At 36.6% G+C, this 131,696-nt stretch overlaps 10 protein-coding genes across 13 annotated transcripts; 6 read left to right on the top strand and 4 right to left on the bottom strand.

Moving 5' to 3' along the window:
• Window positions 1–3,443: 3,443 nt before the first annotated feature.
• Window positions 3,444–4,608, bottom strand: LOC132307487 (nuclear transcription factor Y subunit B-3-like). Its single transcript, XM_059805270.1, has one exon. The coding sequence runs from the start codon at window positions 4,402–4,404 to the stop codon at window positions 3,784–3,786; it is 621 nt and encodes a 206-aa protein (XP_059661253.1). The 5' UTR covers window positions 4,405–4,608; the 3' UTR covers window positions 3,444–3,783.
• Window positions 4,609–8,063: 3,455 nt separating this feature from the next.
• LOC132310337 (uncharacterized) lies at window positions 8,064–10,423 on the bottom strand. The gene has a single exon (XM_059808523.1). It carries the CDS (start codon window positions 8,952–8,954, stop codon window positions 8,295–8,297), a length of 660 nt encoding a protein of 219 aa, XP_059664506.1. The 5' UTR covers window positions 8,955–10,423; the 3' UTR covers window positions 8,064–8,294.
• Window positions 10,424–19,608: 9,185 nt separating this feature from the next.
• Window positions 19,609–41,181, top strand: LOC132307486 (SNF1-related protein kinase regulatory subunit beta-2-like). The gene is made up of 5 exons (XM_059805269.1): window positions 19,609–19,824; window positions 19,991–20,190; window positions 21,052–21,233; window positions 21,333–21,495; window positions 40,578–41,181. The coding sequence occupies exons 1-5, from the start codon at window positions 19,821–19,823 to the stop codon at window positions 40,902–40,904; spliced, it is 876 nt and encodes a 291-aa protein (XP_059661252.1). The 5' UTR covers window positions 19,609–19,820; the 3' UTR covers window positions 40,905–41,181.
• A 7,322-nt stretch (window positions 41,182–48,503) lies between these two features.
• LOC132307484 (alpha-1,6-mannosyl-glycoprotein 2-beta-N-acetylglucosaminyltransferase) lies at window positions 48,504–50,770 on the top strand. Its single transcript, XM_059805268.1, has one exon. The coding sequence runs from the start codon at window positions 49,311–49,313 to the stop codon at window positions 50,604–50,606; it is 1,296 nt and encodes a 431-aa protein (XP_059661251.1). The 5' UTR covers window positions 48,504–49,310; the 3' UTR covers window positions 50,607–50,770.
• Window positions 50,771–55,550: 4,780 nt separating this feature from the next.
• LOC132307483 (putative pentatricopeptide repeat-containing protein At5g09950) lies at window positions 55,551–59,933 on the top strand. Its single transcript, XM_059805267.1, has one exon. The coding sequence runs from the start codon at window positions 55,876–55,878 to the stop codon at window positions 59,116–59,118; it is 3,243 nt and encodes a 1,080-aa protein (XP_059661250.1). The 5' UTR covers window positions 55,551–55,875; the 3' UTR covers window positions 59,119–59,933.
• Window positions 59,934–69,250: 9,317 nt separating this feature from the next.
• On the top strand, window positions 69,251–74,545 carry LOC132307482 (putative protein FAR1-RELATED SEQUENCE 10). The gene is made up of 4 exons (XM_059805266.1): window positions 69,251–69,366; window positions 72,109–73,175; window positions 73,273–73,716; window positions 73,806–74,545. The coding sequence occupies exons 2-4, from the start codon at window positions 72,147–72,149 to the stop codon at window positions 74,409–74,411; spliced, it is 2,079 nt and encodes a 692-aa protein (XP_059661249.1). The 5' UTR covers window positions 69,251–69,366; window positions 72,109–72,146; the 3' UTR covers window positions 74,412–74,545.
• A 3,038-nt stretch (window positions 74,546–77,583) lies between these two features.
• LOC132309664 (uncharacterized) lies at window positions 77,584–78,219 on the bottom strand. The gene has a single exon (XM_059807951.1). It carries the CDS (start codon window positions 78,217–78,219, stop codon window positions 77,584–77,586), a length of 636 nt encoding a protein of 211 aa, XP_059663934.1.
• Window positions 78,220–82,538: 4,319 nt separating this feature from the next.
• On the top strand, window positions 82,539–91,985 carry LOC132307481 (glucose-6-phosphate 1-dehydrogenase, chloroplastic-like). Of its 4 annotated transcripts, none has more exons than XM_059805264.1 (11): window positions 82,539–82,995; window positions 83,809–83,999; window positions 84,160–84,254; window positions 84,342–84,456; window positions 89,431–89,636; window positions 89,715–89,864; window positions 89,957–90,077; window positions 90,267–90,496; window positions 90,618–90,818; window positions 91,144–91,396; window positions 91,731–91,985. In XM_059805264.1, exons 1-10 carry the CDS (start codon window positions 82,776–82,778, stop codon window positions 91,388–91,390), a joined length of 1,776 nt encoding a protein of 591 aa, XP_059661247.1. In that variant the 5' UTR covers window positions 82,539–82,775; the 3' UTR covers window positions 91,391–91,396; window positions 91,731–91,985. The 4 variants fall into 4 exon arrangements, with proteins under 4 accessions (XP_059661247.1, XP_059661248.1, XP_059661246.1 ...); XM_059805263.1 differs by lacking the exon at window positions 91,731–91,985 and adding an exon at window positions 91,507–91,685 and having other exon boundaries at window positions 82,540–82,995; XM_059805265.1 differs by lacking the exon at window positions 91,731–91,985 and having other exon boundaries at window positions 83,815–83,999; window positions 91,144–91,685.
• A 26,616-nt stretch (window positions 91,986–118,601) lies between these two features.
• LOC132307480 (omega-hydroxypalmitate O-feruloyl transferase-like) lies at window positions 118,602–121,403 on the bottom strand. The gene is made up of 3 exons (XM_059805261.1): window positions 121,321–121,403; window positions 120,754–121,215; window positions 118,602–119,655 (listed from the first exon to the last, which is right to left on the bottom strand). Exons 2-3 carry the CDS (start codon window positions 121,195–121,197, stop codon window positions 118,795–118,797), a joined length of 1,305 nt encoding a protein of 434 aa, XP_059661244.1. The 5' UTR covers window positions 121,198–121,215; window positions 121,321–121,403; the 3' UTR covers window positions 118,602–118,794.
• Window positions 121,404–125,376: 3,973 nt separating this feature from the next.
• On the top strand, window positions 125,377–126,252 carry LOC132309663 (uncharacterized). Its single transcript, XM_059807950.1, has one exon. The coding sequence runs from the start codon at window positions 125,377–125,379 to the stop codon at window positions 126,250–126,252; it is 876 nt and encodes a 291-aa protein (XP_059663933.1).
• Window positions 126,253–131,696: the final 5,444 nt, after the last annotated feature.

Here is a 131,696-nt window from a genome sequence, read left to right as displayed (position 1 = left end):
GGGCAAATCATTTCAGCCTCCCCAATCGCCTCCATCTCTATTCTTGTTTTCGACTCTAAACTTGCCCTCTCTCTGCAACTGCAAACTACAAAATCTACAAGAATCAGAAGTTCAAAACCCATATATTTGAGTTTATCTATCTGTATGCAAGAATCAAAATTAAAGTTTAAAACCCACCTGCTATAGCAACTGCTTTATATAGTTTGTGTTATATTTGGTATAAGATTTGACAAAACTATATTTTGGCGGTCCATTTGACATGCCATTGGAGAGTCCATTTTAAACCCACCTGTTATATTTTGAAATTGGCAATCCATTAGAGTTGCGCTTTCTGTAAATGTTATCAGTGGGCCATTCAGTTTGGGCTTTCCTTTAATGAGTACTAACTGTAATCAAATTCCAATATCCCTTGTTTGATATACGTTTTGTTTTAGTTGTTTTGTTTTTGGCTAAAACAGAAACAATATTTTTGTTGTAGAAGTGTTTTAGAAAAAAAACTGAAACACGTTTGGAAACAATATTTTATTGTGGAAATATCGGAAACAGAAACATGCAAAAAATGATTTTGGGCTAAACAGTTGTCAAAATAAGAAAAAATAACTTTTTAGTATTTTGGTTTTGAGTCACTCTTCACAAAGTGTTTTAGCACTGTATAAAATAAAACAAAGTCGCACCAAATATATTTTTGTTACCAAAATTAATACTGTAATAGTTCAAAAATAAAAATAACAAAAACAAAATCCATGCCAAACGGAGCTTAACATATAAGAGGATTTAGAGATTGAAAAACTATTGCTGCTTAAGAGTGTTAGAATAGCGCTTTCTGTAAATGTCATAGGTGGGCCATTCAGTTTGGGATTTGCTTTAATGAGTGGGGCTAACTGTAATCAGACTCCAATATAAGCGCTTTTGTTTTCTTCTTTGGTCCACCCTCTGGCCCAGTTCATTTATGGACTTGTAATATTCACACATATCTATACAATTTACTTAATCTTTTGAAATAAATGAGAGTTTAAAAAATGTGAAAGTTTAAGAATGAAAAAAATGACCTTAGATTTGTGTGAGAATTTTAAGATGTGAATTATAGTTTTAAAAAAGTGAGAGTTTAGGGATGAAAAATGACCTTATTCATGGTTCATGAATACTGGACTTGCTGGTATAAGCTAATGAATGGCTTGAAACTAAAACACCAATATGATATTGAAGTTAGAACTATTTTTATTATAAACAATTCAACTAAGAATCCAAACTTTTCAAATTGTCGAGACTGAACAAAATTCGCGATCCAGCTAAACAGAGTGAAACTCTGTTATCAAGTCAAAGCTCGACGGACTCACAACTCATTGGTCATGGGCCTCAAAATATGGACCAGCCTTGTTCACAGCCTCACAGGTTCTTTCATACATGAAAATTCTCATCCTAATATCTGCTTCGTGGAACCCTCGGTCAAGCGCCCAACTCATAATTGGTAAATTTATAGGTTTAATTTTTACCGGATACACGCCATTGTCTATTAGAATTGACTCTCTATCAATGAAAACTCATAATCCATACATGACGAATTGGTATGGTGTATTCATGTCAAATTGCCCAAAACCCGAAGCTAAATTCAGTTTGGGCTTTGCTTTAATGACTGCAGTGTCTTATAAAAATTTAGTTAATACTTTTGAAATATATTTACTTAATGGGTTTTAGCAAACAAATATTACAAAAACTTCTTAGAAAATTTACATAAATTTCTATAAATAAATTTTTAGGAAATTAATTCTCCAAAGTATCAATATACTATAAATAAAGATTACTAAACAAAAGAAAACTGAAAAAAAAAGAGTGATCAGAATTTAAAACATATGTATTTTTAAAATTAAAAAATTTCCAACACTTCGGATTGAATCCAACCCTAAATTAGTTCAGTTAATAGTTTTTCTAACTCAAGCCCATAATTGGAAGAATAATTGTCCAAAGTCGGCAAAAAATTAGCCTAGGCTTATTAGATTGAGTGCAGATTGGCCTGCCCAAATTTTCCAAGATGAATATGTGAGAAAAAATAAGAAGGAAAAAGAAAAGAAAAAAGAAAAAACTTAACTATGCAGAAAAAATTAAGTTGTATGGCAGACATGCCATGTACATGATATATATATATATATATATATATATATATATATATATATATGCAGAGGAGTACGAGACAGCTATAAAAGAAAAAGTTAAAGTCTCCCATGGATGATCTGTAGTACGGAGTAATAATTTTGCCGACCATTTTGTGCAGATCAAATCCGACCATTTAAAAATTCAATACTGACTTGGCACATCTCATTGGACATTGGCATCTACAGATCTGTGAAATCAGCTTACTGTAGCAATTATGTTAGATAACGGCATTCCTTAATACGCTCAGAATGTGAGGTGCAAAGAATGTGAATTGAAAGGCGGCCGGGTATATTAGAAAGTGTTGGAAATCATTTACTTGTATAATTGATTTATTAAAATTCAATAAATAAAAATCTAATTAGAGAAGGAAATATAGGATATTAAAAAATTACTTAATAATTATACACACTTACACGTATTAGTTTGTATATGATTTATTAAAATTCAATAAATAAAAATCTAATTAGAGAAATATATAATATTAAAAAATTACTTTATAATTATACACACTTATAGTACTAGTTTGTATAAAGGGTGTGTCAGAAATATGAAAGTAAACTATTAAGTAAAAACTGTGATACTATATTTGGTGACATGAAATTGGTGTCTTGGATTTAGAAAAAATATAGTTCAAAATTTAAACTAATTTGTTTTTTTTTCTAATTTCAATTCCAAAACACCAAACTAATTCCATGTAACCGAACACAATGTAAATTCAATGTACTGCTTCCAAGTATTTGGTAAGTTTACAATGGTTAAATACAAAGCTAAAAAAACATTGCCAACTTTTAGCAAGACAAGGGTCTATCTGTTATGAAGCAGGTGTGTTAACAATGGAGGACAACATATATGAATAAGTGGATCAGACAAAGTAGGAAACACAAAGCCACGACCAAAGAATAACGAGAGAATAAACAAACTGAACACAATAGACGAATCTTAAAAAAACAAACATGAAAATAGAAGAACCAGTGAGAAACTTGAGAACAGATGAAGAATTTAGAGTTAGGAGAGAGCTTGTTTGAGAAGAATGAAAGATATGTAAAGTATTAAGAAAATATCCCGGCTAAATCAACACACAAATAGGATGCATGAGATTACAAACAAACGTGATAATATAGTAGTATGAGTGAATTTCTTATCAAGATTTAAATTAAATAAAAAATAAAAAATAAATAAAAAACACCCACTTTATGAATGTCGCATGTGTCAGTTCAACTCTTACCAAATTTGAACATCCCATGTAGTATGATCTAAAATAGGAAAAAAACTAAAAACTGCAAAATCAATCATTTTGAACAAGTGAACAATAGTAACAATGATTAATAGGGGAAGAAAACAAAGGGAAGGGCAGACTCTTCTTATCCTCTACATGAGAAGCCCTTTTGTAAAGTACAGATTTTTGCTAACCTTTCTTCCCACTCACTTTGACACTAAACGTAGTATTAGAGGTTGATCCATGGTTTTATGCATTTGTAATCTTTTTGTTTTTTTTTTTCGGCAATTACACACATCATCTTTTTTAATTCACAAAAAATTAACAAAAACCTAACATCTAATCTAAAATTCCACTATGAATCATTCAAAAAATAGTAAAATTAAATCCTAAATCACAGTGGATAAAAATCAAGTCTACCTCGGCACCGCCGTGGTAGCTCCACCACCAACGCTGCCCCTACTGCCCTTTCTACCACCACCACCACCACTCACTCCCATCTGATGAAACGAACCAGAACCGTACATCTGACCCTGATAATGATGGTGGCCCCCCATCACCATAATCGAACTCTGCATCCCACCGTATAGCCCCGCACCACTGTTAAACCCCCCAGCGCCACTCCCGGAGATCACTGCGCCGCCACTACCTCCGGAGCCGTCCTTCTCGCCCTGGCGGCCCAACGAGGTCTTCTCCCCCTCCATCTCCCTGTACTTGGCGAGGTATATCTTCAGTGGCTCCACATACTCCTCGAACCCCAGCGTCGTCATTGCCCACAGGAGATCATCGCCGTTGATCGTCTTCCGCTTCTCTCTCTGGCACTTATCGGAGGCCTCGCCAGTGATGAAGCTGATGAACTCCGACACGCACTCTTGCACTATCTCCTTCGCGTCCTTGGAGATTTTCGCATTCGCCGGCAACGCCTTCTTCATGATCCGACTCACGTTCGCAATCGGCAAGAACCTGTCCTGCTCTCTCGCCGATAGCTCGCTGCTCGCGTTGTTGTGACCTCCCGATTCGTTGTCGGAATCCGCCATAACAGATCAGAAGCTTCAGGAATTCTAGTGAATTGTCTTGAACAAAATCGCGGTTTTAAGGAGGGGATTTTTTCGGGAAAGTTGGAGTGAGGGTGAGAAAAAATTTCCGGCTAAGGTTTGGGAAACGCCGGGGAGGGGATGGATTCCGGGAAGGTTGGGGATCGTTGGACTATATCGCATCGAGAGTGACACGTGGGAGATTGTAGACCGTTTATTTATCGATAAGCGTGGGATTACTTGGGAACTTTTTAGGTGTTGGACGGGTGGTGGGGTCTTATGATCTCGACGGTTCCAGAATCAGTCACGTGGTGTGTAGGTGGTACCTAGTGAATAGAATCTTTAGCCGACTTTGCGACTTGGCTCGAGAATTTAGCTGAGTTTAGCAGCCGGCTAAAAATATCATTGAAAACTAATAAACACTTAAAAAAAAAAGAGTAAATTACACCCGGACGCCCTATGGTCAGATCATATTACACCTATATGAATATTTTGGTTTTAAATTTCACTTGTACATAAATTAGTGATTTAGCATTTCACTTGCACCCCAAATATGAATTTTAAGACTTTTGAAGTGTTAAAAGACTATACTACCCTTTGGCCTCACATTTGTGACCAAACTACCTATGACCCCTCCCCCCGGTGAACCTTCCTCTCTCTCTCTCTCTCTCTCTCTCTCTACCTCTTTTTTTCCCCTTTCTCTCTCCTTTCTCACAAACCCTCACAACAGATATGCAAATACACACTGACCTAGTTCCGGCGAAACAAAACTCAATTCCATCGACCTCAGTTCATATCGGCGTGTTCCCAAGCGACGACAAAGCAACGACGTGCGTCTAGTCAGAGCAATCAGCGACGACGACGTCGGATGTGGCTGTGGGTTGTGGAGCTGTGATGCGGCGGGCCGGCGGGGGTGGTATATGGTGTGGGTGATATATATATGTGTGTGTGATTTGGTGGAAAGTGAGAAAGAAACCTTAAATCGAATAAAGAAGACAAGGATTCAACGCCGTCGGAGGCTTCGACATCATTGCCGTCTTCTCCACTGTCGTCGCCGTTTGACTTGACAAATCGTCGTCATCGGCAAATTGATCCCATCGTCTCTCCCACCGCTATAGCGACCACCTCCACCACGACCTCTTTCACCGCCGCCACGACTGTAGCTACCTCTCTCCACACAGATACGCGACTGTAGCTACCTCATTAATTTTCTCCCTTCTCACAAACCCTCCCGCCGGAGCACGAGATGAGGATTTTTGCCACCGATTACGACGTCGTCGAGGCTGTAAGCCTGTAATCCGATGTCTCAGTGCCGAAATATATTGATTGGGCCACCGTAGAGGTTGTAATCCGACACCCGCCGCCGATATCAACTTGCTCTTCAGCGTCGTCTTCAACGATCGACTTCGCCTTCAATTCTGTCATCGACATCCATTTCGGCAGTGGATGGGATGGGATTTTGTGTATTTTTAGGTTTGGTTTTAGGTGGGTGGTGGTGATGAGGTGTTGGGTGGGGGTGCAGTTTGGTTATGGTGGGTTGGTTGTGCAGGTGTTAGTGTGGGACGTTGGTGGTGCAGGTGTTAGTGTGGGACGTTGGTGGTGATGGGGGTATTGTTAATGGTAGGAGCTGCCGGTGTTGAATATATATATATATATATATATATATATATATATATATATATATATATAGTACGGGTTTTTTTGTCATTGAAGATTATATATATATATTGTATTAAAAAATTGAAGGTAAAATGGTCAATTCACATATATATGTGGGTGTGTATATATATATACACCCACATATATATATATATAGTATGGGTTTTTTTGTCATTTAAGATTATATATATATATTGTATTAAAAAATTGAGGGTAAAATGGTCAATTCACATGTATCAGAAGTCAAAAAGTAAATTGGGGTGTAAGTGAAAATTAAAACCAAAATTTTCATCTAGTTGAAATATGACCTAACCTTAGGGGGGTCTAGGTGTAATTTACCCTAAAAAAAATTGTAAAAAATATGAGAATACTTGTTTGACTCAATTTATTAAAATTACTACAAAAATGGATAAGTTGTAACATTACTTTAAAGAATAATACATGAGTAACGGTATAAAAATTGATTGGTTTTCTGTCTAAAATTCATTTTACATGATTTACCAAAGAAAAAAAATAAAGAAAAATGACTTCAGTTGAAAAGGAATCCTAATTATTCATAAGGTGTGGAATGGTGGAATGAATTAGGGACCAGTTCATTAATTCTGTTGAAAATTTTGTATTTTGTATATTAGTGTGTGTGTGTGTGTGTGTCTATATATGAGAGGGAGACTGACGAGTCTGAGAAGCAGCTCAGGCATTTAGCAGTGACTGAGAATATGTCCACCATATCAGAGATGCAGATATGAGAGAGTGGACAACCACTTGCATATTCCAACTCTTCAAATGACATGTAAAGTTAATAAGAATTCTTGTCTGAAGTGAACCATCCTCTTCTTACAAGAAGAGGGAAGAGGGAACTATATATGGCAGCCACACTCACACTTTGTGCTGAAAAAGGGCTCATCAAGTCTAGCAAAAGTAAATGGCTAGCTACAAAACCATTTACTTACAACTGACAAATGAATAGACTATGAACTCGATTACTAGACAACTAGTACTACCAGAAAGTAGTACATAGCATAAAAAATAATAATAAGAAAAAAATAAAATAAAAAACCTTGAAAATTCTGAACCAATTCAGGGATGCTCTTCCATTAGAAGTAATTGGATCCCTGAAGAACAAAAATGCAGGGCTGCTTTCAAAATTTTCAGACCATACTGAGATAATGAACCCATGATGTTGTCAGTTGTATGATTACCTACAACTGACAACAAGAGTTTTCTTCATTTTGTTTATCTTTTACATATATGTTTCCTCTTCTTGGTTAATAAATTATCTTCTTCTTTATTTTTTTTGCTCTTTTTTTCTTTCTTTCTTTTTCTTTTTTTTTGAGAAAATGCAGATTTTAAAGTAGCTTAAGATCACAAAATACCTTTTAATCAAACTTCAGACTTTTATATTAGACTAAACATCTCAATCCCACTAAATAACAGTACAGCAATTTATCCCATTTAGCACATAAAAAGTTCCAATCAAAATATAATTAAGCATCTAGATGAGTATGCCTTGTCATGGAAATTAAAGGCTATGAGATGCACCATGCATGTACAATTTTCTTTTGTAACATAACAAGCTGAAATAAACCTAAAAGGTAGAACCTACTAGGGAACTCTGCTTCTTGCAGCTAGCAGATCCTCAATGAGGTTTACCTAGAAAATTTAGTAGTAGAAAGCCTTTTTTTATTTTTATTTTTTTATGTTTTGCCTTTTGAAGTTAATAATAAAAAAAAATAAAAATAAAAAAATTGTTAATTCAAAATTTTAGTAGGCAAATAAGAAGCATCATAACTAGTCTGACCTTATGGAATCAAAATCTATAGATTCATAATATATGCTACATCACATCAAATAATCCACTAAATGAGGTAACTAGTGGATTAGAAGATCTTCAGACTGAGCAAATGGACAAGAAAAAGAAAGAAAAGTGGATAGAGAAAGGCAAGTGGGATTCAATTTATTTGGCCATGGCCTTTAAACTTTTAATACTTTTCATTAATAAACATTAAGAGAAAACAAAAGCCGCAGTAGTCAGTATCCAAGGTTTATTTGTGAAGGCAAGGTCAATGAAAGTCCATAAACTTCAGAGTTCATTTCACCACAAGTCTACAACACAACAAAAGAAAGGATATAGAGTTTCATATCCTGAGCATTAATACTCTAATCTTGACGCTAAATCCATAAGGATCAAAAAGATTGAACTTAGAAGAAGTCTAGAAATATAGTAACTTAATTAACTATGCTTCAATCTCAAACCTTGAACACTTGATGGAGCCCATGGATATGTCAATCTCAATCAAATTATCTTCCTCATTCATCTCATTAATCTCTGCCAAGAGCTCCACTAGATTATGTTGCCGGAATATTGACTCCGGTGAGAAATCTGCCAATTTTGGCTGCAAATGGAACATTGAGTCTTCTTCTTTAGCACCCACGTAATGCCCACTTGGGAGAGCAATTTCAATCAGGCTTTCCTCATCTGAGATCGAGTCATCGGAGCAATCCTGACCCACATTGCCGGAATATGGCCAATCAACTTCAGAATCTTCACTTGTGGATGAGTGGTCAATGCTTTCGCTTTCTGAAAACGAATCCGGTGGCCTAACCAAATGATCATCAATCTGACCCACTCCACCTTCTTGGCCTTCTTTGTTTTGTGTGATAGTCCTCTCTTTTTCAAGCTCTAGTTTTGGTACAACTTCCTCCACCTGAGGAAAACATTCCAGCTGGTCAAAGCTATTAGCCTCATCTTTCACTGTTTTTTGCTTTGAGAATATGAAGAAAATAGAAGATAGAATCAAAACTAAAGCTGTGAAGAGGATAGATGAAAACCCATAATCTAAAAAAGCAGCACATATCAAAGATGGGATAAGAACAGCAATCCATTGAAGAGCCATATGAAGGTCAACTGTGTTCTTCAAATTCAAATATTAGGGAAATTAAAAAGAAAATTAGAAAAGCCTCTGGGCAAGATATTTCTAGGGAAAAGAAGATATAAATTATTTATTAATTGAAAGAACTGCAAATGAAAAGAGTGGAGACATTGAAATAAAAGTACAAATTGAAAAAAGATTGAAGACTGCAACTGAGACTAAAAGAGGAAGGCACTATCAAGGCTCAAATCTCTATTGCTTTTGTAGTTCACAAATGAGGAAACTTATATAATCTGCAGATCATCATATTAGATTTGAATATATATATAATCTGCATATCATCATATATTAATATGTGTATGAAGAAGACATGAACATGAGGGGGAAGTAAAAACCTGGCCAGTTCCAATCTAACCTGTGATGTGCCTAGATTTTGAGGAAACAGATATAGCTGAACTCAGTTGAAAAGAGGAAACAAGTTGAGAAAGAAAAAAATGTTACTTTAATTGGGCTTGCACTGAAACTAAATGGCTAGGTTGTATCTCTTATCACAGGCTCACACTTCCCAATCCACCACTATTTCTAAAAAAAACTAGGGTTTTGTTTCCTAACACCAATCAGGTGGTTTTATCTGCAACTGATTCTCTTGAAAACACCAAAACCCTGGCTTCTCTATATCTGTTTACAGCCTCAAAACTTGGAAATTGGAGAAGCCATGTGCAGACCTCTGAGCTCACCACATGGTACTTTCCCTCCAATTTCCATGAAAAAACAAACAAACCCTCCAAGCAAACAATGTTATATTATACTATTATATTTTTCTCCTTCTGCCATTTCTTAGCAGCTCAAGAAAACCATGGTCACAGCCATACCTGAAGCTTCATCAGAGATTCAGAGATGGACAAGGCACATTACCCAAACATGAAAAAAAACCCAATTGTATATTCATTTCCTTTCCTTCATTTGAATCAACCCAACAAACAAAACTTTTTTCTTTTTCTTTAATAAACTCAAAAGATCAACTCTTTTTCTCAGCCAGTCTTTATGGTAGACTGAAAACTCAGAGAAGACTTTGTTGCAATGACATTGAAACTTCACAACCTCAGATGACTTGTCAGTGACCAATAAAGGATCAGTTGGCTCATGTGTCAGACCCTCAGTTCACTGAAACAGATAGGGAAAGAACAATGAACAAGTATGCATTAATTTGAGTCATGAATCAAATTCTATCAGAAGCTTAAAGTAAGCATTTGATTACTATTGTTTCATTCAGGTCAAGTTTATTACATTCAAAATCATTAGCTTTGTTGTGTAGGAATATAATAAAAAATTTTAAAAAAAGAAAAAAAAAAAAAACATGACATTAAATTTTGTTGTTTTATTATATTTAGATGTATTGATTAGATATCACAGACATTTTGGTGAATCATAATCCATCCTTTATTTTTTATTTTTTTTTATTATCCAAAAAAAAAAAGGGAATTAGTTTTTTATGTGTGCCTTTAATGATGCCTTTATGCATGCTTTGACAAATAGAGCATAAATATGTCTCCACCTTCTACCAGTCCTAGCCCCACAGTCGCTAAAAGTTGTTGGGGAACACACCCAACATAACAAGATCATGCCCAAACTTGATCTAATGAGGTAGACTTTTCCACCTTCTTTTTGTAGTGTCATAGGGTTTGACTTCCTGATTTACCTAATTTATTCACTATTCTGTTCATGTTTCCATGCTTGAGAGGCCTACAAGTGGTGCTTGTTGAATCATTTTAGGCCCTTGGCATCCCTTAAGGGTCCCCTGAGGAAGAATGTGAAAATTACTAAATGTAAAATGTTCGAAAAATAATTTATTGATATAATTCATTCTTAATCCATTCCTTAGATACATAATGTAATTAGCAGAAGCAGCAAACAATGAGGGACATGAAAGCAAAACACATGGTTTGAAAGCCGAAAGTGATCAGAGGCCAGTTTGAATTTAATAAGATCAATTTCTAATATGAAAGTTCTACCGAGAAAGTTAATAGAAATGTGAAAAATTGTAATAGTCTTTAGGGAAGGATAAAACACTTTACAAGATGCTTTCAGAAAAATTCCAAAAAGCTTCTCTAAAGTTGCAATTAAAATGTTTCACAATGATATTCCTTAATATTATTATCCCAACTTAATTCTGAAATGAGTTGAGTACAATTTTCCGGGCAGCTATGGCCCATGCCGAGATTAATTTTCTTGTAAATTTGTCTTTTGCTTCAACATGAAACTACCTTTCATTCATTTTAGGTCATGGAGGACCCTGGACACCTTAATGACTTCAATCCACACTGGAAATTTTATACATATCTTGTGTGTGCATATGAGAGAGGACTTTGGGAAAGAGATGAAATAATCTTAAAAGGGAAAAAGTGCATGAAATTTTAATTGCTGCTTCACTTTTTGGGCAAAACAATGCCTTTTCTATATATCAATAATGCTGTCTTCACTTTCATTTTTTTCTTTTGTCTACAATCTTCTCTCAGGTCATCATGCCTTTTGTCATTGTATGAGTCACCTGATATGTTCATGATCTGTATTGCAGGTGAATTTATAGTTCTTTTTATTTTATTTTTCTTCATCTTGTCCAATATTTTGATAAATATATTTTAATTTTCATACTATTCATGTCTGCATTACCATTCTCCAATCCAAAACAACTAAAAATCTACAAATATAATACAAATTAATAAATTTTGATTAATTAAAACAACATCCTAAAACTAAAAAATAAAAAAAGTGAAAAGGAAAATAAATAAACAAATGAAGGATTATGATGCCACTTGTCGGCCAGTTGTAAGTGCTACTTGTTGCAAAAATAAAGCAGAGCCACATGGATCCCAATCTAGACAACCTTTTGCTCTACATTTTGCCTACAAAACATTGGAAACAAACCTAATTTCCAACAATGAATACTATTATATGAGGATGTTTTCGAGCTTGGAGAAGATTTTGTCTTGAAAGGAGGAATAAGATGAAGAAAACCAACTGGTGTTGGGAAGTGTTGCTTAAGGAATGTTTTAATGTGAATATCGATTCAGGAAAGTGGGAGGGGACCATATAAGTGTTGATGAATGTTTTCATTGTAATTGTAGAATTGGGATATAATAATCTTGCTTTGAATCTAGAGCTAGGTGCTAGGACTTGTGATAAAGTGTCTTTGTTTTATATATTAAAACTTTTTATTAATATATCAAACATTTTCCAATTAATAAGTTTACATTGGCACTTAGGAATGCTCATTAATAAGGCCACAGGAAAATGAAAAAATTTGGGTAGAAAAAGAAAAAGAAGAAAAAACAGAATTCTATAATCAACAGATACCATGCAAACTTGTTTCTAATGTTATAACATATAAAAAGAGTGAAATAAGAGGCTTTAGCTTGAAAGAATTGTTATGGTAATAGGAATGGTTAGATTATTAAAAAAAATATGGGAATTATTTATGAATGGTTTAGCTTAATGGCTTAAAAGAGCATTTTTCTATGCTTGCTTTTCAGAGGTAGGGTTTTCCCTACCCTGCTTTTTGCTTTCGCTGCAATATTGATAAATTTTCTTCTTTTCTCTTGAAAAACAAAAAGAATAAGTCCACCAAATGCAGGAAACGAGGTATTTTCTTTCTTAAATTTTCCCTAAAACATAATTGAACTTTCTTCGTCCAATGTAGAAAAGATGCATTTGGACTTAATGGAAAAGATGCATTTGGACTTAGAAGTATTGATGCATTTATAGCTAACACAAAGAACCATTATTTAGGAAGTAATGATATTTAACTTTTACTACTCTAATATTGTAAGACCTGTTAGCTTTACTCATTCACCAGAACTAGTTTTTTGCCTTTTTGTTGTTTAATTTTAATATTCATTTCCTAGATTATAGTGATTTGAAGATCCAAAATATAATTAAAATTGTTGATTTTCAGTACTTTCATGCATGTGTCCCAGTTTAGTAAATGAAACAACATAAATATTGACAATGTCATGACTCCAGAAACACAATTTATTCTATTCAAGTACTAGGGCTACAGCATCTAAAAGTATTTGCAAAAGTTCAAAGTTAGAACTTTGGAGACATCAATTTGGTTTATCCTTCATCAAATTGGCTGTCTCTACTGCTCAGACGAAAGTGTGCTTTCTCTCGTGTAAAGTTTGTGGTGATTATAATGTCGAATTGGGGGAAAAGATAATGTCACAGCTGTTTGGATGCCAAGAAACTCACCCTAATAAACCAGGCTTTGTTGGAATATCTAAGGACATTTCACTATCATTGGGGCTTGCCAGAACAAAAGCATAAAGTAGTACGAATTATTAAGTTACTTATTCCTTTGGAAAGATAAATACCGAAGAATTGAAGAGCTAATAGATAGCATTATGCTACAATATAGTGTCACTTCCTGCTGGAAAACAAAACACAGTTGAGAGGACTATTCAAGCCTTGAGTTGTTCAAATGTTTACAACTTTACATAATTTTTTTCAGCACTTTCACCATCTTTTAACTGATTGACAACAATACAAGAAGGATAAAGAACTGAGTTGTGAGTCTTGTACCTGAAAGCAAGTGGAGTTGCAGTTGATCATTATGCATCTTAAATAGCCACAGCAAGGTTTAATGTTAGATGAAAAACTAAATCATTGAACGGTTCCTCATTACCAAAATAAATAAATAAATAAAATGATGAACTTAATTGTAGTGCACTAAATTAGATGAAGTGAATTCAATATTTCATACACTGGAGTCTTATCAGAAGAATAAGACATCAATGGGAGATGTGGTCCAAAAGCTTGTCACAATTCCACTACTTTGAAGATTGGGGCATAAATACCATGATACTTCAGCAAAAGCAAATTCGAAGGCTCAAAATGGACGGTGACTTCAGCAAGGTCATACTCTGGAAAATAGGCGTAGTGACGCGTAGCTTATCTACATCTCAATGCGTATTACTTCAATAAATCATATTATGCAGCACTTTAGCAATATCACCTTGTTATCATATGGGTGCCACCCACCTGCATTGATGCACTGCACTTTCGGAATACAGCTTATGGTAATAAAAACAGAAAAATATAACCAAAACTTTGTAATCTAGTTTATGCATTTTTCTGGAGTTCACATATTAATCTGCTGAAGGCCATAAGTTGGAGAAACAGGATTTTAAAATTAATCCTAGCTTTTTATTTATCAATTAATTATTATTATCCATGTTAAATCAGTGTATCAGTTTATCCTCACCGCATAAATTTTCACTACAAAGGCACACCACTTGATACTTATTCTAGTTAATTAGTTCATGGTATAAGGATTACAGATTGAAGTGTTCATAACAATTGACTAGTCATGTAATGCATTCAATCACTAAGGGCTCTTGGTAAATTTGTAGCTATACTTGGTTCATTTAGTTCTAAATGGAGGGTTATTATTACCGAACTCTTGGACTGAAAATAAGGACTCTCTCTGTTAGGTAAAAACAAATAAATAACTTCTTATGCGAGTCATGAGTGATGCAAGCAGACCTAGTGGTTTAGTCTTTCTTGGTTTGCTTAAGTTCTACGGAGTAGGTATTATCACAAATGTAGGTACTATCTGGTATGAATGAAGTAAGAAATAATCAAATGCCAGTGAGTAGAGGCCAACGCTTTGCTTATATGCAGAACTAGCCTATCTTTTATAATGGTAATGATCAGCCCTAAGGTTCTCATACCACACGAAATACATTTCTTTCTTCTATAATAGAGGGTGTGGTTGGAAGAACTTAATATTTCACTCAATTTGCCGAAAACTTCATGCGATTTTATGGTTAAAGTCTCATTCATAGAGATAAGAAAAGGCAAGGTCTAATCGTATATAGTTAACACAGTCCGTTTGTCAATTAATTCTACGATTAAAAAAAAAAAAAAATGATTTATTCCACTATGAATGATTTTATTAGCCCATATATATGTCACTGAGCCAGAGTATCATATGCTTGATTCCCCATTTTGGGAACTGAAATAGATGGCAGACAGCCATAAACTATAATTGAAATTTCCAACTAAGGTCACTAATAGATGAGTGATAGACAAACAGGCACTGCAGAAGGTTCTTATCGAATTATGCAATGCCATTGAACTACAAGATTAGAATATTCAGATCTTTCTTGCCTGCAATGATGCGTCATGACATGACCTTGAAGCTTCGTATTGGTTAATTTTCCATACTTATTTGTTCATAGATTTTTATTAATGGGAATTCGGGATTCTGTAAGTGCTTTTAGTTTCAATGATTTAGACTTCGAAGCAATTTCTGGAGCCATAAAAAATCTGAAATTGGTATCCTATCAAAGACAATATTAAAATTGACTTAAAAAGAAAAATATTCAAAACCAAAACCATTCATTTAATCCGTGACAAAGTACCAACTTGAACTTCAGTTGACTTTCTACAGTTCTCCATTTCAACATATCAATGAGACAATAGAGGAAAAATCCACAATACATTTATAAGAGCATGATCTCATGAGCTGACAGTACCGGGGAGAGTTAATCAGCAGACAAGAAGGGATGAGAAGCTAAAAATTGTTTTGCTTGCATGTCTGTTTTTAATTTAGAACCTTTAGAGTGGCACAATAACTAAGGGTGTGTCGGCAATCCCTTGAAAACTGAATTATTCCAATGTTCTATTCATAACATAATGTTCAAATCTGTCATCATATATGTGCAAATTTTATATCATCATTCCATTGCTATAAATGATGGTGAACAGTTTCAGGTGACAGTTATGAAATCTGAAACTGATCTTAGATATATGATTAATTGTGGTAGTGGCTCCAATTTTCTACTGATTCCCCCAGTCTAAACTAGATTGGTTCCTTCAAACTCTATGTAAATCTAGTAAAGCTATTCAATCTAATGGGAGTTAATGAACTAAACTGGTTCGTTCAATTTTCCTCCACTTTCTCAATAAAGTTGGGAATATTTGGAAAAATCGAATACCTTCATTTCTTCTGAGTGGTTATACCTTCACAATACTATTGTCACAGTTTAATTCTAATAATATAAAGAAGAGAGTCTCTCAAAGTAACATGAGACTATTGAGAGTAATATTTTGAAGACTAGTGAAGTATATGTTTGGAATACTTGGAGGAGAACTCCGGTATGATGGAGTCAGATTGCATAATACTGTGTGTTTCTCCTCTGCAGTTATTAGTTTTGTGTCTTCTTGAGTGCATTGGGAGCTTTGACAATTCTGGAAGAGCCACTGGCCTATTGACACAATGGTATCTAGCTGCCTCAGGGGATTCAAATTAAGCACATATTCTACCGGCTTTAGGAGAATGGCATTAGGCAGTGAACCAAAGATTAAGATCCTTTTAGAAAACTAGTCACCGGCTTTTCTGATAGATTTATTTTTTTATTTTTCAAGTACATTTCTTAATTTTGAGAGTGACTCTTGTGGATAATATGGCAATTGTGACTTGTGAGAGCAGAGTAGTTGACAGAGAAGTTGAGATAGCAACACTGTGGAGGTTTGAAGAATATCAATGCTCCTCTAATCATCATTAATAAAAGTTTGTTCACACTTTCCTGGAACCACAGCGCTTTTCAAGAATGAAATTGTCAACTTAATTTTGCATTATGTGTGTAATTTTATTTTATGCTCCAGCTTTTTATATAAGTTTACTTTGTTGTGATGATTATCCATATTTAAAAATGATGTAGCACAATGATTAGTATGTATTGCTTCTCAAGCACCAATAATTCACATCAGAGCTTTCATGGAGGTCCACATTCCACAATAATTTCAACATTACTCCATTTTAGCCTAGGTGACCACTCCTGGGGAAGACCACAGGTCAGTTTACATGATCATTTACCTCTTTTACAAGTTCATTCGCGCATTTTCTTTCGCGAATGGAATCATGCACCTTTAGCTTCTTGTGTCTTTGGTTTCAAAATAACTCCAATGGCACCAAAAGGGATTGAAAGTGTCTCCTCATGAAAGAAGAAAAGTTGAGCCAGTGATAATTTTTGCTTCTTGGGATACTCATATTCTTGTGATAGTGATGAGAAATCATTAAGCAAACACTTCCACATACATCCAAACACACCATGGCCCATGTTTATTAAAGTTTGACTTTCAAATAAAGAAGCTTCAAATACACACACACACACTTGTATGTATACTTGGTGTCACAGTACCACTAAGCTTCAACTTTTCCAAATGTATGTACTATCAATCCTGCTGAACTCAACATGCTTCTAAAATATTTTAAGTGGTTTGAATGGATATAGAGCCAGCAAACAAGTATTGTCTGAAACACAACTTTTAGTTTATGCAGTATACAAGAACTCTATGCACCTATAATAAGTGACTTTTGCCACGGTAATTAGAGAACCACTGCAAACAAATTTTCAGTCTGTCATTGTATCAAACCATTTGCTTTTTCTATTTCAATAACGGAAGATTAGTAGTCTAAGTTAATCCTCGAATGGGTTGACTCCATATATCCACATAAAAAAAGGAATAGCCCATTGCACGAGGCCTCCATACATATTTACGTATCATGCTATATTCACCATTCAATGAAATTATTAATTATTGAAAATCCCTAAATTTGGGAAATTTTCTTTTACCTTAAGGATATGTGAATTTAACCCCCCCCCCCCCCCCCCCAAAAAAAAAAATGAAAAATAAAAGCAGAAACAATGGTGGATAAAAAAATAAAAATAAAAACCTTTAAAGTGGGAATTGCAGAGAGGTGGTTGCCAATGATTTCAGGTTGGTTCCAAATTCCTGCCTATGACACTAAAATTTTGAATTTGGTTCACCAATTTCCCTACAACCAAACAAAACATCAATGTACTGATGACTTCAGGTGAAATGGAGGACCATTATGTGTCAAACAATCGTCCAATTAGCATACTTACTCCACACATTGCTATCAAGTGTGGGCCAATGAAGCTGACTCACGTAGATTCTCTTCCACTGTCACACATCCCTTTGATGCAAACATCTAACTACCAATCTGTGTGTATGAGATTCTATTAAACAAAAATTCTCCTTTTCCACAACCACTTTTTCTTTTCTGGTCCCTTTTTCTTTTCCCTCTTTATTATTTTTCCTATTCCTTCCCTCTCTCTGCTAAAGATTCTTGGGGTAAAATTGATTTCATTAGATTCTCAAGGCCTTGATTTTCAAATATCAAATGACCCAAGAAGTGGAAAATTGTAAGCATAGCATTGGCTAGCATCTGCATAACTTCTTAGCTTCTTATTATTGATTGGATGAACAAAAGAAGATGCCCACTTCTCTCTCTCTTTTCTCTCTCTCTCTCTCTCTCTCTCTCTCTCTCTCTCTCACAACACACACACACAGATGTATATATCATGGTGCTCAGCCTGCACTAGAGTGGACATATTCCATCAGTAGGATGGGCCAAGGGAAGAGGAGTCACATGGGTAGATGGATACTATAGGGCCCTCTCATGATCAGAAGGGTTTTTAGGAAGATGTTGATGGAAGAATGCTACTCCCATTCTCTTTTGGTGAGGCAAAAAGCACCCTACAGCCACTATGCAAACACTCCTCTTTCACATAGTGGGATTTTGATTCTTTACCAAAATGCTCTGTGATTTTCTGAAATTTTTTCACTAAAGCAATCCTACCTTGTCACAATGTGTAACTACTTTATTATTGCCCTTCAATTGGTAGTTGAGATATAGAGTTGGGGGTAATTGTCCAACAACAACAAGAAGGCCTTAATCAAGTGTGGACAATATTTTAGACTAGAACATCATCTTATTTGTACAATTTTTACGTAACATGAAAACTATTAAACTTGCCGACACCTTGACTCTTCTTGATTGTGGCACCTACTCACAGAGTCACAATCGACCGTCAAAGTGTCGATACTCCTAAAATTATTATATGTGACAAACTAGCAATGAATTAATACATCAAATTGATGTCATGTGACTATTAACAGTAATTAAAAGATAATACATATATATCATGGTCAAAATTTTCAATTTGCTTATACAATTAAAAAATTAGTAGTGAGCTAATACATCAAGTTCATGTCATGACTATTAACAGTAATTAAAAGATGGTCAAAATTTTCAATTTGCTTATATAATTAAAAAATTATTGTAAAGGTGGCATTGCTCAATGCAATTGAAGTTTGTATACAAGAACAGTCATTTTGTATAAAATAATAGTACTAAAAATCAAGTCAAATGAATATCATTTTTCTTATGACTCAATTTCTGAGTAGAAAAGGACCTAAAACAACATGCAATATGTAAAACCATTTTTTTAAAAATGGATCATTAAAGTTTATTACTAATGTGAAAAGATTTTCTATTAATGGAACTAATTGGTATAAAAAAAAAAATTCCTGCTGATATAGACCATGGTAACAAAATTCAATTGTACTAATCCTCTCCAAGTACATTCTTAATAATAAATATAAGCATGCCACATCATCAAACTTAGTGGTATTTTCAGACATATAACTCAAGTTCAAGGTTCGAAAGGTAATTTGAGAGACCAGCAGTGGTATCCCACAACAATGACGTGGCAGGCCTTGATTGGCTACTACATAAACTTGTAGGTAAACCGTTTGATTGAAGTGTTTTTAATGATGACAAAGCAACATACCCTTTTAAACCAACATCATTAGTCCACAAGGGATCTTCCAAACTCATTGGAGAATAAAATCACTTTTCATTATTCAGCTCCCTTTTAAATGTAAAAGAGTGAAAGTCCAGAGAGAGAAAGAGAATAGAGAGAGAAGACAAAGCTGCAAAAATCATGTTATCTGTCGACCTTCAGTTTATTCTGGGTGGTTTGCTTTCTTGGGTCTCTGCAATTTATTTGTAGAGTTATGGGTATGTCACCAAACCCCTCACTTTTTATTCTCTCGGGTCTTCTCTTGTTCACTCATAAATTACTTCTATCATCTATATGTGTGTGAAAAAACACATGATGTGTGTGTGCTTTTGATGATAATCATGGTTTAGGCTATGTATGAACTGGGTTTTTTATATTGTGCAGTAATGGGAAATGTCAGCGGCAAGAAAGATGAAGCTGGACCCTCAGCAACTAAGAATGAGGAGGGTGAAGAATACATGGAGTATGCACATGGTGGGGCGCAGGTTAGCTATCATGCGCCTGGCCCGTTTCCAGAGTCCATGGTTCAGTCCCCTCCTCACAGCCCTAGGGCCTACCAGTCACCCTTGATGTTTACTCCACAGGTCAGGTTTGTCCAAGTGTATGTATGTGTGTGTGTGTGTGTGTGTGTGTGTGCAATATACATATATGAGTCGAAATTTGAGTAAAATCAAGATTTTTATTCATGTAATTGCTTCTATGTTAGTGGGGCTTTTTTTGGATTTGGGAGAATAGATAAGAATGATGTTTATCTCTTCATAAAATGATGTTTTTTGTTGCATATGTATGAAGTTGTGAATCATGTGATAATATACTTTTTGGGAGGAAAGGGTTTTAGCCTTGTAGGAGTGTTTTACAAGTAGTTAAATTATTGTAAAACTTATAGTGCTATTGTGGGAACTGATTAGAATCTACCTTGTTAGTTTTATTATATTTGTTTTTGTCTAGCATATGTTCTCTTCTAGATCTTTGATAGAAGTCCAAACTATAAATATATCACTTTCATCAACCATCTCTATGTCAATTATTGAAATTTTGAAGAAAAAAATAATGGGGGTTTGGTATGCTGAGTTTGATAATACATTGATAAAATAAAAAATAAAAACAAATAGGAGTATATTGCAAAGTTTGGGTACATATCATGTTTTGGGTGTATACTGTATATAGTGTGTGGTTGTCTTGATGGTGAAAAGAGATGGTCCTGTTGGAATTATTGGCGTTTTATAGATTCAAATGAATGGAACCATGTGGTGCAATTGAGGTTTGATTGTACATTTAAAACCAGTAAATGTGTTATTTTTTGGGTAAGTGAATCAGTAAATGTGATTGCTTGGAGAGAGCTTTAATTTTCTGTGGATCTGGAACTACAATGTGGCTCTGCATCAGAACAATTTTCCAACACATACATATACTTATTTCTGTGTGAACTTCATATCTGCATTCAGGTCCCCATGGTTCCTTTTCAAAGGTCTGGTGAAATAATTCAAATCCAAAGTAAAGAATCAACACAAAGTACAACAGACTATGAGGGTATGCTTCCTGAGAAAGGGATACCAACGATGATCACGTGGAGTTATGATGGCAAACAAGTTGCGATTGAGGGGTCTTGGGATAACTGGAAGACAAGGTAAAAGTTTCTTCAAGTTCCATTTTTCACCTTTCATTTCAGGTTTGTGCTTCTAAGACATTATTCACTATTAACACTTTTAGTTGCCTTTTTTATCAGAGAGTTCCTGCAGAGATCGGGCAAGGAATTCATTATTATGAAGGTGCTCCGATCAGGCGTTTACCATTACCGGTTTATTGTTGATGGACAGTGGAGGTATGCTCCGGAGTTACCACGGGAGTGTGATAATATGGGGAATATTTTCAACATTTTGGATTTGCAGGTAATTTTATGCTTTGGATTTATTACTCATAAAGTCATACACAGATGTACCATTGATTTTATTCCATAAACTTTTAATTGTGATGGATGCTTCTTTTTGCGCCTCTCTTTTATTGTCCGTAAACTAGTGGAAATTAATTCGGGACTTGAATGGGTGCAATTTTAGCTTGGGCTTATATTTTGAACATGCCTGTGTACACATTTACAATGATTTCTAGTGAACTTATCTTACTGTCATGTCTGCAAATGTTATTTGATATCAAATAGATAGTTTTTTTTTTGGGAAATAGTTCTTCTGACATATGTGAAGAAGATAGATGAATGCAAAGTATGTACTTTTACTGCTTTATATGCATAAAAGTGGTATAAACAACAAGGGCCAAGTTGGTATTGCTTCGAAAACTCATTTTCATTAAAAAAAAAAATTCATCTTTGGAGATTCTGAAAATGAAAGGCTGCAAATTTTGAAAATTAAAATGGTGGTGTCAATTGTATTTTTTTTAGTGGACTCGAGTTTTTCTTGTAATGGCGCATTTTCAGGAACTTCTTTTTTCAGAAACAGTACTTGAAATGTGCTCTCCGTGTCATTTTCATTTTTCTCCAGTTTCAAGGACAAAAGCAGTTTTTAAATAAATTACCAAAATAATGAATAAACGTATTATGACAGGAAAAAGATTTTCTAATACCTTATGTTTTGCCAAATACATTGCTGGTGTATCTCCAAAATTTAAGCATAACATGATGGTTGATATGGCTTGATTTTTATGAAACATGTTTCTTATGACATATGGACTTTCTGTTAAAGGAAGAACCTGAATTTATTTTCTTGTGACCAAAAAGTAATTAGCTAGAGATAAATCTGACTTTTTGAGTCATACATACAGATTGCATTCACAAGATTAATGTAGCATGATAGTCCATGGCATGGATCACGCGCACTTTCATACTTAAAATATGAACAACAACTGACGCCTACATGTATATTCATGTAATAAAAATTGGTTATGACTAATGCATCTTCTTTTCATGTAACAAAAATTAACTCTTCCATTGGTAGTGCTAATATGGAATTTTTGTCAACAACAGTAGAATGTTGGAAGTCTACACAACAATAATGCAATTGGGGATGCTAAAGGTAGATTATAAATTTAAACTGCACAGCTAATAATTATAAAGTTGGAGCTCATGAAAGTGAAATTGGTAAGTTTCTAGGATTGGAGCACCAGATAATTGCCAAAAAAGTGCAACAATAACAGTTCATCCAGCCATCTTTTGCCGCTTTTTTGTTTTCTGATGATATGTTGACTAATTGACTATGGCCTTAAATGTTTATGTCATTCCCTCTGTTAATTTGTTTTGCTCCCGGCACACCCATGATATTTACTTGCTACTGCAAATAGACTAAAACTCTATTAGCTCAATAGTACTATTCACTTGCTGTATGATTGATGGAAGACCGGCCTATTATTTCGTCTGTCATTTTTATGTTGACTTGGTTTACAATCAAATCAGTAAACGTTGAACAAGGTCACAGGAAAAACTACATACTCTATTTGGTTGCCAAGAAGGCAGAAATGAAGGGAGATTGGAAATGAATGAATTACGAGTTGCTTTTGAGAAGCAATTTAGTAATTGTTCAAACTGATGAGAGAGAGAGAGATCATGGTGGCTACTGAAATGTGTTTCTCATATCTGTTAAACCCTAAGCCTACAGTGGCTTATATAAAGATACAAGACTCAGCTAATTACACAATGACTCTACCAACTATATGTAATTACATAATGACCCAAAATATTCTAACACTCCCCCTTAAGCTGGAGAGTATATATCAAATAATTCCAGCTTGGAACAGATAGTCCCTAACCGATTATGACCCAATACTTTGGTAAACATATCAGCTAATTGAACGTCAGACTTCACAAATGGAGTAGAGATGCTCCTACTTAATATTTTTTCTCGAATGAAGTGACAATCAACTTCAACATGTTTGATCCTCTCATGAAACACAAGATTTGATGTAATGTGAACAGCTGCTTGATTATCATAGAACAATGGAGTAGGAGATTCAACTGTCAACCCAAGTTCTTTTAGAAAATGTTGTATCCATATCAACTTACTAGTGGTATGGGTCATTGCCCTGTACTCAGCTTCAGCACTAGATCGAGCTACCATCGTTTGCTTTTTACTTTTCCATGTAACAAGATTTCCTCCTACAAATGTGCAATAGCCTGTAGTAGATCTCCTGTCTGAAGGAGAACTAGCCCAGTCAGCATCTGTAAAACCTTCCACCCTGAGATGACCATTTGATTTATATAGTAACCCAAAACCTGGAGCTTGCTTGAGATATCGGATAATCCGAAGAACAGCAATTCAATATGACATTCTAGGAGCTCCCATGAACTGACTTATAACACTAACTGCATATGAAATATCAGGTCGAGTGATAGTGAGATAAATTAATTTCCCAACAAGGCGATGAAATCTGCCTGGGTCATTAAATAGATCACCCTAATCAGACAAATTTTGTATTTGAATCCATAGGAGCATCAACTGGACGACCACCCAACATACCTGTTTCTTCTAATAAGTCCAACACATATTTGCATTGAGATAAACTTATACCCTTCCTGTATCTAGCAACTTCAATACCTAAGAAATACCTAAGTTTACCCAAATTTTTAGTGTGGAATCGATTTTGCAGAAACAACTTCAACTTAGCAATGCCTTCAGAATCATCACCCGTGATCACAATATCATCTGCATACACCACAAGAAAAATGAAGCCAGCTTTAGTGCACTGGTGAAATACCGAATGATTGGTCTGGCATCTGTTAAGACCAAATTCTAATGCCGCCTCAGAGAATTTTCCAAACCAAGCACGTGGAGATTGTTTCAATCCATACAGTGCCTTTTGAAGGCGACAAACAATGTGATGATACTCCCCCTGAGCAACAAACCTAGGTGGTTGCTCCATATAACTTCTTCAACTAAGTTACCATGCAAGAAGGCATTCTTGACATCCAATTGAAACAACGGACAGTTACAATTGGCAGCAATGGAAATAAGTACCTGAATAGAAGAAATCTTAGCAACAGAAGAAAAGGTCTCATCGTAGTCAATACCATAAGTCTGAGTGTACCCTTTTGCCACCAGACGAGCCTTCAACCGCTCAATAGACCTATCGTGAAGGTATTTAATAGTGTAGACCCACTTACAACCAACCATTTTGGAGCCCGGAGGTAAAGGAACAAGATCCCAAGTCCGATTACAGTGAAGGGCATCCATTTCATCTACCATGGCTTTGCGCCAATCCGAATGAGAAAGAGCATCCTGCAAAGTTTTGGGAACAAAAGTAGCAGACATTTTGGATAAAAAACAAGATAAAGAGGATGAAACATTATAGTAGGAGACAAAGTTAGAAATGGGATGTACAGTAACACACGACCGAGTACCCTTACGGAGAGCAATAGGCAAATCATCAGACAAAATAGATAGCATCGGATCCGAAGACTCTGAAGGAGATGGAGGGAGTGAAGTAGGCGGTCGAGGTCGTCAAGTATAAACTTGCAAGGGGACAACAGAGCGAAGAGATGTGGGAGCAGGAAATAGAGAGGGAACAGTTGGCATAGGAGGCTCAAGAGTAATATTGAGAGGGGTAGTAGAATCAGAAAAATATGGGAGAGACTCAGAAAATAAGACATCAGCACTAGTGAAATAGTGTTGAAAATGAGGACTGTTGCAACGATAACCCTTCTAAGTGCGAGAATACCTAAGAAAAACACACTTAGTGGCACGAGGGTCGAGTTTGTCAAGACTGGGCCCAAGGTTCTGGACATAACACACATATCTAAAAACCCGAGGAGTAAGATTAAACGATGTGGAGTTGGGAAATAGAACAGAATGAGGAGATTTCCCTTGTAACACTGACGAAGGCATCCGATTAATAAGATGACAAGCCGCAAGAACAGCATCACTCCAAAAACGTTTGGGAACATGCATATGGAATAAAAGGGCACGACATACTTCCAGGAGATGACGATTTTTACGTTCAGCTACTCCATTTTGTTGAGGAGTATAAGTACAAGATGATTGATGAATGATGCCTTAAGCATGAAAATAAGTCTCAAAAGGGTCCAAGAAATATTCTTTGGCATTGTCAGAACGTAAAACTTTAATGGAACATCCAAATTGAGTTTTTATTTCTTTGCGAAATAGTTGAAAAATAGAGAATAACTCAGAACGATTTTTCATTAAAAACAACCAAGTCATATGAGAATGATCATCCACAAAAGTCACAAAATAACGAAATCCATTAATAGAAATATGTTTTATTGGGCCCCATACATCTGAATGAATTAACTGAAAAGGACTAGCAACACGATTGGTAGCTCTCGGTTTGAAAGATACACGACAATGCTTACGAAGCTGACATGTTTCACAAGGCATGGACTCAACACGACTAAGACTAAGACTAAGACTGGGGACTTGACATTGCAAAACTAATAAGGACGGGTGGCCGAGACGACAGTGCCACTGGAAAGGAGACAAAGATGATTGAAGAGCTATGGGAAATGGTGCAAGATCAAAGTAATACAAGCCACCTACTTCATGTCCTGTACCAATCTTCTTCATCGTCTTGAGATCCTGAAAAATACAACATGAGGGATAGAATGTAACGGAGCAATTAAGAGATTTAGTAATTTGACTAATGGACATCAAATTAAAAGGGAATTGAGGAATATATAATACAGAGAAAAGAGACATAGAAGAGGTGAGTTGGGTGGTTCCCACACCCAAAACTTTAGTGGAGGAGCCATTAGCAAGAGTAACACTTTGAGAGGAAGGAACAGACTAAAAATCATATAAGAGATGAGAACTACCAATCATGTGATCTAATGCGCCAAAGTCAAGAATCCAGGGACTCTGACGAGAAGATAAGAGACATGCAGGTGCACTACCTAATTGGGCAAAGGAAACCATGGAAGATGAGGTGGAAGGCCGTTGTTGAGACATAAACTGAGCATACTCATCGCGGGAAACTGTCATGGTGACCATAACAGGCTCAACAACCACTTGTGGAGCAGTTGGTTTGGCAGAAAAAGAAGAATCCCCTTCATTAGAGGTTACTTGATGTACATAGGAAGAAGGTGGCGGTTTCCCATGGAAATCCTAACATAATTAACAGTGTGTTTAGTAAGACCGCAGTGAGTGCAGAGTTTGGAGTCTCTGCCTCTGCCACAACCACGGCCACGACCACGTCCACGGGTAAAACGACTGCCACTGCCACAAGAAGACTGATAACCACCCTAGTTCACAACTAATGCAGAACGTTCACTGCTAGGAGGAGCAGTGACACCACTTGAAGCACTCCCGGAAGTGCCACTAGATAGAGTAACACGCTGGAGCCTGGAGAACGTATCAGGAAGAGAGGGAAGTGTAGGGCTACCCAAAATCTGTGCACAAACAGATTCATATTCTGGTGACAACCCCGTGAGAAACCGAACAGCATTAAAATCCTCACGTTGTTGTTGCATACTCTTCACATCAGAGGTGATAGGCTGATACAAGTTCATTTCTTCACAAATTCCTATGGACTGTGAGAAGTACTCTGCGAGATTGTTAGTACCTTGCCGAAGGTCAAAGAATTGTCTGCACACATCATAAATTCTGATGATATTACCAGTACCTGAATATAGCTGTTGGAGGCGGTTCTATATCTCCTAGGCAGTATCCAAATACAACAGGTTGGAGCTGATATTGGGTTCAATACAATTCATCATTAAGGAAATGATCTAAGCATCCCTTTGTTCCCATGAACTGAAATCTGCATCACTGTCTTTAGGCTTATCCTTAACCAAATGAGAGCCAAAGCCTTTGGCTTTCAGAAAAATAGCTACTGACTTGGCTCATAAAATGTAGTTCTTCCCATTGAGCTTAACCGAAGTCGTGGCAGGATTGAAAGAAACAGAAGAAATTAGGTCTGAACTGATAGCCATGGAAAAGGAAAAAGAGAGAAGAAAACCGAACCTGGGAAAAAAAACTTAATCCAGATCTGAGCAGACGGGCTGGATCTGGGCAAACGGGCCGGATCTAGGCAAACGGGTTGGGCTTGGGCAAGCGGGCCAAATCAAAACCAGTTCTCTGTTATTCCGGTTTTAGTAAACCAAGGTTGGGATAACTTCACGCCTGCAGCCAAACACCACTCTTCTCCTTCACAATCAGCGCCGGCAAGAACTAGAACTCTGCCACCGACAATAAATTTCAACACCTGAGGTTCGCAATGGAGAATCAAGGCTAGTACACACCCTAGCCCTTGCAGCGGTGACGGCAACCCAACATAAGCGGTGATCTAACAACCAAGCAGAGAGGGTTCGCGATGATGGAACCTCTGTAACTTGCAACAGCCAAGGCTGCCTCGGCCAACAAAATGAAGGGCTTCAGATCTGAGAATGACGGGCAAGAAGCGCTGAACACAACAACAGCTTTAAACCTCCGGCTCGAACAGAACGACGGCCAAACTTTCGGCAAAGAACCAAATCGACTTCGATCTCGATTTCGAATTGTAGAAAAACACCACAGATGCAACCACGATCTTAGTTTCCCATTGTTTCATACCGCTCTGATACCATGTTCAAACTGATGAGAAAGAGAGAGAGAGAGAGATCATGGAGGCTACTAAAATGTATTTCTCATATCTATTAAACTAAGCCTACAGTGGCTTATATGAAGATACAAGACTCAGCTAATTACACAATGATCCTACCAACTATATGTAATTATATAATGACCTAAAACATTCTAACAGTAACCATGTACTCCATTTGTTGGTTGTTAGATGCATTGTCCTATTAACCTTGCCTGGCCAACAAGGGTGAGATTGTGGTTATGAATTTCGACCTTATTTTCTTCTGATTTGTGGGCCCTCATAATTGAAATGTGCTTGTGAGTACTGCTTTCCTTTTAGTTTCACCAATAAGAGATGCTGTCAAAATTAGTTTTCAATTAGCTTGTTGTGGATGTACATGAGTAGATGCGAATCATATGTGAACTTAGAATTCTATACTGGTTCATTCAATTTTTTCCAAAATTAAGAGGCATATTTGTTTAAAACTCTGGTGATTGCTATATTATGAAAAAAAATATATATATATATATTCTCTATGCATATCTGAGTAGTTGTATCTTAAAAACCTTCTTATTTAAAAGTTCTCAGTAGAATTGCATCTCCTTCCCCTCAAAAGCCACTTGGAGATCCTTTCAGAGAGTCTATTTTGTTACATAGCACGTCCATAATCCTAAGAGTTATCTAACATTGCAAGAGGCCTAAAAGTAATTACTCCAACCTTATGAGGGTGTTCCACTGCTAGTAAACCGAAGACTGTTATTGCATTCTCTAGTATTAGTAAGAAGATTTTATGCTCACAATTCAGTTTAGTCTCACCTGGACACCAGGCTTAACAAAAATGTTGAGTTCTCATGGAATGATGCTTCACATGCTTAAGTCACACGTCATCACCAATACACACTTAATAGTCTGACCAAATATGTGAAACTCTGGTTGTACACAAGTTTGCAGTGTATTGATTATTGAACATGAGTTTCTGTAACTTTACAGCGATAAATTGCTCAACTATCATATCTTATCTACTGCTTGTCAGATTGGATTGGTTGTCAAACATTGAAGAAATTTCTACTCCATATATGGTTTTGATACTTGGAACATTTTTTTTTTCTTTCCAATTTTGTACATTTTAAATTTATTCTAAAATTCATTCAATTGATAATATGACGTGTGGTCACTGTAAGTGCAAAATTCTACTCAACCAATAACAATTGAGAAAAATAATACAACACACTCAAGAACAGTAAAAATAAATAAGAACAGTATCTAGAGAAGCGTAGAATTGCTTGGATCCCTTTATTGGAGGTCTGGGCCTCTATTTATATACAAAAGTTAGAAGAATTATGGTAGGACTCGCATTGCTTGTCTTCTAATTCTTTTCATATATCAATTTCTTTATAAATAGAATTCTTTCCTCTTTATAATTCTTTCATTTCCGGATTTTCCTTACATAGAACTTACCTCCTTTGATGAATCATTTTCCTTATAGGACCGGTTCCTTCTTTAAACGGACTTGGGCCGCATCTAACTTGGTACACATGCCTGCTGGCGTCTTGATTCGAGCTTTAGTAAAGCTCGTAGTTAGATAGCGTTAGTTTTGGGCTAATGACCAACTCAACTTGGGCTTCTGACGGAATGGGCTTTGACCTTTATTGAAGATAAAGTTATGACGTGGATTGCTCTTATTGGAGGGAGATTTTTCCCTCCACACTTTGCCCCCAATTCCCTCTTTAATTGGATTGCGGCTCCTATTAAAAAGGGAATTGAAGTTGCACGGCTGTCTTTTTTACCAAAAAACGTTTCGAAGATTGCCCATTGCCATTCTGCCTTAAGAGATTCTATAAGGGTTACTTTTGCTCTCACTACGTTTCTTGCATTCTTCACTCCGTCGTCTTATCAGGTTAGTTCTCCATCTTTTTCTCTTCGATCTTGCATTATGAGTACTTCGACTATTCCTGAACGTATAGATATCATAGATTCTGAGTCCACTCCCTCGTCTTCTCCTAATCTCATTAGGGTTCCCCCACCTAGGGTTTCGAACTTTCCTAAACCCGTAAGTGACTCGGCTAATCAGCCAGGTGCTTCTCCGATCCAGGCTGAAACATCCACTTCTGGGTCGGACAATATCCTCACTAAGGAAGAGAGGAGTACAATTCTATCTATTCGTCGTATCCCGTTCTCCGTTGAATTCGTAATGGAAGAATTTGAGATTCCCGAGGGAATAGAAATCGCAGAGTACCCCAAAGGTGCTGATTTTTGCGCCGGCGAAGGCGTCGGAGAAGACGAGTTGCTCCTCTCTATTCGGCATCTCAACGCTCTTAGGTTCCCTCTTCATCCCTTCTATTATTTAGTCTTCAACAAATTGGGGATTGCACCCCCGGAAGTAAACCCTAACTTCCTTCGAGTAATCTCAGCACTCCTCATTCGCCGGTGGCAGGAGAGTCTTGACTTGACTCTGGCTGACTTGCTGATTACTTATTCTATTTCTAAGCATGGAACCGAACCTTGTCATTTCTTTTTCACTTCCCCCTTGCACCAAAGGATATGCACAAACCTTCCTACTTCTGAGAAGAAGTGGAAAGAGAGGATGATAGTTGTTAGGGGGAAATGTGCCGTGCCCCAATCGAGCAAACTCCCAATCCCTCGTAAGTTCGGAAAATTAGGTATAGAACATCCCCCTTTTCTTCATGAAGAGTGCTCGGACTGTTTCCCATGTCAAGTCTTACTATTTCGATATATTTACGAGTTTCTTGGTGTTTTTTCAGCAACATTTCCTTCTTCGGCTGCTAAGAAGAGGCTTTCCTTCCTGGAAAAATGGGTCTGGAGCAACCCTCCCTCGATCGAGAGCTTACTCACTTCTGCGAGTCTTAAAGCAGTTGCTTCCAGAGCTGTAGCCGCTGATCTCATGGACCTCTCACTTCCATCTTTTGACAGCTTCCCCATGACTGAGGAAGAAAAACAGAGGGCTGAAGCCTTGAAGAGGAAAGCTGCAGAGAATGCTCCGTTAACTATACTGCGCACAAATGAGCAGGAAAAGGAGATTGACGAGGTCCCTTTGAACAAAAGGGCAAGGCTGAACTCCTCTTCAGCCGCGAAAAATAAGGGTGCTTCCAACCCAAAAAGCAAAGGGAAGAAAGCCGAAGAGGTTAACCCTGAGGATGAGTTCAACGCTTACGTCCTTGCCGAGGCTGGAGCACCTTGGACTCCTTCCTTCTCGAGGGCTGACAAGTCCATCCTCCATGTTGGTGATTCTATGATCACTGACCCATCTGCAACACTGGCCGTTGCTCGGGGAATGTGGCTCCCCAAGGATGAAGAAATTATCAGCAGAATGGGGCTGGAACAATTACTCCCATCTGCTCCCGTTCAAGCCATAGAGGTTTGCCCCGTCTTTCATTTCCATTGTCATAATTGCCTTACACACTTTCTTACATTGTTATTATCTCACAATGCAGGGCTTGTATCATACTATGGCCCTCTATGCCACTGTTGAGGCTCAATCTCTTTCCCTTAAGAAACTGGAGAAGGACCTCAGTAATTCTGAGAATAGGGCATCCCATGCCATTGCTAATGCACAAATTGCATACGAGCCTCGGGATGTTTACAAGAAGCGTTTGGCTGCCTCTGATACCAAAGTTGAGTCACTGGAGGCTGAAGTCTAGCGTTTGAGTGATGCCCTTAATACCTGCATCATTGCAGGGAGGCAGATGCAGGGTCGTTACACCAGTTTGGTGCGCTTATCTAGCGCCAAGGCATTCAGGTCCAGCTTCAATCAGGGTTCAGGGGAAAAGACAACAGATCCCGAGGCTTTTGATACCCAAATGGGAGTGTCGTTCCCTTATGATGAGGGTCCAAAAGCTCAAGAAGCTGAAGTTCTTTTTGCCGAGATGGTGAAAGCTCATCCTGAGGTCCCTTCAGCTCCAAGTGTCTCTACCCTTGCAACTGGCCCATCAAATCCTCCACCTGCAAGTCCAGCTGTGGTAGATGCTTTTGAATCTACCCCATTTGATCCGAAGAGGAAGTAGGATCGAGTAATATATATATATTTGTAATGAAACAACATTGGGAATAAATGATATATCCATGTTTCTTTAAGCTGTGTCATTTTTATTCTGCTTTGACTGAGTATGCTTGTATGCTTTTAATATTGCACATACTTTGTCAAATGAGGTTATTTCTAAGGAAAGTACCCTGCTTGAGAGTTCTTTATCTGTTCCATTCCGAAGCAAAATAAATAAGATGTGAAGAAGAGATCTCCTCTAATGGTTTATCTGATAATAAAGGATTGTTTTTCCCTTTGGTGATTTAACCGTTAAGAGAACTCTTTTTGAAACGGATTTGTGTGAAGTAAGTATATTTATACTTGTTTCTTCTTGTAGTTTTTCAATGTGGGACAATCTCGTGGCTTATATTACCGAACTTAGACTCAGTGAATATGAGCGTAAGAGTTAGGTTTACTGAGCCGGACGCTTAGGGTTCGAGGCGAATGAATTACTCCCCGGCGCTGAGCCTGAGGGGAGGTTTGTTTGCCAAGCCGGACACTTAGGGTCCGAGGCAAATGAACTACTCCCCGGTGCTAAGCCTGAGGGGAGGTTTGACGAGCCGGACGCTTAGGGTCCGAAGCGAATGAACTACTCCCCGGCGCTGAGCCTGAGGGGAGGTTTGCCGAGCCGGACGCTTAGGGTCCGAGGCGAATGAATTACTCCCCGGCGCTGAGCCTGAGGGGAGGTTTGTTTGCCGAGCCGGACACTTAGGGTCCGAGGCGAATGAACTACTCCCAGGCGCTGAGCCTGAGGGGAGGTTTGTTTGCCGAGCCGGACACTTAGGGTCCGAGGCGAATGAACTACTCCCCGGCGCTGAGCCTGAGGGGAGGTTTGTTTGCCGAGCCGGACGCTTAGGGTCCGAGGCGAATGAATTACTCCCCGGCGCTGAGCCTGAGGGGAGGTTTGTTTGCCGAGCCGGACGCTTAGGGTCCGAGGCGAATGAATTACTCCCCGGCGCTGAGCCTGAGGGGAGGTTGGTTTGCCGAGCCGGACGCTTAGGGTCCGAGGCGAATGAATTACTCCCCGACACTGAGCCTGAGGGGAGGTTTGCTTGCCGAGCCGGACACTTAGGGCCCGAGGCGAATGAATTACTCCCCGGCGCTAAGCCTGAGGGGAGGTTTTGTTTATATTTTTTTCCCAAACAACTTATCATGAGGCCGAGGATTCAAAAATGATAACAGGCCAAGAAAGCGAGTAACAGTGGCTGTGATGTTTCCTATTTGTTGACTTTGGAGACTTTTCTCCTCCATTGATACTCCCTTCTTGGCAAACAAACGTAGTGGACTACGCATATATTAATCGCATTTCTTTTCTATTTCTATCCGATGTGGGACATAGACTAAATTTTGCCAAAAATGTCGGTGTAAGGAATGCCTCTGGTATTGAGCTTGACAGCCTTAAATACCAGTGGGCCCTCCTTACACCGCAATTAACTATTTGAATATTCCCATATATAACAGAATGTAGCACATACTTTTTTATCGATGTGTGATAGAAAGTTTTAAACATAGGCCATAACTCATGTTTTGTTTTTATTTCTTAAAAATCATTGTGACGAATGCCTTAAAAATTATTGTGACGAATGCATTTTTTAACAGTCTGCTTCTAACATTGCTTTGCATAAAAATTGCATAGTGCGACTTGGCATGCATAAAAGTTGCAAAATCATAGAGTAGTATGGCCTCCATTTTTATGGAAAGAAATAAATAAAGTAGAATTGTACTGAATATGATAGAAGTAAAAATAAAGAAAAATTTAGCTGACTGTGGACATACTCAGCCTTATTTGTGAAGAATTTGTAGCAAAATTGACAAACTTATCTAATGGAAATACCTTTTAAGGTGTATTGCGTTCCAAGGACACGCAATGGGACGCCCGTCAGCTTCGGCCAAACGATATGCTCCTTTCCCCACTACTTCGGTAACCCTGTAGGGTCCGGTCCAATTAGGTTCCAGTTTCTTTACATAAGCTGTTTCTTGCTTCAAAACCCAATTGCCTACCACAAAGCTCCTGAATCTGACACGTTTGTTATAACTGTTGTGCAGCTGTTGCTGATATGAAGCAAGCCTAATTACTGCAGCATCCCTTTTTTCGTCCAGGAGATCGAGACTATGTTAAAGCTGCTGACTATTGTTTCCTTCAAGCAATAAGAATGTCCAAAGGGTCGAAACTGCCGCTTCGGTTAGGATCACAGCTTCAGATCCATAAGCCATGGCAAAGGGACTCTCTCCCGTAGGCCGCCGCAGTGTGGTTCGGTACGCCCAAAGCACCTGAGGGAGATTCTCGTACCATTTCGTTTTGAGTTTCTCCAATTTCTTCTTTAAACAACTGGAAATTGTCCAATTAGTTATTTCAGCTTGTCCATTCCCTTGTGGATGACTAACCGCAGCTAACTTTTGTACAATTCCATGCTCAGCAAAGAATTTTCTTGTACTTCTATTATCGAGGTTCTTACCATTGTCCATCATAATGACTTTTGGGACCCCAAACCAACAAATGATGTTGTTCCAAAGGAAACTTTTTACCTGCTCATGGGTCACACTTGAGTAGGCCTCGGCTTCTACCCATTTAGTGAAATCATCTATAGCCAGTAGCACGTACTCCTTTTGTTCCACAGTCTTGGGTAACGGGCCCACCATATCAATCCCCCATTGTGCAAATGGCCATGGATTCGCCATTGCATGCAAATCTTCGGCAGGCTGATGCTTCATAGGACCGTGACGTTGACAAGTACGACCAGAAGTAACCTTGAGTCAGGACTTTATGCGCGAGGGATCTGCCCCCGGAATGGTTACCACAATCTCCGTCATGGATTTGTCTCAACACCACAAGAGCCTCAGTAGGGCTTAAACATTTCAGGTAAGGACCTGAAAATGACTTTCGGTATAACTGATTGTTAATGATGGCATATTTAGCTGCGGTGATACGGAGCTTCCGTGCTTCGGACTTCTGGTCTGGAAAAACCCCATGCTTGAGGTAAGCTTCCAATGGATCAATCCAGCATGGTTCTAGAGGAATAATTGGAATTACCATTACTTCCTGCGGAGGATTAATGCTGGGCTCGTCCAGAACGTCAATCGGCACAATCTGAATCAGATCCTTATTTAAAGATGACGTTGATATGGCCAATTAATCTGCCTCGGCATTCTCAACGCGAGGTACCTGATAGAATTTGATCTTATCGAATCCCTGTGCAACGTTCTTTACAGCTTCTTTATATGCTTTCATTCTTTCCTCTTTGGGATGGTACTGACCTGTCACTTGATTTATAACAAGTTGTGAGTCACTAAAAACCTTTAAGCAACGTACCTGGAGACTGCTAGCCAACCGAAGACCAGCAAGTAATGCCTCGTATTCGGCCTCATTGTTCGTAGCTGGGAATTTCAAACAGATAGATTGCTGCAGCTTAGTGCCTTCGGGAGTTGACATTACAACGCCTACTCAGGCACTTGCTTGATTCGAGGAACCATCGACTCGAAGTTCCCATTGTGGTTATGGGTGTGCCTGCTTTTCGGGAGTATCTTCATACTCAAGAAGGAAATCCGCTACGGCTTGTCCTTTATGCGACACCTTTGGCTCATAGGTTATGTCGAAGGAACTAAGCTCGATAGCTCACTTGGTAATTCTCCCAGATAAATTAGGCTTAGAGAGTATACCTCGTATGGGATAGTTGGTGAGTACCACAATGCTATGAGATTCAAAATAATGCCGACGCTTCCTCTTGGCGTAGATCAAAGCTAAAATAACTTTTTCTGCTTTACTATATCGCGTCTCCGCATCTGTCATGGTCTTACTCGTGTAGAAGATTAGATATTGCCTCTTTCCTTCGTTTCTAATCAATGCTGCACTTATCGATGTATTAGAAATTGCCAAGTACATAATAAGAACCTCCCCAGGTTTTGGAGCGGATAGAATGGGTGGTTCAGCCATGTAACCTTTTAACCGACTGAGGGCCTCTTGCTGCTAAGGTCCCCATATATCTTTATTCTTGGATCGTATAGCATCAAAGAATGGTTTGCACTTATCTGACAATCGGGATATAAATCGGCTGAGTGCTGCGATCCGACCAGTAAGTACCTGCACCTCCTTGCGATTTTTTGGTTCCTGATTCTAGATGAAGGCTTTAGCCTGAGCCGGACTTACCTCTATCCCTCTTTTATTCACTATGTGGCCGAGGAATTGACCTGATAATACAGCGAATGAGCACTTTGATGGATTCAACTTCATGTTGTACTTATTCAAAATATTGAAAACTTCCTGTAGATGCTTCGGATGATCTTCTTTCTTCACACTTTTAACCACCATGTCATCTATATATGCTTCGACTGTCTTTTCCAGCAGACTATCGAATATCTTGTTGACAAGGCGTTGATAAGTAGCTCCAGCATTCTTCAATCCGAAGGGCATGACCCTGTAACAATAAGTCCCCTTTTCTGTAATAAAAGTCGTTTTTTCTTCATCTTCGGGGTCCATAGGAATCTGATTGTATCCCGAGTATGCATCTAGGAATGTCAACCTCTCGTAGCCGGTGGTAGCATCAACCATCTAGTCTATCTTGGGCAAAGGGAAGCTATCTTTAGGGCAGGCTTTGTTGAGGTTGGTATAATCTACACAAACCCTCTACTTTCCATTCTTCTTTTGTACGACTACCACGTTCGACAACCACTGCGGATATTGTACTTTTCGAATGAAACCTGCTTGCAATAATTTGTTTACTTCTTCAGCTATAATGCGATTGCGTTCAGGGGCAAACCTTCGGTGTTTCTGCTTGACTGGTTTGAACTCCGGATCCACCTTCAGGCTATGGCAGGAAACTGTGAGATCGATCCCTACCATGTCCGAGTGATCCCATGCAAAGGCATCTGCATTGCTCCGGATGACATCAATTAATGCCTCTTTTTCTTCTGACATGGAAGAAGAGCCTAGATAAGTAACCTTCTGAGGGTCGCCGAAGATAACTTCCACGGCTTCGAGGGTCTCCTCGGTGGGTTTCGCAATTTCCTCTTCCTCCTTTCCCTTAAGATACTTGGGCAGTGGGCTCTGTAATTGCTATTTGGGTCCAGTTTTGGAAGCCTCACCTGGTTACTGTTGAGTCAACATCCTCTTCGCCTCAGCCTGTGTCAACATATAGCATTCCTTCGCTGTGACTTGATTGCCCCACAGATTAATTATTTCTTTCCCGTCCGGAGATAAACACCGCATCACCTGGTGGAGGGTGGATGGAACTCCTTTCATCCGATGTATCCAACCTCTTCCCATGATGAGATTGTAAGAAGGATAGATCTCTGTTAAAACAAAGTTCTCCTTCAGAGTCCTCTTCGCCGCGGTTACGGACAAGTCTATTACTCCGAGGGGATCTACTCTTGTGCCATCGAATCCCATCAACGGGCTGGAGGTAGGTCGAATAGATGATGACGTGATCTCTAACTGATCAAAGACCTTCTTTATGATTATGTTAGCGCTACTTCCTGGATCTACCAAAATCCTCCTGATCATACAATTGGCCACTAAAAGACTGATGACCAATGGATCCTCGTGGGGGAGTTGCACTCTGGATAGGTCGCCATCTCCGAATCCAATATTAATGTTACCAGAATTGATAGCATTGACCGAGGATATCTTCCTGAGCTTGTGGGTCGCCCTCAATCTGGACCTGTACACCTCCTCGGACTCCTGATCATCTTCAGACCTACCATGTATTGCATGGATGACTTTTACTTGCGTACCTTCTACCTTGCGAGGATAGACCTCGCGGGGTTTTGCATGCTCCTTTGTCATGAGGTAATCCGTCAACTCACCTCTGGCGATCATATTCTCCACATGTCGCCTGAGGGATCGGCAATCGTTGGTTGAATGCCCATAATCTCGATGATGAGCGCAATGCTTGCTTTTGTCCCTTTGCTCTAAGGGTTGTTTTATTGGCTGCGGAATTGTGAACTTCGTTTTATTCTCTTGGAAGAGCCGAGCCAAGGTAGTTTGGAGAGGTGTAAACCCTTCCTCTACCCTTTGCCTTTTTTCAGGTGCCTAGGTGACTGGCGTTGAGGAACGTTGGCTTTTTTGAATCTTTGGAGTTGGGATTCTTTCTCGAAGCTTGTTTTCCACTGTCACGAGAGTAGCGTGCTGCGCTCGGTGGGCTATATTTTCCTCAAGCCGAATGTAGATCTGGGCTCTGGCATTGAGAGTCTGCATGTCAGAAGGAGAATACTTGACTAGGGAAGTGTGGAACTTCGTCCCCTGAATCATTGCAAGTTTAAATGTCTTTATAGCAGTTGCAGGATGACAATCCGCTATTTCTGATGCCTCCATGTTGAATCTTGATAAGAAATCCTCCAATGTTTCCCCCCTTTTCTGCCTTACGGTGAAGAGGCTGGCAATGCTTTTCTTTTGCTTTTTATTTCCGCAATACTGTGCCAGGAACATGGTGCATAGAGTTACGTAATCCGGGATGGATTTATGCAGTCTATTCATGAACCACTCTAGTGCTGCTCCTGTCAAACAGGTAGAAAAAACCCTGCACATCCAAGGGTCATTACGATTATCCAAAGCCATCTTTTGAGCATAATGATCTAGGTGCCGAGAAGGATCCCCTATTCCATTAAACTGGGTGAAAGAAGGCATGGTGAATTTCTTGGGCCTCTCTACCAGATACACATCGTCAGTGAAAGGAGTTTTGATCAAAGAATTTTTGTGTTCTCTAGCCATCTCAGCAGGTGTTTGAATCTTCAGGAGTCTCTTCTCGTCAAAGGCATCCTGAACACCTGCACCATCTGGGATTCCATTGGACCACACCGTAAGCTTATGGCTGGATTCGACTTGCTCATCCTGCGTGCGGCAAGGGATGTTATCTGAAGCCGCAGCCTCGGATCTTGCCTTCCGTTGCTGCTGAACCTCATTCGGCTGAACCTCATTGGGTCGTGCCCCATTAGGTGGAACCCTATTAGGCGGAAGTCCAGTAATCGGAGAAATATTCTGACTAGGGGGTGCTGCTGTGTCACCCACTGGTGGCGGCAGTGCCAACTGGGCCAGCGTCATTTGCAGAGCATTATTCTGCTGTTGAAGCAAGGTGATCTGAGCTACGCTTGCTTCGTTTGCCTGACGAAGTACGTCAAATTGGTGCAGAAACTCTTCATGCATCTTTTGCATCAACTCCGTTTGTTGATCTACTGAAGATCCTCCGTTCGACATTCTGGACGGTTAGCTGCAGGATTCACTTGTGAAACAAAAACAAGAATGGGAATATATTTGCACACGATTCCCACAGACGGCGCCAAAGTGTAAGTGCAAAATTCTACTCAACCAATAACAATTGAGAAAAATAATACAACACACTCAAGAACAGTAAAAATAAATAAGAATAGTATCTAGAGAAGCGTAGAATTGCTTGGATCCCTTTATTGGAGGTCTGGGCCTCTATTTATATACAAAAGTTAGAAGAATTATGGTAGGACTCGCGTTGTTTGTCTTCTAATTCTTTCCATATATCAATTTCTTTACAAATAAAATTCTTTCCTCTTTATAATTCTTCCCTTTCCGGATTTTCCTTACACAGAAATTACCTCCTTTGATGAATCCTTTTCCTTGTAGGACCGGTTCCTTCTTTAAACGGACTTGGGCCGCATCTAACTTGGTACACATGCCTGCTGGCGTCTTGATTCGAGCTTTAGTAAAGCCCGTAGTTAGATAGCGGTAGTTTTGGACTAATGACCAACTCAACTTGGGCTTCTGACGGAATGGGCTTTGACCTTTATTGAAGATAAAGTTATGACGTGGATTGCTCTTATTGGAGGGAGATTTTTCCCTCTACAGTCACCCTTGCACTTCTGGCTTCATCTTTGTCTAATTGAAAACAAAAACATTTGCCTACGGCTCTCTCCATTTATAGTAAAACAAAATAGTTCCTGACAGGACTTGTTAGCCACTCTTTTAGCACAGGACTTACAGTCAAGATTATGCAGTATAGAAGCAATTATAGATTTCACAATTAGTTAAGGTGGAAACTTTTATGAGGCAATATATATATATATATATATATATATATATATATGTATGTATGTATGTATAATCTTTGCATGTGCACCTCAAAATTCCTGCATAATATTGATGTCCGTCTTTTTTCCTTTGTCATTATACGTTACAAATGAACCAGCCTATTCATTATTTCTCCAAGTCAGTCATCTTATCATTATCATTGCTTAATGGATTGTTATGGAAATTCATTGAAAATTCTTAATTTATCCCAAATAGACAGTTCTGTTTTATTGCATGAAAGGAGTTACTGAATTTGAAAAAAATAAATAAAAATTTTTACAGTTAAGTTGCAATGATTGATCATCTGCATTTCGTATCCTTCTTGTTGCATATGATTGTAATACTTCAACTACATCAGTTACTTACGAATTAACTGATGTATTGTGCAGGATTATATTCCAGAAGTCCTGGACAACGTTTCTGTCTCTGAATCTCCTCCTTCCCCTGTATCAAGTTACAACAACTCAGCCTTCAGTTCAGAAGATTTTAACGAAAAGTTGCCTGAATTGCCTCCGCTACTACAAAAAACTCCGCTGGACCAGCCATCCTCCTCCAAGGATGCTACAGAGTCTACGGAGAAGCCTTTAGCTGCAGTGTTGGACCATTTATACATTCAAAAAGGGTGCACTGGTCAATCTATGGTGGCACTTAGTTCAACACACCGTTTTCGCACAAAATACGTCACAGTAGTACTCTACAAGTCATTAAAAAGGTAAAAATGTTGAAGTACTTCCCCAAATTCATGGAGTTGGGAATATAAAGAGCATCCTATTGCTGAGAGAAATGCTGTGACCATTGTTTTCGTAGCAAGGCTAATGTAGAAAAAAATAGGATTTTGCCATATAAATATATTTATATGAATTTCTGTTCATTTTCGATATGTTGATCACTTTTCTTACATGCTTGCCATGGTTGTCACATGAGAAAGTGATGACCTTGCAAACTGAATGTTCTCGAGATAACTTCTAATTATGTCCCTTGAAGTTTCAGTTATGATGCATTCTCCCAACTTACTAAGAGTATAGCTGGTTGTAGGGCTATATAGTAGTAAACTGGCTGGGGAATCCGCGGGCTTTGACGGCCGTTGGGCCGGGCTGAGAAAATTATGAAGGCCCAGACCCATAACCAGCTGTTTCAGGATTCGGTCCGGTCATCTTCCCATAATCCCTTGCTAATGTTTGTTAAATGGTTTCGTTGGCTTGGTTCAGGATGAGCCCACTAGATAGGTTATTTGTAGGCTGATTTTGTTCAATCTGCTTATACATAATGTCTTGTTTTGATAGAAAACTGCCTGCCATATGGTCAATTCTATGAATTCAGTAAAATTCAGGTTCGATTTAGCTTTAAATAGTGTAAAATTCAGTAAATTACATACCACCTACCAATAACTATAGCTTAGTGATATCTTCTCAATCTTCTAACATGGAGGATTCAAATCCCGTCAGAGACCAAAAAAAACATAGGTGCTCGAGTTTCTGGTCATGGACACTGAAGAATTGTAGAAAAATCCTATGGCTAGAGTGTTGGATTTATTTCCTTCTATATGGAGGGAAGCCCAAGTGGGTTTTATTAAAAGCCCAAAGCCCAGCCTTTAGGGAAAGAAAACCCTAAGGAAGTTAGTATAAAAAGAGAGAGAGAGGTTAGCCGCAAGTAAGAAAGAACAAAAAGAAGAAAAATGCAGGTTTTTCCATTCTGCCCAGGTTTGATCAAATGTCCGATCCCGCTTCGGGTTCACAACTCAGTGACGCACAATCTGAACGGTGTAGATCAGATTTTGAGCTCCGGAACAGTTATTCGTGCCCGTGAACAGTAATTGGGTTTTGGTAGAAAAATGCAGGTTTTTCTATTCTGCCCAGATTTCATCAAACGTCCCATCCCGCTTCGTCCGTGGTCCGATCGAGCTGAAATTTGGAGGAGAGGTTCACGACTCAATGAGTTAAAATCTGAACGGTGAAGATCTGACTTTGAGCTCAGGAACAGTGATTCGTGCCCGTGAACAGTAACCGAGTTTTGGTAATTTTCTCTCCAATTCTCTTTGTTTTTTGCCAAGATTGTTGCTATCTTGATGAGATGTTTTGTAACCTTTAATTGCGATTAGAGAAGACTTTGTATACCCATTATTTAGTTGATAGTGGAGATTTTAACTTGATTAAGTCCTGTAGTTTTTCTTCCTCACACTAAGGAAGTGAATATGACTTGGTGTGATTGATTTGTTTTCTATTATTTTCAGCACATATATTATTTTCAGCGCATATAAAAATAAAAATATATTATATTTGTTTGTATATGGGGAGAAATCCTATGGCTAAAGGATACCCATTATTTTTGCGTCCTGTCTTCTATGGTCAATTCTCTGGGAAGGGGTTTGTTTGGTTACTGTGACAAATTTATTACCATGCAAGAGCTTTTCCACTGTGTTAAAGTGAATGGTGGAAGTGGACTGTAAATCAATCCACTCCAAATACGAAATGTGAATATCCGAATCAGATTGTCAAAGGCCTATCATTACATTTGACAACTCGGTCAGAAGATTAAATCAAGGTGGCTATTAATCAAATCATATTAAGAGTCTTGTCTCACCACCACTTATTGAACTCATATCATTAAACACCACCATAATTCCGAAGCTATAGTACAGATCTTCTACTGTGCACAACACGCAATTTTACCGTGTGCATCACACACACATGCAATATATCGAGACTGCCGCACAACTAGATGGAGATCCGCACTTTCTTCTCCCCTCACTGCTCACGTCTTGTCAATTTATCATTTGAGACTCTCTTGGCATAATCAAAACTAAAATTGAATTACATAAATGTGCATGTTCAAGTACGTGTGTGTGTAACAAGAAGAGAGCAATAAATTTTAAATGAATGATATGAAAGATAGTCTCTCAAGTCTCAAATCTAATTTTTCGTGAGTTTCAAAATGATGAGTCCTTGGCTTTGGCACTGACCTTTAATTATTATTATTATTATTATTATTATTATTATTATTTTGTTTGTGCGATCAATAACATATTCCAACATGCCAAGTGACAAGACTATCCCTTCAAACTTGTGTGTTGTTGAGCCATCATCATCATGTTTGACAAATTTTCACTTCACTCCAGATTGTCTTCAAGCTACAAATGAAACTAAAGTTGAGCATATAGAATTGTTTGTAAAATGCTTTACCAACAAAGTTGGATTTTTCATCTTCAAATCATACCATCTTTAATGATATTAAGCACTAGTGGAGGAGGGACCAATTATTCTTGAGAAGAGTCTCTCTCACTCTCTCTCTCTCTCTCTCTCTCTATATATATATATATACACTATACCAAAATATATATATATATATATATATAAATAAAGAGTAATGATCTCTTACTTCTCGTGGAGAAAGAAAATTCTTCTGCATTTTTTAAAATGACCACTAAATTAAATTTAAAAATCAAATTCCAAACCTACCTATAATTTCCTTTTAATACAAAATCACTATCACTATTTTTAATTTCTAAACTTAATATTTTCTATAATCCTGAATTACATTGCATCTATCTATATGTTCTTGTAGCTGTGATGTAACTAATTAGTGTTATTTATGATAATATCTCATGGTTTCACTGTTATAGTATGTTTCCTAGTACATAGGAAAAAAAAACAGAAGGCAGCAAAAAAATCCCATCGAATATCACAAAAGTGAAAAATAATCTTTGCATTATTTCGAATTGCAAATCAATCATTCATCTGTATAAAACCTTAAAAAAAGTTTCTTCTAATTATCGGACCAAGATTGCAAATCAACCCTTCATCTATATAAAATAAACATTTTGATGATGATAGTCACTAATATTCAATTTATTTAGCTGAATAAATTTATCAAATTAAATTTTGAATTCATATGGAATAATATCCGAGTAACCGGATTGACCTACTCATGGTATGAAGACAATTTGTACAGATCACGTGCAGGCTGTGGAGAAGTCTGTGCCATCAAGAACAAGGTTTTATATAGATGAAATGTTTATATATAGAATTGTTTGTCAAATGCTTTACCAACAAAGTTAGATTTTTCATCTTCTAATCATACTATCTTTAATGATCTTAAGAACAAGTGGAGGAGGGACCAATTATTCTTGAGAAGACTCTCTCTCTCTCTCACTCTCTCTCTCTCTCTCTCTCTCTATATATATATATTATACCAAAAATATATATATATATAGATATATATAAAGAGTAATGATCTTTTAATTCTCGTGGAACAAGAAAATTCTTCCGTATTTTTTAAAATGACCACTAAATTAAATTTAAAAGTCACATTCCAAACTCACCTATATAATTTCCTTTAAATACAAAATCACTATCACTAATTCTAGTTTCTAAATTTAATATTTATCAATACCACTAATTACAACAATAAAAGTAAATACCAAACAAATAAAAATATAAATTACTTCACCTCTAGAAATCATGTCTCACCACTAATCGGAATTTTGTTTCATTAAAAATTTTATAAGTGTTAGAAAATTACATCCATTACTTGATACTAAAGTTGACATTGCCTATTTGTTTGAGAGTAAAAAATAAAAATTAAAAAATTACACTATTGACATACAAAACATCGACTAAAAAATTAAAAATTAAATCTCTATTCTTTTATCCACTTGATCAACTTAAGGTAACTTGTGATTTGCACAACACTTCAGCCATAAAAAATTTAATAGATTACAATTTAAATTGTTGTATACTACCCTAAAGGCATGCTATTTAAAAATTAAAAATTCAATCTATTTTTATCTGACCCCTTTGTCACAAATTGTTTCATCTTTCTTGTTAATTTTGTTTTACTTTATTCTAGATTCTAATTAGTTGTAAACACAATATCTTTTTTCTAGTTCTACTTTAATAACAAAAATTTATTGACGTAACGAGAAGATTCACGACAAAAAATGCTATTTTTCTATGAAATTTCAAATTTATTTTGTAACTTGGTTATTTTTCTTAGTGTTTTCATTAAGAGAAAACTACACTTACATAGAGTTAGGAGCCTTAAATAATAAAATGGTCTATTTTAAAAGTTCATTTTTCACTTTGATTGAATTAAGTAAAATAATTACATATGCATCAATAACTATTATTTAGGTACAAAATACCCTCCAAACACTTATTCCAAAATAATAAAAATTATTCACTTAAAATCAAGTATTTTCTTTAAATAATTTCTTTCCTTTAACTTTGAACTATATTGCTACAACTTTCATATATACATACACGATAACTTATACAAATAATAAAAAAGATTCAGTATAGTAAAAAATGGGGCAATCAAAGGTTAGTCAGTAAAAAGAAAAATATAATTAAACTCAAGAATGTATAAATCGTCTTTGCTATAATGCATGCCTTGAAATGATCATCAATTTTTTGGCTCAATTAATTACACTTATTTTATAAATAAATAAATAAATTTGATTGCTAATGCACCATTTACTGAAGCAACCGTTTAGTTTTTTCATGATCTCCCCCTTTCACCGTTTAGTTTATTCATGATCTCCCTTTCTCGTGTGTGTACTGTATGTGTGTGTGTGTATATATTCATAGAAATTTTTTTCATATTTTCAAGTTTATATTGGTATGAATCAGGAGATATGATTAAAGTTATGTGCAAATAAAATTATATATATATATATATATATATATATAGAATGAATTTTCACTTAGTGAAAAAAAAAATTCTATACATAATGAATTTTCAATAAATCATTTGTATATTTCTAAATTGATATTTGCAGGTTTAAACCATATGGATTAGGAGATTTCGTTAAAGTTTTTTGCACAAAATTTATTATATATATATATATATATATATATTGTTTTTTATTTTATTTATTTTGGTAATATATATACCATATACAAAAATGCTAAGTTGAAAGTCAACTCAGAAATCTTGTTTTTCTAAATTTTATGAATGAAAGAATTATTTGATGTAGGAAGGATATTGGTGTCTTGAAATAAAAATTTAGAGGGTATTTTGGACCTAAATAATAGTTTTGGAATAATTTCACTGACACCCCCTGAGATTTGGCTAAATATCAGTTTCAAACATCTTTCGAAAATAACTATCACCCACATTACAAACGTTTGCTCCGTTTTTCAGTCACACCCCAAAAGTTACTTGATGGATGTGTCAGACCACTTTTTACATGTAAAAAGACATTCTTACTCTTTGACTTTAGTTTGAACCACTAAATTGTTTCTTTAATAATTAAAATGACATGCTTACCTTCATTTGATTTTAGTTTGACTATTCAAATGACACGTTTACCCTTCATTTTCCATATACAAAAATAGATAAAGTAGGTGATCAATATCATACAGTTTGGTATTAAAGATTATTATACGCCGTACAAGTGTCCGTTCTATAATCAATCACCTATTCATATATTCCATCATTTCAGATATTCAAAGGAGGTAGGGTGATATATATCTGAAATTGTTAGCATAATTACATAGCCACTGTATAGCACTGTAAAATAATTTGGTTGAGTTGGGTAAAATAATTACATACGAAAAATTATTTTACCTAACTCAACCAAATTGAAAAATTAACTTTAAAAATAGACTGAGTTGTTATTTAAGGCCCCTAAATCTACTTAAGTGTAGTTTTCCCTTTCTTTTTAATACTGTTATTAATAATGGGATGGGATATTGGCACTTCACTTTTCTCCAATTGCATTGCACTTATTTTTTTCTTTTAAAGAAAATGACAAGAAGGTCCTTGAATTCATTAATGTACTATGCCTTATTTTATTATGCCATAACTACCCTTTATACAACTTAAATTTTTATTTATTTATTATTATTATTTTTTTTTACCTTCGTTAGTTCCTATACTATTTTATTTTCCAATCATATATATATATATATATATATATATATATATATATATATATTCCCTTTTCGGAGGTCCTCTCAAAAAAGATAATTTATTCCATACTGATAATTTTATTTTTGGCAGTTAAAAGAGATAATTTATTCAACAAAATTAACTCTTTTTTTTAGTCTTGTCAAAAGAGGTAACTATTAATTTTTTTTTTTGATTTTTTATTGGTTCCGTCAAAAGAAATAATTTATTCAATAGAGGTATATATATTTTTTAATCCTCTTTTTTCGTACTTTTTTGTTTTGATCTTGACAAAAGAAATAATTTTTTCAATAAATATATATATATAAGATAATTTTTTTTAAGGTTACTTTTTTTTGGTCCGGTCAAAAAAGAATTTATTCAACATAATATTTTTTTCTCGGTCTTCGAAACAAAATATTATACAATTTTTTTTTTATCTTGCCAAAAGAAACCTAAAATTTTAAAGATTAGAAATAAGGGGAGAAAATTTGAAAGGACAGTTGTGTCATTTAAAAAGTAATGATCATTTATTTGTAAAGTTAATGATATAATTGTCATTTCATATAAGATTGTAGTGCAAACGTAAAAAAGTGGAGTGCGGATAGCATCACCCTTAATATATTATCATTTTTGTTTTTCACTACCATAATTTTGTTTTTTGGTAAGTAAACAAAAATTCCGATTAGTTCCATAGGTGAAGCGATTTCTATTTTTATTTGTTTGGTACTTACCTTTTATTATTGTAATTAGTGGTATTAGTAAATATTAAATTTAGAAACTAGAAATAATGATGGTGGTTTTGTATTAAAAGGAAATCATATTGATGGGTTTGGAATGTAACCATTAGATTTAATCTAATGATCACTATAAAAAATGCAGAATTTTTTTTTTTTTCTACGAGGAGCAAGAGATCATTACTCTTTCTCTCTATATATATTTTGCTATACCAAAAGAATATGAATCTTGGAAAACAATATGTTAACCTATGCTTCAAAAATATTAATAAATACTAATACTAATACTAATAATTTAGTATGAAATAATATTAGTGAAGTCTAAGTGGGTGAGGGGAGTGTCAACTAGTTTTTTAATTGTGTTAGGTAATTATTTTTTATTTTTTTAAAAAATTAGGGAATAAGAAGATTTTGTATTAGACATCTAGTATAGAAAATAGAATTAGAAAGGAATACTTCATCGGGCATAAGAAGAGTTTGTGTTAAATACGAAATTTTATAAAGTGAGAAAAAAAAAATGGAAAAAGAAAAAAAGAAGTCTAATAGAATTAAAAACCAACTGCATATAGATAAGTATTTTAAAGACTATAATTTTAACATTCCTGGAGTCCTCTACTTCCATTCATAACCAACCCTATCTCCAACTGCTAGTTTATCCACCTCCCCTCTGATTGAAGCAAGGGAGTGTCAAAAGACATCTTGGCCCCTAAGTTTTAGTAAGTTGACCTGTTTTCAACCTAACTCAACTCAACAAATGTTGGCTAACCTTTGATGATTGACTCCACATTTGGGTAAAGACGGTCAATTTACCATCTTGTGTGGTAACAGATGAGAGTCGTAGATGACCATCCCTTGAAGTTTCCGAATTTTGGATTAATACCCAGAACTCTCCAACTCTGATAATGACCAATTTTCCTCCTCCTAGTCTTCCCTTCCTGTTGTTTTGTTGAACAAGTCCGTCAACTATATGCTGTTGACCGTTGATCTAACTTGTATCCAAGCAATCTAATGCTCGAAGTATAGATCTTTATAAGTACCCATTTGGGAATTTAATGTTTTTCCTTCTGGGTATCTACTAGTTTGATCAATTATTGTTCTCATCCTCACATCAGATGCCGGAAAAACCCTAGTTTCTTGAGGTTTTTGTTGATGGGTTTTCGTATTGTAACTCTACAAGTTTGATTTTCTACATCTGATTTAAGTTTGCAGCAACAGAGAGTTTGGTTTTCAGTTCATGGGTCATGTTCGGAAGCTTCGGATGCTTCAATCGCACTCTGGAGATCAGTTTGGAGGTTTTTAACACTTACCCTCTTACTGATTTACTCTGTTTTCAACTGGGCAGGTGCAGTTTTTAGATGTTTAACTCTGAACTATATCAAGTTAGGATTTTTCTTATTTGGAGAAATAGTGGGTTTTCTTTTTTGAACTCTGAAGCTGTGGATGCAATAACTGTAACTTCCATGAAATGTTTTTGATTGTTTGTATGTTCTAACATTTATGGCTTCACACAAGAAACCGCGATTCAAAGATGGGGCTTTTCGCCGGTTTCTGTCTCTAGTTTTGATTACTTTGTTAGGGGTTAGTCTGCTGCTTTTTCTCCTTAAAACGAATCCAATTTCACATATAGTGACACGATATGCAATTGAAATTGATCAAAGTCTTGGATCGGTTGATGACTTCTCAAGGGGAGAACTAAACCTCCCCAAACAGAATGAATTGTCGATTTTATTGGAAAAACGAAACGAATTGCCACCAAGAAACTTGGATTTATTTCCGAAGTTAGCAAAGGATCATATAACAATTGTTCTATATGTTCACAATCGGCCCCAATATCTCCAAGTAGTTGTTAATACCCTTTCTAAAGTAGTGGGGATTAGTGAAACTCTGCTCATAGTTAGTCACGATGGATACTTCAAAGAGATGAACAAGATTGTGGAAAGTATTAGATTCTGTCAAGTGAAACAAATATTTGCCCCGTACTCTCCCCATGTCTTTCCCAGTGGCTTTCCTGGTGTGTCACCAACAGACTGCAAGGAGAAAGATGATCCTATTAGACAACATTGTAAAGGGAACCCTGATCAGTATGGGAATCACCGGTCGCCAAAGATTGTGTCATTAAAGCATCACTGGTGGTGGATGATGAACACAGTGTGGGATGGTTTGAAAGAGACTCGTCAGCACTCAGGTCATATTCTTTTCATAGAGGAGGACCACTTTATATTTCCCAATGCTTATCGTAACTTACAGATGCTTACAGCCTTGAAGCCAAAAAAATGTCCTAGTTGTTATGCTGTGAATCTAGCACCGTGTGATGTGAATTCAAGGGGAGAAGGTTCGGACTGCTTGATTGCGGAGAGAATGGGTAATGTAGGTTATGCCTTTAATCGTACTGTTTGGAGGAAGATACATAAGAAGGCAAGGGAATTTTGTTTCTTTGATGAATACAACTGGGATATAACAATGTGGGCAACAGTTTATCCTTCTTTTGGTGGTGCTGTGTATACTTTACGAGGGCCTAGGACTAGTGCTGTTCACTTTGGAAAATGTGGCTTGCATCAAGGCCAAGGGACGACAGTTTCTTGCATTGACAATGGCGTGGTGAACATTCAAGTAGAAGATATTGATAAGACTGGCAATATCAATTCAAATTGGGGAGTGCACGTGTATAAGCATCAAGCAGGGTATCAAGCTGGATTCAGGGGTTGGGGTGGCTGGGGAGATTTAAGGGACCGCAAGCTGTGCTTGGAATTTGCTAAGATGTATCACTTCAGAAACCCGTCATCTTCTTCCTGAAGAGTTGTTTCTCGCATTTTGGGTTTCCCAACTGTTGTAACCTGTGAGGTATACATTTGTGTTGTTGAGTTATTTGAAGAACATAAATTACATTTTTGTCAACGATATTCTTCATAATCATTTTACCATGTTTCTCAAATGGAATCATAGTATCTTTTAATTAATTGGGTGGTCGGCCTTTTGGTAATTTTTTTTAATCCCAGCATATGGATTTCTTCTTGTTATAGTGGGCAAAGAGCTCCCGTGCACTCATATAGTTACTAATAATTTCTTCTGCATTGATCTAATGTAATACTATTTCTCCTATTGCATGCGTGTTTTTGTGGTGCTGAAACCTATATTTGTTTTAACTATTGTTCTGGTGGTTCAATATATTGTCTTTCTTCCTCAGCTCATAATTTCCTCAGCTCATAATTTCCTTTTTTCATAAATTTCCTCAGCTCATAATTTCCTTTTTTCATAAATTTCCTCAGCTCATAATTTCACATAAGCAATTGGGATTGAGATTGAAAGTTGGCCTTGGTATGGGCTCCTGGTGGAATAAAATATCAAAGCTTCAATGCTTCATCCATAATTAGTTAAAAGTTAAGTTACTAATTTTGAGGGAAGAGATGATCTGCATCTAATTGTTCGATAATAAAATTGGAATGATTAAGATTTCATTTGGAAGGTGACTAAATAAGATTTTAGTGTTATGCCAGCAAATACACATAAGGAGATATTAATGCTGTTAAAATTCATGGAATCGAACTTAAAATCATTCTTTGGAACTTTGGGGTGATTCACTGATAATGTTTCTGCATTTGGCTCTTTATGGGTTGCCTGCAATGAGGTGTCAATCTTTTCTCTTCTCTTTTTATTTTCCCCATATTATGTCATTATTTTATGGTGTTTTGTGTGCTTTAAGGAGCATGATTTTGTTAGTTCCTTTTCTTGCATGCTTGCATGGTTTTCTTTAATTTTATTTTGTTTTTTGCATGCCTTGGGTCAAGGTATATATCATTCTTCTTCTCTCCTTTGCATGCTTGGTGGCGTGTATATGCTACATGTTATCTATTGCTTTAGTGAATGTAGGATGGTTTGTGTCCAGTCCTATATATAGGATGGCAGTCATTGTGCTTTGGCTTACAAGCAGAGGTCCACCATTGATGAGGGCCTGAGGCGAAGTGTAGGCTTAAGATAATTCATCTTTCTCATCTTGTACCATGACCGTCAGTTCTTAGACAATGACAGGCTGGCCTTTCCATTCTAAAACTAAGTGGTGACTCTGTAGCTAAAGTGGAAATTTCCCAAGTTATGTGGCTTTATCGGTCCCCTAGGTTAGTGATTACTCGTTTTCTTGATATGTTCCAAATTAAAGAAGTTTGTGATCAGGAATTCTTGTCCCATGATTAGCAATTTAGCATCCCTATCCTAGTCAAAAGATGATGAAATTTTAACTCGGGTCAGTTGGCTAAGTGGGGATAGGCCTCTACAGAGTAACTGCTTTTCAGCTTTTCCAACCATGCCTATTCTTGTAAAAAAAATTTGTTGGAAAAATTAGAGCTTGATGGAGAAAAATATGCTTATGGTAATGTGCAACTTAGAAGGAAAAAAGGAGAGTGAGAGGAGTGAGATTGTCGAAGTGATTATGAAAAAATTCAATGCTGTGAATCTTTTTCTATGATAACGTTTATTATGCCATTGCCAAGGGAAGAAGTGCCGAGTTTATGTATTGTCTGTGACATGTGTTGGGGGGGCGGTGTGGGTGGGTGGTTATTAAAAAATACTATGATAAGTTATACCTCCTGGAGTCCCGTTTTAAGTACGATGGTAGACAATCTTTTTCGTATTTGATCACTTTAGGCTCTTTGCAAAATGCAAATTATTTTCTAAGAAAAATTTAGCTTGCGACATTAGATTTGACGTGGTTTATGATTGGGAGTGGTGTGTCCTTAACCCTAGCTTTTGGTTTCCATTCAAACTCACTAAAGCTCTTCTAGTTCGTAAAAAGGAAATTAAATGCACGGTTATTGTGGCGCCCTAGTAACAATTTTGGGATGTTATTTTAGCTTCTTGTACTGTATAAGTTCTGCATACGAAAATTTTAAGAGATGTTGGAAGCAGGTTTGACACTAGCATCTGTTTGTTAATGTCACTTATCTGGCCCTGCTCCAAAAAAGCTAATAAGATAGATGATGTCAAGTGGACTTGCACGCTTGGAAAAATAGGTTGATGTCTGTGTTGACCAGATATAGAAATGAAAAAGCTTTTATATCTTTTGGTGGCATTAGCACATATATAATTAAGTTCACTATAAGAGCTTGATTGCTGTATTGGAAAGTTAGTGTAGTGTTGGAGAGGGAGAGAGACTATGAAAGAAGAAAGGAGACGAGGACCGTTGAAGTTCAACAAGACAGGTTGCTGCCAACCTACTGGGAGTGAAACAGTTGCACTAATTAGTTGCTTGGTGCCAAGATAGGTCATATCTAAGAGATACGGAAGATATTCGTCTTCGCAATGTCCCTTCTTTTTTTAGCCATGTTCTAGTTGAACATTGGTAAAGATATTTTGTTGGGTTTTTTTGCATGTAAATTTTACTGGATGTGGAAAAGAGAGACTCCTATAAACTTGTAAGAGGAAGCTTATATAAACACATCGCCATTGCATTTTGATATTTCATTGGAAATTGGATAATGTTGTTGTTGTATTTTGCTTTGAGGTGAACCTGGTTTATTTAGTTGTGAAATGAAGCTATCAACCTATACCTTTGCACTTGGGGGATCAGTTTTCTGCTCGAATGAGATGTTTTCCATTTTCCTTCGTGGCTCCAATTTCGGCAAGTTCTGCATTCTAGGTCATTGAAATGTGCTTTGACTGCTTACGTAATGAATCGTGCGAGTTCATTACGGAAAATACAATATCGAAATGTGCTTTTGGGAGAACCGAATTGGAGATTTGGTATTAGAATTAGAGAAAATTTAGTTTAAAGTTTGATATATAAATCTCCTCTAATTTCAATTTTAAGGCACCGTGGTCTTCCCAAATTTAATATGAACATTTGAGAGATTTCAAGGCATGTATTTTGCCCCAAATGTGCAAAGTATTTTGTCCTTGATTTGAATGGTGTATGTGTTGTGAGATTGATATACGTGCTCTAAAGAAAAAGAAAAAAAAAAATTATATATATATATATATATTACTCTAATACAAGATTTACACTTCTAAGTGGTAGAAGCATCTTTTCAAATGATTATTAATATCTTTTCCTTCTTGGTAAGGTTTCAACTCATAACTAATCATCAGGGGAAAAATATATATATATATTGGTTACTCACACACACACATGCTTCTACTGAGGCTCGAATTCTTGATCTCTCTTTGAGAGATAGGAACTTAGTACCGCTAAGTCACTGACTTGTTGATATCATCAATTATCTTTTATAGAGCATATAGTTTAGTGAATTCTTTTAAGAATTTTAAGAGCTATACTGGCCTATAAAATCAAGTTTGTGTAACTCAATATTCAGAAAAACCACTTTCAAAAAAAAAAATTGAATTTGGAATTATTTTTATGTTTCGGTTTTCTGAAAACAAAAGTGTAGTAACATTTTTGTTTTTTCTTTTTGCACTCTCAAGAAAGTAAGAACATGATTTTTACTTATTTGGTAGAAAGTAAAAATGACATTTATTTGCTACAATTTTGAAAATTGAAAATAATAACAGTGTTTAGTAATACATATTTGTTACCCGATGATGTACATAATATTTTTTAAAAAATTTATTCTATTTTTAAAATTTTCGTTAATGCCATAAAACCTTAAAATATGACGAACGTATGCAATTCAATTATTTCACACCTGATAATAAAATATAATATTTAATTTAAAATTACAAATCTTAATAATAAGACAAGAATTTTGTCACCAATTATATATGTGTATGTATATATATACATGTATATACATTATGTATAACATTATCATGTTATCATATAATATATTAAACATATAATATATTATAACAAATCAAAAATGTTAAATAATATCTCTTATATGTAATAAAATATATAATGTATTATAAAATTATAAATTAATTATAATATAAAATTTACATATAATATACAATATAGATCTGGTATATAATATTATAAAATATCTATTCCATAATAATTTATCAATATTATATAAAATAAAAAATATATAAAATAAATCATAAATATTTTTGTCTCAAAAAAAACTTACAGTATTATATAATATATTATATATTAAAAATATATTTTAATTAAATAAAAATAAATAATTTACATTATTATATAATATATTATATCTTAAAAATATATATATTTTATTACTATTTAATATGTAGCAGTATTATTATATAACATGAATAATATGAATTTTGTTTGAAATCAACGTGCCTGTGTAATCATGGTAGGGAAAATAAATGTATTTGCACTACAATGCTGAAAACATAAAAAACATTAATATTATTTTACTTTTAAACATTAAGTAGATTTTCATATTTTTTCTTTCAGAATACATGTCTTTCTCCTTTACGAACTAACTTGTACATTTCTAGTAAAGGGATTTGAATTCAACCAAAAGAGATAAGGACCAAAACAAATTTTCTGTTCAATTATGTGATTTTTACTTTTTTAACAAAAATAAAAAACATTTTCCACTATAAAAAATAAAACATAGTATTAAACATACATATATTTTAATAATATAACATGAATAATATGAATTTTGTTTGAAATAAATGTACCCACTGAAAATGTTTTTGGACTTGATACTGAAATCATCAGAAACATCAATATCATTATACTTTTTAACATTAAGTAGGTTTTCATACTTTCTCATTCAAAATACATGCCTTTCTCCTTTTTAAAACTAACTCGTACATTTTTTGATAAATGAAATTTAATTCAACTAAAAGAGAAAGTGACCAAGACAACATTTTTGTGCAATTACCTGATTTTTTTTTTACAAAAAATGAAAAACATCTTTTTTTTTGTTTTTGTTTTGTCTTTTTCAAAGAGAAAACAAGAAACATTGTTTGACGTTATTGAACGAATCCAAAAATAGACATGTTTTTATGTTTTCACTTTTTTTTTGGGTAAATATTTTATGTTTTCACTCTTCATTCTCTCAATTCACATAAAAAGGGAAATTGAAACCCGACTTTTGCCTACACCCAATACTGTCCGGTTTTGAAAACCGAAAAACGGCGCGAAAAGGAAATAAGAAGAAGGCATGAATCAAACTTCTCCTTCTTCAACCAACCAATGTTTCGCGGTAACCTGATTTCAACACACAGACGAATTTCCTATCACAAGAACTCTGCTTTCAGTATATTCACTGCCCCACTTGTTCCCTCACAGGACCCTCTTCTCTTCAACCCACAAGTTCCTAATCATTCTATCCAACAATTGCCTCATTTGAACTCATTGCAAAACCTGGGTGATCGATACAAGAACTCTCTGTCCCAATTCTCCTCATCAATTCCACCCCAAAAATCCATTCATGTTTTGCCATGGAGTTCGGAAATATACGAATTTCTCGTCCGCCAATGTCAGTTTTCTTGTTGCCCTGAGGATGCTAAACAGCTTCATTTACAAATTATTAAAATTGGGTTTGTGGGTGATTTGTATTTATCGAATACACTTATTAATTTATATGTTAGAACGGGTGATATGGTTTCTGCACGTAATTTGTTCGACGAAATGCTTACTAGGAATTCTGTTACTTGGTCTTGTTTGATCTCGGGTTATACCCAAAATGACATGGCCAATGAGGCATGTGCTCTTTTCCGGGAAATGATCTGTGCGGGGTATTTTCATAGTCATTATTCTATTTGTAGTGCTCTACGAGCTTGCCAGGTGTCAGGACCTTGTGGGCTTAAATTTGGATTGCAAATTCATGGTTTAATTTCGAAAACCTGGTATGCGTTTGATGTAGTGGTTTGTAACGTATTGATTTCAATGTATTGGAAATGTATGGACTCTGCTGATCATGCTTGTCGTGTTTTTAATGGGATACGGATGAAAAACTCTATATCGTGGAATTCTATTATTTCAGTTTATTCTCAGAGAGGTGATGCAAATTCTGCTTTTGAGCTGTTCTCTAACATGCAAAAGGAGGGCATGGGATTTAGTTTCAAACCTAGTGAATATACTTTTGGCAGCTTAATAACTGCAGCTTGTTCTTCTATTGATTCTGGTCTGTGTCTGCTTAAGCAGTTGCTTGCCAAAATTAAAAAATCAGGTTTCCTACAAGACCTGTATGTGGGCAGTGCTTTGGTAAGTGGGTGTGCAAAGTTTGGTTTTCTTGATGGTGCTAAGAAGATTTTTGAGCAAATGAGTGACAGGAATGCGGTGTCCATGAACGGATTGATGGTTGGTTTGGTGAGGCAAAAGCAGGGAGTAGAAGCAGCTGAGATTTTTATGGAGATGAAAGACTTGATTAGCATAAACTCTGATTCTTATGTGATTCTTTTGAGTGCTATTGCTGATTTTTGTGTGTTGGAAGAAGGGAGAAGAAAAGGTAGAGAGGTTCATGCTCATGTTATCCGAACTGGCATAAGTAATTCCGTGGTTGCAGTTGGAAATGGGCTAGTAAATATGTATTCTAAATGTGCTGCAATTAAAGATGCTTGTTCTGTTTTCAGACTCATGGTTGATAAGGATTCGGTTTCCTGGAACTCCATGATCTCTGGTCTTGACCAGAATGAGTGTTATGAAGATGCAGTCATGAGCTTCCGAACAATGAGGAGAAGTGGATTAATCTCTTCAAATTTCACGTTGATCAGTGCTTTGAGCTCATGTGCAAGCTTGGGCTGGGTAAGGCTGGGAAAACAATTACATTGTGAAGGGTTTAAATTGGGACTTGATTTGGACGTTTCGGTTTCAAATGCTCTTCTTGCACTATATGCAGAGACAGGGTATATCACTGAATCTCAAGAAGTGTTCTTCTTGATGCCGAAGTACGATCAAGTTTCATGGAATTCTATTATTGGGGCACTTGCCGATTCGGAGGCATCTGTTTCCAAAGCTGTAAGTTATTTCTTAGAGATGATGCGACATGGATGGAGTCTTAACAGAGTCACTTTTATCAACATTCTTGCAGCAGTCTCATCTCTTTCACTTCTTGAACTGGGCCATCAGATTCATGCTTTAGCTCTAAAATACCGTCTCATGGATGACAGTGCTATTGAGAATGCACTTCTTTCTTGCTATGGGAAGTGCGGAAAGATGGATGACTGTGAGAAAATCTTTGCTAGAATGTCTGATAGGAGGGATGATGTGAGTTGGAATTCCATGATTTCTGGATATATACATAATGAGTTATTACCCCAGGCCATGGATATTGTGTGGCTTATGTTGCAGCAGGGTCAGAGATTAGACTGCTTCACATTTGCTACTGTTCTTAGTGCATGTGCCTCAGTTGCAACATTGGAGCGTGGCATGGAAGTTCATGGTTGTGGTACTAGAGCTTGTTTGGAGTCCGATGTCGTGGTTGGGAGTGCACTTGTTGACATGTATTCCAAATGCGGAAGAATAGATTATGCTTCAAGGTTTTTTGGGCTGATGCCCACGAGGAATGTATATTCTTGGAATTCAATGATATCTGGTTATGCACGACATGGACATGGAGAGAAAGCTCTAGAAATTTTTAAGAAAATGAAGCTAGAGGGTCAAACTCCGGATCATGTCACCTTTGTTGGTGTCTTATCAGCTTGTAGCCACGCGGGGTTTGTTGAACAAGGTTTTCAGCATTTTCATTCCATGAGCAAAAGTTTTGGGTTGTCCCCTCGCATGGAGCACTTCTCATGTATGGCGGATCTCCTTGGGCGGGCGGGTGAACTTGATAAGTTGGAGGACTTCATCAATAGAATGCCGATGAACCCTAGTGTTCTTATTTGGAGGACAGTTCTAGGGGCTTGCTGTCGAGTAAATGTTCGGAAAACAGATTTAGGTAGGAGGGCTGCTGAAATGCTTTTGGAGTTGGAACCTCAAAATGCAGTGAACTATGTTCTCCTTTCTAATATGTATGCCTCTGGGGGGAAGTGGGAAGATATGGCGAAAGCGAGGGCTGCAATGAGGGAAGCAGCAGTGAAGAAGGAAACTGGGTGTAGTTGGGTCACCATGATGGATGGTGTTCATACCTTTGTAGCTGGAGACAAATCACATCCAGATAATGAGGCTATCTACGAAAAGCTTAGGGAACTGCACAGAAAAATGAGGGATGCCGGATATGTGCCTCAGACAAAATTTGCCCTATATGATCTTGAACTAGAGAACAAGGAAGAACTCCTGAGCTATCACAGTGAGAAACTTGCAATTGCATTTGTTCTCACTCGCAAATCATCATTGCCTATAAGAATAATGAAAAATCTGAGAGTTTGTGGGGACTGTCACTCTGCCTTTAAATATATCTCAAAGATTGTGGGTCGACAAATAGTATTACGAGATTCAAACCGATTCCATCATTTTGTTGATGGTAAGTGTTCATGTGGAGATTACTGGTGATTGAACCAGCACTGCTATTTTAGAAGGCAGACGTGTTTACGAGTGGAATAGATTCGGCATACAACTTCTTACATACGCTGAAAGAATTAGATGGTGGTAGGAACTAGGAACTGAGCCATGGGTTTATCCTTCCCCTAATTTAGTATTACGAGGACTTGGGCAAGACTAGCTGAGATCAAGCATCTTGGAAAGAAAATTACTTTGTGCTGACAGATTTGTACTGACCCTATCTCGGACTAATTTATGGAATGTGCATGAATTGGAAAACGTTGACATGGAAGGGCAGCGAGACAAGAAGAGACAAATGAAACACATTATTGGGAATGCTACAGAAGCACTGAGAATACAGGATCAGAGAAGCTTGTCAAAGATGGTCTATGCCTTCTGCAACAAAGATCAGTAGCTGCACCAAGAAGGAATGATTCAATTTTATTTTAAAGGCGCTTCCAAACTTCCAAAGGCTGGGGAAAGGTCAGAGGAATTTTTGTTCAGATTGCGAGAAAAGACATTGACCCGTTGTCATGTTAGAAAACATTTGGCAGATGGAACAGAATTGTGAAAAAGAAGTGTAACCGGAACACTGAACAAGGCTCCACTGAGTTGAGTTTGTTTGTCCAGCATATATGGAAACTGTCATGGGGTAGCCTATAACAACTTTTCTGATGTTATTTATTTTAGTATCATGTCACACCTTGAGCTGATATAGGAAGTGTAAATGACATCGATTTGCCATATATTTTGAAGCATGTATCACTATATATATATAATATTTCAAGAAATAGTCTTGGACTAATCTTTGACATGGTGATACATATATTTTCTTGGTCAAATATCAAGCCATTCACTTCTTAGCTTCCCTGATAGACGTGTTCAGACTTAATTATCTAATGAAGTTAAATAACTGTTTTTAAAAATATCATGATGATGAAGATGTTCACACACAGTTTTGTATAGAGGTTTCAGGTTTCAAACCATCAGTTGGATTTTTATCCTTGTCCATGTGTCTTTGGTACAGGCTGGGTCAATTACTAAAATGCCCCTCTTCGTAGTTGGCACATTCCTCCGATGTGTGGCCGCAGTTATTGTTCCAACTTGTAAAAGCGTATCTATTGTTGTTGTTGTGCGTTAAAACAGCTGTATGATCGGTGGTTTGACGTGTCAGCCCACTAATACCGTCAATGACTTCGTTTTTCACTTTTGATGAATTTTCTAGGATGCTTTCGAGGTTGAAGAAGCTTTTAGATGATTCTTGTTTTACGTTAGATTTTGATGTGGAGGGTTTTGGGCTCATTAAGGCGAATAGGGAGAGTCACCTAGCCTCTTTAACTCCAGCTCCTCTCACATTTGATTTCGGACCAAAACCATTTCTCTTCTCATTGGGCTCTTATTGTTAGTATTAAAACGGTCAATTTTATTATAACCACCACTTTGTAATTTTATTCTGTTGTATGATGGCTTCGCTTTTATTGTTAGTCTAGAATTGTTCAGCCTACAACAAACATTACTTTGTACTTTTATTCGGTCGAGCATACAACAAACATTACTTTGTGTTTTTATTCGGTCGAGAACACGACGAAAAAAGTTACACTTGGTGTTCCCTCTTATTACTAGTATTAAAACTGTCAAGTATAGGACAATTATCACTTTCTACTTTTATTATGTAGAGTATACAGCAAAATAGGTTGCTTTTGATGTCTCGCCCTTACCATTAGCATTAAAATTGTCGAGCGTAACTAATGGGCCAATGGCTTAATAGTATCAGTTTTTTACTTCCCAAAAAGGCGATAGGGGTTCAAGTTTCATAAGAGACAAATTTGTGTGAGTACCAATTAGAAAAAAAAAAAAAAAAAGATGTCGACAAACATCACTTTGTTTTTTTATTCTGTCGAACATATGATAAAAAAAGGTTACTTTTGGATAGTCTCGCTTTCACTATTAGCATTAAAACCATGGAGCATACGAAAAACATCACTTTGTACTTTTATTTTCTCGAACATACAATAAAAAACGTTACTCTTGGTGGTCTATCTTTAAGTCACATAATGCGGGTGCGAGAGTGGGAGCGAGAGCGTGAGAGTGGCAAAGTCCAAAATTAGTTGAGAGCGTATGCGTCTTGAGAGCGCCTGTATATTATATATTTTATGTTTGTGTACATATAATTATTTTATTTGAAACATGATTATATTAATTTATAAAATATTTTTTATTACTACATTTATTTTAATTATATATTTTTGATATTGTATCTACAAATATATTATTGTGCAGTAAACATTAATATATAAAGCAAAACAATTTTGAATATATAAGGAAATAATTTATTGAAAAAGAGAGGACTGGCCCAAAGGCATTCTTAGCTTAATGTCACGAAGTGATTCCTAAGACGCTTGGAGGATGGAAGACATGCATGCTGGTTGGCAAAGAGTAGAATTTGACTGGGAATGGTTCCAGGGAAGGGGCGTGCAGAAGCACAGGATGGTACCTCTTCATAGTTCAGGCAGGTTGACTAGGTTCAGTGCGAGGTGCTTGTCGCTGGTCGTGAACTTGATTATGAAGAAGGGAGTTGGCCATCCCTGCACAAACTGGTTGGGAGCTGGAGCGGTTCCCCTGATGAGACCAAAGCAGGTCGAAACCAGTCAGCATATATCATTGGGAGGGCAAGTCGTGGTAGCTGACTAGGGCGCTTGCGCGAGCTGAAGAAATGCCTTGGTTCCGCACGAGTCGTGCCGCTGCGCCAAATCTCTAGGCCCGTGACACTAAGCTATGAAAAAGTCCATCTTAGACAGGCCCAAAGGCATAGGAATAAGATAAACAAGCCCATTGGGTGAAAAAGGAAAGAAAATCCTAATAATCCCTAGATCAAAATTATCTGCAATAGAGATGAGCTCTAAAATGGTAACTGAGTACCTCACCCTTCGCAGTGCTTGTAGCCATTCAGTCCAGAGGTCGCGGTGGTGGTTTTCGGCCGGTCGAAAGACTCTATTCTACTAGAGCAACTATTGATTCGATTCTGGTACGCCAAGCCTTCGATTGCAAGTGTCTCATAGATATATGCCGATTTGTTTTGGGTTGCTGAGCAAGAGATGAAGTTTCTCCAATCTGATGAGTTGATCATGGTTGCATCATCCATTTTAATATATTATATGATTAGCCAAAGCATAGAAAGCATGCATGAAATAACACGTGGCAGCCATATGGACATAAATCGTTTAAATCCGCGTACTCAAAATCAGTTCGCAAATTCAAAATTTCAATTCGCGAATTCTCGAAATGGAATTCGCAAATTTTTGCCGTATTCGCGCTCAAATCGACAAAACGCGAGGGGAGCAAAAATTCGCACCCCACTTCCGGGAATCATGTGACTTAGGTCTCTCTCTCTCTTTGTATTACCATTAAAACTAAGAAACAACAAGTATTGCATTGTACTTTTATTCTACTTTAAAATATAACAAAAAAATAACATTTGTTAATTGAATCTTATAGTACACTTAATAAATGTTTCATCTATTATCGTCAATAAAAAATTTCTACTATTAAAGGCACTAAAATTGCACGATAAACATCACTTTGTATGTTTATTCTGTTAAGCATACGACAAAAAAGTGTTACTCTTGGTGGTATCGCTCTTATTATTAGCATTAAAACTGTTGTGCATAAGACAAATATCACTTTGTATTTTTATTCTCTAGAGCATATGAAAAAAATAAGTTATTTTTGATGGTCTCGCTTTTATTATTAGCATTAAAACTGTCAAGTATACGATAAACATCACTTAGTGCTTTTATTCAGTTGAGCATAAGTTAAATATCACTTTCAGTATGTAGAATATTACTTGTTAATTATATTTTATAATACACTTAATAAATGTTTCACTTATTAATGGCACTAAAATTGCAACAAAATTGCAAAAAATAATTTTGTACACTTACTCTACCCTGAAATATACAAAATAATTATTATTTCTTCATTAAATCTTATAATAGAATTAATAAATGTTTCACGTGTTACTGTCAATTTTAAAAACTCTTACTATTATCTATCACCACCATATTTTAACAAAATAATTGATATTTTTTACTAATAATGCTTTATTGTAATGTTATAATAGATTATAAAACTATGCCACAAACGACTCCCATTATCAGCATTAAACTGAGAAATATCATTTTTTACTTTTATTTTGTCAAGCGAACTACAAAAAATATTACTCTTGATACTATCGCTCTTATAATCAACATTAAAACTGTTGCGCATATGACAAATATCACTTTTAATATGTAAAATATTATTTCTTAATTATATTTTGAAATACACTTAATAAATGATTCACCTAATAATGACACTAAAACTGCATCAAAATTGCATAGTATACAACGAAAAACATTTTGTACACTTACTCTACCCTAAATTATACGAAATAATTACTATTTCTTAATTAAATCTTATCACAGAATTAATAAATGTTTCACGTGTTACCGTCAATTTTTAAAACTCTTACTATTATCAATCACCACCATATTTTAACAAAATAATCGATATTTTTTACTAATAATGCTTTATTGTAATGTTATAATAGATTATAAAACTATACTACAAATGACAACTTGCGACAACCAACAACTGTGGGTAAAACCCGCAGCTCGCTGGAATCGGACCGAGTGAGGGAGGCTCTGCCTCTTTAAACGATGACACCGGATGTAATGTTGGTAGAGATAACATTAGTTTAGGGTTCATAGACTACAATTATCTTGGTCAACTGTGGGCTGGGCTTGGTTTTCCCTTCTGTTTTGGGCAGGACTCTTTGATGAGTCCTTTGTTTTGTTGTTTTGGGCCTCGGCCTTGTACATTTTACACTCAATTTATACAATACCTTAACTTCTGAAGAAAAAAAAAAAACTTTAGAATTTTCCTTAATTAGATAGTCCAAACTCTTTTTCTCTCTATCTATAGTACTACAGTTAGTTCTATGATTGATAAGTCTAACTTGTCTCATTTCGTATTTACAATTATTTTAAAATATTATTTCATATTTAAGTTAAAAAGGAAAGGTCTATTTTTTTTTTTTTTTTCCAAAGTTTTGTTTTTAACCTACAATATATATATACTCCCTCTGCCCCAAAATAAGTGACTCTTTTTGGGAATCTAACTTTTTAATAGAATGATTATTATTATTTTTTTATTATATAAGTAGTGAATGAATTATCAAATTTATCCTTAGTGGGTCCACAGTGATGTAATGTGTGACGGCCCAAATTTTATAAACCCAGTGCGTCAATGATGACCAAAAGATGACCCGATAACGGATCCGAAATGCGGAAGCAAAAGATGATCAAAAAGAAAAAAGAAAAGAAAGGTTCTGAACACCAGTTTAGCACTTATCAACACTGAGCACCCATTCGGCACTTATACAAGATCGGTCGTTCTGACTTACATGGTCAGGCGTTTTGACGTTCTAACCTATATGGTTAAGCGTTCTGACGTTCTGACCTACATGGTCAAGCGTTCTGACAAAAGGTCTAAGCGTTCTGCCAAAAGGTTCAAGCGTTCAGACGTTCTGACCTACATGGTCAGGCGTTCTAACAAAATGTTCAAACGTTCAGACGTTTTGACCTACATGGTCAGGCGTTTTGACAAAAGGTTCAAGCGTTATGCCAAAAGGTTCAAGCGTTAAGATGTTCTGACCTACATAGTCAGGCGTTTTGACAAAAGGTTCAAGCGTTAAGATGTTCTGACCTACATGGCCAGGCGTTCTGACAAAAGGTTTAAGCGTTTTGCCAAAAGGTTTAAGCGTTTAGACGTTCTGACCTACATGGTTAGACGTTTTGACAAAAGGTTCAAGGGTGACATTCTGACGTTCTGACTGTAAAACGACGAAACAGTAAGCAAGTTTAAGGCAACCTTAAGGCTATACATGCATTCCAAATGATCCAAAACAAGTTTAAAAACATACTTGTGAAATTTTAAAACCAATGGCTCTTGGCCTCATGTTATACATATAAAACATGCAACAAAAAGTGTACTTAGATACACATTACATATCAAGGAAGCCATCTTAGCTTCTAAAATACCATACATCCATGGTATGCAAAAATATAATATCAAAAGTTAGCATGCTAAACATTTGCATGTCAATACACAAAAATATTTTAAAGTGCTTATAAGCCTCTAAGGATGATGAGCACTGTCTCTTTACCTCTAAAATAACCCAAATAATTAGGGTGAGTAATTAAGTTACTCGTAGGAAGAAATATATGCGTATACCCTAAAGTTTCAATATCATTGCAAGATCAATATAAACGAATACAAGGGATCATTCCACTTAACGTCTATGTTCAAGGTGTTATAATGGATCATCTTAAATTAACATAAATGATTCTTTAACAACACAACATCAATATGGATGTACTTAACAACATCAAATCGCCAATAACCAAAATTACAAGTCACAATTAAGCATTGATTGTCAACTTGGAATTGAATGCGAAACCAAATAGTGAAAAACTTGGATATCAAATCCTGGAGTAAACCAAGACCTAAACGGTTATTCCATGCATGAACCTGCTGGGATTACTACCCTAGTGCGCACTATACAAATGGGGAAAACTCATACTGTGATGACCTTGTGGGCGGGTGTGCCGTGAGCGGGTGCGAGAGACACTGTCAGGCTACCACACTGGCGAGCTACAGGTACACAGTCCCACATCGCCTGGGTAGAGGAAAGGTGAATTGCTTATATGTAAGTGTGTCATCTCCAATTGGTATGAGGCATTTTGGGGTGAAGCCCAAGAGCAAAACCGTGCGAGCTCAGACCCAAAGCGGAAAATATCATACCATATGGTGGAGTGGGTCGTTACAAATGGTATCAGAGCCTGACCCAGCCGAAAGTGTGCCGACGGAGACGTCGGGCGTCCAAGGGGGGTGGATTGTGATGACCTTGTGGGCAAATGTGCCGTGGGCAGGTGCGAGAGACACTGTCAAGCTACCACACTAGCGAGCTACGGGTGCACAAGTCCCACATCGCCTGGGTAGAGGAAAGGTGAAGTGCTTATATATGGTGGTGTCACTATAATTGGTGTGAGGCCTTTTGGGGTGAAGCCCAAGAGCAAAACCGTGCAGGCTCAGGCCCAAAGCAGATAATATCATACCCTGTGGTGGAGTGGGTCGTTACAAATGGTATCAGAGCCGGACCCAGCCGGAAGTGTGCCGACGGGGACGTCGGGCCTCCAAGGGGGGTGGATTGTGATGACCTTGTGGGCGGGTGTGCCGTGGGCGGGTGTGAGAGATACTGTCAGGCTACCACACTGGCGAGCTACGGGTGCACAGTCCCACATCGCCTGGGTAGAGAAAATGTGAAGTGCTTATATGTAAGTGTGTCATCTCCAATTGGTATGAGGCCTTTTGGGGTGAAGCCCAAGAGCAAAACCGTGCGGGCTCAGACCCAAAGCGGACAATATCATACCATGTGGTGGAGTGGGTCGTTACACGTACCTCCTGCATTAGAGCCAAACTTTAGCCATATGAATTGCAACAATATCCCAAGAGAACCCACAATCATGATTAAGTTCAAAACTTATATACAACAATCAAACGTTATGACCTGTCAGGCGTTCGGACTTACATGGTCAGGAGTTTTAACGTACTGACCTACATGGTCAGGCGTTCTGACTTTATGAAGTTCTGACGTTATGGCGTTCTGACGTGCTGACCTACATGGTCAGGCGTTCTGACCTCCGAATGACAAAACAGAGAGTAAAAATCAGGGCATGTAAACCACCTTCCAAGCACAAGTAATTTGAAACCACACAAACCATGTATTAGGGTTCCAAGTCTAGAATGACATAATAAATGACAAGTCCTCATCATGATATAATGTATAAAACAATACCACCAACTTATCAATTAAATCATACTTCAACAATAAGCTTTATACACTAAAAGCAATCAGCAAGAATGTAAAATTATCATCACAATAAATATAGCAATTCAAGTCAATAAGAATTGTATATAACATTAATACTTCTACACAAAGTAAATACATATCATACATGTTTAAATCAATAAAACCTAAGTCATATGTGAGGATTTCCTATACTATGCAAGACTACAATATTAAAAGCATGTACACAATATATATTAAACCCCAAAGGATCATAAAACACTCAAAGTATAAATATACTACCACCCCTACCTCAATAGAGAATTGAATCTCTATAATCCAAGTAACCAAGCTTTAAAATAGAAAACATCTAGGGTTTTGTAGAGGAGAGTGAGAGGAAACTTTTACTTCCTAAGGTTTAAGGTCTAAGGTGAGTGGAATGAGGCTAAAATGATGGAATAAGTTTTATGCCAACCTTTTCCTTCAATGGAGGCTAGGTTCGGATTGAGAGCAAAGGGAATGAAGATAGGATAAAACGAAATGTGGTGGGTGGAGGATCTAGTATTCCTCCACTCACTAGGTGTTTTTACACTACCTCTCATACGCACACAAATGTAAGACTTAATTTGGTGCCTACACTTGTTACCAATCCATGACTCATTCCTAGGCTTAATCCTAAGCCTACACTTGTCAACCATCTAAGCCAACAGGTGCAACTATCCTAGGCCAACAAGTAGGTGAATCTCCACCCTCCAAATGTCAAGAGATTAAGCTTCCAAGTTACTCCAACCCAATGCCAGCAAGTGGCACCATAAGAGTGTGACACTTGTCACACTTTCCAAAAATTGTAAAAAGGTCATTTTCCAAATTAAATTGCAAAATGGTCCTTAAAATGAAAAATAATTATTTTACATAATTACACTAAAACTCCAAAAATCAAGAATATTTTCAAGAAAGTATGCATTCATATCCTTTATGAAAAAAGTAAGCAACTAGCGTGGTTTTCTACAAAAGTAACATTACAATTACCTTGGAAATCAAATATTATAGATGCATGTAAAGCCAGAATCAAATGAACACGTATAGTGTGATTATGCAAGGAAAAATGATAAACAGGAAAAATGACAAAATAGGAAAAAAGACGAAAAAAAAAAATTATCGAAAAAAGAAAGGAAGGAAAATGACCGGATCGTTACATAATGGTTTATTTTTTATAGGTTCAATCAAGAAGGTTAAATTGGTAATATTATAAAAAATAGTTATTGACTTTTTAAAGGTGGACACTTATGTGGTTCAATATAATTTGAACACATGTCTAAAATTTTAAATTTTTTAAAAATAGTCATTATCCATTTTCTTACCGGTTAAATTAAACCTAATATATATATATATATATATATATATATATATATATATATTTTTTTTTTTTTCTTTCCAAAACAATCACCATTGTTTCTATACCTAACCTCCATATGAAATTGGAAAATTAATGTACCTAATAAAAAACACTTATTCATATATTTGAGAAAATCTCATATTATATAGATTAACATATTATTGAACAAATATGATATGGAAATTTGATGTTAATTTGTATGAATAGAGCTTTTCTAGTAGGTCTATTTTTTGTCAACGTTGGATCTATGTTTTCCATCTTTGGTAAAAAAAAAAATTTCCTCTCTCGTGGGTGGAAAATATGAAAAGAACAATTAGAATTTTGTGAATACTACAAATTCTGATTGGTAGAGTTTTGTGTCACTTATGAGTTTCGGTTGGTTTGTATTCAGATGGAGGTTGGATGTAGAGATTTACAGGAATAGAGAGAGAAGAGAGACCCTAAAAGAGGGATTCTAAAAAATTTTAAATTGGGAAAGAAAAAAAGAAATTGGATTTGAGTTTAACCAGTAAGAAATTGGATAATAACCATTATTAGAAAATTTAAAAACTTGGACATGTGTCTAAATTGTATTAGGGATTCAAAAAAATTAAATTGGATACTGACCATTATTAGAAAATTTAAAAACTTAGATATGTGTCTAAATTAAATTGGATCAGCTGAAGGATGAACTTCATCCTGTTAAGGGAGGACTCAAGTATTATCCTTCCCTACTTTGCACATATTAGGATAAAACTAGCTTCGCCTTTTTAAGGGGGACATTTTAAGTTTTTCAACCCACAAATAGCCCACTTCTAACGAAGCCCTTGGGTGGCCCAACAGACAAATGGCCCATATTGACTTCCATTTGCATATCAAAGAAATTTTGCAGAAATACTGTAGAAAGAAGCAAAGAGGCAAAGAGGCGAAGAAGATGTGAAAAGGTTCCTACCAAGAGTATATATTTCATCTTCAAGACAGCAACTTTCTCTTCCTGGTATGTTCTAATTGATTATGACTACTTCTACAACTCGTTTTAACTCGAATATGCTTTAATTAATCCGTTATTTATTATAAATTTTGGTTTTTTTTTTTCGTACTTGTACAATTACTACTTCCGATTCTTTCATTAAGGGTTTATTTTTGCATTTTTATTGCTGTTAATTTTCTTTTCATCTATTTAATGTTTTACCCATTTTGATAAAATTGATGTTTAGCTCTGATATTTGCTTACAGTACCTAAATCTCTAGCTAAATTTGTTTTTATCGTCTATGTGTCGTCTTTTTGACTTTCATATGAAGTGGGTATGTATTTTTTTGGTTGATTTTTCATTATTTATTCGTTGTAACTTGTACTCATATACAAGCAAGTGGTTAGCAATATCACATTGTTGAATTTATATAGAAAATATATTGTATTACCCAGATCAAGTTCTACTTTTGAATTTGGATTAGGAGTTGGCACTTTATTTATTGTTTGGAATAAAGGATTCAGCTTGGAAATTGGTGTATCGTGTAGGATTTTTTTTTAATGAAAATGGCAGCGAAGCTATTGAACAACATTTGGATTAGGTGTCAGCATTGTCCATGTACTGTCTAACATTTGGATTAGGCAGTAAAATTAATCTTTGGATTGGATGACAAGCGGACCTGTTACAGCTAGCCTCTTCAGTTCTTCTCTTTGATCCCCCAAAAACATTTTTCTTGTCTAAATAGTTATGAGCCCGTTATATCTAGCCTCTTCGGCTATTCTCTTTGGTCCCCAAAAGTTCTCACAAGAGTAGTAATACTTGATCAGGGACGGATCCAGGAAGATGTGGGAGGGGGGCGAAAATGAATTTAGTGTATTTTTAAAAATAATTTTGGGGGGGGGGGGGGGGGGGGGGGGTTTATAGGTATATAATTAAAAAGAAGAAAAATTAGTGGTATATAATAGTAAATAAAAAAAAATCAGTGGGGGCAATTGCCCCCACTGACAATGAAGTGGCTCCGTCCTTGTATGTGATTGAAGGTCTGAAACTCCAGCCCTCTCACATTAGATTTTGGACCTTTGGCCCGCAAACCATTTCCCTTATCGTAATTAATTTCTAAGTGATGTATAACTACAATATCAAAAAAGGTTATTCTTGATGGTATCCCGTATCACTCATATTATTGGCATTAAAACTGTATACGACAAACATCACTTTGTACTTTTACTCTACTTTGAAAGGTAATAAAAAAAAATTATTTCTAAATTGAATCTTATACCACACTTAATAATTGTTTCACATATTACAGTCATTAAAAAAACACTTCTACCATTAATGGCATTAAAGATGCTGAGCATACGACAAACATCACTTCGTACTTTTACTCCACACTGAAATATAACAAAAAATACCATTTCTTAATCGCGACTTATAGTACAGTTAATAAATGTTTCACACTTTCACCTATTACCGTCATTTAAATACTCTTATCTCTTGCTTTGAACAGAGTAATTGATTTTCTACTAAAGTGATTTATTGTGATATCATAATCAGTTATATAGTCCTAGCTCTATCTCTCACCATTGGTTGTAAAACTGCTAGTCCTATAATTGGTAAGTCAACTAGGGTCACTTCGTATTTCTACTATTATCTTTAAATAAGTAACATAATTTCTTAAAAAAATTCTTTTATATTTAAGTTAAAATGGAAAAGTATGAAACAGTAGATGTCACTATGGTGTCAAGTTTTGTTTGAGTAATATCTTCAACCACAAAACACCCCCTCCCCCCCAACAAATAGTCCACTTCTAATGAAGTCCTTAGGTGGCTAACAGCAAATGGCCTATATTGACTTCCATGTGCATGTTATACAACGAGATTTTGCAGAAATACTGGAGAAAGCAAAGAGGCAAAAAAGATGTGAAAAGGTTTCTACCAAGAGAGTATACTATCATCTTAAAGACTGCAACTTTCTCTTCCTAGTATATTTTTATTGATTATCATTACTTCTAGAGCTCGTTTTAACTCAAATATGCTCTAATTAATCCATTATTTACTATAACTTTTGGTTCTTTTTCTACTCGTTACTGCTTCCAATTCTTTCATTCAAAGGTTTATTTTGCATTTTTATAGCTGTTAATTTTCTTTTCATCTATTTAAAATTTTACCCATTTTGATAAGATTGATGCTTAGTTCTGATATTTGCTTATTGTTGAAAGATATAAAAGTTGAAGAGAGAGATTAAACATGAAGAACACAACACACAAAGCCCAAATGGCTTCATCACTTTTGTTATATTCTCTATCACCTCTATTATAGGTGAAAGAATACAAGTGATAAAGATGGAAAATACATTGATAGAGGATTCTTAAAATCAATCCCATATATGATATATCACTCCAGTCAATATTCTATCATAGGCTAAAATCACTCTTATGATATTCTCATATCAATATTCTGTCAAGGAGTAATTTAAGAGTTCCTATAATAATATTCTCAAACACTTATAGTATCTAGATCTCAAGCTAAATTTAAAATTTGGATTTGTATTTGCATATTCTTTTTCAGGCTTTCATGTGAAATGGGTATGTATTATTTTTGTTTGATTTTTCTATATTTATTTGTTGCAACTTGTACCTATATACAAGCAAGTGGCTAGCAATATCACATTGTTGAATTTATTCAGAAAATACATTGTATTTCCAGATCAAGTCCTACTTTTGAACTTTGATTAGGAGTTAACACTTTATTTTATTGTTTGGAATAAAGGGTCCAGCTTGGAAATTGGTGTTTGTGTAGATTTTTTTATGAAAATGGCAACAAAGCCATTGAACAACATTTGGATTAGACGACAGCAATGTCCATGTGGAGACTGGAAGTGTTATATTGTATATGAGGGAGATGATCAGACAACATTAGGGTCTCAGCTAGTAAAGAGTGAGACATCGTCTTCATCCTTAGAAGCTGTTTTCACTCCTTATGTTGGTCAGATTTTTAAAAGTGATGATGAAGCATTTGAGTACTACAGCAACTTTGCTAGGAAGAACGGGTTTTCAATTAGGAAAGCGCGCTCAACTGAAAGCCAAAGTTTAGGGATTTATAGAAGAGATTTTGTTTGCTACCGTTCTGGGTTTAACCAGCCAAGGAAAAAGACCAATGTGGAGCATCCCAGAGATCGAAAATCAGTACGATGTGGATGTGATGCAAAATTGTACTTGACAAAGGAAATTGTTGATGGTGTTACGCAATGGTATGTTTCACAGTTCAGTAATGTTCATAACCATGAACTGTTGGAAGATGATCAAGTGCGTCTACTTCCTGCGTATAGAAAAATACAGGAGGCTGATCAAGAACGCATTCTTTTACTCTCTAAAGCTGGGTTTCCGGTGAATCGGATTGTGAAGGTGTTGGAACTAGAAAAGGGAGTTCAACCAGGACAGTTGCCCTTTATAGAGAAAGATGTTAGGAATTTTGTTAGGACGTGTAAAAAAACTGTTCAGGAGAACGACACTTTGCTCACTGAGAAAAGAGAAAATGACCTGATGGAACTTCTTGAGGCTTGCAAAGTTACTGTTGGGAGAGATGAGGGATTTGTTTATAGTTTCACTACAGATGAAAATGGTAAAATTGAAAACATTGCATGGTCATATGGGGATTCTGTTCGTGCATTTTCAGTGTTCGGCGATGTAGTTACTTTTGACACTACATATCGCTCTATCACCTACAACATGCTCCTCGGGGTGTGGTTTGGTATTGACAATCATGGCAAGGCAATTTTCCTGGGGTGTGTTCTGCTACAAGATGAGACTTCTCAATCATTTACATGGGCATTACAGGTGTGTGATCACAAGTCCTTTTGATTATATTCACATTTCTTGTGATTATATTGTATCTATATTCACTTTTCTTCTTCTAATGTCCCCTTTTTAACAGAGTTTTGTTCGATTTATGGGAGGAAGACAGCCTGAGACTATCATTACTGATATAGATTCAGGGCTTCGAGATGCTATAGCCATTGAGTTGCCAAATACTAAACATGTTATATGTATATGGCAAATTCTTTCCAAAGTATCTAGTTGGTTCTCTTTGCCACTCGGACCTCGATATGATGAATTTAAATCTGAGTTTGATATTTTGTGTCATCTGGAAAATATAGAGGATTTTGAGCATCAATGGAATCATCTTGTTGCTCAGTATGGTCTTGGTTCAGATAAACACATTGCTCTGCTCTTTTCATATCGAGCATCCTGGCCATTTTCCTACATCAGAGGTTTCTTTCTGGCTCGTGCAATGACAGCCGAGTATTCAAAAACAGTGGATACATTTTTGAAGAATATTTTGAGTGGACAAACATGTCTGCAGTTTTTCTTTGAACAGGTATTTTAATTAATTGGTTCTATCATTTCTGTTATTGCACTATGATTTAAGGTTTAATTTAATTAAATTTCGTCTTGGAATTCTTTCAGGTCTGTATTGTTGCCAACTTTGGGAATCAGAGCAGAGAAGAGCTGCTGTATATGCCCATTAAGACATGCCTGCCTATTGAGGAACATGCACGTAGTATTCTTACACCTTACGCTTTCAATGTATTACAGCATGAAATTGTGCTATCTATGCAGTATGCAACAACAGAAATGGCGAATGGTTCATATCTTGTGAGGCACTATAAGAAAATGGAAGGAGAGTGTCTTGTGATTTGGATACCAGAAGATGAGCAAGTTCACTGTTCTTGTAAGGAATTTGAACAATCTGGCATTTTGTGCAGGCATTCTCTTCGAGTACTTGTAATAAAGAACTACTTTCAAATCCCAGAAAAATATATTCCCCTTCGATGGCGACTGGAGAGTTCCTTATTCCCTATGGATGATCAAATTATGCGAAGCAGTAGTGATGAGTGTTCTCAAGCCTTCCATTCTCTCACTGCAACTCTATTTTCAGAATCATCAATCTCCAAGGGACGTTTAAATTTTGTTAATGGAGAACTTATACATATTCTTGGGAATGTTCGAAATATGCCAGTTGTTGATGAAGTTAATTTGAGTTTAGCACCCAATAATGTCGGTGAATCCTAGATTTGTAATGTATTGCATGGTGTGTCATGTAACTGCACTCGGGGGCCTTATTTTTAAAAATTGTAGGGAACTGCAAAAGATGAAATTAGGCGTCGAAGGCGCCAAATGATAAGTATATACTATTCTTTCGCTTTTGTGCAAATAAACTTATACTTCAAATTCTGGCAAACAAATAGAGGCGGTAAAATACAGATTTCTCCTCAATCTCCAACAGGTAATCCTAGTTTTATGTGCAAATGTTGTTTCTCTTTCTAAATTTATTTTGAATGGTTGTAGATGTTGGACTGAAGTCCAAAAAAAACTTGTCATTTTGTTCCTGTAGAATGTAGTCTACTTTCTTGAGATGGATTCTCTTGAAGTATGAATTGAGAAGGTATTGTGTTGTCTTACTCAAATTAACCACTTATTTCAAATGAGTTGTTGGATCACAATTAAATGGTGTTAGATGTATGAAAATAATTAAGATTGTCTTCTCTTCTCAATTTAATCTATAGACTCTATTCAGTTTGTCTAGTGGAAGCAAGGAAGTTGAAAGTTAAAGTCAGTTTCTTTAGTGGAAGCAAGGAAGTTGAAAATACAGTTGCACTATGTCTTTTACTATTTGCTTTTGCTACAGGTACAAAAGGATTTGCAGAGGTAAGTTCTCATCAACGGATTAATGATAGATTTCTTTGATAAATAGCGAAATTGAAGGCGTATAATTTTTAGTTTGTCGCATCTACTGTTTTGGATGAAGAGCCCCTTCTGTTCTGCAGTCCAATTTTATATGATGAGAAATCAAAGTAGTTCTTCAGGTGTTGGCATTCAGGTATTGGTTAAGCAGCTTGTCATTGTATGTTGAACTATGGGCTATTCACGTGGGTTCTGGAAATGTGGCCAGGGCTTTTGGCTTATTCTTATTCTTTGGGAGTCTATGAATAACATTTGTATCATAACTTGCAATGAGTCATTTACATGATTCTTATCATGCATGACGATTGAATATTATTTTTGGAAATGTTGTGGAAATTATCTGCTTATATACTTGAGTACGCGTTAATCTGAACTCCTTAACTGAGATAAAACTTTGCCTCTTCTGTTTCTGGTGAATTTACTATAGCTTTTGAACAGACAATGTCTCTTCCATGCTGGCAACAAGTTAGTTAATGGCAAAGACTACCGGATAAAGTCTTGTTAAGCTCGAGCTATATTCAACCAATACAAGGCATACCTGCCCATGTCGTCTTGATTGAGTGCTTGTACAAACTCATCTATACTGGAATTGTAATTCTCCACTTTTGTATCAACTGGAGAAAAAGAACTATCAAGATGCCGTGTTGCTCGTCCTGTCTTTCAGATCTGGATGCCCTCCTGGATCTCATTCCCTGCCATTGATGCTCACTTACAGCAACAGGTACTAGTTTTGCATTTTAGATTCAATTTGGACTGCACCAGGGCAAGAAGTAACAATCTTTTAGTTGGTGTTACCATCAGTGACTGCTGTGTATAAGTTTGATGTTTTTATGTCCCCAGAACAATTGTCAAGATAATGATTGGAAAAAAAAATTTACTGCACAAATTTGTGTATTGAAGGGACATGTTTAATGGAATTCTTAATCCTTTCTCTTCTGTCTAGTTAACCAGTGGGGACCAAAAATTATTGTGGTAATTATCAATGGGGAAACAGGTCAATTTTTGTTGAACAACTGTCTCCCACTAGGCCTGGCTATCTGAATAATTTATCTGGGACTGTTTGGATGGAAGGAAACATGGCCACCTCTTTATTGTTAGATTTCTCATTTTATTTTCCCTCTGTGGTCTTGCACAGGGTACAATGCTTGAGATTCGGCCTCTCGACGAGGGTGCAAATCTTCTCTGAAGGGCGCTTGAAAACCTTAAAAAAACAGGAGTTTGATCATGCTGGTAAGAATTTATTCGAGAGCATGTAAAATGCATTGATTTCTTGTGTTGTTGATGGTGGTTTCCAAATCCCAATCCCTTGATCCATGGGAAATAAAGGGAACTAGACAGCTCATTTTGTTGCTCAACATGCCTTAAAAAGGTAAAGGATGTTTGGAGTCTAGTTGGAGGTTTCTGTGTGTCTTGAAGAACACCTCAAGATGTGATTTGAGTCACAAAAAGCATTGTCATATTGTGTGGCTTTGATTGTTCAAGACTCAACATCGGCTAATTTGACACCTAATTACACTTGGTTTGTGCCCTTCGTTAATGTGGTTATCAATCCATTAATGTGCTCCAACTACCATTATTGGGGCACCAAGAGATCCAGAATGTGATTTGAATGAAACAGGCATATTGGATTCTTCATGGACTTTATTGTCTTTTCCTGTGTGGAATGGGGAGGTGTAATTTTTATATTTTCTTTCAGTTAATTTGTCTTCATCTGAAAGACCCCAAGTCAAGATAGAAATTGCTTGGCAGCATCTTCCTCACGCAATGAAAATGACTCGAGGAAAAAGATCATCACAATCACATGCTTAAAGTAGTACAAAGAAGAAAAAAGTCACTCATTCAAAAACATATAATAGTGTTTTAACCAAAGCAAGGATTTTATTGATCTCAGCTTAGGGATTCTCTTCGATTTTCCTGTCTAATAATGTCTCAGTATTGAAAGGAAAGCTACATCATTCAAAGGACTCCAGTCAGGAAGCCCCACTTGGCGATCAACCATTGGCCGAAAATGGCTTCGCTTTTTTTATTCCCCCTCATTTTTACCAGAATTGGTTGACGAGGGAGATTTGAACCGACATCTCCTTAGATTCCCAAATAAGTTAGTAGGGCAAACGGGCGTGTGAGTTTTTAGCCGATGAAAAAAAAAAAAAAAAAAAATCTACTTATCTGGTTGATCAGCTGCATTACATCCGTATCCCCCATAGATGGGTCAGCAAAAACTTCGAATCCAATTCAAAACCTTTAATCCGTTTCCAATATGATTAACAACAAATGGGTCACTAGCTAAATTAAATCTTTAGAAACAGGGGAAACAGAGGCTGAATATGGTTGCTACAGGCTTAAAAGTTTTCATCCAAACACAATTTGAGCTTAAATTGAAAACTGATGCTAGAAAGAGCTTGCAGAGAAAATATTTACAGAGAGACAAAAAGTACAAGTCAAGGACATATTATAAAAGACTGATGATGATTCCAATTGTCAGTTATTGTTTTCACCCACATCAAACCATGATCAGATGATGTTGGGCCTCAATTTTGATTCCTTTCATCTTCCTTATAAAATCCTCACATTTCTTGTTCAGTTCCTCTGCACTCAACAACCCCCCAATTCCTTCTTCCTCTTCTTCCATATCATGAAACTCTGCTTCATCTTCATCTTCATCTTGTGCAGCCACGAGCCCATTTTCATCACCCTTTGCCGGAACCGAAATTCCATTTTCACTTCCATGATCTTCTTCATCTTCCACTACAACAACTTCATTAACCAATGCTTTTGGTTCAGAAAATTCAGGCACTATTGATCGCCGATCTTCGCCGTCCTTCTTGATGTGTTTGCCATCAACATCACTACCCAGTTGAGGGTTAGTGATCAGACCAGAGCTGGTAATCAGAAAAACAAGAATTCCATTGCAAAGGAGGAATATGTAATTCCTGTGAATGGTAAAGGAAACTGTTTGGATGGAAAATGGAGTACCATCATGATTGAAGGAATGGAGAAGGAAAGGAAGTGGTGAGTAGTAAGAAAACAGGAAGGAAAATACTGAGAGTGAGAGTAGAATTGGGATGGTTTTCTTCAAGAATTGGAATTGGCTGACTTGCCTAACAGTTTGGAAGTCTCGTTGATTGATTTGATCCATTTTTTTTTTATGGGAGTGAAACAATGGGACAAAGTGTGTTGAAGAGTGTGTAGTGATGGGTATTGTGAAATTGGTTGCTATTTGCAAAAGGGGCAATGGGGATATACTTATATACTTGAAAAAACAAAAAACTTGGGTTTAAGAAGGAATGTAATTTTACAGAAATAGCCCTAGAGAAATTTATTGAAATTTTCTTGGTCAGCCAACTAGCCCATTTAAGACCACTTACGTGAATGACAAAAGTTTAATCTTTGAAGTTGACAGTCTATCTCTCATCACCCCATTAAGATTAATAATATTAGAGTGAGCTTCATTTGGCTCATTCTTATAGAGCATTTCATGTTCACACTGGTAAATCTTTTGGAATTATTGTGGTAGACATAAAGATGCGGCTTTATTGGTATTGTTGGGTTGGGAGGCAGAGAATTATAGTAGTAATTCCTTGGCCTTTTCTATTTTTTGGCTAGCTCAAACTCAAATACCATTCATAACTTCATGATCAGAGGAAGAAAGTTCCGAATTTGTTTCTAAAATAATAAAATAGAGGTGGTGGACTAACTTGTTGAATGGGAAAGAGTGATTAATGAAGCGGAAGTTATGAACGTCCACAATTTAAAACTTTTAATTCACAAAGCTTAAGGGAAGAGAGTTCTAAAATATTAATATTAATAAATGATTAGTTTTGCCTTGCAGTAGATGCATGCATTGAAGAGAAAACCCAATAACGAAATCTATTAGCATAACGAAACTTAAAAACAAGCTAATTCAAATCTGATCACTAACAAATAATTTGAAATATTTTATCTAAAAAATAAGGTAAAAAGTAATATGGGTCCACTAACTAAAGTTAATGGATTTTGATGATTGGGTCTTCTTATTTTATTTTATTTTTTTATTTTTAGGATTGGATTTTCTCAAATCAAAATGATTTGATTGAAATGCATCCAAAAAAGTCGATTACATGTCCTACATCAGTCTCTAATCAACCTATTGAACCTATGATCTATAAGTTTTTTAAGGTTTGTTGAACCCAACTCAAAATTAATATTAGGGATCCATTTTCATATTGAAATAAATTAGAAACAAGTCATGGTAGAGAGTCTACACTATTTGTTAAGAAAATCCATGCTTTCACCTTTGAAAGAAAGAATAATAACAATCACATCACATAATAAGGAATTAATTAAACGATAAGATTATTTACATTTTGGAATTATCTTTTTGGGTCTAACCAACTATTATAAAATGATGAGTTTCTTGATTTTGCTGGCATATACGATGATATTACTCTTTAAAGTTATGAATACTCTGTATAATATAAGAAATTTTTAAAAAAATATCTCTGTGGTTTGACATGCACTATTTAATGGAGTGTATTCACGCAAATTTATTTGTTATTCAAATTGATGGAAGGAAAAATGATATTTTGCGAAGCGGAAGTTATGTATGTTCATAATAACACTTTGAATTCACGAGTTTAAATGTCTACAATAACATTTTGAATTCACAAAGTTTTAAATAAAAGAATTATAAAATATTATTAATAAATGATAAGTATTGTCTTGCAGTAGATGTGTACATAGAAGAGAAAACTCAAAACTTAACAACATAATGAAACCGAAAAATAACCTCAAAATAATAATAATAATAATAATAAAGGATATGAAACCTAGTCACTGAATAAAAAAAAAAGCTAATCCGAGTCTAATTTGTTCACTAACAAAAATTTTAGAATATTCAACGGTATTTCTATAAGACTAAAAATACAATTTTGGAATCTTAAAAAAAAGAAAGAAAATAAATTAAGACAAAAATTAACTCAAATTAATGGTTGATTATTGAGTCGTTTTGATTAGGAATGAATTTTCTCAAATCTTAACAATTGGATTGAAATGCACCCAAAAAAATGTCGGTTACATATCCTACATTAGTCTCTTAATCACCTATTCAACCAATGGTCTATATGTTTCTAAAGAGTTGTTGAACCTAACTCGAAATTAATTTTAGGGTCCATTTTCAAATTGAAATAAATTAGAAGCAAGTCAAAAACTTGGTAGAGAGTCCACGAAAATCCATGCTTTCACATGAGAGAGGAAGAATAATAACAATCACATCACATAAAAGAAAGAATAGTTACATTCTGCAGTGTTGAGTCTCTTGACTTGGCTGGCATGTATCCAAGTGGGGTTGTCAATAATATCAAATGGATCATGTGTCTGGATTTAAATCATATAAATTAACATATTATTGGAGTAGACACATATATATTGATATTGTTGGGTTGGGTATGTACTGTTAATACTTGTCAATACAATTTTTATCATTTTTTTATTTTTATTTTTTATTTTTTTTAAAAAAAATAAAGTTATCTATATCTAATGGACACATCACTCAGTAATAATCAATTTAAATTATGAAAAAAAAAAAAATTGTAAGAGGATAAAACTGATATAATAGAGGTTGACTGACTTGTTGAAAGGGAAAGGGTCTTTAGTCAACCTGTTCAACCCATGGTCTATGTGTTTGCAATGGTTGTTAAACCTAACTTGAAATTTAAACGAGGGTCCATTTTCAAACTTGTAGTACAATGTTTAAAATTGAAATATATTAAAAGCAAATCATTAATTAGTAGTGAGTCCACAGATCACTTATTTTTGCACAGCTTTTTGTTAAGAAAATTCGTGCTTTCAGATGAGAAAGGAGGAAGAATAGCAGTAAGGAATTAAAAGAAAGTTTATTTACATTAATTCTGGAACTATCTTTTTGGCTCAACCAATTATACAACTGGATATCTAATTATTCTGGTACTATCTTGATGAAAATAATGATCAACTGTTTGGATTGATGAATACTAGGTTAGGATCACCATTACATTGTATTTATAGAATTTACCATCTTCACTGGAAGGTGGTTGGGTGGAAGAGATAAAAACTATATTTGAGATTGTTGTGTTTCAATTACTTATCAACAAAGTCACTTCAATGGCAACCAATTCAGTTAGTTTATCAGCTACCATGATGAAATATCATCTGATTCAATCAGGGACGGGTGTAGAAATTCATATGAGGGGTAAATTTTTACATAGGGAATTTTATTTATTTATTTATTTTTAGATATCAGAGGAGGCAATTTCGAAATTTTATTGGCAGAAATGAAAAAAAGTACAAATTTAGAAGTATAAAATGCAATAAAAAAAATTTCAGATCTGCCCCCACTATAGATCCGTGCCTGGATTCAATATGTCCATGGAGCACCACTTGATGACCTACCAAGTCAAGAGATTATTAGTCCAGTTGGTATAACTTTTTCTCTCTGAAAAGGATAGGTGAGGGGTTCAAGCTAGGGCTACAACATGGGCGGGTTGACACGTTATCAACTAGGCTACTACACTCTTACAACTTAAGTATAATTATAAATATATATAATATTTTCGAGTTCGGATTGGGCTTCGGGCTTCATCCATATCAACCCAAGCCCAACCCGAATTGATTTGTGCTGAAAATATATAGCCCAGGCCCAAACCGAAATTAGAAAAACATTGCCCAAGCCCAATAAATTTCGAGCTGGGCTCAGGTTATTTCGGGTTGGGCCTGCCCGAGTTGCAGCCCTAGTTCAAGCCTCATAATAAAATAATAATTTTAGAAAAGAGGCAAGCATTGAAGAAGGCATTACACCTCCGGACAAAGTGAACTTAGTTGCTCATAATCAAAGCTGTGCACCTGAAAAAAAATTATATATGGGAGCCCCTACAATGAAACTTCACTAACAAGAGATGGAAACAAACGTAAATTGAAACCATCACATAATTTTATAAATTGAAATCGTTTTCAAAGTACTTTTGAGCTATTTTCTTTTTCTTCTGGTGATTCAAGAAGAGTAACGAAAATTTAGAATTACCTACCGTTTGGGTTAATTTTTCAAGCCATTATTTCAATCTTTGTGCAATACCACCAACAATTATAGTTCAATGGTACTGCTATATTCTTTTAAAGGTTCAATTTTTTTTAGGAGCAAAGTGAGCTTTGGCAAAGGTGAAAAGAAAATAATAATAATAAAAAAGAAGAATGAAAATGAAATTCTTTGTGCAACTCAGGGCCAGGTTGTAGTTCGTAGCCAATCTATTTTGTATCTAATATACAATTCAGGCCCAAGGTCATCTACTAGCCGGATTGGGTTTGGGTCCTGCAGTTGATGAAGATGTGCACGGGCCCAAATATATGTGTACAACTGTACATACACACTGACACACATATACATACACATATATATGTATATCCTTTAAAACAGTAAACAGAAAATTGAGAAAAAAGCTTGACCTCATATAGAAGATTACTTGAAATTAGCATTTGAAAAGTAGTTTCCATTTGCTTCAGTGGCCCTTTAGAGAATTCAAAGGGCCATAATAGATATCATTGAATACTCTTTCAATATCAAGAATCCAAATATATCCGATAGAAATCTCCCAATGCAGATCAAATCAAGCCAAAACTGCTCATAATTTTCTGAGAAAGTCCAAAACGTTTCTATCTCCGTCTGATCATTACCCAATTGTAGGTATGGCTAGACAGTTCAGTCCCTGTTCTTCTTCCTCAACCCCCATCTCACCATCTTCATTCAAGAATGAGAGACACCTCTCCAGGAAAGTTTTCACTGTCCCAACTAAAACCTGTTCCTCCACATGGGTCTCTCAGATTCGTTCAAGAATCCAATCAAGAAAGCAATTTGAGCTCAAATCCTCTAATGGGTATCCTCTCAATGCTGTTTCTTCACAAGATGGTTGGTTCTCTATCTTCTTCTTCGTATATATTATTGATTAATAAGTTGTTCGTTCCTCCAAGTTGTGAATTTTCTGATTTTTGGTTTTTTCTTTCTTGATTATTATGTGTTTGTTCAAATGTGTATCCAGCTGTTCATGTGTTTTATGTGTTGATTAATTGCTTTCGTATTTGTTTCCCCAAGTGCAATAATTTTTTAATTAATTTCTTGATTGTTACTTTGCTAGTGCTATGTCCCTAATGACTCATTTCTAAGTATAGCTGTATCGTCAAATCTAAGGAAGAGAACATCTTTAGTAGCCATAAAATAGAAAAGATTGGAATTATCAGAAAAAATAGGGATAACTTGTAATCTTATTCCATGATGGTAATTCGTCGTACAATGACTTGTTTATGTCCAATATGAAGCCTGCTGAAAGAGTTAAATTTCCAAGTGGAAATGCTCCAAAACTTCCTCACATGGCTTCAATTCCAATACGCCGTTGGAAAATTATCGAATTTGAAAGAATACTACATCATTAATAAAATTGCTCCAAATGTCCCTTGATTTGAGTCTGGTTTACCTTTTCATAGTTGAGATTAGTCTGTTGTGTCATTAACTTATTGCAGTTGCATATGATAATAACAATTCTAATGAGAGTTGGCAAGTTACTTGCTATGGAACTTAAGGTGCTTGTCTGGCCTAAGACTTACCTTCCTTTGATCCTAGCTTTCCATGAACTATCTATGGTCTGTTTTACTATGTAATAATTTATTTACCTTTCATCTCTATTTTCAGTTTTTCAATACTTACGTTGATGGCAATTTTGAGTAGGTTTAGCTCAAAAGCCTCTGGCCAGAGAACATGGTAGGCCTCTAATGAAGGAGGGCTCTATTCCCTTCACAGAATCAGGAGAAGCAGAGTCCACTCTCAGCATAACTGTTGTAGGTGCTTCAGGGGACCTTGCCAAGAAGAAGATTTTTCCAGCACTTTTTGCTATTTTCTATGAAGATTGTCTACCTGAGGTGCTGCTCTTCATTTCTTTGCATATTTCCTCTTTGTAATTATAGAGATAATATGAAATCAAATATGCCAGATTAGTAAAATGCATCTTCATGTCATTATGGGTTCGGCTAAGCTGAATAGTTTTTTTCCCTCTTATTTTCACCAATTGTATACACTCAGAACTTTACAATTTTTGGTTATGCTCGGACTAAAATGAGTGATGAGGAGCTCAGGAACATGATCAGTGAAACCTTAACCTGCAGAATTGATAAGAGGTATTTTCTCACACATGTTTTCAAATGAAATATCTAACCCGACTATGTTTCCAAGTTGCACTCATTAATAAAAATGAGGATTTCCAGTGAAAATTGTGGTGACAAAATGGATCAGTTTCTAAAAAGATGCTTTTACCATTCGGGTCAATATAATTCGGAGGAGCATTTTTCAGAATTGGACAGCAAGCTGAAAGAGAGAGAGGTATTGTCTCAAATTTACTTATTCCTTTTTTTTTTTAAAAGGTCTCTATTGATTCTACTATCTTGCTCAGTAAGCATGAAAAGTGTTAATTGTCAACAACTTCAAAGGTTTTATAGTGCAATGAATGGTACACTCTTATAAGGCAACTCTAATTTTGCAGATGGAACATCACAAAATGTTCATTAAATAATAAAATTTTCATCAAATGCTTCTTTGCTGCATATTAACATTGTCTAAGGTCTTTTTGTCATTGGAGTTTCAGGTCTCAAGAATGTGAAATCCTAGGATGAGACCAAAATTATATTTTTTTAGGGACCTCATTTTTTTGGGTTGTCTTCTTTCTGTGATTGCTATTGCCAGATCCCCTAATTTGGGCGAGATAGTGGTGGGTGGCAAATGTAATAGCAGGGACTGTTGATTACTTTAGCTGGAAAAGTTTCTGCGATGATGGAGATGGTGGTGGTGGAGATGATAAGTGTTGGGGAAGAAATCCACGCGGTCCAATACGATACCGTTTTCCTGCAAAGAAGATAGTAGAAGATCGATGAATTTTGACGGCACCGGTGTGGCGCCTGCCAAGAGTTCTCCGACGATCAAGTCAGTCACCGAAGTTTTAAAAGAAAGGCAGGGATTTAATAATAGTTTTTTGTCATACCTGATTGACTGGTAGGATCTCATTCTTATAGCTGCTCTCCCTTAGTTCGTTTACGAGATTAGAGGAGATCCATTTGTTGCCAGATTTGTTGGGGATATGATTTACCCCTTTGACTTTCAAATTGTGCCAAGGTTATCCTTACCTTGTTGAACTATGTCATCTTCCCCTATCATTGATAACGAAATATTATCATTCTTATCCAATGGAAATATCATCGTTTGAAAATCGAAGAGGTCTGGCGGTTGGTCAACACTTAGTTGCCTCTATCGTTAAGTCAAGGTAGGTTAGGTTTATTTTTCTCTATCAGTTGCCCCCCCATTCCCAAGCTTGCCATTCATCTTCAGGTACTATTCTCTTGGGTAATGTTTCCTTGGGTACTCTTCCCTTGGGTAATGTTCTCTTGAGTAATCTTCCATTGGATACTCTTCCCTTTGGTGATGTTCCCTTGGGTACTATTCCTGCGGGTACTATTCTCAATGGTGGAATTAATACAGATACCAAATTAAGGTTCTGTTTTGGAAGGGCATTGACTCAAACCCATGGTCAATGACTCTTAGTGATGTAAAACTGGAATTTTCTTTTGAAAATCCAATATACTATTTATAAACTTTATTGGTTTCAGTCAGCTCATCCCTTTGGTAAGGGAATAAACTTTATTGGTTTCAGTCAGTTCGTCGCCCCTTTAATAAGGGAATTAGTTTTTACGAGCTTCACTCAGCTCGTTCCCTTAGTAAGAGAATTAATTTTTACGAGCTTCACCATTTAGTAAGGGAATTAAATTTTACGAACTTCACTTAGCTCGTCCGTTTAGTAAGGGAATTATTTTTTACGAGCTTCACTTAGCTCATCCCTATAGTAAGGGAACTGTTTTCACGAGCTTTACTCGCTTAAACCCTTTAGTAAAGGAGCTTGGTTTTTTGTTAGCTTTCTGTAAAACATTAATTACCACATAGGTAGGTAACTGAAAACGTAATATTTTATTGCGTAAAAAATGAGGGTCATCCATCATTATTGGTGATGGTGACTTTATTGGAAAACAAAATAATACGTGAATGAGCTATCCTCCATTTAAAATGATTAATTAAGACGCCTCCAGTCTTTATTTTGAATGACTTGATAAGGCTAATTCCAGCTGTGAAATAATTTTTACCACGCTAGCCTTCTGAGCCGAGTTGGATTCTCCCAGGTCTACTTATCCAGAGATGATACTGATTTCCCCAATTGATTGAAGCCCCAGAATGCACTTATTAGGGTTTGTCCCTTCATTGGCAAGGAACTTTTGTAAGTGACTCATTTGAATCAGATTCTCAATCTGTTTCTTAAGGTCGAAACAATCATCCGTAGTATACCCATGATCCCGATGGAACCTGCAATACTTATCTTGAGATCTTTTCGCTGGATCAGACTTCATCCTCTGTGGCCATTTCAATGACGCATCGTTTTGGATTTGTAAGAAAATATAGTCAATTGATATATTCAGAGGAGTGTAGTCGGCATACTTATCTGAGTCCTTCTCACAATATGTCTTATCGCTTTAGCTGAAGAATGATCTATTATATTTGGTATCCTTTTCATCCATGGCGAGAGGGGCTGACCTCTTCTTGTCCTCTCATTCCTTTCCCTTCCGTGCATTCATGGCGTCTTCAGTGTTCATGTATTTCTGCTCTCTGATTAATAACTCTGCCATGCTGGTGGGAGGTTCTTTTGATAAGGAGAACAAGAATCTGGAGGTTTGGAGTCAGCGGTCAAAGCCACCTTGTCGTCCACCTCTTCTACCTGCAACATCTCTGTGTTGAATCGGGTGATGTATTTCCGGATCGACTCTTCCTTCTGTTGCTTCACAGTAAGCAAGTAGGTGGCCGGCCTCCTATGCCTCTGACCTGCAATGAAGTGGCTCACAAACTGCTTACTCAATTCTTCGAAGGTGTTGGTGGTTCCTGGTTTTAGCTTGTTGAACCAAACTTTTGCCGGTCTCTTAAGTGTAGTGGGAAAAGTTCGGCACATGATTTCATCTGGTATGGCGTGTAAATGCATATGAGCTTGAAAGGTCTCTAGGTGATCGAGGGGATCTTTGGTCCCGTCGAACCTTTTGAACGAGGGTATCCTTAACTTGCTAGGCAGGGGGCATTTCATAACGGCAGGGCTGAACAGTAAGTTGGTCCTCTGCACCATGTCATCTATGGTGGCAGGACCTTTCCCTTTTATAGCCTGCATTACATCTTCTATTTTCGCCTTGAGATCCTCGATCTGCAAGTCGAAATAGGTAACTTTCTCTGTTTTTTCCTTAACACAGAAGGTTGTGCCTGTTTGAGGCTGGGGATTCGGCGGATGCGGAGGAAGAGGTTCTCTGTCGGTTCCCGACTTGGCTTTGTTCTGCCTCGAACTTGTGAGGAGGATCGTTTTCTCGGTCCTCCTCGTTTTCTCTCCCATCATTCAAATTGGGAGGATATGGGTCAGACAATTCTTGTCGAGGTGGTGGTCCCGCTGGGATAAGATGTTGCAGGATTACTGCATTTTGCTGGATCAACTGGTCTATACCCTGATTTAGAGTTTGGACCTGTAGTTCTAATGCTGCAAGCCTGGTCATTCGGGACGTCTGGGTGTTCACCTGACCCTTCTCTTTGACTGGATCCCTGCAATGATGTTTCTTTTCCAGTTACCATACCGGACTGCAAGTGCATATACCCAACCAAGTAATTTATTGATTTAAGGTAATCGTCGTTACCCACAGACGGCGCCAATTGTTGGGGAAGAAATCCACGCAGTCCGATACGACACCGTTTTCTTGTAAAGAAGAGAGTAAAAGATCGATAAATTTTGACGGCATCGGTGTGGTGCCTGCCAAGAGCTCTTCGACGATCAAGTCAGTCACCGGAGGTTTAAAAGAAAGGCAGGGATTTAATAATAGTTTTTTGTCATATCTGATTGACTGGTAGGATTTCATTCTGATAGCCGCTCTCCCTCAGTTCGTTTGCGAGATCAGAGGAGATTTGTTTATTGCCAGATTTGTTGGGGATATGATTTACCTCTTTGACTTTCAAATTGTGCCAAGGTTATCCTTACCCTGTTGAACCACGTAATCTTCCCTTCATAACGAAATATTATTATTCTTATCCAATGGAAATATCATTGTAAAGTCGAAGAGGTCTGGTGGCTGGTCAACACTTAGTTGCCTCTATCGTTAGGTCAAGGTAGGTTAGGTTTATTTTTCCCTATCAATAAGGATGATTGTTTGTGTGATCAAGGTAGATGTAAGGTGGAAAAGGAAATAGAGAGAAGACGGTGGTATTGATGATGATAATGGAAAAGATGCATTAATAGTGGTTGTTGCCATAGGCTGTACCGATGGTGAGAGTGGAGCAGAATTGGTGGGTTTGAGATGAAAGTCCCTGCCAAGGTCTCTTTCTTGGTGTTGGATGCTGCTGTGTGTTGGAAGATGTTAAGCTTAAATCACTCCTATAATGATATTCTCCTAACATAACATCTTCCAACACTGTGAATGCAATTTTGACCATGAAAGTTTGGGGCACAGGGGGAAGACGTTCCTAATTGGTGCTGCTTGTGTAAAAGAACGAGTCATCTACATGTCTTTGGGTTCATTGCGAGGCGGTTAGAGAGATTTAGTGCTTGTTATGTTCCTTGTTAGATGTGAGATGGGTTATTCCTGGGTCTATCTGAGTCTGATTTTGGTGTTGGCTTGGGGAGTGTGCCAAGCGCCAACAGTAGAGTGAGCAGGCTTTGGATGTGGCTCCTTTATGTCTTTTGTGGTGCGTTTGGAGGGAAAGTAATAAGAGAACCTTTAAGGATGCTAAGTTCCCAATTCATAGGTTGACTAGCTAATTATTGCACTCCTATAATTTTAAAATAACAGGAATGTTTTGTGAGTCATTTTAAGACTTCAGTTTTTTATGAGCCTTGTATAGCCGCTCCTCTACAACATTAGTTGAACCCATCTGGTCTTTTTAATATAATTGAGTATAAAAAAGAAATGATTATTTGTTCTTCAACAAACTAATTGTAGAACTCCTCAAATTTTAATCAATAAACTCTTCTTTACTTCACTTGTAACATTGTCAACATCAACTTTACAGTTTCATACTTATGAAGCTTCTTCCATTAAATGAATCCTCTCAATTCTAAATCTGAACCCCCAAATCTCTATTTTGTGACATTAAACCAGCCATGAGTTCACATTGATATTATATTAAATTGAAGAAATAAACAGCAAAGTGGCTACTGAATGCATCTTACACTATTTTATGTTTTCAGTGTCATACATTTATTTTGAACTTTGATGATGTCTATACTGCCCTTTTCAGGCAGGAAGACTGTCAAATAGGTTGTTTTACTTATCAATACCTCCAAACATTTTTGTGGATGTGGTAAGATGTGCAAGTGTTAAAGCTTCATCAAAGAATGGATGGACGAGGGTCATCGTTGAAAAGCCATTTGGTCGTGATGCAGAATCATCTGCAGAGCTGATCAGATGTCTAAAACGGTACCTAACCGAGGACCAAATATTCAGGTATATTATGCTGGATTGCTTTTCAGTGAGATATTTATGGAGCTGGTAGAGAAGTTGACCTTGCTAATTTTGATTTAGGATTGACCATTACTTGGGCAAGGAGCTTGTTGAGAATCTATCAGTTCTTCGTTTCTCAAATCTTGTTTTTGAGCCTCTATGGTCCAGGAACTACATCCGTAATGTGCAACTTATATTTTCTGAAGATTTTGGTACCGAGGGAAGAGGAGGGTGAGTTAAATGCATAGAACTTGCTGATATTCTAATTAGAAGAAATTATTCTTGTAGATAAGAATATCACCGTTGCTTGTTCTCCTCTCCAGATACTTTGATAGCTATGGAATCATCCGAGATATAATGCAAAATCATCTCCTGCAAATTTTAGCACTATTTGCGATGGAAACGCCTGTCAGCTTGGATGCCGAGGACATTAGGAATGAAAAGGTGTTGATTGACTACAACATATGTGACCCTCTTTATGATTTTTCAAAACATTTATCAAGCTATGGTGTTAAACTGGAAATCGACTTTTCGGCCGCCACCCTCTACTAATTAAAGGACCCAAAAATGTATCCCTAGGGTCTTATGACATAATGAATTGACCGTATAATAATGAGCATGTTCTTGATTCAGGTCAAGGTTTTAAGGTCAATGAGACCACTGCAGCTTGAAGATGTGATTGTAGGCCAATATAAGGGCCACAGTAAGGGTGGTAAATCATATCCTGGATACACAGATGACCCAACCGTGCCCAACGGCAGTCTCACTCCAACATTTGCAGCTGCAGCACTCTTCATCAATAATGCCCGGTGGGATGGGGTTCCTTTCCTGATGAAAGCAGGAAAAGGTCTCCATACTAAGCGGTGGGTGGACCTCCTCCTCCGTATTTTTCATCAGGACCTTAAGTTCTTAACTATAATAACTTGTCGTGTACTGTGAGATGTAAATAATGAATAGGCTGAAATGGTTTTGTCATGAATCCAGAGGAGAGATCAGAGTTCAGTTCAGACATGTCCCAGGTAATTTGTACAAGCGGACCTTTGGAACTGATTTGGATAAGGCTACAAATGAGCTAGTGCTTCGTGTACAACCAGATGAAGCCATATATCTGAAGATCAACAATAAAGTTCCTGGTCTTGGAATGAGAATGGACCGCAGCGACCTCAATTTACTTTACAGTGCAAGGTAAAAAAAACTCATGGTTGAGCTGAGATACAGCTTCAAGTTTAGTGATATGTGTTCTGGACCGACACAGTCAAAATTATTATTTTCCACTTGGTGCTTTGAGTTCCTGTTATTTTTATAGACTAGACTTGCAGACCATAGAATCTGTTAAATAACCTTTGAACCTTGGTCTTCTGGCTCGTTAAGTGAATAATTTCCACCCCAAAGCGGCATTTTGAACAAGTAAATGACAAATTAAAGTTGGAATGAACTACCCTTCTTCACCCTTTTAGATTTCTTAATTTTCACAAATATATTACTCTAAAACTTTGGCTCGGTTATGAAGGTATTCAAGAGAAATACCAGATGCATATGAGAGGCTTCTGTTGGACGCAATAGAAGGAGAACGGAGATTGTTCATTAGAAGTGATGAGCTTGACGCTGCTTGGGCTCTATTCACACCAGTGTTGAAGGAACTAGAAGAGAAGAAGATTGTGCCAGAGCTCTACCCTTATGGTAGTAGAGGACCAGTTGGAGCACATTATCTTGCTGCGAGCCACAATGTTCGATGGGGAGATACCAGTGAGGATTAATGAATGGTAAAAATCTCAGTGTCTTGGACTTTAAATGCTTATTACATGCTCTTGTTGTAAATTTTAGTGGAGTTAGGTTTTAATTCTTTTCTATGCATGTGATGTAATGCTGATAGGAGGCAATGTTCTCTGACATGGTGGCGGATTAGGCTTTGATGTATGGTGGGTGTGGCAGGTTTAAATGATCAGTGATTTATTTCTGGATTTAAGTTCAGTCTTCAATGCTGAATGCATAACCAATGTACAAATCATTTAATCAATAAATAAAAGGATTGGGCAATCTTTGTGGGAACTATTTGGTGGTTGCATGTCTTATGTTAGTTGATCTTGTTTCTGTCAGAAGTGATAATCATTTGAAGAAAATGTCAACTCAGATGAACCTCCATTAACCCGAGTTTGAAAGAATGGGCTCAACATGTCTGAATACTGAGAAGGTTAGTTTATTTCAGCTCTAAACCATGGTGAGACCAGAGGAATCTGTTTTCATTTTATCTGTTTATTAGACCAAGGAATGAGTTTGTACTAGGATGGATAATTGGGCATGTAACATTTTCTGAAGTGGGTTTATAGATCGCAAGATTCTATTTCATGTTAATTGTGTTTTTCTCCCATTGTTTACTGATGTAAGAGACTCAAATCACATTATGTTTGCCCCTTTTTTTTGGCTCACACGACCGATGGAGTTTGCGGACGTGCTAGAGTATGTATATACTCAAAAATGATTGAACACCAAACTATTTTTTTTGGTGGCTAACTTCAGGCGATTGTACAAGAGAGAATAGGATTAACTCTTGGTTAGATTCTTTGGATGCAAGGACTTTTTTGTGCTAGAGTATGTATATACTCAAAAATGATTGAACACCAAACTATTTTTTTTGGTGGCTAACTTCAGGCGATTGTACAATACAGAATAGGATTAACTCTTGGTTAGATTCTTTGGATGCAAGGACTTTTTTATATAGTGTTTAAAAGAAAAGAAATGGATTGAAATGAAATTTAAATGATTTAAATGAAGCAATGAATTGAAATGGACTTTAAAGGAAGTGGCTGAATTGGAATTTTCAAAAAGTAAAGAATGCAATGGAATGAGATGGCCGAATGACTGAAATTTGATCAAAGAATGTCATTGAATTCGATTGAACAAACATGTATTTTATATGTAAATAGCATAATTAGACATTGTAAGAAAATGCCTTGAATGGAATTATAAAGGATTTGATGATTGATAGGGGACGTAGAGTCATTTGATGAATTTGCTATTCATGTTTTGTAGGTGGTGATGGACGGTTTGGAAAGAATTACAACTCTTTTTATTTATAGATTTATTTTCCTAACTAAATCGTCTAATTTCTTGCTAAAATACTTTTTAGTTACTGAATTTGATGTTGACTAGGTCTCTTTCTTCAAATAAATTTCCTCTCAAGCTATGTTATACGAATTCTTCTCCCTCATGCTGCTGGCCTTCCCTTTGAATTAGTAAAAACCCATATTCTTCATTTGTCTCAAATTTCTTTCCAAACTTGGCAGCCTTACCCTTTCAGATTTTATCAAACATGACATGTAAGAAAACACCACATTATCAACACTTGCTTCTCTCTAATTGGTCCACGTTATTGCTGAGGGGATTCTCTCTGATTGGTCCACGTTATTGCTCAGGGGACTATCAAATTTTGGTGCCAACACATTCTAAATTAGTTTACACGAAATGTCTAGTCCAAATTATAAAACTGATAGATCATTTATTACAAATAAAAGGTGCAGCATGCCTAGGCCAAGGTATGAACACGATTTGTATTCCTTTCCTCATCTTTTGTTGACTTAAAAAGCACAGGTAGTGCTTTTGGTTAGTACCACATGGCTGCCAAGATACCACAAAATCGCTGGGCTAGTGTGAAAGTGTCTTATGAATGAAGGTTAATTTAGAAAATAAATCTCAATGTCACTTCTCTGCGGTTTTGTTTTAATAAAACTGATAGATCATTTATTACAAATAGAAGGTGCATCATGCCTAGGCCAAATTTGTATTCCTTTCCGCATCTTTTGTTGACTTAAAAAGCACAGGTAGTGCTTTTGGCTAGTGCCACATGGTTGCCAGATACCACAAATCGCTAGGCTAGTGTGAAAGTGTCTTATGAATGATGGTTAATTTAGTAAATATCACTTCTCTGCCATTTTGTTTTAAATTTTGGTGACAATTCATCTTCTGTTTTTTATATTATTTTATTTATTTTTTATTTTTTATTTTTTTACAAAGGTCACTTTGAAACAATTTTATTGACTATTTGTCACTGAAATTTAATTTTTTCAGATAAAAAATGATATTTAAAACTACTTCAGGTCTAAAAGAATAAGTCTTAAGGTGTTTTAAATGGAATCTCTAATTTTAGCTTACACATATTTAAGGACATAAAAACCCTTAGGAAAGAATTATTGGCTAGAATAGCATTGTTTCTTTAACGAGGACTATTAGCTACAGTATGCCACTGTAGAAGGGTATTCGCTTCTCTGATCGGTTGAAAAAACAATCATAAAAGGCATATTTAATGCTTCTTTTTTATTTTAATGAACTTAAAGTTTTAGGACTAAATTAGCCTTTAAAATTCTTAGTCTATATTTTCTTTCCTGTTTGTATATGTATACATGTATATAACCTTTATTATTTACCTTTTTGTACAATTGTCTTTTTATATATATATATATATATGCTCACATTGATGGATCTTTAGTTTTCGCCATTATTAAGTTTTAATTGAAGTAATATTGTGAAATTTGAGTTTTAATTGAATTAAAATTATAGAATTTGAGTTTTAGTTGATGTGTAAAAAAGATAAATGAAAATGGTTTAATAATAGTATATTGTTAACTGTGTATGTATATGTACACACACACACACATATATATATGTTTATATACGTAAACAAAGGAAAGGAAATTTTTGGAAAAAAAAAAAAAAGAAAAGGAAAGGAAATAATCCATTCACATGAGGCGCTTATTATTATTTTTATTTATTTATTTATTTATTTATTTTTTTGGGGGGGGGATCGATCACATAATATTGAGGACATATATATATATATATATATATATATATATATATATATATATGTATGAATAATTTTTTTTTTTTTACCACTATGAATAAGAATCATTAAAAGAATTAAATAAAAAATAAATAAATGCAAGAATGAAGGTAATATATATTTAACTAATTACAGAAGGAAGATTATCTATGTGTATGGCAGGAGAAGAAAATGTTAAGTTTTAAAGACTAATTTGGTCCTAAAATGTTAAGTTTTAAAGTTCCATGAATATAGAAAAAATATAGTAAATATATTTTTAATGATTAATTTTTCAACCAATCAAATGCAGGATTGCATCCAGCAATCCACTTCTTTAATATACATCTAACAAAACTACATGCATTCAAGAAGCACTCAATATTAATTAAATAATATCCGTCTCCTTAGAAGGAACCTCAATAACCAACTTTTTTAAGTGCGTCAAACTAATATCAAATTTACTAGTATAATCCAATCATAAATCCTGACCTACTTTAAAAAAATAGGGATCTGATAACTGTGGATTTCATACTAAAATAATTGAAGCATGTAGGTTCAATAATGTTCAACCACCTAGCTAGTCAATTCTTCTTTGTAGCACTAGGGGAAACTTTTGAAAGTTTCAATATTTATTGTCCCTCAAACATTTAAGAGAAGCATTGCATGGGGCACCATGATCTCTCACTACTGGTGGTTCACAATCTTCCACACAGGATGTATCAGTCTTGATGCAGACTAATCAAAATCACTTGGCCCATACCCATACACCTGCATTTGCATGATCCATCTCTTTACTCCGGTTCAAAGTGAGATTTTGATTGTGACCCACCATATCGTACTAGCTTCTTTATGTTGTAGTTTTTATATGGTCCCAAATGCTTCTTCTACCTAAGAAGTTGAAAAAAAAGGTTTCACAAAGACGGGTAACGTATATGAGAAATTTGGATAAGATATATACATGGTTGGTTGTCATTTTAGGTTGGTCTAGCCAGTCAGTCAAATAAAACGGTCTATTGATCTGTCGGTATAGAAGACAGATTCATGAGATTTGTTCTATTTTTGGGTTGATATGCTGATATTTCCGATCCCTTAGTTGTTCGTCTTCTATTAAAAATTTAATTCTAGCCTTTAATTATCTCTATTCTTTCTTTCTATAAATATCTTTGCACTTACTGTTCGTCTTCTATTAGGAATTTAATTCATTCTTTAATTATCTCTAATTTTTCTCCATAAATATTTTTAATCTTTATTTTGTCCGTAAATGAGGTTTGATAGGTTTAATTAATCGTAAAATAAGAGATGTTACCAAAAGGTAAAGGTAATACAAATATATAGAGATGATTTTATTAACTTTCAGGACTCCAATAACATTCATTCTCTACAATACAATTTAATTTTATTAATGTGATTTTATCATAAAAAATTATACAAATGGTCTCAACAACCACTTTGGACTCCATTAACATTCATTGTCTATAATACAATTTGATTTTATTAAAATTTTATAAGTAGGTATTATCACTAACAATTAATCAAATCTCTCTTTGCAATTATATGAAGGTATCCGGTTGTGTGAGAAAGATGGATGAGATGACTAGAGAAAAACTGAAGAGAGAATGAGAGAAAAGAAAAGAAAAAGATAAAAAGAGAAATATTGGACTCTGAAAAAAAACTAAAGAGAGATAAACTTAATACTTATCACTTTAAATATTGTTACGTTGCATATCCACATAGATAGCCACATAAATTAGGTTAGAGAAATCGATTTATCTTTGTGCAAGTATCATTTTCCTATATATATATATATATTGTACTATCTCTGTCGAGACAAACTGAATAACTACAAACTCCCGTCTATTCTCCCGTTGACGTAGGTTATTTGCCAATCATGTTGTATTCTTTTTTATTTGTTGCTTTATGATCACTTTCTTTGTGTTCATATTGATTAAGAACCTGGTTTATGAAATATCAGTTTTATTTGAAATAACTTACTTTGATTTTACATTGATACTTTTAGTAGGAAATCTTAAAGGTATACATTGGGAAATCTTGAACGTTTACATTTTATGCAAATTATTAGTCTCACTGGCTAGCATGCACATAGGATTGCTTAGATTTGGATTTGGGCATTGTTTGGTTTGCCCAGTAAACTAAATCTGCATCATTTCCTAGAAAGTCTTCGTGGCAGTAACCGGTAGACCAAGAAACAAAGTGGTTCCTTTCTTCTCCTTTCCATTAGAAAGGAGCAAAGCCACTTCTTTCTCTGGCAAGGTCACATTGCTGGGATTTATGTCTCAGTATAGCAGATTCCTATTTGGATTATAGTGACATATATTTATCACATATCTGAAATATTTATGATTTATATAATTGGTGAATTCAATATATTATGTTTCAATTCATTATGGAATTGATAGTGTCCACTTGATTACAAGAGATATTGATATATGTATGTGATAGCGATCGATACATGAATATAAATAGTAATCATAAATTGTTTATAGTCGGTAATTATGAATGGATATTTAAGTAACTAAGACTTGAACCGAGTCCATTGATAGGTTGACATATATTGCGAGAGCCGTCATATACAATTGCTCTCTATCACAGTCATGGTTTTTGACTCTCAAGCATGAGAGAAGTATAGACTCTTTTATTAATTAATAATTACTTTGATTTGTTCGGCGGATATTTCGAGATCTTTAGATTGATACTTTGGGTAGTTATGTAATTATTAGTTAGAGGGTTATATTCTCAATATTTGCATCAATGCTACTTGTTTTTATTTTTATATTGATTATGTTTGATCAAAAATTAAATTCAAAGGCCTTCGTATGTTTTAGATAAAATGTTTTATATATATTTATTTAGTAAATTATTATTTTTTGTCAAACAAACTTTTATTGTGATCAAGTCGGAAACAATCAAAGGTAACAAAATAATTATATTAAGAGAGATAAACTTAATACTTATCACTTTAAATATTGTTACGTTGCATATCCATATAGACAGTCACATAAATTAGGTCAGAGAAATCGATTTATCTCTGTGCAAGTATCATTTTCCTATATATATATATATATATATTGTACTATCTCTGTCGAGACAAACTGAATAACAACAAACTCCCGTCTCTTCTCCCATTGACGTAGGTTATTTGCCAATCATGTTGTATTCTTTTTTATTTGTTGCTTTATGATCCCTTTCTTTGTGTTCATATTAATTAAGAACCTGGTTTACGAAATATTAGTTTTATTTGAAATAACTTACTTTGATTTTACATTGATACGTTTAGTAGGAAATCTTAAAGGTATACATTGGGAAATCTTGAACTTTTACATTTTATGCAAATTATTAGTCTCACTAGCTAGGATGCACATAGGATTGCTTAGATTTGGATTTAGGCATTGTTTGGTTTGCCCAATAAACTAAATCTGCATCATTTCTTGGAAAGTCTTCATGGCAGTAACCGGCAGACCAAGAAGCAAAGTGGTTCATTTCTTCTCCTTTCCATTAGAGATGAGCAAAGCCACTTCTTTCTCTGGCAAGGTCACATTGCTGGGATTTATATGCCTTGGTATAACAAATTCCTATTTGGATTATAGTGACATATATTCCTCACATATCTGAAATATTTATGATTTATATAATTGGTGAATTCAATATATTATGTTTCAATTCATTATGGAATTGATAGTGTCCACTTGATTGCAAGAGATATTTATATATGTATGTGATGACGATCGATACATGAATATAAATAGTAATCATAAATTGTTTATAGTCGGTAATTATGAAAGGACATTTACTTAACTAAGACTTGAACCGAGTCCATTGATAGGTTGACATATATTGCGAGAGCCGTCATATACAATTGTTCTCTATCACAGTCATGACTTTTGACTCTCAAGCATGAGAGAATTATAGACTATTTTATTAATTAATAATTACTTTGATTTGTTTGGCGGATACTTCGGAATTCTTAGACCGACACTTTGGGTAGTTATGTAATTAATAGTTAGAAGATTATATTCTCAATATTTACATCAATGCTACTTGTATTTATTTTTATATTGATTATGGTTGATTACAAATTAAATTCGAAGGCTTTCGTATGTTTTAGATAAAATGTTTTTTATATATTTATTTAGTAAATTATTATTTTTTGTCAAACAAACTTTTATTGTGATCAAGTTGGAAATAATCAAAGGTAACAAAATAATTATATTAATTATGTTGTCGGATTGATGGCTTTATAATCCGATAAATAATTATGCATAGAGAGGTCAAAGTACAACATTGACTTAGAGGTTATTTACTATTTAATTGGAGTGCAATTAATTTCTTTTAGTGGAGTAGAAATTAATTTATGAATTAATTGAATTGGGTCCATAGTTTAATGGATCAGACCAATTATTAATTTATAGTAGCCAAGAAAATAGTAAGCCCAAAGGATTCTCACCTATAACCCAAGTTGATATTGGAGTCTTATTAGAATTGAGATATGTGAATTAGAGATTGAGAATGATTTATTATTTCATTTCCTTATCTTTATGTTGCCTATATATACATGGGTCCATGTATATTTTAAGGTAAACTTTTGGAAGAAAAGAAATAATATATTTTCTCTCTTTAGTTTTTAGGGTTTGTTTTTTCTTCTAAAGGAGGCTACCACAAACCTTACCTCCAAGGTCATTCATCGAGGTATATTGGTAATTCCTAAAGGGAAGATTAATATCAAGAAGAAGGAGAAATAATCTTGCTAAGGGATATACAATAAGTGAGAACATTCACTTTTGAGGAAATATTTAAAGGTTACTCAAACTTTTGATGTAAGTATTCAATCTATTAATTGAATGATACATCATCTTTCATATTTTATTTTTGCATAAAACTTGTCTCTATGTGATGAATCAAGATCTATGTATAAAAATCTCTCAATTTTTTTTTTTTTTAAAACTTGCACATTTCCCAAGAGTGGTATTAGAGCATGGTTTGATTCATTAATAGAAATTATGCTTTTATGAAAATCATCATTCATGGATCCAAATTATATATGCACATATATATTTATTGATGTATGTTGACGCATGACTTAATATGTTGATATATATTGATACATGATGATAATGTATGTATAATTGTGAATGGATGATGATGTATTTTTGGGTCATGGATGAAGTTTATAGGTTTAATGTAATTTTATTTTTGGATGAATGTAATTAAGGCTTTGATTTATCCATTAGAAAGTTCAATGATGTAATTTAATTATTTTTTCATTGTATTTCATATGTATAATTAATTTCAAAGCCATGTAATCTTCATTAATGGGTACTATGAAGCTTTAAGAAGGCCCAATAGTATTAAATAAGGTCCCTGGAATTTTCTGGATTTTTTTTGGATTTTTCTAAAATTTTTCCAGAATTTTTAGGGCTTTATTTAATTTTTTACGAATTTTTTGCAAATTCCGGTGGAGATTAGCCGGCGGTAAAGGCGGCGTAGGAGGAAGGCTTGAAATCTGGTACAGCGCGGTACATTGTAGTACCGTGCGCGTATATCCAGGACCATTGGATCAACCCTCAGCTGAAGGGAATAATCCCATGCGGTGTAACACGGTGCACTCAGTGCACCAAAGGGACAGGCGCGTGGGAACACGCGCTGGACTTTACTAACGCCCCTTTCAGGCGCGTGGAGGTGCGTGCCTACTCGTGCCATGGGTTGCAACGCCCCTCAGGCGCGTGCCAGCGCGTGGAGGCGCGTGTTATGCACTGCAGGCCCCCAGGCCCGTGCCAACGAGTGCTGGGTCCTCCGGGCACGTTCCAAGCGCTGTTTTGCTTCTCCAGGCGCATACCAGCTCCTTACAAGTGTTAACAAGTCGTTGATGGATGCCCGTATAATAAAAATAGTATTTAAATGTTAAAAGTTGATTTCATTGGCCATTTTATTTGCTTTTGTCTGTTATTTAATTATTTATGTGATGCATGGAATAATTAATTGCTGATTATTATTATTCATGCATTGGATCCATGATTTTTATCTAAATGACTTGATTTATATTAATTAAATTATGAAAATTAATTGGGTTTGATTACTAATTAATTAAAGGGTACTTATTGGGAAAGAAAAAATTATTTTTTGTAAATTATTTTTTAAAGTGTGCCTCAAATTAAATATTAGTGAATCATTTAAAAGTCAAGATATTTTTTAAATTTAATTGGATTAAAATCAAGGCGTTTTGTATGCATTATATTATGAATTGAAAACCCTAATTATAAATAATTAAAAATTGAGTGGGAGCGGGAATTTTTATACATTACCCCATGGCCTTCGTTATTATAACCGTTGTAATTTGTGATACCCCTCGGATCCGAGACACGGGTTGATCAGGCCCAGGCCCAAACCCGAGGGAATATCAAACAATTAATATGTTATAGCGAACATGGAATACAAAATGAATTAAGAAATGAAAGTTTAAAGCTGAAAAGAAACTAAAAGATACTCCTTAAATAATTAAATACTTAAAGTTGATAAACCAAATATCCATAATTTGAACAACTCGGGAATCCATCTCTAGTGGACCCCTAATAAAAATCTCACATTAAATGAAAGTAAAAAGAAAGATAAAACCCAAATCCAAGATCTGGAAAGAAATCCTACATCGTCGGTAGAATGGAAGATCGTCTCTGCACCGCACGAACAAGCTCAAGCCTGGAACTGACGTACACCTGAAAAATAGGAGTGGGTCAGGCCCACGAACAAGTTCTATCCTACTACAATCCAAGCAGAGACTCGATACACATGTACATTCTAACCAACTCAACAATAGCTAATAGTCTGTATGTATATATATATAATCACACTAAAGGACTCTCACTGGACTACAGGCCGGTCTCAACCTGAATAGAGGCAACATGCAAAACGCACACAGAGTGGGCATGTGTACCTAAGCCTAACAGGGTACACCTCCAACCATCATAGCCAGCTATGCATCCCAATGCATATACGCTCCCTAACCGTCGATCCTGAGACTCAAGCTCATATCGAGGTACCATAAAAATATATCTAAAATCCATCCAGAATCCATTGACACTACAAACCCATAGGGTTTCACCTTTAGTCAATCCATTTCTTTAATCCCAGAATAGGTAGGACTTAGCGGTTTTTGAGCTAATCCCCCTTGTATGCCCCCGTCCCATACCGGTGCATACATTCCATCCATCCAGTAGTTGACAATACAAGTATATATGTAAATACCAACTAATCCATAAATTCCACAATTGATAATAATATATTACATGTAGGCATCAATTGTTCCATAATAATTGGCAAAATCTAAATAACTGTTTACATTAATTAATTCCATACGAGGCATAATAGAACTTTGTAAACTAACATGCTTGTCTTATACCACCGTTGCCTGATTCTCTCATAATTTATTGCACAGAGAATAAGTATAGACATCCTTTAATCCGTGCTAATCATAATCAAAATATATATTTGAACATGCTTAGTTTATACCGCTACATAATTATCCAAGAATTGATATTACATTTATCACATGTATAAATCAATTTATCCTCTATAAGCATATACTAAATTCTGTAATCTGACATGCTTATATTTCACCACTGGAACATGATTTAAATCTATAAAATCAATCTCGACAAAATTGCTAAAACCATGTTGAACAATTTTGTACCTTCACATTTAAACAGTATACTAACTTGTGCAAGAATTCTATAATGTTCAAACTATAATACAAGGTGATTAATTATGCATTAACAAGGCTCTTGGGAGATTTAATTTGCTCTTAGACACCTATGAAAACCTCCATTAAGGCTTTGAATTAAACTGGAACCGTTAAAATCCAAGTACCTAAGCAAAACTCTCGCTGAAACTTTAAAAAAAATGGAAAAACCACATTGGAGCCGGCTCCAAAAATAAGTGGAGCCGCCTCCACCCTATTGGAGCCGCCTCCAATAACATATGGAGCCGGCTCCACTTCAATGGAGCCGCCTCCATTGAAGGGTGGAGCCGCCTCCACTCCTCCCAGCCTCCGTCTTCTCCGACGCCGGTTATTTTCTGACATTTTGCTCGTCTGCCCTCCATTCTTAAAGCTCCTGGGTGTCTAATACTAGGTCTAGTGTGTTCCAGAATTAGTTAAACTCTTAATTCATCAACCAACATCAATTAGACTACAACTTATGCAAGAAGGACCTAAACCGGAACAACTACTCACTCATGATCATACTGTTTCAAGTGATCACCCATGCGAACCAGATTAAGTTTAATATTTTCCCAAGGTGTTCCAGCGTTGATTAAATCCTTAACTATTTAATTAAAATCAATTAAAACATAGAGTAAAACATGGGTTTCACAAGAAAGAGTTCAAAGTAAACAATAACCAACTTATAAACACATTTAGGTTTAGCTATTTCAGACATGCAAACCCAGTTTAATTTTAAACCTTTATATATCCCTGGAATTGTATTAGAGATGCAAAGAACACGAGCCTAAGGGAGAGAGTTAGGATTAGAACTTGCCTTTGAGATTTCGGTTAAAAATCCCAACGTCGTCTTCGTAAATTTCTCCGGCAAACGGCCGTAATCCTCCTATGTTCTTTCTCTGCCTCCACTGTCGTGAATAGGGTTTCCTAAAAACCCTAGGCAGAACTTAATACGTATATTTATAAGTTTATATAAAACCTAAATTCAATCCAAACCCTACAATGAACCTAGCCGGCCCATAGCAAAACCTAATTAAATCTACGTCGGCTACCAAGACTTGACTTCTAAAACAAAACCCTAAAGTAAACGTTAACTAAACCCTAATGTAAATCAATTAAGCATTTAAAAGAATTAAAATACAAAAATACAATTAACTAATCAATTAAATAAATTAAAACACCATAATTCAAACAAGTCACAATTAAGTCAAATCCTTAAAAAGTCAATTAAACATAATTCAAAAACAATTAATGAACAGATAATGAACAGAAAACAATTATTTAACAGAAAGCGATTAAACAAAATACCGAGACTATCCTTTTGAAAATTAGGGGTATTACATTCTTCCCCCCTAACAAAAGGAATTCCGTCCTCGGAATTCGCTCTTACCTTCTTCCAAAATTCCAGGAAATTGCGAGCGAATGACATCTTCCCGTTCCCAAGTAGACTCAGCCTCATTGTGATGACTCCACTGAACACGAACCAAAGGAATAACTTTATTACGAAGAATCTGATCTCGGCGGTCGACAATACGACACGGTGGCTCTAAATAAGTTGCATCCGGTTGCAACTCAATCTCCCCAACATCGATATGCTGATATCGATCCTCATCTCGTAGAAATTTCCGCAACATGGAAACATGAAACACGTTGTGAACGCGATCCAAAGTATCCGGAAGTGCCAACCGATAAGCGACAGCTCCAACGCGATCCGTAATCATGAATGGACCGACAAACCGCGGAGACAACTTCCCTTTCTTCCCAAAACGCATAACACCCTTCATAGGAGATACTTTAAGAAGAACCTGATCCCCAACCTGAAACTCTAAAGAACGAGTGCGACGATCAGCATAGCTCTTCTGCCTACTTTGGGCAGAACGCATGCGATCTCGAATAAGAGCAATCTTTTCAGAGGTATCCTGAATGAACTCAGGACCTAAAAATCGATTCTCTCCAACCTCCATCCAACAAACAGGTGATCGACACGGTCGACCGTATAACGCCTCAAAAGGTGCCATCCCAATAGTCTTCTGGAAACTATTGTTATAAGCAAACTCCACAAGTGGCAAATATTCCTCCCAGTGGCCCTTGAAATCCAGAACACACGACCGAAGCATATCTTCCATAATCTGATTCACCCTCTCAGTCTGTCCGTCAGTCTGAGGATGATAAGCAGTACTAAGGTGTAACTCCGTACCTAAAGCCTGCTGAAAACTCTTCCAAAATCCAGATACAAAGCTCGAATCCCTATCCGATATAATAGACAATGGAATGCCATGTAGCTTCACAATCTCTGAAATGTAAAGCCTCGCCAACTGCTCCGAAGTGTAGTCAGTGCAAATAGGCAAGAAATGAGCTGACTTGGTCAACCTATCCACAATGACCCATATGGAATTATGCCCCTTGAAAGAATTTGGCAACCCTTCCACAAAATCCATAGATATGCTCTCCCATTTCCACTCCGGAATTGGTAGTGACTGTAGAGCTCCTGGCGGCCTTTGATGATCAATCTTAACCATCTGACAAGTACTACACTGAGAAACAAAAAGAGCAATATCCCTCTTCATACCTGCCCACCAAAACTGTCGTTTCATATCTTGATACATCTTATCGCCTCCCGGATGAACAGAGAACTCAGAGTGATGAGTCTCAGTCATCACATCCTTCCTCAAATTATCAGCAGAAGGTACCACTAGCCGTCCCTTGTACCTTAAACCTCCATCAGCCCCAACATAGTAGAATGAAACCTCTCCGGAAGCTATCTCTGTGACCTTGTCGACACACTGCTGATCAGTGAGTTGTGCTTGTAAAACCTTGCGAATGATGGAAGGTGTAACCACCATGCAAGCCATAAAAGCATCTGACAACTCATCTACATTCTTCATAGCATTCCACTCAGTAGTGAATAGAGTAGAAAGACCACCAATAGGTCGGCGACTGAGTGCATCCGCCACTACATTCGCTTTCCCTGGATGGTATTGTATAGAAAAATGATAGTCTTTTACAAACTCCAACCATCTGCGCTGTCTCATATTCAGCTCCCGCTGAGTGAACAAGTACTGTAGACTCTTGTGATCACTGAATAATCTGAAAGACTCACCCAACAGATAATGCCTCCAAATACGCAAGGCAAAGACCACTGCTGCCAATTCCAAATCATGTGTCGGATAATTAAGCTCATGAGGCTTAAGTTTCCGAGATCCATAAGAAATCGGTCGCTCCTCCTGCATCAATACACATCCAAGACCCTGAAACGATGCATCCGTGTAAACAAGATACTCTATCCCGCTCCGCGGAGTAGCCAGAACCGATGCAGAAGTCAGCTTCCTTTTCAGCTCATCAAAAGCTCGCTGACAGTGTTCATCCCACACGAACTGTACACCCTTCTTGGTCAGATGAGTGAGTGGTCCTGCTATCTTGGAGAACCCCTGGATGAATCTCCTGTAATATCCTGCCAGACCGAGAAAACTCCGAATCTCTGTAGGTGATGTAGGCTGTCCCCACTCAACCACCGCCGAAACCTTGGCCGGATCCACTGCGATCCCCTTTTCTGACACCACGTGACCCAGAAATTTCACCTCCCGCTGCCAAAATTCACACTTCTCGAACTTGGCATATAACTGGTGTTCACGCAGCGTCTGCAAGACTATGCAAAGATGTCTAGCATGATCGTCCTCCGACCGAGAATAGATCAAGATGTCATCAATAAAGACAATAACAAACTGATCCAAATAAGCCCGGAAGACTCTATTCATTAAGTCCATGAACACTGCAGGTGCATTAGTCGTCCCAAACGGCATAACACGAAACTCATAAGAACCGTATCTCGTGAGAAACGCTGTCTTAGGAACATCCTGCTCCCTAACCCTCAGCTGATGATACCCAGAACGCAGATCAATCTTGGAGAAGTATGTGGCTCCCCTTAACTGATCAAACAAGTCATCAATCCTGGGCAAAGGATACTTGTTACGAATCGTAACCTTGTTCAACTCCCTGTAATTGATACACAGACGAAGCGAACCATCTTTCTTCTTCACAAAGAGAACCGGTGCTCCCCAAGGTGATGTACTCCTACGAATAAAACCCTGGCTGAGTAACTGCTGAATCTGATCCCTCAGCTCTCTCATCTCTACCGGTGCCATCCTATAGGGTGCCCTAGCAATAGGCACAGTGCCTGGAGCTAAGTCTATCACAAAATCGATCTCGCGACTAGGTGGCAACCCTGGAATCTCCTGAAATACATCCGGGAAATCCTGTACAATTGGTATGTTATCCAATGACACAGTAATCCCCTCATCCTTTTCCTCCTCCACATGGAACAAATAGGTGCTACCGCCTCCTTTAGAACGTGGCATAGCTACTACGTACATATCCTGACCAGGTATAGTAAAAATAATAGATCTAACGAAACAATCAACTTGGGCATGGTAGTGAGACAACCAATCCATCCCAAGTATCACGTCATAAGTGTGCATGTCCAGGACTAATAGATTGGCTAGAAATCTGAGTCTGCCAATATCTAGTGTCACAGGCCCATCACTCTCATGTACAATAGCTGTATCACCCAATGGTGTAGAAATACCCTGAGGTCTAGTGCATACCCTCGTCCTCATCCCAGATAAAGCAACAAAAGTCCTAGCTACAAATGAGTGTGTAGCACCCGTATCAAATAAAACACGTCCATATAAACCATGAATAGGAAACTTACCCTCAATAGTCTGAGGTGCCTGAACATCCTGTGGCTTGGGGTTATACACCCTGCCATAATGCAACTGCTGTGGTGCCTGTCCCTGAGTTTGTGGTGGTGCCGGTAAAGCCAGATGTGTCTGTCCCTGAATCCGTGGAACCTGTGGAGCTGGTAGAGGCACTGGCCCCCTCTGTCCCTGCCGCACATACTGTCCCTGTCCCTGTCCCTGTCCCTGTCCTGCTTTAGGACACTGCCTGGTGGTATGACCATACTCTCCACAAGTGTAACAACTACCCTGGAAAGTACCAAATGGCCTCCTCTGTCGACTAGCCTGTGGCTGACCCTGTCCTGCCTGTGGTCCCCCATTCTGTTGCCTCTGAATGGGTGCCCCATTCTGATGAGCATCTGAACCACCCTTGTGCTTCTTCCAAGGCTGTTGCCCTTGGACCTTGCCTTTGTCATTCTGCCGGTGACCATTGCCATTCCCCTTTTCAGCTGACTGATTAGTAGAGTCTTTATCTCCCCGCTTCTCACCACGAGCCTGTCTGATGTCCACAGTCAACTGATACTGTTGTAGAGCGGCGTCTACCACCTGAGCATAGGTAGTATAGGCTGGACTACCTGTAATAGCTCTCTTGATAGACCACATCAGTCCCTTGACAAAACTGTTGCGCTTCTTCTCCTCTGTATCCACCTCCTCCGGTGCAAAGAGAGATAAGCGTATGAACTGCTGCTCATACTCCGCCACTGTCATGTTTCCCTGCTGTAGACTTAGAAACTCGGTCTTCATAGCTGCCCTGACGGCATAGGGAAAATATTTCTCATCAAAGCGAGCACTGAAGTCATCATAAGACAATGTCATCCTCTCCTCTGAGGTGGTAACTGACTCCCACCACTGTAGTGCATCCCCAACTAACTTGAAAGTAGCAAGCATCTGCTTCTGAACCTCCGTGCACTGAACCAAACGAAGATGACGCTCAATGTCCTGCTTCCACTGGTGAGCTGCTCTCGCATCGGTTGAGCCTGAGAACACAGGTGGACTCCCCTTTGTGAAAGAGCTCCTAGCCTTTCCCCAAGAATCTGTCTGAACCACCGGTGCTGGTACAGGTGCCTGCTGAACCTGGGGTTGGTTTCGGAGTGCAGCTGTTACCCCAGCCTCTATAGCCCGAGCAACGAGGTCATTGAGGTGAGGAGGAATCTCTGGATCTCTGTCCCGACCCTGAGTCTGTTGAACTTCCTCCTGCTCCTCCTGAAACCCTGGCATTTGCTGCTCTTCTTCTATTTGTTGACGCTGTAGGAGATATTGTTGCCTACGTGCCGCTCTCCTTTCCTTCCTAGTTCCTTGCATGTTCTGTCCATTTCTAGCATTAACCATCTGTTAACACGACAAGACAGACATCAGTACCATTTCTATATGAACCATAAGGAATACAATGAATCCTAACTTAAGCTCTATTCAAGAGAACGCTACGCGGAAGACTTAATACGAAAACATCCTAGAGACACTTGAACCTGGAGTGCTCTGATACCAACTGTGATACCCCTCGGATCCGAGACACGGGTTGATCAGGCCCAGGCCCAAACCCGAGGGAATATCAAACAATTAATATGTTATAGCGAACATGGAATACAAAATGAATTAAGAAATGAAAGTTTAAAGCTGAAAAGAAACTAAAAGATACTCCTTAAATAATTAAATACTTAAAGTTGATAAACCAAATATCCATAATTTGAACAACTCGGGAATCCATCTCTAGTGGACCCCTAATAAAAATCTCACATTAAATGAAAGTAAAAAGAAAGATAAAACCCAAATCCAAGATCTGGAAAGAAATCCTACATCGTCGGTAGAATGGAAGATCGTCTCTGCACCGCACGAACAAGCTCAAGCCTGGAACTGACGTACACCTGAAAAATAGGAGTGGGTCAGGCCCACGAACAAGTTCTATCCTACTACAATCCAAGCAGAGACTCGATACACATGTACATTCTAACCAACTCAACAATAGCTAATAGTCTGTATGTATATATATATAATCACACTAAAGGACTCTCACTGGACTACAGGCCGGTCTCAACCTGAATAGAGGCAACATGCAAAACGCACACAGAGTGGGCATGTGTACCTAAGCCTAACAGGGTACACCTCCAACCATCATAGCCAGCTATGCATCCCAATGCATATACGCTCCCTAACCGTCGATCCTGAGACTCAAGCTCATATCGAGGTACCATAAAAATATATCTAAAATCCATCCAGAATCCATTGACACTACAAACCCATAGGGTTTCACCTTTAGTCAATCCATTTCTTTAATCCCAGAATAGGTAGGACTTAGCGGTTTTTGAGCTAATCCCCCTTGTATGCCCCCGTCCCATACCGGTGCATACATTCCATCCATCCAGTAGTTGACAATACAAGTATATATGTAAATACCAACTAATCCATAAATTCCACAATTGATAATAATATATTACATGTAGGCATCAATTGTTCCATAATAATTGGCAAAATCTAAATAACTGTTTACATTAATTAATTCCATACGAGGCATAATAGAACTTTGTAAACTAACATGCTTGTCTTATACCACCGTTGCCTGATTCTCTCATAATTTATTGCACAGAGAATAAGTATAGACATCCTTTAATCCGTGCTAATCATAATCAAAATATATATTTGAACATGCTTAGTTTATACCGCTACATAATTATCCAAGAATTGATATTACATTTATCACATGTATAAATCAATTTATCCTCTATAAGCATATACTAAATTCTGTAATCTGACATGCTTATATTTCACCACTGGAACATGATTTAAATCTATAAAATCAATCTCGACAAAATTGCTAAAACCATGTTGAACAATTTTGTACCTTCACATTTAAACAGTATACTAACTTGTGCAAGAATTCTATAATGTTCAAACTATAATACAAGGTGATTAATTATGCATTAACAAGGCTCTTGGGAGATTTAATTTGCTCTTAGACACCTATGAAAACCTCCATTAAGGCTTTGAATTAAACTGGAACCGTTAAAATCCAAGTACCTAAGCAAAACTCTCGCTGAAACTTTAAAAAAAATGGAAAAACCACATTGGAGCCGGCTCCAAAAATAAGTGGAGCCGCCTCCACCCTATTGGAGCCGCCTCCAATAACATATGGAGCCGGCTCCACTTCAATGGAGCCGCCTCCATTGAAGGGTGGAGCCGCCTCCACTCCTCCCAGCCTCCGTCTTCTCCGACGCCGGTTATTTTCTGACATTTTGCTCGTCTGCCCTCCATTCTTAAAGCTCCTGGGTGTCTAATACTAGGTCTAGTGTGTTCCAGAATTAGTTAAACTCTTAATTCATCAACCAACATCAATTAGACTACAACTTATGCAAGAAGGACCTAAACCGGAACAACTACTCACTCATGATCATACTGTTTCAAGTGATCACCCATGCGAACCAGATTAAGTTTAATATTTTCCCAAGGTGTTCCAGCGTTGATTAAATCCTTAACTATTTAATTAAAATCAATTAAAACATAGAGTAAAACATGGGTTTCACAAGAAAGAGTTCAAAGTAAACAATAACCAACTTATAAACACATTTAGGTTTAGCTATTTCAGACATGCAAACCCAGTTTAATTTTAAACCTTTATATATCCCTGGAATTGTATTAGAGATGCAAAGAACACGAGCCTAAGGGAGAGAGTTAGGATTAGAACTTGCCTTTGAGATTTCGGTTAAAAATCCCAACGTCGTCTTCGTAAATTTCTCCGGCAAACGGCCGTAATCCTCCTATGTTCTTTCTCTGCCTCCACTGTCGTGAATAGGGTTTCCTAAAAACCCTAGGCAGAACTTAATACGTATATTTATAAGTTTATATAAAACCTAAATTCAATCCAAACCCTACAATGAACCTAGCCGGCCCATAGCAAAACCTAATTAAATCTACGTCGGCTACCAAGACTTGACTTCTAAAACAAAACCCTAAAGTAAACGTTAACTAAACCCTAATGTAAATCAATTAAGCATTTAAAAGAATTAAAATACAAAAATACAATTAACTAATCAATTAAATAAATTAAAACACCATAATTCAAACAAGTCACAATTAAGTCAAATCCTTAAAAAGTCAATTAAACATAATTCAAAAACAATTAATGAACAGATAATGAACAGAAAACAATTAATTAACAGAAAGCGATTAAACAAAATACCGAGACTATCCTTTTGAAAATTAGGGGTATTACATAATTAAATCTTCAAAAATAAGGCCCCATGCATGATTTGAAGAGTCTAAAAATTACAAGAATGGTTGTCTCATGAAAATAAAAATATTAAATGTTTATTATAATTAGATCTTTAAAAATAAGGCCCTACGTATGATTTAAAGTGTCTAGATTATAATAATAACGTTATACACTCAATCTAAAATTAGTAGTGTTAGCTCCCCAACGGAGTGGTCTACACTAGGCAATTTTAGAAAGGCTAAACACAATCGGGAATCATTTCATATATATAGACTAGACATTGTCTTAAGAGATATGGAAATGACGGGATTTGCCCTCCAATAGTTATAATGAACTTCGCCAACCGAATAAGTTATTGGCGTATTGGTTATCCGATTTTTCATGCAAAGTGGTTGAGGGATCTACATATTTTAATGGAAGTGCTTGCCTAATAGCAAATGAATCTCAATAATAGTAATAATGAACTCCTCCATCAGGATAAGTTATTGAAGTATTGATTGTGTGATTTATTATGCTACGAAATTAAGGGACCCACATTAATTAAAAGGGATTGTTAACCAATAGTGATAATGAACTCTTATTCTATTGAGATTTATTATGCTATATAGTTGACAAACTCATTTTAATTTTAAATATGCATGATAGTATTAATAATTCACCTTGCTTATTGTATGAATGCATTTATATTCAGATTTATTATGTCTAATCCATTTAATCCACTTGCTTACATATTCAATGTAACTGGACCTCATTTATACGGACTAGAAAAAGGAACTTAGATATATATATATTTTTTACTAATTGGGTATTCACACACACATGCCTCCATAGAGGCTTGAACCCCTGATCTCTCTTTGAGAAATAGGGGCTTGGTACCGCTAGACCACTGGCCTATTGGTTACTTCGATGTTTTACTCACAACGTAAGGGTACAAAATGTGTTTATTACTCCTATACCTAATTCTTTTACTTTAAGATACCCAAGAGAATATTAATACTTTTAATAAGTGAAATAAGACAAATGATATGGCTCGGTGCAACATTTTAGAGTTTATCTCGAATACGCTTTAAAGCTAATAATTGTATTATTTTATTTGCTTCAAGCATAATGTTAAATTTTAATGAGATGGTTTGGTGAGATTGATAGAGCGTATGCCTAAGTACTATGTCAGATTTGAATACCATCGAGATATCTTAAGAAACTCCGTAAAAGATCAAATTTTGAAAATAATTATTTATTATTGAAAATTAATTGGAGGTCAATAGGGCTGACTTGGGTGGTAAGTTTCAAGTTGACATGATTATTGCTTTGTTACCAAACTAGTTCGGCTCTTTTAGAGTGAACTAAATCAGGAACCAATTTGAATTTATACTCACTGATATTCTTATAAAGTTGGTAGCATATGAAGGGATAATCAAAATGTATTGGCGTTCATATCAATCTAACCTAGTCTATACCATTTTTTTCTAGGCCCAAGTGGAAGGGCAAAGTAAAAGAAGAAGGATGATAATAGGATTAGGCTAGCACAAAACATGGGTATCTAAAAGGTTAAAGGAAGTAGGGCAGTGTAAGTTGAGGGCGAAGGAAACTGTTTCTTTTGTGGCTAACTAAGACACTAAAGGAAGAACTGTCTAAGCAACGACGTGGCATAGGAAAATGTATATTTAATCATTAAGCCATGTTATGTGGTTGTATCTATTAATTCCTGATGGATAGATTTTGGAGCCACTAAACATGTTTGCAATTCTTTGCAAGGATTTCAGGAATCCAGAAGCCTCGATGATATGAATATATATTTATCTTTTGATCTGATGCCAAGGTTGTAGTTAAGTCAGTGGAAGTATTACATTTGAAATTATAGAAAGTATGAGGACATTAGTATTAAATAATTGTCTTTATGCATAGATGTTAGACACAATCTCATTCTTGTTTTACTTTTGGTTTATAAAAACTGTTTTTATAAATTTGAATAGATGTGCAATTGCTTCTAGTGCATTGAAGATAGTTAATATACTATAACCACTAGCTCCTAATATTTGCATGATGTAGAATCTAATGTTGCATCTTCTATATTGAATATTAAGAGAAAATTTGTTATTCCTGACTCATTGTATTTTTAGTGTCTATTATTGGGTTATAATCAGTCAAAATGAGATTCAAAGATTGGCCAGACAAGGTTTATTGCCTAGTGAGGCGAAGGAGTCTAAATCAACTTGTGAATCTTGTTTTGAAGGATAAATAACCCTAATGCTACGTTTGGTGTCCAGGAATGAAATGGAATGCAAGTGAGAATGGGAATGGAATGAAATTTTCATTCTCATTCTATTGTTTGGTTGTAAATATGAAATGTGGAGGAATGGAATGATAATAACCATTCTAGTGTTTGGTTGGACCAATTGAAAATTTAGAATGGAATAAATTTCTAATTGAATTCTCCAAAATATCCATATTAGTAACAAATAAATTAAATTAAATTAACAAAATGATATTCTCTAATAATTTTTGACAAATAAATGGTGGCAGTGGCAGTGGCAGTGGCGGTAGTGGATGGTGGAAAGCGGTAATAGTGCAGGTGGTGGTGTTGGAAGACAGCAGTGGTGGCAATGGTGGAAATTGGTGGCAGCAGTGGTGGTGGAAGGTGGCAGCAGTGGTGGTGGAAGGTGGCAGTGGTGTTGGTGGAAGGTGGCAGTGGTGTTGGTGGAAGGCAGTGGTAGTAGTGTGGTGGTTGTGATGGAAGAAGATAATGGTGTGACTATGGTAGTGGTGGAAGGCAGTGATGGTGGTGGTGGAAGGTGGTGACAATGGTGGTGGTGGTGGAAGGCGGCAGTGGTGGTGGTGGCGGCGGCAGTGGAAGGCGGTGGTGGTGGTGAAAGGTGGTGGCGATGGTGGTGGTGATGGAAGGTGGTAAAAGACGATGGCTGTGGTGGAAGGCGATGGCGGCATTGTTGGTGGTTGTGGAAGGCGGCGGCGGCTGTGGTGGTGAAAGGTGGCTGTGGTTGTGGCGGTGGCGGTGGTGAGTTGTGGCGGTGGCGGTGGTGGTGGTAGTGAAAGGCAGCAACAGTGGTGGTGGTGGAAGGTGGTGGCAGTGGTGGGTGGTGAAAGGCAATGGCAATGGTGATGGTGGAAGGTGGTGGCGGTAACAATGGTGAAAGGCAGTGGTGGTGAAAGGTGGTGGTGGTGGTTGCGGCAAACGGTGGCGGTAACGGTGGTGAAAGGCGGTGGCTGTAGCGGTGGTGGTGGAAGGTTATGGCAGTGGTGAAAGGCAATGGTGGCGGTGGTGGTGGAAAGTGGTGGGCGATGGTGAAAGTCGGCGGCGGTGAAGGTGGCTGCGGTGGTGGTGGAAGGCGCCGGCGGCGGTAGTGGTGGGCGATGGCGGTGGTGGAAGGCGGTGGTGGTGGAAAGTGGTGGGCGATGGTGAAAGTCGGTGGTGGTGGAAGGCAGTAGTAGTGGTGGTGGTGGTGGAAGGCAGTAGTAGTGGTGGTGGTGGAAGGTAATGGTGGTTTTTGGACTTAGAATATGAGGGTGTTTTGGGAAGTCGATTTTTTAAAATAAATTACTTGGGAATGGAATAGCCATTCCATAGGTTTAGTTGTGGAATGGATTTTCATTCAAATGGAATGGCCATTCCCACTTTAAGTTGCATACCAAATAAAGGAATGGTTGGAATGGGCATTCTATTCCATTCCATTCCTCCACACTAAACGTAGCATAAGAGCTTTAATTAGTCAAATGAAATAGACATGAAGAACAATTGGAGTCGGTACACACTGACACGTGTGGTCTTATGAACATCCAAGCACGATTACTCACATTTTGGATACATTTACCTGATGCGACATAAGTCTTAAACTTTTGGAATATTCTGAAAGTGTCAAGACTGATATGGAACACAGATTAGGTAAAGTTATCAAAACACTTCAATCTGATCGTGGATATGAGTATTTCTTGGGATAGTGCAAAGACTATATGGTCAATGAGGGTGTATTGTACTAGTTTTTCACAATTGACGCTCAATGATATGAGGTGTCAAATAGGAATAACAGAAATCTGCTTAACATGGTTAGATCTATGATCAGCTATGCTACATTATCTCTTTCAATTTAGAGTTTAACCTTGACGATATTAATGCACATTATGAACTACATTCCATCTTAGTCTGTCTTAAGGATACTTTTTGAGCTGTGTTTTTAACTAAATCTTAGTTTGAATCACATGTACATATGGGGTAGTTTTGCACATGTGCGCTTGATATGGACAAGTAAGTTGGAAGCAGATCATATGTATGATAGATTTTATAGCTACTCTAAAGGCACTAGGTTAGATTATTTTATGATCTCAATGATAAAAGTTGATTGTTAACACTTACTGTTTCTCTATAGGAGGATCATATTATGAATCATATACCTAGTAGCATAATATTAGAGAATATGGTATGAGTACCAGATGTACTACAAATAAACATACTTATTACAAAGATTAAGAATTATATATGAATTCCCTATTGATGCGTCAACATCATCTAGTACATAGATTCCTGCATTGGTACATTGATGTAATGGGAGGATTATCATCCAATTCGATAAAATCATGTTTTTAGGTAAGACCGTTATGGACATCCCTGTTAAACATGAGTTGGACATAGTAAGCTACATGGAAGCGTGAACCGATATGGATATAGATCGCTTTGGCAAGTTGCTATGAAATCAAAGTTGGAATCTATGTATTCTAATAAAATCTGGGATCTTGCAGAACTTTCTAGTAGGGTGATACCTATGGAAGGCAAGTTAATCTACAAAAGGATACCAGAATATTTCTTAGTGAATGAATTATGTGTGTGCAGGGTAATGTCGTTATTTTTTCTAATTCTATATATTGATGACATCCTACTCATTTAGAATGACGTGGAAGTTTAGTCATTAGTAAAGAAGTAGTTGTTCAATTACTTTGGAATGAAGGATTTTCAAAATGTAAGATATATTCTTAGGATCAAGCTTTTGCAAGATCAGATTAAAAGAAAAATATGATTATCTTAACAATCCTACATTAATAAAGTTTTGACCAGGTTTGGTATGTAAAACTCAAAGAATGAGTTCTTACTTTGACATGGATTGTTCTCTCTAGTAAGTAGTTTTCCAAGACTAGCAGAGGAGATTGAGCAAATGAGAGTGGAATAGTATGCTTCGGCATGTGGGATTCTCATATATGCCATGATCTATACCAAACAGGACATCCGTTGCATTGTAGGGATTGTCAGTAGATATCAGTCCAATCCCGGACTTGATAACTGGTCTGTTGTGAAAAATATCATAAAGTACCTTAGGAGAACCAATAATCTCATACTTATTTATGGATGTGATGATGTAGTTCCAATCGGGTATGCTAGTTCTGATTTTAAATCAGATGTAGATATTATAAGGTTTATGACTTGGTGTATGTTCACTAAATGGAAAGGAAATCAGTTGGTAAATTGTTAAGCAGATTTCAACTTCTGACTCAAACCTGAAGGTGGAGTACATTGTATCCTTAAAGGCAGCAAATGAAGCCTTTTGGTTTGATCTCACTGATTTAGAGGTTGTGGAGCATACTAGTCTGCTTATCGAGCTATATTACGACAATAGTGCAGACGTAGTCCAAATCAATGACCCAAGGCTCTATAGAGGAACAAAGTACATTGAGAGGAAGTATCATGTCTTACATAATATTGTTCGGCAAGAAAATGTACTCATGGCTAGAACATTGCATTGGAACACACCTTGTTGATCCATTAACAAAGGTATTATCGATCAATAGTTTTGATCGTCAACTGGATAACATTGAAGTTAGATGCAATTTGAATTGGCTATGAGGGTAAGTGGAAGCTGTTGGGATTTATATGCACTGGCATAACAAATTCCTAATTGAATTATAGTGACATATGTTTCTGACATATCTGAAATATTTATGATTTATATAATTGGTGAATTCAATGTATTATGTTTCAGTTCATTATGGAATTGATATTGTCCACTTGATTACAAGAGATAGTTATATATGTATGTGATGGGGATCGATACATGAATATAAATAGTAATCATAAATTGTTCATAGTCGGTAATTATGGATGGACATTTAATTAACTAAGACTTGAACTGAGTCCATGATAGGTTGAGATATATTGCGAGAGTCGTCGGATGCAATTGTTCTATATCACAGTCATGTCTTTTGACTCTCAAGTATGAGAAAAGTATAAACTCTTTTATTAATTAATAATTACTTTGATTTCTTCGGCGGATACTTCGGGATCCTTAGACCGGCACTTTGGGTAGTTATGTAATTAATAGTTAGAGGGTTATATTCTCAATATTTGCATCCATGCTACTTGTATTTATTTTTGTATTGATTATGATTGATCACAAATTAAATTTGAAGGCATTCGTATGTTTTAGACAAAATATTTTTTATATATTTATTTAGTAAATTTTTATTTTTTGTCAAACAAACTTTTATTGTGATCAAGCCGAAAATAATTAAAGGTAACAAAACAATTATATTAATTATGTTGTCGGATTAACGACTTTATAATCTGATAAATAATTATACATAGAGGGGTCAAAGTGCAACATTGACTTAGAGGTTATTTACTATTTAATTGGAGTGCAGTTAATTTCTTTTAGTGAAGTAGAAATTAATTTATGAATTAATTGAATTGGGTCCATAGTTTAATGGACCAGACCAATTATTAATTTATAGTAGCCAAGAAAATGGTAAGCCCAAAGGATTTTTACCAATAGCCCAAGTTGATGTTGAAGTCCTATTAGAATTGAGATATGTGAATTAGAGATTGAGAATGATTTATTGTTTCCTTTCCTTATCTTTATGTTGCCTATATATACATGGGTCCATGCATATTTTAAGGTAGACTTTTGGAAGAAAAGAAATAATATATTTTCTCGCTTTAGTTTTTAGGGTTTGCTTTCTCTTCTAGAGGAGGTTACCACAAACATTGCCTCCAAGGTCATACATCGAGGTATATTGGTGACTCTTAAAGGGAAGATTACTATCAATAAGAGGAGAAATGATCTTGCTAAGGGATTTACAATAAGTGAGAACATTCACTTTAGAGGGAAGATTTAAAGATCTACTCAAACCTTTGATGTAAGTATTCAATATATTAATTGAATGATACATCATCTTTCATATTTTATTTTTGCATAAAACTTGTCTTTATATAATGAATCAAGATCTATATATGAAAATCCCTCAAAAAGTTTTTAAAACTTGTACGTTTCCCAACATAAACTGCCACATAGATTAGGTCAGAGAAATCGATTAATCTCTGTGCAAGTATCATTTTCCTAAATATATATGTATTGTACGATCTCTGTTGAGAATAACATCAAACTCCGTCTCATCTCCCGTTGACGTAGGGTATTTGCCAATCATGTTGTATTCTCTTTTATTTGTTGCTTTATGATCACTTTCTTAGTGTTCATATTGATTAAGAACCTGGTTTATGAAATATAAGCTTTATTTGAAATAACTTACTTTGATTTTACATTGATACTTTTAGTGGGAAATCTTAAAGGTATACATTGGGAAATCTTGAACGTTTACATTTTATGCAAATTATTAGTCTCACTAGCTAACATGCACATAGGATTGCTTAGTTTTGCATTTGGGCATTGTTTGGTTTGCCCAATAAACTAAATCTGCATCATCTCCTGGAAAGTCTTCATGGCAGTAACCGGCAGACCGAGAAGCAAAGTGGTTCCTTTCTTCTCCTTTCCATTAGAGAGGAGCAAAGCCACTTCTTTCTCTGGCAAGGTCACACAGCCTGACTGTGCTGGCTCTCCCCAACCGAAGTCTGTAGTGTCGAAAGAAAGTCTAGTCCATGAAGTGACCAGAAGAGTGGCTGTTAATGAAGGCCTTGCTCTAGTTAATTCAAAATAGTCAATTGTTGATCTGATAAAGTCGTCAGTGACCACTTTAATAGCATTCTGCACAAGTTCTACTGCAAAAGAGAGTGGTTTTTCGATCAACTCTTTTGCAGTGCAAAGACAACAGGTCAGCACAATCCCATTGCCAAAATAACCTTTTGGCAATGGTGGGTTGAACTTGGACCTTCCATCAACAGCAAACAGTAGCTTGGTTTGTTGGTTAGGTTCCATATTCAGTGCCCTGCTTCGAGCACGCCACACTAAAGCTGCAAGCACTGTGAAGCTTGTGCAGCTCTTTATCAATCCGTTTTCCATCGCTGTTTTCTTTAGCATTGCCAGCTTCACAGGATCAAATTCAAATGATTTATACATCAATTGCTCTTCTTGATAGAGACTAGTCATATTTGATGCGTCGGTTATCTCCAAGAACTCGTCGTGAGTGTATTTGATCTTAGGAGGTTGTCTTGATCCCTGGATGGATCTATCAAGAAATGGTGGGATTGTTAAGGATATGCCTCTTGCTGTTTCAGCCCATGAATTTACAAACTCCATTGCTGATATCCCATCAGTCATACAATGGTTAATGGTCATTCCAAGTACAAATCCTCCACACTTGAACCTTGTCACCTGTAAGAAAGAGATGACCAATAATACAATCTTTCAACAGGGAAAAAAAAAAAAAAAAGAAAAAATAGAAAAAGAAAGAAGAAGATACCAAGAGAAGTCACATATCAAACTAATTAACACAAGATGATAGATTATCACTCAAAATTAACATCTCTTGCGCATTGGACGGTCCAATAATACATAGAGGAGAATGGAGTCCATTCCGCTGAATGGACCCCATATCATGTGTGGTGATCTCCACCATCTCTTATGCATTGGACTGTCCAAGAGGGAATCCAAGTTCAAACATTTACGTAACAAAAAGGATTAACTTACACCACATATCCAGTTTTGTGCCAACTTTGTCATTTTTTATGCGCAATCATTATTATGTTGATTCTCTCTCAGGCTAAACAATTCAGCTTATTCCTGGCTTTACAGCCACTTTTACCTAAGCAACAAAGAAGCATAATTGGATTTTTACAGACATATTATGCTTAATTTGTTTTCTACGTTCCCAAATCTTGTAACAATAAATTACCCCAAGTGTCCAAGAACATTAGAGTGAGAAAATCAGAGAAAAACAAAGAAGTAAGAACATTATGAAAGACTAAAGAGCCGTCAATTTTGAACAAACATGAGGATGCAGATAGACCCCGTAGTTTATATACGATTAATGAATTTCCTAATAAATAATCAGAAAAATTAGATTAAGTACTTAATTAGAGGCCATCAGATCTATCAAATGCCCACCAGTGGGCCTTATTGTATAAATATTAGGAAAGACTAAAGAGCCGTCAATTTTGAAGAAACTCAGGTGCAGATAGGAACTGTAGTTTATATACGATTAATGAATTTCTTAATAAATAATCAGAAAAATTAGATTATGTACTTAATTAGAGGCCATCAGATCTATCAAATGCCCACCAGTAGGCCTTATTGTAAAAATATGATTTCTCTGAGCATAAAAATCGAGTTTATCATAACACAAAAGGCTCCATAACATGCATTGGAAGTGTCAAACATGAATTTTTCATTTTCTACTGCATGGGTGCATGCATGCTGATGCAGATGGAAATTAATGAACTTGTTTATGATGAATATGAACATGATTTGTACCTGCACAGTTAGCAGAGGCATTTCTAGTACGTTTTTCGCGCCAGGAACTGTATGAACAAGCTGTCCTAGCATTGCAGGATCAGGAATCGTTACGTCACCCAACACCTCCATATCAGAGTTAGCCACAGCCTCAACAAAAGGCACACCTTGGTTTGTGCACTTCACAATAAGCTTACCATTTGCACTCAGTGTTAAACTCCCTGCAAGCGGATAAAAATGGACTAGAACTTTAGCCAGCGCTCGTTTAATAACTTCACCAACAGCCTCACTACTCTTGTTAACATCTGGTTTGAAACAGTACACAGTTTGAATTATGACAGCAATGTTCTGATCTAAATTGGATAAAAAATAAAACCCATCATTGGTTTTTGTCTTGGGTCGAACTAAAATAGGTTCTGATTTCTTAATAGAAACAATTCCCCCATTTTCACATATTCCTGCCATTGAATTACACTCTTTAACCTGCACAATAAGCACAATAAGCCAAAAGGTAAGCTAGATTAATGCTATAGAGAATTAAAGAGCAAAAGGATTAATTTTGAACACATAAAGATGATTAGTATCTACCTTTAATTTTTGTAAAGAAACTAACTCTATTGAGCTTGCATAGCCACTTCATAGAATGATATGTCTCTTATATACACTGGTATTGGTTGTATGGTTGAGCAGTTATTTTCCATATTGAAAGCTGCTGGGATAAGATAGTTAATAGGTGATGTAATTGCACGACAGCAAGTTAGAGTTCCGAAGAAAATTATTAAAAATAAAATAAAATAAAAAATCTAGCAAGTTGTGTGACCCAATAATCAAAGATACATGATTATTAGTTGAATGGCATGGTCACAAGTCATTTAACTAGGGAATGTTGGTAAGAACTTGAAATCTTCGATCTTTTCCGGACCACAAGAAGGTACTGAAGATCGACTTCACATTATTGTGTCTGTGTGTGAGATTATTAATTAATTTCCAACTACTGTTTTGAATTTCTTGAACTGAAGAAAGATCAGGAAAACATCTTAGATGTGAAAGTGGAGCATCTACATTATTAAGGAGTTGGTATGAAAAATGTAGTTGAAAGTTGTCAGTTCTGCTGTGGTATGATCTATGAAAAATATAAATATAGAATAAAAATAGATTATATAATGGAAGATCTCAGTAAATTAAACATGGTCATATATAATTCTGTGTCTGAAAATTTCCTAGGTGAGTGTGTCATATGCCCAGTAAGTGTGCTTAAGAAAACATGAATTGCATATAAATATCTTCAGATCGAATTTAAGAGGGGAGTCTGCAGATGATATTTATGAGCTCCAATTATCCGAAAACTTTCTAGAATATTCGAAGGAAATGCACCAGATGCATATCTATTGAAGGTTTCCACTTCTGAACTGCTCTTTTTTCTCCACACCAGTGGTGTTAGTCAGTAGAAATATGACTTGTTTCACAACCTCATGACAATGGTTCAGACTGAGGACACAACAGAACAAACCCTTTATTTTATTTTATTTAATTATTATTATTTCTTTTTGGAGCTAGATTTTAAGGTCGCTTACATCGGACTCCTCTCAGACCCAGTAATGACGGGAGGCTCACGAACTGGCCGGACTAGCCCTGATGCGCAGTGAGATTTCAACCTTGGGACATGCATTCAGCATTTGTATATTCTCTCTGCCTCCATGGTTATATTTAATTATAGATACAAATGAGCTAAATGGCTACATAAAGATAAAACATATATAGTGTATGGCCTATAGGGTAGCTCATACCCCATTATATATATTATTTTTACACTAATCATATACTCTTACATGCATAGTACTGTTGACACCCATTTTGGTAATTGGGTTTGGGCTTCAATTGGACTTGATGATCAATGATATAGTAATATGGGCCAAGAACATAAAGCCTGGTCAGTGATGATGTGCTAGGAGTTTGGGCCGAGAAGGAAATCTGGGTCATGGAAGGTGATTAGATTGAAGGTGGTTTGGAATAGCATTTCAGTTGGAATAAAATCCATTAGTGCTATACATGAACAGTGACGTGGTAGTTCTCATACAAAATAACGCTATATGCAAGGATGCTACATGGATAGAATGTTCTTGTACTTTATGTTAGATAAGATTTATGTGTTTACTTGATTTTTGAATTAGTATTTATCTAGGAAAGTTTAGTTTGAATTTATTTTTAGTTGGTTTATCCATAGGATTAGATTTTATTTGGAATTAGTATTTAGTTAGGACTAGTTTAATTTGAATAATTATGTGGTTGTATTAGAATATAACCAGGATGCTTGTATTTAGGAATTTGTTTTACCATTTATTCTATAAATAAACAGAGAGACACGCTGTACAAGAGGTCCAGCACCCTCAGAATCAATTTATTTATTTGTTTGTTTTTTCAAGCACTTTCCCTAAATAGCATCCTTGCTACCTCTATCTCTCTCTATTTCAGTCGCGTTCTATTTCTCTCCCTATATCTCAGTCTCTCTATCTCTTCTCCCTATCACCTTCTATATCTGTTTTTCTCCCATTTCTATTCTCATATTGTTACTATAATTTATTCACTGGTAAAGTCCTTTTAACTAAGGCAATATTGAACTCATTTAGGAGTTTATTTGTTCTCTATCTCCTATAATCGCCTGAAGTCAACATTCCCTAAGAGACTATAAGTTGACAACTCACAATTGAACTATATATTTGGTTCTGGCACGCCCGCAACTCATCAATTTAAGATCGGCTCTAGCCAGCCGATTTTAGGGTCAACATTTTTGGCACGCCCGGTGGGACCCCATCAGGTGAGCAAGTTATAGTAAGGATGCCTCCAAAGCTAAGAGGTTCGAAAGGCGTGAATACAGGAGATAATACTGACGAAGAAAATCCACAGATCAGCGTAAGCGATGATGCCGACTCTTCTATTCCATCTGACGTTCCTTTGGGTCGGCTACTGGAATCGATTATGCAAAAATTCGATGCCCAGTAAGCTCAGATCGGTGCGGTGAGATCTCAAATGGGAGAATCAAATCAGCTTTTGGTTTTTCAAATTCATGAGATGAGATCGATGACAGGGGAGTTAAACCAAATGATGTACGCTCAGTTGGAGAAAATGAATCAAAAACTCGAAACCAATATATCGGCTAATCATAGCCGACATGATCAAGCCAAAGCATCTCATGTCAATGAGTCCATATTTCAGCGTATGACGGCTCCATTGGTGCATATATCCCAAGGACCACGAACAAGCACCGTACTGCCAAGTGCAGGACTTGGTGTTACGATCAGCAACGTGCTGAATCATACACTTGGCATGCTACTAGGAAATCCACAAATCTTATCAAATCCGTTGGTGGTGAATCCTGTACCGGTGTTCCAGTCTTTAATGAATGATCAGCCTGTGCAGCGTTCCAATGAGCAGTTGATTCCACCAGTGAGAAATCAGCAAGAAGGTGTCGGCCATCTAAACCAAGGTAGGGTCAATCCTTTGATACCTCCAGTGGCTGCTGGGGGACAAGTGAATGCCGATTCACAAAGGGAGTGGGTTAATCCATTCATTCCGCGGCACCCAAATGATCCTCCAGGAAGAAATGCAGGGATTGATAGGGCTCAGATTTTAGCTTTTATACAGGCCGAAGTGGCACAAGGTCGTAGACGTGCTCGGCCGGTATACAAAAAGCCCTATCCTGATCACGTTGATGCCCATGAGTTACCTAGAAATTATCAGTATCTCGATTTTTCTATGTACAGTGGCGAAGAAAATTTCTCTACAGTACAGCATATTACAAGGTTCACTGCACAATGTGGAGAAGCTAGGCCCAAGTCCTTGGTTGAGGATGAGATTATTCTCTAGTTCTCTTACCGGGGCGGCGTTTGAATGGTATAGCAACTTACCAGCCAACTCTATTTAGACTTGGGATGAAATGGAGGAAGCCTTCCATACCCATTTCTACCGAATAGAGACAGAGGCTATGCTGGCAGACATATCCCGTTTATCTCAGTTACCGAGCGAATTGGTTGAAACTTTCGTGGCCAGGTTCAGAAAAGCTAAACTCAAATGTCGAGTAAGTTTGCCAGAACCAGAATGCATCAAGTTGGCATTAAACGGTTTAGACATTGAACATCGCAAGAGGTTTGATAGGGTCGAGTTTCAAGATCTCTTCGATTTGGCAGATAGAGCTTCTCGGTATGAGGTTTAACTAAAGAAGAAAATAATTATTGAGTGGCTTACCTTCCCAATTAAGCCTGGTGAAGAGTCTTGGCAGGAAAATTCTAGCAACAGTCGTGTAAAGGCAGAAAAACAAAATTGGCTAGAATATATATCTAGCCGATTCCATTCCTAAAATCGACATCCCTCAAAAATAAAAATTATAGAAGAGGTCTTCGCTATTGATGTTGCCGAGTTAGATGATGATGATTGGAGGATTCCTTACATCTTATTCTTACCACATCCAACTCCAGAAGCCGATCGAAAAATAAAAAAAAGTGCAGTCGATTATGTACTTATGGATGGAGATCTTTATAGAAGATCGGCTAATGATGGTCTACTATTTCAATGTTTTAGCAAGTTTGAAGGTAGATTATAGCAGAGGTACACGAAGGAATATGTGGAGCTCACCAAGCCGGCATCAAAATGAAATGGTTGATACGCCGATATGGACATTATTGGCCTGGAATAAGGAAAGATTGCATTACCTATGCAAAGGGTTGTACAGATTGTCAAAAGCATGGCCCAATGCAGTGGATTCTAGCAATAGAGATGCAATTATTAGTCAAACCATGGCCCTTCAGAGATTGGGCCATGGACTTAATCGGCAAGATTAATCCTCCTTCATCAAAAGGTCATCATTGGATTATTTTAGCTACCGATTATTTCACCAAAAGGGTAGAAGCCGAGGAATATGTATCAGTAACTAGAGAAGTATTGCAACTCGGCTGTGATATGCAAGTAAAAATAGTAACTTCAACACCCTATTATGCTCAAGGGAATGGCCAGGCTGAGGCTTCGAATAAAGTTGTAATTGAAATCATTGAAAAAATGATAAAGGACAAGCCGAGGTGTTGGCATGGAACCTTTTTAGAAGCCGTGTGGTCTTATAGAAATTCAAAGCGAACAAGTACAGGAATAACTCCTTATCGGTTAACCTTTGGCCATGATGCTATGTTGCCAATGGAGTTAAATGTAAAATCAACAAAGGTAATGAAGGCTTACGACAAAAGGGTAAAGTTCAAGTCATTTGCAGAGGGTGATATGGTTTGGCAAACAATTCTCCCGCCTGGTAAAGTAGACAGAACTTATGGCAAGTGGTTACCTACATGGAATGGACCATATATAGTTCATCAGGTGTTGCATGGAGGTGCATATAAGTTGAAGGATTTGGATGGTGAGGTGCATGAAAGATCAATAAATAGAAGGTATTTGAAGAAGTATCAACCCATTATTTTTGAACTTTTTGACGAAAAGAAAGCCTCTAATAAGTCAAATATAGAGGGTGAGTGTTTAGCTTAAGCCATTTATGAACCTGGAATAATGATGACAGTGGGTGGTTCTAGGGTGTGTATATCAACTTGATACAATGGGTGTAATTTAAATTTTGGAAGCCGAAGGGTTGAAACGGCTACCAAAATTAGGGGGCATCGTTGACACCCATTTTGGTAATTGGGTTTGGGCTTCAATTGGACTTGATGATCAATGATATAGTAATATGGGCCAAGAACATAAAGCCTGGTCAGTGATGATGTGCTAGGAGTTTAGGCCGAGAAGGATATCTGGGTCATGGAAGGTGATTGGATTGAAGGTGGTTTTAAATAGCATTTCAGTTGGAATAAAATCCATTAGTGCTATACATGAACAATGACGTGGTAGTTCTCATACAAAATAACGCTATATGCAAGGATGCTACATGGATAGAATGTTCTTGTACTTTATGTTAGATAAGATTTATGTGTTTACTTGATTTTTGAATTAGTGTTTATCTAGGAATGTTTAGTTTGAATTTATTTTTAGTTGGTTTATCGATAGGATTAGATTTTATTTAGAATTAGTATTTAGTTAGGATTAGTTTAATTTGAATAATTATGTGGTTGTATTAGAATATAACTAGGATGCTTGTATTTGGGAATTTGTTTTACCATTTATTCTATAAATAAACAGAGAGGCACGCTGTACAAGAGGTCCAGCACCCTCAGAATCAATTTATTTATTTGTTTGCTTTTTCAAGCACTTTCCCTAAATAGCATCCTTGCTATCTCTATCTCTCTTTATTTCAGTCTCTCTATCTCTTCTCCCTATCACCTTCTATATATGTTTTTCTCCCATTTCTATTCTCATATTGTTACTATAATTTATTCACTGGTAAAGTCCTTTTAACTAAGGCAATATTGAACTCATTTAGGAGTTTATTTGTTCTCTATCTCCTATAATCGCCTGAAGTCAACATTCCCTAAGAGACTATAAGTTGACAACTTACAATTGAACCATATATTTGGTTCTGGCACGTCCGCAACTCATCAATTTAAGATCGGCTCTAGCCAGTCGATTTTAGGGTCAACATTTTTGGCACGCCCGGTGGGACCCCATCAGGTGAGCAAGTTATAGTAAGGATGCCTCCAAAGCTAAGAGGTTTGAAAGGCGTGAATACAGGAGATAATACTGACGAAGAAAATCCACAGATCGGCGTAGGCGATGATGCCGACTCTTCTATTCCATCCAACGTTCCTTTGGGTCGGGTACTGGAATCGATTATGCAAAAATTCGATGCCCAGCAAGCTCAGATCGGTGAGGTGAGATCTCAAATGGGAGAATCAAATCAGCTTTTGGTTTCTCAAATTCATGAGATGAGATCGATGATAGGGGAGTTAAACCAAATGATGTACGCTCAGTTGGAGAAAATGAATCAAAAACTTGAAACCAATATATCGGCTAATCAAAGCCGACATGATCAAGCTAAAGCATCTCATGTCAATGAGTCCATATTTCAGCGTATGATGGCTCCATTGGTGCATATATCCCAAGGACCACGAACAAGCACCGTACTGCCAAGTGCAGGACTTGGTGTACGATCAGCAACGTGCCGAATCATACACTTGGCATGCCAATAGGAAATCCACCAATCTTATCAAATCCGTTGGTGGTGAATCCTGTGCGGTGTTCCAGCCATTAATGAATGATCAGCCTGTGCAGCGTTCCAATGAGCAGCCGATTCCACCAGTGAGAAATCAGCAAGAAGGTGTCGGCTATCTAAACCAAGGTAGGGTCAATCCTTTGATACCTCCAGTGGCTGCTGGGGGGCAAGTGAATGCCGATCCACAAAGGGAGTGGGTTAATCCATTCATTCCGCGGCACCCAAATGATCCTCCAGGAAGAAATGCAGGGATTGATAGGGCTCAGATTTTAGCTTTTATACAGGCCGAAGTGGCCCAAGGTCGCAGACGTGCTCGGCCGGTATACAAAAAGCCCTATCCTGATCACGTTGATGCCCATGAGTTACCTAGAAATTATCGGTATCTCGATTTTTCTATGTACAGTGGCGAAGAAAATTTCTCTACAGTACAACATATTGCAAGGTTCACTGTACAATGTGGAGAAGCTAAGCCCAAGTCCTTGGTTGAGGATGAGATTATTCTCTAGTTCTCTTACCGGGGCGGCGTTTGAATGGTATAGCAACTTACCAGTCAACTCTATTCAGACTTGTGATAAGCGCCGAATATTGCATATTCAAGCGTCCTTAGTTGTATTAGTTAAGTCCATTATTCGATTATTCTATATAGATTATCTTCATTTGCACGTTTTTATATATTTTCAGGTTCATTGGCCAAAAAGGAGCAAAAATGATGTTTTGTTCAATCTTTGAATAACAATGTGCTCAAGGCTAAAGTTCTGGCAGTAGTGGAGTCTGATTTTGCTCGCCATTTGTGACCTATCAAACTCAAGAATTGGACTTCCATTATAACATTGTATATTTAGAGCTTTGAATTAGCTTTCCAAATCTTTAAACGGTTTGTCCTTTGGAGTTCGGAGCAGAAAGTTATGGCTGTTTTACCAAAGTAGTGCATAGTAGGTCAAGAGAAATGAGCATACTGGTCCAACTTCGAGCGCTCGAAGTGCTTAGTTAGAGCACTCGAACTTTAAGTAGAATACTCTCCGGGATCCATCACTTCAGCCCACTTACACCTTGATTCCCTCATTTCTGATTTCCATCTTTATGGGTTGGTTGGAGATGTTTTTTGGTGGGAGTTGAGCATTGTTTGGTGGGAGAGGATGTCTACAAGGTGAGGGGAACCACACAAAGAAGATCATATCTCATCTTTGCAAGATTTCTAGAGAGAGAAAGAGGAGGAGAAGATAAAGTTCTTGAAGCTACAACAAAGGAGCTCGAAAATGGAGGTTGCATCCAAGCTTCTTCCTTCTTCTAAAGCTCCCATGGGTAACTAAACCTCCATCTAGGGAGGTGATGAGGCCCCTCCCTTGTAAGCATGTTCTAATTTAGGCTATATTTTGGGAATTAAAATGTATATTCTATGGTCTTTTCATAACCAAGAGCACTTCATTTCTTGTAATGAATGTTGATATATGTATGAATGATTTCTTTAAGTTGATTATCTTGTTTTAGATGATGTCTTATATTAATCATATTGCTTAAGTTTTCATGGTGAGAATGGAGGCAAGGTTATGAAATGGTTTAATGGCATGTTGATAAGGACTTTGATAGATTATTGCTTAGGTGAAACCTTTGATGATTTATGCTTATTTCTTACCTTCATGTGCTTCATCATTTTGTCTAGGGCTTGATAGTCTTTCATTCAAGTAAATGTGGTTAAGCTACACCTTAGTTAGGCAGTCTAAACATGTTAACCTTTGATGGATCATGCTTGCTTCAGATTTAATGAACTTCTTGAGGATATTATAGCAACCAAGTGTTGTTATGTATCATGACCATAATATATATTGTTTTTCTCCCAATTTAGCTCTAATCTAGCATGTGTATAGGGATGGAGGCGGATTCACTTCCCTAGTCCTCTTTACTTGTATTTCATCTCCTTTAAATTCTTGCAAGCTTTTATTTTATGCACCTTAATTTCATAGCTTAAGTGACAACCAACAAATCCTCTATGAACATCCCTATCATTCTAAAAAGACTCTAGATACTTAGGTTGCCATAGATTAGCGCAGTCCCAGTGGTTCGACTTACCTGACCAATAGCCCTATTTTACAATGTTTTGTGCTATTGCGAAGGTTGATTTATAATTGTAATCGACTCAACTGATCAATTTTTGGCGCCGTTGCCGGGGACTGCAAACAGTTTAGCAACTGAAGTTTTAGGGTTAATTTTAGTGTGATTGTTAATATCATGAATTGTGTTTCTTTTTTTAGTTTGACCACCATGTGTTGTAAGTGAGATTCTAGGGACTCGAAGTTCGCCGAGGGAAAGCTAGCTAATTTGTAAGTCTAGAGGACCCCAGGTAAGTCTCTTGACCTTCTAGTTTCGTCATTTTAATATATTGTGCATGTGTTAAACTTAGTGATAATTTAGTTTTAAAGCCCTGGTTGAGGCTTTTATCTTGTTTAAATTTCGTGTACAAGCATCGGTCCTTGTCGTGGCCATTTAAATTATGTCTTGATAATTGAGGAGAATGGGAACATCGTATGTGGAGTTGTGAATGATGAATAGTAGCATTGATAACATTATGTAATGTTGATGTTTGGCCATAGATCGCTCTCCTTACCAACTCTTGACTCGCCAGTTGACATAAATTCACTTGAAAGAACTCTTAGACGAAACCTTAGGGAATCTTCTAGCGTAAGAGAACTTGAAATTGAATTTAACACAATGGCTGAAAATGTAGGAGATGTCAGAAATGAGGGAATAAATAATGATAGGGCCGAAATTCCAAATGTAGAGCCAATGACTCTGAGGGACCATTTCATCCCTACTACATATGCTTCACCTTCATGCATAGTGATGCCAGACATCGATGCGGCTCAATATGAGATCAAATCAAGTACCATTCAAATGCTTCCATCTTTCCATGGCCTTGATAATGAAGATTTGTATAAGTATCTTGATGAATTCCTTGAAATCTGTTCGACCATCCGGTTGAGAGGTTTTCCTGAGAATGCACTCCATCTGCATCTTTTCCCATTTTCTTTAAAAGATAGGGCAAACTCACTCACTCCAAATTCCATCACTTCTTGGGCTCAATTATAGCAAGAATTCCTTAAAAAGTATTATCCGGTGAGTAAAACCAACCAAATGAGGCGTTCCATTCTTAGTTTTTCTCAAATGGATGGAGAATAAACCTACGAGACTTGGGAAAGGCTACAAGACCTTCTTAGAAAATGTCCGCATCATTTGATTCCAAAATGGCAATTAGTGCAAGCTTTCTATGCTAGCTTGACCGAACCCCATAGATTCATGGTTGACTCTTCTTGTGGTGGGATGTTCATGTCCAAGAATGCGGATGAGGCTTGGACCCTACTAGAGAATTTAAGTGAAAATTCACTTCAACATAATTCTCGTAGGGCTCCGACCTCAACCAATGCAAAGAACACCAACCCTTGTCAACCAAAATCAATAAGGGATGAATCATCCCAAGTGGATGCCATAGCTCATAAATTCTATCAGTTGATGGCTCCACATCTCTCTCCTTCATTATCTCAAAATTCGGCAAGTTCGGTATGCTCATCATGTACTAGTCCATTCCATCTCACGGAAGATTGCCCCACACCGGAGCAATTTTCCAATCCAAATCAAGAGCAAGCTAACTCAAGATCCGGGAATAATCCCTATTCCAATACCTACAATCCGGGATGGCGAGCTCACCCAAATTTTTAATGGTGGCAACAAACCCCACAAATTCCCAATTCCAAAATCAAGGGCATCAAAATCAGCCCCCTCCTCAATTTCAAAATAGGCAATTTCCAGCCTTTTCAAGCTACCGTCCTCCGTATAA

This window comes from Cornus florida, unplaced genomic scaffold, assembly GCF_030987335.1.
Source record: "Cornus florida cultivar Cherokee Brave unplaced genomic scaffold, ASM3098733v1 CherokeeBrave_3.0.0_Hap2_Chr05, whole genome shotgun sequence".
Classification (NCBI taxonomy): domain Eukaryota; kingdom Viridiplantae; phylum Streptophyta; class Magnoliopsida; order Cornales; family Cornaceae; genus Cornus; species Cornus florida.
This window is presented reverse-complemented; position numbering and strand designations above follow the sequence as displayed.

Coding starts and splice junctions, on each gene's coding strand:
- LOC132310337 (XM_059808523.1), bottom strand. CDS start 8,954: ATGGCTCTTCAATGGATTGCTGTTCTTATCCCATCTTTGATATGTGCT.
- LOC132307481 (XM_059805264.1), top strand. CDS start 82,776: ATGGCTAGACAGTTCAGTCCCTGTTCTTCTTCCTCAACCCCCATCTCA. Junction 84,255..84,341: donor ACCTGCAGAATTGATAAGAG/GTATTTTCTCAC, acceptor GAGGATTTCCAG/TGAAAATTGTGGTGACAAAA. Junction 89,865..89,956: donor GGTACCGAGGGAAGAGGAGG/GTGAGTTAAATG, acceptor TCTCCTCTCCAG/ATACTTTGATAGCTATGGAA.
- LOC132309664 (XM_059807951.1), bottom strand. CDS start 78,219: ATGGATCAAATCAATCAACGAGACTTCCAAACTGTTAGGCAAGTCAGC.
- LOC132307480 (XM_059805261.1), bottom strand. CDS start 121,197: ATGGCAGGAATATGTGAAAATGGGGGAATTGTTTCTATTAAGAAATCA. Junction 119,656..120,753: donor TGCCTCTGCTAACTGTGCAG/GTACAAATCATG, acceptor TCTTTCTTACAG/GTGACAAGGTTCAAGTGTGG.
- LOC132307487 (XM_059805270.1), bottom strand. CDS start 4,404: ATGGCGGATTCCGACAACGAATCGGGAGGTCACAACAACGCGAGCAGC.
- LOC132307482 (XM_059805266.1), top strand. CDS start 72,147: ATGAAAATGGCAACAAAGCCATTGAACAACATTTGGATTAGACGACAG. Junction 73,176..73,272: donor CATTTACATGGGCATTACAG/GTGTGTGATCAC, acceptor CCTTTTTAACAG/AGTTTTGTTCGATTTATGGG. Junction 73,717..73,805: donor TGCAGTTTTTCTTTGAACAG/GTATTTTAATTA, acceptor GAATTCTTTCAG/GTCTGTATTGTTGCCAACTT.
- LOC132309663 (XM_059807950.1), top strand. CDS start 125,377: ATGAAATGGTTGATACGCCGATATGGACATTATTGGCCTGGAATAAGG.
- LOC132307484 (XM_059805268.1), top strand. CDS start 49,311: ATGGCTTCACACAAGAAACCGCGATTCAAAGATGGGGCTTTTCGCCGG.
- LOC132307486 (XM_059805269.1), top strand. Junction 20,191..21,051: donor CCTTGATGTTTACTCCACAG/GTCAGGTTTGTC, acceptor ATCTGCATTCAG/GTCCCCATGGTTCCTTTTCA. Junction 21,234..21,332: donor TGGGATAACTGGAAGACAAG/GTAAAAGTTTCT, acceptor CTTTTTTATCAG/AGAGTTCCTGCAGAGATCGG.
- LOC132307483 (XM_059805267.1), top strand. CDS start 55,876: ATGTTTCGCGGTAACCTGATTTCAACACACAGACGAATTTCCTATCAC.